Genomic DNA, 144,179 nt, shown 5'->3' on the forward strand with positions numbered 1-144,179 from the left:
AGAGCACGTTCGTAAGTCCAATTTGTTGATAAGTCCAACAAAGTTAGCCTAGGTACCCGACTAACACAGTCGGCTGTATAGTACTGTACTGTAATAGGTTTATAATACTTTTCACACAAATAATACATAAAAAACAAACAAAAAATAAAAACATTTAAAATCTTACAGTACAGTACCTTGAAAAGTACAGTAGTCTAGTACAACAGCTGGCATCCAGGGGCTGACATCGAGGGAACAGGCAAGAAGAGTTACTGACTGGAGGAGGGAGAGGAGGTGGGAGATGGCAGAGCTGAAGGATCGTCAGCAATAGGGGACGGAGGGCAAGCTGCAATTTCACTCAACGCCTGACACTGATGGCACAGGCTCTGGTTCCTTGCTGGATTCAATTCTATCCACCCTCTTAAAAAAATGATCCAGTGATGTCTGGGTAGTACTGTACCAGCTACATCACTGCTGCTTTTACGCTTGCTTCCGGACATCCTGGGCTTGAAACAAAGATACTGTACTACTGTGTTCTATACAGTCCTGTACAGTGAAGTACGTGAAAGCACAACCACTTGTACGGGATGCATGCACGTGACAATGTATGCCAGACACGTGTACTAACTTACGTGATTGGATATGCAAGCGCACGTTCGCATCTTTGAAAGTTTGCAGCTTGAAGGTTCGTATGTAAGGGACTTACTGTATATTTGAAACGAGAACATGAATGGTCAGTTTAACGGTAATTTGAAAATTTTGTTCTGGGAATTTTACTCATTGCAAGAGATAAAAATATGATAGTAGCATTGGATAAGTGAGCAGAGCGAGCAGGGAGCAGGGTAGAGTGATGTAAACCTGGATTCCATCCCAGCCCTGCTACTTAGCACGTAGGTGGCCGTAATCACATTTCTTTATCTGTCAACTGGGCATCATACCAGTACCTACTTCAAAGGATTGCTGTGAGGATTGAATTAATGAATATATGCAGCGGGCTTAGAGCAGTGCTTGGCATATAGGAAACAATACGTGTTAGATCTTATTTTCATAATTGTCATTTACGGACAAAATGACTGGCCCCTGAAAAAGACAAAAGAATCAGCAGAAAAATAAGTATTCAGATGCAGAATAGATTTAATGAAATGTATAGCTTTCCCATACACTAAAGTGATGAAGAAAATAAAGTGTGATGTAATCTCCCCAATAGTAGAAAATGGGAATTAACAAGGTACTGCAGTTCACTTGTTAATCTGGCAAAGATTACAACAAACGGTTATGTTGATAAGATCGTACTTAGATGGATCCTTTACCAATATTCTTTACTATAGTATTTATACTATAAATTTATACTTAGAACTATATTTCCATCCAAGCTTTTAAAAATATCGTGGCCCTGTGTCTCCCAGACTTGGTATCCTGTACTTGGGCTTTAACTAGTTACACATTCCCCTGGTAATTCTGAAGGACCTTCCCAAGGACTTTGCCGCTATGGTAGAGGAACACAATGACAGAATTCAAAAGAATTCTGCTTCCTTCCTCCCAACAATTTCTAAGCTGGCTGACATGAGAAAAGAATACCAACTGCCTCTCTCAGAAATTGGTAAGGTTGAGAACATCCACGAACAGACTGTGTAGTCAATAGGGGAAAATAAATGTCAATATTTTGAGATATTCAATAAAATTAAACTTTAGAATATAAGGAGAAAACCTTTGCAAAAAGAACGCTTAGGAAGCGAACATAATCCTTCAGATCTATGCTGTGCAAAAGTTATACTGAAATATATTATTTGGATTTAGCTAAGCCACCATGGATTTGATTTGACACTAAATGCTTAAAGTATTTTTACATTTTCTAGTGTCATTATAAGCTAACAGACCATGCAATTGTCTAAATTTAGTCCAGACTCTCCCCTTTCCTCTTGATGCTATTTGTCTTTTGGTCAATATTGATGCTCTTCACTAGTTAAGCTTTCAAATCTGAATAACTTTGGAAATATAAGAAAAGGACTATTGGCATATTTATGGGGTTCATCAGTATGTTAGTACTTTCTTGAGTACTACGGGGGGGGGCAACAAGGAAGTTGAGGCATTGCCCGTGCCTTTGAGGAAAGGACAGAGTAAAGGAAAAGAACATGACAAAAATATAAAGAAAATGCACTAATCTGTGCCAGATGAAGTAAAGGCTTTGGAAGCAGAGAATACACTCACCGCCCCAGGATGAAAAAAGAAGAGGAGAGACGCCTAAGAGGAAAGGGAGAAGGGGTGGAATTCTCTCCCTCACCTCCAGAAGAAGCAAGGAGGAAAAAATGGAGCAATAAGGGCTGCTTGGGTTTATTCATATTTCTGGATAGATTATTACACTGGAATGTGGAAGGCTTATGAGGAAGAGAGAGAAAAGGGTCGGTTCATTCAATCGTGGAATACGAAATTAGCTAGCAATGAGTCAACTTCATAGGAAAGAATTGATGTGCATCCAGGAAATTGCCTACATTTGGGACTTAGAGGGGTGAATACATTTATCTTTTTTTGTTTTTCTCTGGGCCAATGTGTGTAGGCATAATAATGCCTCCTCCCCATGAAGGGGTCTGGGTCCTGATCCTGGGACCCTGTGAGCATGTGATGTAGCCAAAAGATAGTCTCTGTGATGCTGTTAGAGAACAAGTTGAGAGGAAGGAGGGGATGCAGGGGGGGTACAGACACAGGGAGACCACGTGAGCCATGGCAGTAGCTTCTCCTCCCAAGTTCAACCAGAGCCCGTGGAGAGGGAGGTAGGAGTTTCCTCCCTTCTGCTGGGATATGAAGGGGAGAGATAGCCTAAGTGGGCAGCGATGCCAATTTTAACTCTGTTATGGGAAATCTTGCAGTTTTTGTAGCTCCATAGCATTTTTTTTTAATTATTGAAATACAGTGATTTACAATGTTGTGTTAGCACCTTAAAAGCAATTAACTGATAATGAAATACGTTTTAAAGGACAGGCGGATGGTGCCTGAGATCCTCAGATCACTAGGGTCCAATGAAGTGCGTTTTCTGTTTTGTAAATGGTGTTCATCCCTTTTCTGGGTGATAGACACAGAGTTACCCCACTGGACCAGTCGATGAGGACAAATAACAGCACCTCTAACAGATGCCAGAATGAGTTAGTTTAAGAAGAATGCCTTCCCAGTGATGGTCCGGCAGTATAATTCTTAAATTTTCATCTTAAATATTTTCCTTTCTAAAAATCTTTAATCATTTGCTTAGTAATAATGGTATAAACAAGTCTGATTTGTTTTAAATAATTCGTGTTGAACAGGAGAACAATTTTCAATTCACTTCTTTGATTTTCCACTTCGTTTCTTACTAGACTTTTCAGGTCAAGAATGTGTGGACTCGGAGCTGGTCTGTCGTCTGATGCCCGGGGCAGACGGCAGGACGGCAGTCTCCCCGTTTGTCTGGCTGTCCAACGTAGCCAATCAAGATCTGTTTGACATCATTGTGGTAAAAGATGTACGTGAGTGTATGGGTGCAGCTTTCTTTTATCTTGTTTATTCATTTAAGAGAAATAATTTTTACACGATGATAGTAGCAGGAAAGTGTCCACTCTACCAAAGCCAAGTTACTCGTATTCCAGAATAAGAATTCCAGCTTTTCACTGAAGTGGAAGAACAAGTCTTTTTTAAAAATACCTGAGTGGTTTTAAAATAGAAAATTAAATTAGGTAAGGAAGAGAATGTTACATTCTCAGTTAATCATCATGTACGGATTATGCCTTACTGTGGGGATCATTACGCCAGAGGCCCTGGCTGCTCACCTGTGGACCAGAGACCAGCACCACTAGCATCATTAGCATTACCTGCTGGAGATGCCATCCTATAACCACTGAGTTCCAACGCACGTCAACATCGGGCACCCCTGTGATAGGCAGTTTGTGTTTGTCCTTATTTTTGTGATCCTTGCACCTAAAGAAGAAGGTGTGTGATATACAGAGTAGAAACAACAAATATATAATGCACACTTTAATTCTTAAGATGAATACATGAGCCACTGTTTCCTGTCACGTGTGATTGGGGGTAATGAGTCTGCTGGCCAGTCCTGCCTGGGGCCCTGGTGACTTATCCACAGCGTGTGGAGGGGCAATACATTCCTATTTTAATTTTGGATGGAAGGTTCTAGGAAATATTTCCTCGATCTTTTTCTTTTAATTGAAGTATAGTTGATTTACAATGTTGTGTTAATTACTGCTGTACAGCAAAGTGATTCAGTTATACATAGATATGCATCCTTTTTTTATATATTCTTTTCCATTATGGTTTATCATAGGCTACTGAATAGAGTTCTCTGGGCTATATAGTAGGACCTTGTTGTTTATCCATTCTATATATAAAAACTTATATCTACAACCCCAAACTCCCAATCTATCCCTCCTCCACCCCCCTCCCCCTTGGCAACCATAAGTCTGTTCTCTATGTCCGTGCTTCTGTTTCTGTTTCATAGAAAGGTTCATTTTTGTCGTACTTTAGATTCCACACATAAGTGATATCATATGGTATTTGTCTTTCTCTGTCTGACTTACTTAGTGTGATAATCTCCAAGTCCATCCATGTTGCTGCAAATGGCATTATTTCATTATTTTTTATGGCTGAGTAATATTCCACTGTCTATATGTAAAACTTCTTCTTTATCCATTCATCAGTCATGGACGCTTAGGTTGCTTCCATGTCTTGGCTATTGTGACTAGTGCTGCTATGAACGTAAGGGTGCATGTACCTTTTCAAATTAGAGTTTTGTCTAGAATGGGATTGTGGGATCATATGGTAGCTCTATTTTTAGTTTTCTGAGGAACCTCCATACTCCTCTCCATAGTGGCTTCACCATCTTCCCACCAACAGTGTAGGAGGGTTTGATGGGCAGTACGTTCTAAATGACTGTGAGGACATCATTGGCCAAAGTCATTTAATTATATTCTGAATGGCAGTTTAAGAAAAAATAGATGTATATGGAAAGGGGAATGCTATTCCTGTTATATGTAGCTGATACAATGTAAGTTTGTAAAGCCATGAATACTTTTTCAGGAAAAATAGATTCAAAAAATTTTTGTAGTATAATTCCGGGATGATAAAAGTGACTGTGACTTCACATTTCTAGTAAATTAGAGACATTATTTCTATGATTTCAAAGAGTCAATATTTTGAGTATTGATTTTTTTAAACTGATTTTATTTGGTCATTTATATTAAAGTGGAGAAAACCTTAATACACTGTTTGCATGTTTGACAGTACTTCATTAAAATATAATGAGTTATTGTTTTAGTGAGCTAGATGTAAAGAACCAGAATGATCACATTTTATAGCAGACTAAGGCATATCTCAAAAGAAAGACACTAACGATCTAAAATCTCTGCATACCCTCAGGCTATGTTACAAACGATTCATGTGGATGCAAAAAATATTCCTCTCCTTTGCTTGAATAAATATGATAGGAGTGGAAGGGGATGCCCTTTGAACAGTTACGTATTGAACTTCAACAAACAGCTCCCAGTCGGCACTGACCAAGGATAACTGGTATGACCTTTTCTGTTTTAACATTCTTTATAGACAGGCGTGTGTGTTTGTGTAATGAATGCTGTTGCATTATGACTTATGAGAATAATTTCAAGATGCAATAATTTGGGTGATTAAGGTGCAATTTATTTCAAACAGTTTAAAAAACACCTTTTCAAATTATGATTGTGGCAAAGCTCACGTATCATAAAATTGACCATTTGAAAGTGAAGAGTTCAGGGACTTTTGATGCGTTCATAATGAACAACCACCGCCTCTATCCAGGTATTAAACATTGTCATTGACCCAAGGGGAAAGTCTGGACCCCTGAAGCAGTGACTCCCCTCCCCTCCCTCAACTCTGGCACCTACTGTTCTGTGTCTATCTGTTCTCCATCTTGTGGATTTAACTAGTCTGGGTGATTAATGAATGGAATCATACAATTATGTGACTTTCTGTGTCTGACTTCTTTCACTAGGGTATTTTGAGGTTCGCCCATGTTGGAGTGATAGCAGTACTTGACTCCTTTTTATAGCTGGTTATTATTCCATTGTTTGTATATATACAATTTGTTTATCCAATGAATGAACATTTGGTTGCTTCAACTTTTGGCTCCTGTGAATAGTGCTGCAGTGAACAAGCATGCACATGTATTTGTTTCAGTGCCTGTTTTCATTTCCTTTGTGTATAAACCTAGGAGTAGAACTGTTGGGTTATGTAGTAACTCCTTGTTCAACTTCTGTAGAACCGCTGAAATGTTTTCCACAGCAACAGTTTTACACAACCAACTGCACTGTACAAGGGTTCTACTTTCTCCACAACCTCACCACACTTGTTATTTTCCTTTTTTATAAAAAGTTGTAGCCATTCTAGTGTGTGTGAAGTGATCCATATCTCACTGTGGTTTTACTTTACATTTCCCTAAACACTAAACATTTTGAGCTTAATTTTATGTTATGAAAGAGATGTATATAGTCTTTGGAAAAATGTCTATTCAAGTCCTTTGCCCGTAACTCTACAAGTCATTGCCCTCCATAACTCTACAATTATGTTGTTTATCTTTTGTTGTTGAGTTGTAGAAGTCCTTTAGATATTCTAATACTAGACTCTTGTCAGATATATGATTTGCAAATATTTTCTCCGACTCTGTAAGTTATCTTTTATTTTCTTGATAATGCCCTTTGATGCACAAAATTTTTAATTTTGAGGAAATCCAACCTACCTAATTCTTCTTTTGTTACTCATCCTTTTGGTGTCATATCCAAGAATTCATTCCCAAATCCAAGGTCATGAAGATTTCTCCCTATGTTTTCTTCTAAGAGCTCTTATATTTAGATTGTTGATCCATTTTGAATAGATTTGGTGTATGGTATGAGATAAGTTGACAACTTCATTCATCTGCATGTGGATTTACAGTTGCCCCAGAACCATTTGTTGAATTCTTTCTCCACCGAATGGGGTTGGTAACTTGTCAAACCTCAGCTGACAGATATGTGGGTTTATTTTTGAATTCTCAGTCCTATTCCGTTAGTCTGTCTGTCTATTTGCATGCCAGTACCACCCTGTTTTGATAACTATAGCTTGTGAAATGTGTGGGTCTTCCAACTCTCTTTGTGTTCAGTACTGTTTTGGCTATTCAAGGTCCTTTGTAGTTCCATATGAATTTGAGGATTGTCTTTTCCACTTCTGCAAACAAGGCTGTAGGAATTTGGATAAGGATTGCAATGATCTGTAGATCACTTTGAGTACTATTGGCATCTTAACAATATTAAGTCTTTCAATCCATAAACACAGGGTATCTTTCCATTTTTAGGCCGTCCTTAATTTCTTTCTGCAATGTTGTAGCTTTCAGTGTACAAGTTGTTGACCTCCTTTGTTAAATTTATTCCTAGGTATTTTATTCTTATGCATGCTATTGCAGTTGGAACTTTTTCCTTAATATTATTTTCAGAAAGTACCTCGCTTTCACGTAGAAACACAGATGGTTTTTGAGTATTGATCTTGTACTCTATGACTTTGCCAAATTTGTTTATTAGCTCTGATAGTTATTTTGTGGATTCTTCAGCATTTTCTACATATGGGATCATGCCATCTGTGAAAAAAGGAGTTTTACTTGTTCCTTTCCAATTTGAACGCCTTCTTTTTCTTCCTCTTACCTAAGGGCTCTGCCTAGTACTTCCAGTAAAATGTTGATTAGCAATGGTGAAAGCAGACATCCTTGTTTTGTTCCTGATCTTCAGTCTTCTCTCCTTGAATCTGACCTTAGCTGTGAGCTTTTCATAAATGTTCTTTATCATGATGAGAGAGTTCCCTTATATTCTTAGTTTGCTGAGTATTTTTATGAAAGGACTTTTTTTTCAAATGCTTATTGTGCACTAACTGAGGTGATCTGGTGGCTTTTTTCTTTTATTCTATTAATGTGGTGTGTTACATTGATTAGTTTTCTCATGTTGAATCATCCATGCATTCCTGGGGTAAATCTCACTGAGTCATAGTGTGTAATCTTTTAAATATACTTTTGGACTCAGTTTGTTGGTACTTTGCTGAGGATTTTTGCATCTATGTTCATAAGAGAAGTTGGTCTTTTCCTGTGATGTCTTAGTCTGGTTTTGGTATTAGGGTAAAATGGGCCTCATAGAATGAATTAGGAAGCATTCCTTGCTCTTCTGTTTTTTTGCAACAGTTTGAAAAAAATTGGTGTTAATTTTTCTTTAAGTGTTTGGTAGAATTCACTACCAGCTGATCTGGACTTTTGTTAGGAGGGTTTTGATAACTGACTCAGTTTATTTAATTACTATAGGCTTTATTAGATTTTCTATTTTTTTGAATCAGTATTGGTAATATGTATATTTCTAGAAATTCATCCACTTAACGTAGATTATCTAATTTTTTGTTGTAATGTTATTTGTTGATAATAACCTCATATAATCCTTTTTATTTCTGTGGCATCTTTCCCTATGTTTATTTCTGATTTTATTTGCATCTTCTTTCTTCTTTGTCAGTCTAGCTAAAGATTTGGTCAATTTTGTTGATCTTTTCTGAGATCCAACTTTTGTTTCACTGATTCTATTTTTCTGTTATTTATTTCATTTGCCACCACACTAATCTTTATTATTTCCTTCCTTCTGCTAGCTTAGGTTTTAGATCACACTTGTTTCTCTAGTTCCTTAAGTGTAAAATTAGGTTGCTGATGTGAGATCTTCCATCTTTTTTAATTTGGGCATTAACTGGTATAAATTTCCTTCTGAGCAGCTTCATGTATCCCATAAGTTTTGGTATGCTTTCCTTTTGCTGTCATTTGTCTTTGTTTTCTGATTTACCTGTGATTTCTTCTTTGACTCATTGTCTGTGTGCTGTTTAATTTCCATAGAGTTGTCAATTTTCCTGTTTTCCTTCTGTTAATGATTTCTAGCTTCATTCCACTGTGCTCTGAAATGTGTCTGAAAAGACTTTGTGTGACTTCTGTAATTTTAAATGTGTTGAAACTTGTTTTGTAGCCTAACTTATGGTCTCTTCTGGAGAACGTTTGATACGCTTATGAAGGGTGTAATCTTCTGCTGTTGTTGGGTGTGGGCTTTGAAATACGTCTGTTTTTTTTTCCCTGTAATTCATTTCTAATCTCATAGTGCTGTGGTCAAAAAAGATACTTGATATGATTTCAGTTTTCTTAAATTTACTGAGGCTTGATTTGTGACCCAAGATGTGATCTATCCTGGAGAATGTTCCGTGCGCACTTGAGAAGAAAGTGTAATCTGCTGTTTTTGTATGGAACGTCCTATAAATATGAAGTAAATCTATCTGGTCTATTGTGTCATTGAAAGCTTCTGTTTCCTTATTTATTTTCATTTAGGATCATCTGTCCATTGGTGTAAGTGAGGTGTTAAAGTCCCCCACTATTATTGTGTTACTGTCGATTTCCTCTTTTATAGCTGTTAGCAGTTGCCTTATGTATTGCGGTGCTCCTATGTTGGGTGCCTATATATTTATAATTGTTATATCTTCTTCTTGGATTGATCCCTTGATCATTATGTAGTGTCCTTCCTTGTCTCTTGTAACATTCTTTCTTTTAAAGTCTATTTTATCTGTTATGAGTATTGCTACTCCAGCTTTCTTTTGATTTCCATTTGCATGGAATATCTTTTTCCATCCCCTCACTTTCAGTCTGTATGTGTCCCTAGGTCGGAAGTGGGTCTCTTGTAGACAGCATATAGATGGGTCTTGTTTTTGTATCCATTCAGCGAGCCTGTGTCTTTTGATTGGAGCATTTAATCCATTCACGTTTAAGGTAATTATCGATATGTATGTTCCTATGACCATTTTCTTCACTGTTTTAGGTTTCTTTTCGTAGGTCCTTTTCTTCTCTTGTGTTTCCCACTTATTGAAGTTCCTTTAGCATTTGTGGTAGAGCTGATTTGGTGGTGCTGAATTCTCTTAGCTTTTGCTTGTTTGTAAAGCTTTTGATTTCTCCATCGAATCTGAATGAGATCCTTGCCAGGTAGAGTAATCTTGGTTGTAGGTTCTTCCCTTTCATCACTTTAAGTATATCATTCCACTCCCTTCTGGTTTGTAGAGTTTCTGCTGAGAAATCAGCTGTTAACCTTATGGGAGTTCCCTTGTATGTTATTTGTCATTTTTCCCTAGCTGCTTTCAATAATTTTTCTTTGTCTTAATTTCTGCCAATTTGATTACTGTGTGTCTTGGCATGTTTCTCCTTGGGTTTATCCTGTATGGGACTCACTGCACTTCCTGGACTTGGGTGGCTATTTCCTTTCCCATGTTAGGGAAGTTTTCGACTATAATCTCTTCAAATATTTTCTTGGGTCCTTTCTCTCTCTCTTCTCCTTCTGGGACCCCTATAATGCGAATGTTGTTGCGTTTAATGTTGTCCCAGAGGTCTCTTAGGCTGTCTTCATTTCTTTTCATTCTTTTTTCTGTATTCTGTTCCACAGCAGTGAATTCCACCATCCTGTCTTCCAGGTCACTTATCCGTTCTTCTGCCTCAGTTATTCTGCTATTGATTCCTTCTAGCGTCGTTTTCATGTCAGTTATTGTATTGTTCATCTCTGTTTGTTCTTTAATTCTTCTAGGTCTTTGTTAAACATTTCTTGCATCTTCTCAATCTTTGCCTCCATTCTTTTTCTGAAGTGCTGGATTATCTTCACTATCATTATTCTGAATTCTTTTTCTGGAAGGTTTCCTATCTCCACTTCATTTAGTTGTTTTTCTGTGGTTTTGTCTTGTTCCTTCATTTGGTACATAGCCCTCTGCCTTTTCATCTTGTCTGACTTTCTGTGAAGGTGGTTTTCGTTCCACAGGCTGCAGGATTGTAGTTCTTCTTGCTTCTGCTGTCTGCCCTCTGGTGGATGAGGCTATCTAAGAGGCTTGAGCAAGTTTCCTGATATCTTAGATTAATTTTTAAGCATATTTTCTGCCAAACTGTAGATGGCTACTGATGACCCAGTTTCAGTATCGAATAGCTGCCATTTAGACTCTAGTTATTTTTGGAAAATCTCTCTCTTCAGAATGCAGTGATTCAGTGAGCACTGAGTTTTCCATGTGCCAAGCATACCTCCTATATACCAGCCACTCCTCTAAGGACTAGTCTAGAGACACAGAGATGAAAAGAGCCTTTGCTGTCAGGGAGCTGGCGTTCAGTGAGGGAGACAATACATGAGGTGAAATTTTCTCAGGCAAGTGAATGATGAGCAGGCATCTTCTATGTGACTGCTGGAGCCACTGGACTTGTCTAGTAGGATTCCCTGCTAGTGTTGGAGGGTCTCCTGCAGAGGCAGGGCGTGGCTGTGGCTCACTGTGGGGACAAGGACAGTGACAGCAGAGGTTCTGGGAAGTACTCCTTGGCGTGAGCCCTCCCAGAGTCCCCTTTAACTACTATTTTAGAGCTGTCACTCTCTCTTAAATTCTGTCGGTGTTTTGCCTCATATATTTGGGGGAATCTGTTATTTGGGGTCTATATGTTTATTGTATCTTCTAGATAAGTGTTATATCTTCTACATGCATCAACCCTTTTATCCACATATAATGTCTTTTTTGTCTCTTGTAGCAGTTTATACTTAAAGTCTATTTTTTTCTGATATTAGTACAGGCACCTCAGCTCTCTTCTATTTACTATTTGCATGGAGTATCTTTCTCTGTTCTTTCACTTTTCAACATCTTTGTATGTTTGTATCCAAAATTAGTCTCTTATAGACAGTAAATTGTTGGATTATGTTTTTTCTTTTGCGGTACGCGGGTCTCTCACTGTTGTGGCCTCTCCCGTTGCGTAGCACAGGCTCCGGACACGCAGGCTCAGCGGCCATGGCTCACGGGCCCAGCCGCTCTGCGTCATGTGGGATCTTCCCAGACCGGGGCACGAACCCGTGTCCCCCGCATCGGCAGGTGGACTCTTCAACCACTGTGCCACCAGGGAAGCCCTGATTATGTATTTTTTAATTCATTCTGCCAATCTTTTGATTGGAGAATTTACTCCACTTACATTTAACGTAATTGCTGATAAGGAAGGACTTACTTTTGCCATTTTGATTTTTTTTTTAATAAGTCTTATGCTCTTTTTTGTTTCTCAGGGATAGTTTTTGGCAATTTTATCTGTCAATGGGTATACTTTCTAGTTTCTCTTTACGCTTCATACATTTTTTTTGAGCACTATACATTTTGAATACAATAATGTGGTAATTCTGGAATTGTCCCCCTTCTCAGGGTTTATGTTTCGAGGGGTCCGCTGTGGCGTTGTTTGGTTTAGTGACTTTTCTAAACTATTTTTATAAAAATCTGTGTATATTTTTCACCATGTATGGCCTGTGAAGTCCTTGTTTCTTTACTTTTTTAATTAAAAAAATACTTATTTATTTTGGCTGTGCTGGGTCTTAGTTGCGGCATGCAGACTTCTTAGTTGTGGCATGTGGACTTCTTAGTTGTGGCATGCGTGCGGGATCTAGTTCCCCGACCAGGGATCGAACCCTGGCCCCCTTCATTGGGAGCGAGGATTCTTACCCACTGGACCACCAGGGAAGTCCCTGAAGTCCTTGTTTCCTTAGATTGTATTCAGCTAGTGTTTGGACAGAGATTTCTTTGAACACAAGGGGGAGTGGGAGAGACAGAGAGAGGAAGAAGAGAAAGAAGAAGGAGGAAGAGCAGGAGAAGGAGAAATGGGAAGAAAATGAGAAGAAGTAGAAGGAGAAGGAGAAGAAGGAGAAGGAGAAGGAGAAGAAGAAAAGGAAAGAAAAATCTTCCTTCCGTTCTTTGCAGGTTGGCTCTGTGCTGGGATCTCCTTCAACACTGAAGCCGTTTATGACTCACCCTTCCCCCACGTCCTGCTTGCCCTTATCCTTGAGACCAACAGTAATGAAGCCTAGGTCTTCTCTAAGCACGTGTCCTGCCCTAGGCTTCTGCATGGCTGTCTGAATTCCCTGACGTATGTGGGTTCGCCTAGATTTTCCTCAGAGGTTTTCGTTACTCAGTTGTTTTGTCTTGTCACCTACAAATTGGCCCTCGCCATCTACCTCTGCAAGGATCAAATTATGTGCTGCTGCGGCTGCTGACCTTCAGCACCCCCTGAAAGGAGTTCAGGATGGAGAGCAGGAATGAGGCAGGCACTCTGGGCTCTGGGGAAAACAGGCAGAACAGGTCTTCAGATATGTATTTTGAGGCGATTTTATGAGCCCAATTCTTGCATGTCCTCGTATCTAGCAAAGCACTAAAATCCTTCATGGTGAACTCTGCTCCTCGTGACCAGCAGTAACCTTCATGAGACTAGCAGAAACCTTCTGCAAAAAATAAGTGCCTGATTGCATGTACTCCCCCTTCACCAAAATGACATCTATACTGACTTCGCCGCCGCCACTTCAGAGCTGTTTCTCAGAGCTCTCTGAAACGCTGTCTTCCGGGCTCTAGTCCTCATTTTGCCCCAGATAAAACTTAACTCCCAACTCTCACGCTGTGCATTTTTTTCAGGCGACAGTCTCGACTGTCGTCTTTCACCCTCGGCAGCTGCCTCGCTATCTCCCTCCCTGACTGAGCTCTGAGCTCGGCCAAACAAAGACAAGCCCCTCACCTCAGTCCTTCCTGCAGCTCCCAGACAGGTTAGGACAGACAGATGAACAAGGCTGGCTCTGTTCCCTGGGGAATCGGGGACTGGGAAACAAGGCTGATGCTAAGCTGGAAGGAGGGTGGGGAAAGGGTGAATAAAAATGTCTCAGCGCTTTCCTACTTTTCTAACCTGTTCTTGACTCTGAGTTAAACCTTGGCTTATTTTCCACCCTTCTGGCAGCTTTTGCTTGAGTTTTTGATGTTTCTGTGCAGGGATAGGCCCTCCTTCTCTGCCTGCTCTGCCGTCTTTGGTGACATCACTCACATTTGGCACTGTTTTAACATGTAAAATAACAACTTTGGTCATAATAATGGGCTACTGTATAAGAGCACTAAAAGTCATGCTTTTTTAGCCAAACGATTAGCCTCTTTACTAGTTTGGTCACTTTAGGGCTACACGGAACAGAGTAGGGCTCCGGATGCAAAGCACAGGGGTATGTCCTGAGGTATCTCCACGTCTGGCTTTATTTTGTCTCTGGAAGGGCCAGCAACTCAGTGGTAATTTATCTTTTCCTTGGCGGTAGATTGAGAACCCATCAAAACAAAATGTATTCCTGTAATGTTACTCTCTTTTTTTCTGTAGGTTAAACATGGGCAGTGCGTTGAAGTTAATCACAGATTTTGTGCCTGTCACTCAGACCATCAGGTAGAGTAAACGCCCCTGCATGTGAAGTTCCTGTAAGCAGCTGAACATCTTTAAGTATGAAAAACCATGATAATAATTGAAACACTTCATCTCGTACAGGATCTCACTAAGTGAATTATGCGATGACAAAGATGACAACGTTGTGTTGGCATTTAAACAACTAAGTGAAGCATCTGACAGAAAACTTGGGGGAAAAGAACGAACCTGACCGTGTCCAATTTTCCTGAGTCCTGTGGGCCTAGGAGACAGAGATTGCCAGAATGCCACCCTTTGTGTTTCAGAACATGGGTCACTGCCCCTTCCTGCATGACTAACAGGAGGCTTGCAAACAACCCCTTGTTCCCTGTGACCATGCTCAACACACTCTCCAAATTCTCACGCTTTGTCTCATAAAGGATTAGCTGAACTGCTTTCTCCTGCTGACCAACTGGACACAATACCTGCTAACTTGACGAAATATTAGTCAGGCTTCTCCCATCTGCCCCACAAGTCCCTGAACTTTAATCCACCCTTAGGCTCCTCCTGAAAGCTGCCCGGAGGGGTCCCCAGATCACCTGTCCCTGCCCCAACCCCAGGTCACTGTAAGGTCAACTGTGCAATCACACCACACCCCCCCCTCATTCCCCCTCACCTGATCATTTCCAGCCTTGTTTACTAATCCCTATAAATTGAAGATCTTTTTCTGCTGACCTTTAAGACCCCCGCACATCCCACGGTCAGAGTGTTTTCCCTTTGCAGTAGGCTTTTCCACTTACTGCAATGGTCTTTTCCAATAAATCTCTTCTTACCTAAGTCCAGATTTGTTTTTGATTTGATTTTCTCGCTGCGCTAAAGACGTAAAAGATATTACTTAACTAAAGTATAGATTTCACAATTTATTGAACGGCGTATATAAAGATATCTTAGGGTGGAAAGTTTTTCGTTAGATATCTAAGTTCTCATCAGGAATTCTAACATTTTTCTTCTAAGAGTTTTAGCTTGTGTAATAGCTATGCTAAATGTCTCAAGCAATTACTACTTTGGCTTGAAATGCTAATGATTCTTTTTAAAGGCAGAAATAAAACCCAAGTTAAAATTATACAACATCATACACTGTAGCAGTGAGCTGAACTCTTGAAAGTAGTTTCAGATGTCTAATTATTACATGTTTCTAAATGTCCTGCATTCTTCCCCCAGGCAGACCCCAGGTTCTGAGCACATTTTCCATGTCCCTGAGACCAGTGGGGACACATCTACAGAGACTAGGCTGTGAGCCATTGAGAGCTCTCCACGTGGAATAAAGCACATTGGCCAGCATCACCAGTACGTCTAGATTTATTGCCTGCGTGTCCACATTAGCCTTGCTCGCCTTCCTTAACCGCTGCTTTCTGTGACCTCATTTGTGGGTCCCCCCTGCGTATCCTGGGAGCTTATCCCTTGGGCTCACCCATCTCTGTCCCTGCTTTTGCTCTTGGCTAGACTGTGGCGTCAAACTAGATTCTCCTCCAAATCTGACTCAGTGAGTGCTTTTTCTTTGCTGCTCCTAATTTAGCACATCTTCAGACACAGAAGGGAACAGCCTTGACTAATGGCACAAATCGTAGAGTTACTTCCCAGGTAGGCTTTGATGCTGATGTTAAGGAGTGAAGACAGACAAGCAGCAAGGACTCTGCTGACGTTGCCTGGGCAAGTGGCTGTCTAGGCACTAACGCCAAGAACAGCAATAGCTAGAGATGTTGCCTTTACCTGAGTGGCTGTCAAATACACAGCACTCATGCACACGCGTGTGCACACACATGCCTATTTTTCCATCTAAGTCTCTTACACAGCTAAGCTTGACAAGTATATATCTGGCGGTATTCTGCTGTTTTATACCTTTATTTTCGTTTAAAGGGGACTGAGATGTTCACTTTGGCTTTACTGCGTTTGTCCAGAGTCTCGAGTGGGGAAGGGGATGGCCATGCACCCCGTTTCCCTCATCTCTCACAGCATGCTGGGACAGCTGTAAGCAGACCCACTCCTTGTAGGGAATTGACGGCTCACATTAAATAACATATGTCAATGCAATGATGTCTTTTATTATTCTGTTACACGCAATCTAACGAATTCCTGATTTAGATATGTGCAAATCCAATCTCATACACTTTTGTCAATAGGTTTTTCTTGAATAACCTATTGATAATCATTATTCTTGGAATAATTTTAAAGAGAGAAAAGAAAATATGATTCTATAGTTTTGTAATAATGCTACTAACAATGCATATTAATCACAGAATCTATATTTTGACGTGTCTCTGAAGATGAGTGCATCCTCCATATCCTTTTTATTTAGTAATCGTCAGCATCACCGGCACAGATGGCAAGCAGAGCCTTCTCGTAATGCCCCGAAGCGAAATGCTGAAAGGAAGAAAATGTAATGTATTTGAAATACAATGTCATAGTATTTCTAAAAAGAAGCATAATTCCTCTGAACTATAGAATGAAAGACCATGGGCCGTTAGCATCACAAGAATTATTTATTTTTTTCATCTAAGTATTTAATATGCCCTGAGAACTATTCCCTGGAAGTTACTGAAAAATAATACCATGGTTATAGTCAATAGAACGAAGTTTATATAAAGTTGATGGAACCCTAATGTGTTTTTATAAGAAGAATAACTTCCAGTAGAATCAAATCTTCTCCTCAACTTGAAAGAGGTGTCCTCATTTATTGTTGTAAATCAGTGTAGAGTCTGGAGGGCAGATTGGGCAGTATGCCTCAGATGGCTTAAAAATGTTTATGCTCATTAATGCAGAAATTCTACTTCAAGAAATCTGTCCTAAGGAAATAATGATCAATTATTGATGAGCCCAAGATTTATGCTCCAAAATATACACCATAATATTATGTATAATAGTGAAAAAGTAAAAAGCAATAAATAATAATGTGGGGCAGTTTATGTACTTTAGAACTTTTACAGTGGGATCCATGATTTAATAAAAATATTACTTTAAGTAGTAAAACAGTTTTTAAAAGAAAACATGTACAAAAAATTTTGTTATTGGTTATCTGTGGTGGAGAATTAGGGCCATTTTAATCCTTTTATCATGCTTCCGTAGTTTCTAAGTTTTCAAAAAAAAGATAGTAGTAAATAAAAGGAATTATAAAACTTATCTTTGTTAAAAGTCAACTCTCACATCCATGTTCTCTTACACAAAGTTGTGTCATTATAATTCACTGCCTTAAATGCACATAGTAAAGTTGCATTAATCATATGTGAATATTAGTAGATTTTGAGGTGGCTGTCGTTAATTGCTGTATAGGTATTAGAACTAGTTTATTCATTTAGAAAATGAGTTATGACACGCATTTCTCAATGAGAAATGTTTAGCACCACTAAAAGTTTAAGGTTTTGAAGGTGGCTGTAAGGAGAGTTTTATCAAAGACGAAGGAGGAAGATGTCTCTTAAATGCTCCCTTAACCCTTCCTCTTGGAAACCACTTCAGCTCCCTGAGGGCCTACAAGGTCTTCTGGGTTGTGTGATCTCTTCCTCCTTGGGTTGTCAAGTTTCTTCCGTATCTTTCAATAAACTAAAAAGCTATTTTATGCAATTGAAAATTTCAATGGAAACAACGTGGACAAGGTAACAGGACTTAGCTATGTGCAAAATATACATTAAGATACATTCTAGGGCCCTGTGCTTGGGTTAATGCTCTGAGGGTGCCGTCTTGAAGTTCTTTATACTTTTTTGAACGAGGGGTCAAACGTTTTCATTTTCCATAGGGTGCCCCAAGTTACGTAGATGGTTCTACATACTCTGATAATTCTTTGCTAGGTTTGATCAAAATCCAGGCTCAAGCTTAGGTGTATCAGAATGAAGAAACCACCGGCCTGTTGACTTCTGAGTCATTGCTTCTTGGCATGAGCTTCAAGGGCTCATGGGATGGCAGTGTGCAGAATTTTGCACCCGTGTGATGGGATCTGACTGGCTGCCCCCTCCTATGACAACACAGGAGAGCTGATCTCAGAAAGCTCTTCACCATTAATGGGCTCTTCTTGCGAAACGCTTTCGTGGTGGCGCTAATCATGCTTGGCCAGTTAGCTTGTAGAGCCTCATCACATGATCGTGGGATGAAGAGTTTGCATGACCAACCAATGACTTTTGCTTAAAACACATCAAAGAGGAATAAGTTTTGTCACCGAGGTGAAGGGATTTTTCTCACCTGTTGGTGCACTAAGGCTGCCTAACCTACTCATGTAGATGATCCCGCCCAGAATAGTTAACTTTTTAGATTCCACCGTGAGGTTACTTAAATTACAGCTCTTGTTTCAGTTTCGAAAAGGATCAAATATGGCTGCAAACAAGTCACGAGGAGGAGACTTACTTTGATGTCATGGAAGAGGGACTTCCCGTATCTCTCTTTGTATCGTTTCCTTATGGTCATCAGGTCTATTTCACTTCTGGCAATGAGAATCCTGATCACGGTTTTATTATGGAAACCAAAGTCCTAAAAGACACAGCCAAGGGGAGAAAAACAATAAGGAAACAGCACCTTAAAGTCAGTCTCTCTAAAATCGACTCATCCTCTTTTCTGTGGCCGCAGGCTCCTGGTCCTGTATCCCTCAAGCCCTGGCATCCCCACCCACGGGCATCGACTCAGACTCCGCCTCCCCTCTGTGACCCGCCCCCCCCAGCCCCCCCACACTGTACACACACAGTCAAGTGGTCCATCTACTCTGCTTCTTAAATGCCCTCTAATCTCTATTTCCAGGGTCACAGCCTTGATACTGGCCCTCATCACTTCACCTGATTCTGCAATAATCCTCCCTTTTATTTAAAAAAACATTTTTTTATTGGAGTGTAGTTGATTTACAATGTTGTGTTAGCTTCTGCTGTACAGCGAAGTGATTCAGTTATACGTGTACATATATATATATATATATCCACTCTTTTTTAGATTCTTTTCCCATATAGCCCATTACAGAGCGTTGAGTAGAGTCCCCTGAGCTATATAGTAGGGCCTTATTAGTTATCCATTTTATACATAGTAGTGTGTATATGTCAGTCCCAATCTCCTAATTTATCCCTCTCCCCTTTCCCCCTGGCGACCATAAGTTTGTTTTCTACATCTGAGACTCTATAATTCTCCCTTTTAAACCTGGTCAACCTCCCCTCTGTCGCCTGAACACTGCATCTTAAGATGCAAATCTGATCATGTGCTCCTTCTAGGTAAAAATTCTTCCTGGGTTGGGAGGTGGGTCCCAACTCTGTTAGATGAACGTCAGCGTTTCTAAGACGGCAATTGTATTTTTATTTTATCGTCTGCTCATTGTGGAAAACTGTAAAAGTAAGAATTCCAGGTACTCAAAATATTTGCTGATTTAACCTCCAATACTGAACAATATACAGCCATCCCTTTCTGTGTACTAGGTCCGGAACGAATACCGCTTCACAAAGCAATTTCAACTTGTCTGTTCAAATGGAGTACTGGTGACATCCAGTGGCCAGGAAGCAGCAGCTAATTTTTGATGTCTGAATGTTTTTGGTATAGACCTACTAACAAACTTTTCCATAATTTGAAGTGATAAAAATGAATGATCCAACCAACTTCCCATATTTAAGTTGTGTATCATTCGCTTAGAATACACAGGAGAAAAACAGAGATTTTCTTTGGTGAGAGCTGGTGAAAACAGCTTTTGAACAATACTTGACATTGGCAGATGGCCCTTGTATATGAACACTCTGATTACTGGAATATACACTCCTCTGCTGTACCTGCAAACTGTTCGTGAGTACACATACCTTCCTTTTTGCATTGACACACACAGCAAGGGTAGAGTTTTTATTATTAGGATAATTGGCCGTCACTTTGGGCATAATTGGAATCGGAGTAATATGATTATTTTCCCAAGGTCATTCACAAGTGAAGCTTTACTCTTTTTGTTGGAGAAGGAGATGGTTGATGTCATCCAACATCCTTGCCCAATACACTTTTAAATATATAGTTAATCAAATCCACCTTTATTCTTGGAAATAGAATCAAAAAGAAGCAGAGGACTGTGAGCTCTGATCTTGATCCTGTGTTCTGAGGACACATGGGTTCTTGTACCTAATAAAAAATACTTGCACATCAATAAAAATAAATAAATAAAATATTCTTGATGATTCACATATTATCCAAGCTTGCTGGCTACCTCTAAGAAGCTGGTCTATGACAATTACTTTGAGGATAAAACACTCCCGTGAAATTATTGTACCACTGAATTGTTTTTAATGATTTTCTTTGAGTTTTCAGGGCTATGACATGTATAGTGATTTGTATGAGACCTTTTCATTTTCTCAATATTTTCGTGCACATTGTGGATGAGATATGCATTGTCTCATGCACATAAGTGTTTGTTTCTTTGAAAATGAATGCACCAAAGATGTGCAGTTGACTATCACCCGAAACTAAAAAACATTCTCACTTAATTACAAAAATAGCTTTAGAGTTTATTGTTGTCTAGATGTCTCATTTTAAGTGTTTTTTAAAATAATACTTTATGTTTAAAAATAACCACTCACCTTTTGTGTTTTTAAAGCTCAGGAATGCAGCCATGTCTTTCTGAGAGTTTGTAATGCTTTGACATTTTCTGATTGATGCCGTATGTTGTATAATTGCCTGAGTTTGAGGGGGTGGTCTTCATATGCGGTAAAAGTATTTGGACCTACCAGTTTCTCCAGATGCTAAGAAACGCTAAAGCACATCTCCCTGGGGGGAGAGGCCCCAAGGAATACTTCTTAGGTACCTCTGTTTGATACAGAAAGCAGAGCATTATCTTTATTTGATGGGTCTCATTTTGGTGTATAATATATTTCTTCACTGGAGCATATTTTCTCTGAAATTAATATATTTGCATACAAATTCAAATATGGGAATCAATATTTAAATAATTGAAGTAAAACTAGTCCTTTGAGAAAGTAGACATGATTTCTGGAGAAATTTTAAAAATTCGTGGCTCATACTTACATGGATTGCACTGTATAATCTGTAAGCAAAATAGCCGGGTTTGTCTCGAACACAGAGAACTAGGAAAAATCAGAGAGAAAAGAAGAAAGTTTGGGAGTGACAGTACATGTTTTCTTCAAAATTTGGGAAACAATGAGAATGCTTTTTTTTTTTCCAGTTACAATCCTGGAAGACTGATACTTTGTGAGTTCTCTGTGGGACCCCTCATTGTACATGGTATTAAAATGTCAACATTTAGAATAGCGGTAAAACCATAACCTTCTTTACAAGGGAAAGGAAGTTAGTATGTGCAAGATGAATTTAAAGGTGTGAGATCCCCATTACCTGAGAATTCAAGGTTTCCTAGTGTGAAAGTTGCCAGCTGTTAGGAAGGGTACGGGTTCATGAAAGTTATTAACTTGCCGGTTTAGTGCATTGTATCAGTAGCCGATGCATGTTTCCTCTACAGAGTTAACATTCTGTCTAAATAATTAAATTCAGGGGAAAGTGACTCAATCAAGAGCTTGCTCATGCATCTTTAATTCAGTCAGAGCTAATCAGCCTTCATTGTGCCAAACACATTATTACTCACCAATTGCAACCAGCAACTCTTGAAAGGATCCATCGTAACATTCATTAATGGCATCTACTATGTCTTGCCCAGAAATAGTTTGAAATTCCTGGAAAACTTCAACAAATCGATATAATTCAAAGGAGATTTTATGAATATTATAAATTAAAAATGCAAACGTGGATTTGATTGCTTATACACAGTGCAGGTAAATAAAGTATGGGGTGGGTGTTGGGTTGCAGTAGGCCATCTTTTAAAAGTTTTTAATCGACTTTTGTGTGTTATATATAGTAGAAAAAAAACAAAAAAGTATTTTAAAAAATAAGGGAGACAGGAAGGTACAGCAGTTTGGGGAAAGTTGAACAAAGTAGGACCAGTAAGGCAGCTTCACATAAATCACGACTTCAGTAATAATGGCCTTGGTTCATTACGGACTGTGTTCACCATATTCTTTTTTTTTTTTTTTTTTTTTTTTTGCAGTACGCGGGCCTCTCACTGCTGTGGCCTCTCCCGTTGTGGAGCACAGGCTCCGGATGCGCAGGCTCAGCGGCCATGGCTCACGGGCCCAGCCCCTCCGTGGCATGTGGGATCTTCCCGGACCGGGGCATGAACCCGTGTCCCCTGCATCGGCAGGCGGACTCTCAACCACTGCGCCACCAGGGAAGCCCTCACCATATTCTTTTTAAGACAACATATGATGCACCTAACAGGAGATAGGTAATATAGGTAAGTTCTCCATCAGTAATAGAGGTGATTTTTAAAAAGTTTAGTATTGAAAGGTTATGTGATTCAATTATTGGCAAAATAAAATTCTAGGGGAACTTCATCCTTAGCAATGTTATTAGATGAGGCACGTCTGTATAAACATAACCCGAAAGAGGTACCTTTGAGATAACTGGCTTTCCTCTCTTTATATGTAACACCCCCCTTTCCCAATTACCTACTTGCTTTTTATTCTCTAATCAGGGGATAGCTGTAAAGAACAGAGGGCAGTTACCCAGCCATAGCTGCTGGTAGCTCTTGTTACACAGGATCATTTGCAAAAGCGTTTTGTGCTCCCCTGTCCTCTTCTGGCAGCTCTCCCACAGCACCTGAAACATCACAGGCCGCCAGGTAGCACCGCGGCCCCAGGCTGGTGTGCCCAAGGTCCCGCGGTTGCCCCAGGGCTGGCCCGTTACCATGGCGTCCTGGGCAGCCGTGGCAGGGTCCGTGTACCCTTCTTCCCTGGTTCCCTGTGAAGTAAGCACAGGTTTCCCTCTGTAAGTGCTCTGAATTGACAACTTAGTAGGGTTACCGGGACGCAAATCTTTGAGCCACCAAATACACTGGAGACTCCTAAGAAAGTTCTATCATTAGTCGGAGTTAGTCTACATTTCTTGGGTACTTTATGCAATGCAGGTCTTTTTAAAAATGTGGGCACTTTTCATTTTTTCTTTGTAGCCGAGGTAATCTTTCAAAGGAGTTGACAAGTTTTTCGCTTTTCCAATTCCCTGAGTGGTATCTCTGCCGCCCACCCCTTCGATCAGCACCCACCGCCTGGCCGGCTGGTAGAGACGGGATTTTAACATCGTCAGAAGGAAAAGGCAGAGAGAAAGCGTGAGTTAATGCTCAGTCTCTGACTTGTAACATCTCATATTGGCAACAGTAAAATAACCATGAAATCCAGAATGTGTGCAGTGAGAGTATTTTGTAAATTTGTTTCACTCCAGCCTCTTTATCATATGAAGAAAGAACAGACACGGCCAAGCTGCCCTAAGAGAAGTCCTTTCAACAGGAGGGAAGGAGAGCTCACTAATGCAGGACCCTCTGGTCCCTGAGGGTTATGAGGACCAGAGGGCAGAAAGAGGTAGAGACGTGTGATGAGACAGTTTATTTAACCTTTCCTTTCCTTTGGGTCCAGATCTGGAGGAAATGCTTTTTTTTTCTTTTTTGACTTTGCTGGAAGAACACAGAGGTCACTGTCTTCTGCTCCTGTTGTCTTTTCGGACTCTGGAAATGAACTCGGTGACAGAGCAAGATAGGGCAGCCGAGGCCCTGAGGACACCTTCCTGCATTCGTCTCAGTCCCGAAGCAGCACGAATGGGCCCCAAATCTCTCAGCTGCTCCTGATGGAGGAGCTTGGCAGCGGAGCCTGACAGGTGGAGTGGTTTATGGCCGCAGCAGGGCAGACCCTTCCAGCAGGCCAGGGCTGTGAGACAGACCGCGCTGGCTGGAGCCCTGTGGGGAACACACCCGGGCACTAGTGGGAGTCTTAGGCTCCAGAGGGAGCAAGGGTGAGGCCAAACCATCATGAAGGTTACTTGGTTCTGATCAAACTGAGACAGAAAAAGCGATATAAGTTAACCAGCTTAACTGGTCAAGTCTCGTCTTCTCAGTGGGATTTGCCCTGACCAAGCTGTGCAACATCATAACCTACCCGCCATCCCCTCCCCTGCCCTGTTGTATCCTTCACCGCCTAACATGCTGTGAAAGGCACCAATTTATTAGATTTCTCCTTAGCTGTCTGCATCCCCCGACTAGAATGCAAGCTTCTTAAGACTGGGGTCTTTGTCTCTTTGGATAATTCCCAATTGTCCTTGGCACGTTGTAGGCTTTTGAGAAATATTCACTGAGTCAATACTAAACGAAGGAAGGGAAGTTAAAGAAATACCTTTTAGATGGCAGAATTTAAACACCAGTTAGTAGAAACGGGAAGATTTTCTGGATCATTGAAGTGTTTTTTGTGATTGCCAATCAAACGATGTAGCTAACTAAACACCTACGCATGCAAAGTTTGTGAGAAATATTTAAGAAATTTCTGCAGTTCTGAAATTTTTGTGAGATTTGATTTTTGGACATTTAACTTGAAATGGTGCCCATCTGTCTACTTCTTTGTGCAGTTAATTGCCAAAAGCACTGTAAGCAGACTGGTAGATTAAAAAAATGTGTATCAGTTTAATGTGTGATTTAGCTTTTCCCAGCAAGTGGATTTTGTCGTATAAAAAGCCTAAGACAGTAGACTGGCAGGTGATGTAATTGCCAGAGAAATGGCATAAATGAGAATTGGGGTTAAGGGCAAAATCAAAATGTGAAAGGAAGAAATGAAAGGAATTGAAATCTGTCTGGAAGTATTTGGAGCAAAGTGGCTACAGATGGTCCCCAGAGCCTCAGGGCATGAGTCTGAGGAAGCATCGCCGGAGACTCCTGGCAGCCAAGATGAGGACAGTTTCCATTCTTTCTGTCTGTGGAAACATTTATCATCTGCAGGGCGATTTGCACATATGGATTAATTGATCTCTAAGTGACTAACTTTTCATTATTTGACAGATAATTAGATCTCCTGTAAATCTGGTTTAATAAAAGCACAGGAAGTGCTGTGAGTCAGTTCAGCGATTGGCATTAGTTTTCAAGAAGAACGTGTTCTGGTTGACTGGTTTTCTTATTAGAAATAGCCCTGTTGGAAAATTCTTTATAGATTAAAAGCTCTTTTTTTCCCCCAGAAAATATGACAGTAATTTAAACACTTCACGTTTCATGAATACCTTAAAGCTTCCAATTCCCTCAATCTCTATTAATTCACAAAAAAGAGGTGTATCTGAATGTTCATGATGTCAAAAAGATGAAAGCCATGGGCGGTGTTTCCCTTGATTCTGGAAGTGAAGCTGCAGAGGGAGGGAGGAGGAAGTGATTTTAATTGCTGAAGAATTTTAGAATATGGGTACTGGGAGGGAATGGAGCAGAATGGGTTCACTTCCTTTAATTTACAGGGTAAATATCTGGAATCTCAAGAAAGCAAAATGATAAACCTAAGGACACACAGCTGACTTAGAGCCAAGAGCAAAAGATACATAGATATATACCTGGTTGTTTTACACAGAGTATCTATCTATCTGTCTGTTATCTATCCGTCATCTATCTACCTGTCTACCTATCTATATCTCTATCTATCTATCTATGTATCTATCATCTCTCTATGTATATATGTATGTATGTATCTATCATCTACCATCTATCAAACATCTATCTAGAGAGAGAGATAGGGGCAGAGAGAATAAGGATCCCAACTAGAGGGTAGAAGGAACTTGGTCATGTGACAGTGCCAGTTATTTGGCTGGAACTCATCACCTCTTTTTGTAAGATGTCTAGACAGAGTCTCTGAAATGGTGTACACCACAGACAGTGGTCAGAAGTGATGGACTTCTTCAATTCTCTAGTTAACGTTACATCATTTTCACTCTTGGAAGTTTACTGATCCAAAGCCTAAACCAGGAGGTCCAAAATGAAGAGCCATTAATGTAGAAGTCAGAAGTCAGTGGTCAGACTTCAAAATATTTAAACATCTTTGAGAAATTATACATCTTACTAAGCATTACATGGCACTCCTGATCTTGAAATATAAGTTTTTCACTTCCATTTTCAATTTTGAGTTAAGTGCTTTCTTTGAAATATGTATTATCTTATACTCGTAAATTGTGTTTTACATTTTAAGGGGAATATACTATGAAACCTTACAAATACATAATATTTAAGTAAACCTCATTAATTCCCCTTGGCTTCTTATAAAATCTAGGTTTTGCTTCACCATCAATTTTTATATTCTATGTTGAAAGGACAATTTTACTGCTCTGAAGAGCTATTTCAAGGTTAAACACACACACACACTTAAGTTCCAACTCTAGAAATTGAACTTAAGAAGTAATACTTTATCCTGTAAAGTCATAATCCAAATTAGGTGAAACCCAGTGATAAAATAAATTGTGTATTATTTTAAAATATGTGTGTCTATACAAATAATATTATATATACAAATACACCTCCTCACATTTATACTCTATCAAAAATAAAGCATTATTGTTTAATTTCAGGAAAAAGGACCTGCAATTGTGCATAAGATAGATAGCTCTATTACATCAAGGGAAAATATCGTTCGCTGATTTTTTTTCCCTTGTGATTTATTTTCTCTCAAGTTTAGTTTTCAGAACTGTGTGTTTTTCCCTGAAATATAAGAGCTTTGCTTTATAAAAACACACTGCGATCCTGATTCTTGGCTGTCAGTTACTTTTAGGGGGTTTGTAGCATAACCTTTGATGAGGTGCAGAGATTCTGAGAGGTTATTTGAATACCTGATCATTGGAATTTTACCAGATGGAAATAGAACTGGAGTACAAATAGATGGGGTTGGAGGTGGGAGCAATCACATTTAACAGTGGAGGTGGAGGTATGGTGTCTTGGGGCTGTTTTCATGTTAGTCTCTCACTCAGCAGACGTGAAACGTCAGGCCAGCCACGGAGCCCATCTGAGTTCCCAGGGACGGGGTGCAGCCATTCGGCTCCCCTGGGGAGCTGACTCTGAGATGGAGACCAGCAGGTACCTTGTTATATTTTTTTGCCTTTTTAAAAAAACAATTATTGAAGTATAGTTGATTTACAATGTTGGGTTAGTTTCAGGTGTATAGCAAAGTGATTCAGTTATACACGTACACATATTGAAAAGATACCTGCACCCCTATGTTCATAGCAGCACTGTTTACAATAGCCAGGACATGGAAGCAACCTAAATGTCCATCAGCAGATGAATGGATAAAGATGTGGTCCATATATACAATGGAATACTCCTCAGCCATAAAAAAGAATGAAATAATGCCATTTGCAGCAACATGGATGGACCTAGAGATGATCCTACTGAGTGAAGGAAGTCAGACAGAGAAAGACAAATACCATATAGCGCTTATATATAGAATCTAAAACATGATACAAATGATCTTATTTACAAAACAGATTCTTGTTATTATGGGATGTGCTGGGGATCAACCATGGATGGGAGAGAAAAGAAGCCAAATTTGGAAGGAGAGGCTGGACTGTGATATAGGCCTAGTGGAATGCGACATAGTCCTAATGAAATATATTTTTTGTCTTCCTAGAAAGCTTATATATTTCTTTAATAAATTGACATAAATTTCTTTTCGGATACTAAGAAAATAAAAACGTGTTTGCTATTAAGATGCAACTCATGGATTTATAATAGGGCTTTTGGTTTTATTAGGGGCAGTCCTAATGCCAACACGAATTTCTGACTGGAAACTGTTGTTTTAATTTACATTACGGAGCATCAGTCCTAGAAAACCAAAAGATGAAGACCCTTCTAAATTGAGAGAATGTTTTAATTAATCTTACAACGTTGAAAAGTTAGAAAATATTCAACTGACGTTGCCAAGTGAGATTATTTTTAATATTAATAATGATTATTAAAACCTTTTTTCCTATAATGACTCAACTTCTGTCACAAATTTAAATAAGCTTATTTCTACAACACCTTACACAGAAGTCTCAAGTTGGACGATATCTATTCTCTATTGATGTTCTCATCCCAGAGATTAGGATCTTCAGAATAGGACTTGAGGAATTGATACAGGCAGCTTTATGAACTATGCGGCCATGCCATGCACATGCAAATTAAACCGCAGCAAACGAAATTAAACAAGAAAGCAAATTCTTGATTTTGTTTTTACAAATAGAATTTTTACTTTAATTGAAAGGTCAATAGATTTGCTCAGTACTATGCCATTTGTTTCGGTTGAACAATTTTGAAGAAATCCAGCCAGCCCTAGTCACCAACCTCTCCTCTGTCTGGGGCAGCTAACACTTGCTTCCTCTGGAATCTTTCCTTTTGGATTTCTTTATTCCTAATTCAGAACTGACAATAACTTGGGCTCAAAAAAAGAGACAAAAAAATTTTAAATCCTTGTTGCCTGGCAATGAATGGAATTGTTAGTTTGTGTTCTAATCTGGCTGATATATTTATTCATTCTTAAATTATAGAGACTGTTGTGAAGTACAGTATAAAGTTTTTAGTCACAATAAACACACATTAAAGAAACCACACCTCCTGTGTTTTATTGGATGTGTTAATCCACCCCGAAGGAGGAAGATAGCAAAATTGCCCAATCAGAAAAGAAGGAAAATGAAGTAGTCACTTAAATTTGCACACTGCCATTGATATTTTAAAAGAAAAAAAATCATTATCAATAGTTATTTTCTCATTTTAACTATTTTCTGTATATAGAGTAGTTCTAGACAGGGTAGAAAGAATTCTTAATTTTTATCTTTCTTGTGTAAAGTAATACAATACTTTAACTTGAGAAATAAAGTTGTTCATTTTTGTAAAAAGAACTTTGTAGAATTAAAAAAAAAGAACTCTCTCTAGGTAAAAGTTGGAACCTGCAATTTCAGAAAGAAAAATTAGCATATGGCTGTGGGTCTGTTTTCTGGAGTGGTTGGGAGATTTTCTGTATTTTTTTCCTGAACTGATGTTCCCTTGTTTCCTTTCATTCTATAAGTTCTATAACCTGCCCTGGAACATCGAGTTCCATCCACTGGTCTCCCTGCTAGAAGATGGCTAGTCAACAATCTGAGTGATAACACAGAGGAACCGAAATAGCTTGTCTTGCCTAAATCCAAGCCCCTTGTTTCCTGCTGAATCCTCTCCCGTTTCCTGCATCACTTCATCGGGTACTGAGGGTGTGTCTGATTGATTTGGTCAACACAAGCTGAAGGAGAAGACGGAATTACAGAAATAAAGAGATGGTAAGAAGGGAAAACTAGTTTTTATTTTCAGTAATCCAGATTCTCCTCATTTAAAGTCATGCGTGAGGCTCCTGGATCCCTATGTGTATTGTACTCTCATCTGGTGATTCTAACTGTTCACCTGTTGGTGCGGTCCTGGGTCCCTGGGGCCTTAGGCAATGTTCTCATTCTAATTGTAACCGTAGTATTTTAAATCTGTTAACATCCTTGTAATATATAATCATTTATGCATTTATTGATAATTATAATCATTTTACTTATAGCAGATTGTTTTGAGAACAGAGATGGTGTCTTATTCATATTTGTTTGTTTCTATATCCAACCCAAGTTTCTATCATAGTGCCTTCAATTTAGCTGGCATTCAGTACTTGTTATTGTACAGAATTCACTGTTAAACTGGGGTAAACTGGAGTTTTCTGTCCTATTTTTTGAAAACGAAACATACTTATTTTTTTAATAGTGCAAAATGGTGTGAATTTTGGAGTTTCATACCTGGACCAAGTTCACCAGCGTATCTCTGAAGTGTCCCGAGGTCTCTGAGTAAATGTCCTCCTGCAGGTCCCGGCTGTATTCTGGGTACGAGAACGCGCATGTTGGAGGGTTGGTTTATGATAGAACCACGTATCGCTGTGCTTGCCTAGGTCAGCGCTACTTCCCCCGTATGAGTGGAAAGTGAGGAGACATCTAATCTGCTGACATTTCTTTGTCTTTTACCACATTCTACTCACATGAAGCCAATAAACAGTCCACCCAAGTAATTTGACAGCAATGGTAACATAGGCCCAGGTCGGTTTTCTTAAAAAAAAAAAGTACTATGTCTATTCCAAAACTGAGAAACAACATTGAGAATCATTTTACATTCTGCAATCTTTTTTTTTTTTGCGGTACGCGGGCCTCTCATTGCCTGGGCCCCTCCCGTTGCGGAGCACAGGCTCCGGAAGCGCAGGCTCAGCGGCCATGGCTCACGGGCCCAGCCGCTCCGTGGCATGTGGGATCTTCCCGGACCGGGGCACGAACCCGTGTCCCCTGCATCGGCAGGCGGACTCTCAACCACTGAGCCACCAGGGAAGCCCGCATTCTACAATCTTTAAAATTCAGAATCCTGCCTTCTCTTTCCTTAGCGCACTGCCCAGCCCAGCTCTCCCCAAGTCTTTGTCCTGTCTTAATATTTTCAGTGAAGGGTTTTACTTCACTCCCCTTGGGAAAGTCTTGTTTTTGTTTGAATGCAATAGAGCTGATTGTCTGTAACATTTTCTTGACAGTTCAATGTCACATAATACACGATGCAATGGAACTTACGGCATTAAGCCTTTTTAAAAATGAAAAGAGTTAACCTTTCTACTTTTAAAATGTGTAAAAACCTGATTCTGAGGTGGATCGCAGTGGTTATGAGGTTTATGTAAATTGAAGTAGTTGCCCATATTTGTAGAATTTGCTGAGCGATCATCGCGCTTTGCTTTGTTCTGTCTTTATACCTGGTCCCTCCTAGGTAAGAGATACGATGCTCCCTGAGCCACTGTGCCAAGTACTTGCTGTCCTAATGTAAACACCCACCTCATAGAAACTAGTAATTATTTTCCTGGAAAGTCCGCTCAACTTGATTGTCTAGGGAATTGTTTCATTTTTAGTACCCTAATCATCGATTCTACCTAGTGAATTAATTAGTCTTGAGTGAGTGGTATTTCACACATGAGTGTCTTAGAAAATTCTTTAAAATACATAAACTGGAATATTTTACATGTTATTTGAAAAATATAAAGTTTATATGAGTGTAAAACATATGTACAAATGTGTATTTCCTTACGCAAATAGTAGGCTTCTCGCATCTGGAAAATTTCTCCGTTTGTTCTTGAAGCTAATATATCAATGAGGCAATTCTCATCAGTGCCTGCTCCCTAGAAGGACAGAGTGAGAGAAATATAAAGGCATCTGTGCTGGAAATAACAGTGCACTCTGTGCAGTAAAGGGATACAGCCTCCCTGGTGTTCTGAGAGGTGGCAGAGGGCAAGGAAGTATGTTTGGGTTAAAGACAGGCCCAGTTCAGTCTGCCTCTGCTACTTACTAGCTCTTTGGTACCAAGAAGATAATATTATCTGAAACTCTTTTCCTTCATAGAGTAAAACAGCATGGGCATTTCTAAATAATGTGGGAAAAGATGTTTAAACAATGCTCATGACACTGATTTTTTTCCTGCTAGAATATCAATTCTTGGGCAAGCTCGAATTTGATCCTGGGTCTCTAATTTTGCACAGATGTTTTAGAGACGTCTCCCTGCCTCTCCCAGGATGTGGACTTCTGCACCGTTTGCCTAAACATTTGGACTGGCTACTTTCTGTAGTCTCTTTCAGCCATAGGCATAAACTCTTCTCTGATGGTGATTTTAAAGACAACACATCTTTTTCAGAAAGCTTCAGAAATCCTTTCCATCCTATGAGACATCGATACAATGTAACAGTGTCATCTAAACAGTAACATAGGACTTACTTCACATCATTTTGCAAGAGGTAGGGATTGACATTATGCAACACTCAATACTCTGTAATAGGCTATATGGGAAACGAATCTAAAAAAACAAATAAAAGTGGAGTGGATGTATGCACACGTATAACTGAGTCACTTTGCTGTACACCTGAAACCAACACAACAGTTTAAATCAACTATACTCCAATAAAATTTTTTTTAAATAGTAAAAACAAAAATCAATACTTTTGAGATTCATATCTACTCACTGAATTTTAATTGAGTAAATTCCACATATGGAATTGTAAAAAAGAATTAGTTGAAATTCATATTTTACATAAGGCTTATTCTGATCTACAAATATGATGGCCAAGATCCAGATTCCTTAATATTTTTTCCGTTTCCCTTTTCGAGTCACACATTGTTCCCAGACCAGGGTAATCAGGTCATTGGCAGGCATTGTATTGGAATGATTGCAGCAGCTCTGCAGGTGTTTCATATCAGCGTTTGGAAAGATGTGAAAAGCCGTTTGGCCTCCATCCCTAGCCAACAACCCTCTAACAAATCTGTAGTTAATTTCTTTCCTGTAAGAAAGAATTGCTCTAATCCTTCAGAAGTAACATTTTGCTACATTTGAGCAATAGTGTTTGTAAAGGATTATTTTAGGGTCACAGAAATAAAGATGTCATCTATAGTTTGTCTCTGACTCAGCATTACTGCTGACTCATTACTTTATGAGCCCAATTTATACCACAGTGTAAAGAGATTCACATGAATTATCATATTTCCTCTTAATGTATGAAGATACACTTGGGAGAGACAAATCCAAACAGCCCCGGAAGCTTTCCTTTTGGCAAATTGCACAGAGCGGGGTTGGTGGGTCTGAGTTTGCACAACAGGAGAATCCACTGATCCCGCCGCTGGGCTCTGGAGGTCCCCCTTTTCCTGACACCCCCCCCCCCAGCATTTCTTTTGTTTCTTCTTTGTGCAGAAGTTCCCTCCCCTCCCTGATCACACACAGCAGCATCATAGGGCAGGGCCCGCACTATGGAAATATTTTCTCATCCGACCTCTACCTTCATGGCGTGCCAGAGCTCATGGGCATCGTAGGAGGGCGGTGGGTACATGAGGCCCACCATGACTTCCTTGAAGTGATTGGAAAGCTTCTCCTTCAGGTCACTAACCAGGTCCTGTGGAGGGAAAAACAAATACCTTCATTATATCGCTTACCAATTTTATGAGAGAAATGGGATAATTGCAGAAAGTCTTCTAGCACGATTTCCTTTTCCACGTCACTTCACATAATAACTAGTCTGGTTTTAGTTCACACGTGTGTACGTGGATTACACGAGATCGTGGACTTGAGGGTTTGAAAATGACTGATGTGATGACATCTCTGCATGAAACATCATCTGTATGGATATTCTAGTCAAGTAAACACAGAGGGATACTCCTTCCCTAATCCCAACCCGACCCCTCTTCTCATCTCATTATGAAAATAAATAAAATTTGAAACCTGAAAGCATATTACTTGGGAGTGCTTAGTTTTCTTGTGTGGAATTAATGAAAGAAAGTCCTTAAAGAATATATGCATTTTATTTTATCATTATAGCAATGTCTTTTAGCAAAGAGTTTCTGGTTATACTATTGCCAAAAAGCTTATATAGATGAATTAAGTAGTCTTAGAACTTTCTTCAAATAGTCACATGAATATACTTACTGAAAATATTGAAAATTAAATGCTTAAAAGGAAAAATAAGTGTGCTGGATTTTTGGCCTTGAAATACAGGTACAAGAGCATGAAATTGATCATTTTAATGTGACTTTCCTTTTACTCATGTAGAATGGATTGTTTAAAAACATATGTTCAATTTATTTTTTGTAGGGTTACAAAGATATCTGAAAGATACTTAAAATTTACCATTTCTTGCTAAAATGTATAGTGTATATTCAGTTTTATGTTGAAATACACAATATTTTAGTTCTGACTTGGTTCAATAATATAATTCAATAAGGCATAATAAATAAGCTTTGTTACAATAAAAACGAAATAGTCATAATTTTCATTTTATTTAGTATAATCTGGAAGCACGTTTCCTATACTGTGGGTTTTCTTTTTTAACAAATAAAAGCATCATCCACAAGGTGATAATTGGTAACAGGGAGAATCTATTGAATTTGCGCCCAGGTCAGTGCAATTTGTTTAATGAGCAGTTAATAGGGGTCTGGAGTTGTGGCAGGTGCTTGGAGTAGATAGATATAAGACTTATAAGATCGCTTCCTCATGGAGCTGGTAGTCTAGTTAATTCCCTCGTTCACCATCGACTGTTTCTAATCCCTTTACCAAATAGTCCTGACGGTGCTATTAGGAGACAGGTGATAGCAATGGATAAAGCTGACGTGAACATCTGAGCTCGTGAAGGCTTTGTTCTCATGCTTCCATGAGCTCAATACATCTTTTTTGAAGGAAAGATGGCAGTGTATTCAATGAGTGTTTATTTCTACTCTTTCCCAGACATGGTGGTAGGAGCTGTAGAAAAATAACACAGGGTCTCTGTTTTCAAGAGGACCAACATCCCATAAGCCCAGACGTAGCGTAAGTAAAAATGTGAGCTAATGCTTTCGAAGGCTCTGATCTTCATTTTTCACTTTATAAGATCCTAAAGCAGTAGTTCAAGAGAGTTCTAAGAATTCAGATAAGATATCAGAATGGCCTTACAGGATCAGAGGACACAAGACACAGTTACACAAGGAAGGACAAGTGGCATGGAGATAGGAGTTCAGATGCCATTTGTGATGGTTAATTTTATGTCAGCTTGGATGGGCCACAGCACCCGGACATTTGGTCAAACGTTCTTCTAGATGTTTCTGTGAAGGTATTTGAAAAAAATTTTTTTTTAATTGAAGTATAGCTGATTTACAATGTTGTGTTTGTTACTGCGGTACAGCAAAGTGACTCAGTTATACATGTATATACATTCTTTTTTCCTATTTTTTTCCATTATGGTTCATCCCAGGATATTGAATGTAGTTCCCTGTGCTCTACAGTAGGACCTTGTTGTTTATCCATCATATATATAATAGTTTGCGTTTGCTAACCCCAAACTATCAACCCATGCCTCCCCCACCCCCCTCCCACTTGGCAACCACAAGTCTGTTCTCTATGTCTGTGAGTCTGTTTCTGTTTAATAGATAATGTCATTTGTGTTGTATTTTAGATTCCACATATAAATGATATCATATGGTGTTTGTCTTTCTCTTTCTGACTTACTTCACTTAGTATGACAATCTCTATCATATCATGTTGCTGCAAATGGCGTGATTTCATTCTTTTTTTATGGCTGAGCAGTATTCCATTGTATATATGGACCACATCCTGTGAAGGTATTTTTTAGATGATTAACATTTACATCAGTGGACTTTGAGTAAAGCAGATTACTCTCCACCATGTGCGTGGGTCTCATTCAGTCAGTTGAAGACTTTATAAGAAAAGATTGATTTTCCTTCAAGAATTCTACCAGCAGCCGGCCTTTGGAACTGAGCGGCTACCCTCTCTGAGGCTCTAGCCTACCGTAGTCTCTGCTGGCCTGCTGTGTGTATTTGGGCTTGCAGCCCTCTGTAATCACGTGAGCTAATTCCTCAGAATCTCTCTCTCTCTACACATCTGTTGACATCGTTCCCAACAGTGAGGACCTTGCATAGTTGGAACAGCATGTGGTTGAGATGTTTCCTTCAATATGGCTCATAATGTGCCTCTCACAGGTGTTTATTCTCCCACTACAACAAAATTAACTTCAAACTAACAATAAAAATATAGCTGGAGAATCCCAAATGTTTGGAAATTTTAAAATGTACTTTTGTATGATCCAAATCTCAAAGAATATATCACAAGGGAGTTAGAAAATACTTTTAATTTAATGAAGGTGAAAATGCAACATGTCAAAATTTGTGAGATGTGGTGAAGATAGTAATTGAAGATACACTTTTAGCTTTAAATATTTATGTTAGAAGAGAAACATACAGTCAATGACCTAATCTTCCACCTCAAAAAATCTAGAAAAAGGAAGAGTAAATTAAGTCCAGGATAAGAAGGAAGGAAATAAGAATAAGATCAGAAATCAATGAAACTGAAAATTAATGAATACTAGAAACTGTGAATGAAATCAAAATGTAATTTTCTGAAAAGATGAGTAATGTTAATAAAATTCGAATTAGACTGACAAGAAAAAAAATACAAAAATATTGGCAAAGTAAGAGTGATATATACAAATACTACAGACATTAAAGGAAAAAAGAATATTATGAACATATTTGTAACACTATATATGTAAGTGAAATACAGCTGATTTACAATGTTGTGTTAGTTTCAAGTGTAGAGCAAAGTGATTCAGTTATACATATATATATATTTTATTTTTTTCCAAATTCTTTTCCCTTATAGGTTATTACAAAATATTGAGTAGCGTTCCCTCTGCTATACAGTAGGTCCTTGTTGTTTATCTATTCTATATATAGTAGTGTGTGTCTGTTAATCCCATACTACTAATTTATCCCTCCCTCTCCAACCTTGGCAATCACAAGTCTATTCTCTGGGCTGTCAGTCTGTTTCTGTTTAGTAAATAAGTTCATTTGTGTCATATTTTAGATTCCACATATAAGTGATATCATATGATATTTGTCTTTCTGTTTTACTTCACTTAGTGTAATTATTTCTAGGTCCATCCATGTCACTGGAAATGGCATTATTTCATTCGTTTTCATGGCTGAGTAATATTCCATTATATATATGTAGCAAATCTTCTTTATCCATTCATCTGTTGATGGACATTTAGGTTACTTCCATGTTTTGGCTATTGTTAATAGTGCTGCAGTGAACATTGGGGTGCATGTATCCTTTTGAATTATGCCATCATCAAAAAGTCTACAAATAATAACTGCTGGAGAGGCTGCTCACCACCTATAGGTTATGTTTATTGCCTTGCTGGTGCATCCCTAGAAGCTGCCTGTGGCTGCATCACAGAAACAGCCAAGCAGAAGCTAAGGCTTGACTTGCTGGAGAGGGTGTGGAGAAAAGGGAACCCTCCTGCACTGTCGGTGGGAATGTAAACTGGTGCAGCCACTATGGAGAACAGTATGGAGGTTCCTTAAAAAACAAAAATAGAGTTACCGTATGACCCAGCAAACCAATTCCTCAGCATATATCTGCAGAAAACCATAATTCAAAGATACACCACTATATTTTAAAATTTAGTTGAAATGGTTCGATTCCTTGACAGACACAAATTACCAGAATAAACTCAAGGAGAGTTTGAAACTCAGTCGAAATTTCCTTATATTTATTTTGAAAAACTGGATTCACAATTAACCCACACTCTTAATCTCTAGACCCAGGTGAAATCACTTGATACAATCTATGAAACATTTAAGGTGGAAGTAAAATCCACTCTACACAAAATCTTGTAGAAAGCAGCAGATGAAAGAATACTTCTCAATTTATTTTATGTGACTAGTGCTGTCCTAATACCAAAAAAAAACCAACCCAAAACAAACAAAAAAGCAAACAAAAAATTAAATCCAGCGCAGTGCCTTAAAGGTTTAAATGCAAACAGACCAATGGAATAGACTTTTATGTAGAGAGTAAAGGGTCCTGGCAGCTGATGGAAAGATAGAAATGTTAGAATTATCATCACTTTTGCGAGACTTCCTCTGACCCTCGGGGAAGCTGATCATTTCTTTGCCACCGCTGCTCCACCCTCGCACTTATTACACTAGATTTAAATGACCATATTACATGCATTTATGTCCCCCCAACGTCTATCAGACACGGACTTTCTCACAAATGTCCCCAAATCCATCATCTCGCTCTGGCACAGTGCTGAGTACTCAAATGTGCAGAGTACGTGGTATATAATGTATAAATGAACATGTGAACAAGTGCGAGAATAAAGGAATAAATGTGGGAGGAGAAAGCCCTGAATTTACTGATTAAATGTAAAAGATAAAGGCAATGGCCTGGGCACTGCAAAATCTTCCATTTGATCTTCAGTCACTTTTTGGGTCCGTATCCCTCCCAAACATTCATAACAGCATCTTCCCTTACTTCACCTGTGATCGCCTAGGGCGCTGACCCTGAACACCTGTGCGGTTTCCACTGCTGATAGGGATCAGCGCGGCCGCTAGATGGCGCGGGGGAGCTTTGCTTTGGAGCGCAGGCGTGCGTGCGTCTGTGCGTGCGCGTATGCGTGTGCGTGCGTGCGTGTGTACATGGCTCTAGCAAACTGATTTCATAAGGTAGCTCGAGGAAGTCAGAGAATTTGGGTGGAACAGGCAGTGCCAGGCGTCTTCCCAACCCGTCGCGCCCAGGCCTGGGGGTGGCGTGTGGTTCCGGTCCTGGCCGAGCATCAGCTGTGAGGTGACAGGTGCCCTTACTTCTGTGTCTGCTTCCCGTATGTACAGTGAGAATTCTAACAGCACCCACCTCATAGCATTGGCCTTAACAGAATATATTTAACTCAGGTGGAATTCTTAAAGTATTTTCTGGGAGGTATGAGGCACTCAAAATATCTTCCCCCCGCCAAATATTAGGTAATTTGCTGCAGATTAAAAATGGCTGATACTAGCTGTTTCCTCTCTCCCCTCTTTCTGTCTCTCTGCACCCCAGAAGTTTGCGTGTTACACTGCATTTCTCACACGTTACCAATATCCATTGTCAGTAAATTCTATGGTCTCTAACTTACATCCAGAAACTGACGATTTTGTCCCACTTTTACCGCCATGACCCTGGCTTCGGCACCGTCGTGGCTCCTTACGACAATGCAGCAGCCTCCGAGTGAGTCCCCTTCTGCCCTTACACCTGTCCTCCCCACACACACCTGACAGGTGCTCCTGGAAAAATGCCGATCAGTTAGTCACTCCTCTGCAGAAACACCCTTTGCCACTCCCAACTCCAGGATGAGTTACAGCTACTTTTGTGCAGCTGAGCTCGGGATAAACAAACATGCAGGTGTTTTATGCGATGGTCACCAAGGCGCACGATGTCCCCTTGGCCAATCTGTGCCCTCACCTCCTGCCCCTCCTCTCCCTGCTCACGACCCCCCTCCACCCCCTGGGCTTCCGGTGGCTCCTGGCACAGCAGACCTGCCCCCTCAGGGCCATTGCTTTCTCCTCCCTGTAGCTTGAATGTTCCTTCTCTAGCCCAGCACGTGGCTCGCCCCTTGGACTTCTTCACAGAGCCTGCCATCGTCAGGCTATTTACAATTACAGTAGGTCCTCTACATACAAACGTTCACGGTGTGAACTTTCAGAGATGTGAATGTGCCCAGAGAAAGGACAAAGAGAGAGAAGAAGAAGTAACTGAAGAACCGAAGAGGTTCACGACGCAGGAAACGGCAAGGGGATTTTCTCTATCTGAGGAGGCACTGTTAGTTTCTGAGGCACAGAACCCGAACGTAGAACGGTACACGAAGGTTGCAGCAGCCGTTCAGAATGCAATCCAGTGCTACCGTGTCATCTATGACGAGAAAAAAAGAGCTACTACCCAGATATCACTGGATCGTTCTTTCAAGAGAGTAGATAGAAGTGAATCCAGCAAGGACCCCAGAACCTGTGCCATCAGCGTCAGGCGTGAGTGAAATTGCAGCTCGCCCTCCGTCCCCAATTGCTGACGATCCTTCAGCTCTGCCATCGCCCACCGCCTCTCCCTCCTCCAGTCAGTAACTCTTCTTGCCTGTTCCCTCGATGCCAGCCCCTGGATGCCAGCTGTTGTACTGGACTACTGTACTTTACAAGGGACTGTACTGTAAGATTAAAAAGCTTTTCTCTATTTTTTGTGTTTCTTTGTTTTTTATGTATTCTTTGTGTGAAGAGTATTATAAACCTATGACAGTACATACTATACAGCCGACTGTGTCAGTGGGGTTCCTAGGCTAACTTTGCTGGACTTACGAACAAATCGGACTTGCGAACGCGCTCTGGGAACGGAACTCGTTCGCACGTGGGGGGACTTACTGGCCACTTGGTCCGCCAGCACTCCCTGTCCTTCTCACCAGGCTTCATCTTTTCTCCAGAGCACTAGTCCCTTCTAACAGGACACGTTTCACTAATTTTTCTCTGTCTCACCAGGTAAAGACCCTGGCAGGGCTTTTGGTCTGTTTTATTCATGGCAGTTTCTCCAGCCGTAGCACGGTGCCAGCTACACAGCATTGGTATAAAATAATGAACGAATGGGTCCACTCGTATTTCCTCAGTTGTTTGTTTGGAGGCATTGGCTGCTCAAGGAAAAACAAGAAACGTTCCCCATCTGCACGCACTTTGATTTCATGGAGGGGCTGGAACTCAGGAATTACAGTGCCCTTGCACTGCAAATGGGCAAAGAGTGCTACAGTGGTTTTTCAGGGCATCACAAGAACATATCACTTTCATTTGCGAAGATACATATTGAATAATATGTTTAAGTAGCTAAACTTTGCAAGTTCAAAGAGGAGCCTTCAAACACATTCTCTAGTTAGAGTCTTAAATTCTCTCTGGGAGGGATAGAAATAGCTTTGCCAATGCAACCTTTGGAGTGTGCCTTTCCCCAGGCCGACTGCCTCTGCTTTCTTGTTTGCCCTACAGGGACGCTATGGACCTCACAGCTTGGCCCTGCATTAGGCTAATGAGTACATGCTGTTCAAGCTGGGCTGCTCTGAGCTCCTGGGGGCTGCAGGTGGGCCACCCACAGCAATTCCGACAGCTCCATTTAAACAAAGTAACATGGCGGTTCCTTTTCCTTTCTTCTTTTTACCTTTATCTAATTGTGTGCACTCAGGGGCAAGACATAGAAGGATGACTAGCACTCTGTCTGAATATGCTCAGGGGAATAGTTTTATATGCTTTTAACTTGTATGCCTTTTCTGTTATCATAAAAAAAATACTTGCTGTTGAAACACTCTGTGATGTAGGCCTGTACAAAGTGTAACTTAGAAGTTGTCTTCATTCTACCCCCACTGGTATTCATTGTGTAAATACTTGGGCAATTTTATATTATAAAAACACTTGTGCAAGCTGCTTTGTCACTGTGCAGTGATAAGTAAATTTTTTAAAAATTTATTTATATTGAAGTATAGTTGATTTATTATATTGTGTTAGTTTCAAGTATACAGCAAAGTGATTCAGATATAGGGTACTACAGGATGTTGAATATAGTTCCCTGTGCTATACAGTAAACCCTTGTTTATTTTATATATTCAGCGTGTATCTGTTAATCCCAAACTCCTAATTTATCCCTTTCCCCCACTCCCTTTCCCCTTTGGTAACCATAAGTTTGTTTCTATTCTGTGAGTCTGTTTCTGTTTTTTATATAGATTCATTTGTATTATTTTTTAGATTCCACATGTAAGTGATATCATGTGACATTTGTCCTTCTCTGTCTGACTTAACTTCACTTAGTATGGTCACCTCTAGGTCCATCCATGTTGCTGCAAATGACATTATTTCATTCTTTTTTATGGCTGAGTAATATTCCATTGTATATATGTACCACATCTTCTTTATCCATTCCCCTGTTATTGGAAATTCAGGTTATTTCCATGTCCTGGCTATTGTAAACTGCTGCAGTGAACATTGGGGTGCATGTATCTTTTCAAATTAAAGTTTTCATGTTTTCCAGATATATGCCCAGGAATGGGATTGCAGGATTATATGGTAACTCTATTTGTAGTTTTTTGAGGAACCTCCATACTGTTTTCCATAGTGGCTGCAACAATTTACATTCCCTTTTCTCCACACTCTCTCCAGCATTTGTTATTTGTAAATTTTTATTGATGGCTATTCTGACTGGTGTGTGGTGATACCTCATTGTGATTTTTATTTGCATTTCTCTAATAATTAGTGATGTTGAACATCTTTTCATATACATATCGGCCATTTGTATGTCTTCTTTTGAGAAATGTTTATTTAGGTATTCTGCCTATTTTTTGATTGGGTTGGTTTTTTTGTTTTTTTGTTTTTTTGATATTGAGCTCTATGAGCTGTTTGTATATTTTGGAAATTAAACCCTTGTCTGTTGCATCCTTTGCAAATATTTTCTCCCAGTCCATAGGTTGTCTTTTTGGTTTGTTTGTGATTTCCTTTGCTGCACAAAAGCTTTTAAGTTTGATTAGGTCCCATTTGTTTATTTTTGCTTTTATTTCTTTGCCTTGGGAGATTGAGCTAAGAAAATATTGCTAGGATTTATGTCAGAGAATATTTTGCCTATGTTCTCTTCTAGGAGTGTTATGGTACCATGTCTTATATATAAGCTTTACGCCATTTGGAGTTTATTTTTATGTATGGTGTGAGGGAGTGTTCTAACTTCATTGATTTACATGTGGTTGTCCAGCTTTCCCAACACCACTTGTTAAAGAGACTGTCTTTTCTCCACTGTGTACTCTTGCCTCCTTTGTTGAAGATTAATTGACTGTATGTGTGTGGATTTATTTTTGGGCTCTCTCTTCTGTTCCATTGATTCATATATCTGTTTATGTGCCAATATCACACTGTCTTGATTACTGTAGCTTTGTAGTATTGTCCAAAGTCTGGGAGGCTTATGCCTCCAGTGTTTTTCTTTTTTCTCAGGATTGCTTTGGCAATTCTGGGTCTTCCGTGGTTCCATATAAATTTTAACATTATTTGTTCTAATTCTGTGAAAAATCTCATGGGTAATTTGATAGGGATCACATTAAATGATAGGGGAGTATGGCCATTTTTTTTTTTTTTTGCGGTAGTCGAGCCTCTCACTGCTGCAGCCTCTCCCGTTGCGGAGCACAGGCTCCAGACGTGCAGGCTCAGCGGCCATGGCTCACAGGCCCAGCTGCTCCGCGGCATGTGGGATCCTCCCAGACCGGGGCACGAACCCGCGTCCCCTGCATTGGCAGGCAGACCCCCAACCACTGTGCCACCAGGGAAGCCCGAGTATGGCCATTTTAACAATATAAATTCTTCCAAGAGCATGGGTTATCTTTCCATTTCTTTGAATCATCTTCAGTTTTCTTTATCAACATTTTATAGTTCTCAACATATAGGTCTTTCACCTCCTTGGTTAGGTTTATGCCTAGGTATCTTCTTTATTTTGAAGCAGTTTTAAATGGGATTGATTTTTTAATTTTCTCTTTCTGATATTTCATTGTTAGTGTAAAGAAATGCAGCAGATTTCTGTACATTAATTTTGTATCCTGCTACTTTGCTGAATAGTTTTTGTGCGGGGTCTTTACAGTTTTCTATGTATAGTATCATGTCATGTGCATATAATGACAATTTTACCTCTTCCCTTTGAATTTGGGTAATTTTTATTTCTTTTTCTTGTCTGATTGCTGTGGCTAGGACTTCCAATATTATGTTGAATAGAAGTGGTGAGAGTGGGCATCTTTGTCTTGCTTCAGAATTTAGTGGGAAGGTTTTCAGCTTTTCACCACTGATTATTATGTTGGTTGTGGGTTTGTCATAAATGGCTTTTATCATCTTGAGACATGTTCCCTCTATACCCATTTTGGTGAGAGTTTTTATCACAAATGGATGTTAAATTTTATCAAATGCTTTTTCTGTGTCTATTGAGACTTTGTCCTTTCTTTTCTTAATGTAGTGCATCACATTGTTAGATTTGTATGTGTTGAACCATTGTTGTGACCTTGGAATAAGTCCTACTGGTAATATGCTGTTGGATCCAGTTTGCTAATATTTTTGAGGAATTTTTCATCTATATTCATCAAAGATATTGGCCTGTAATTCTATTTTTTTGTAGTGACTTTGTCTGGTTTTGGTATCAGGGTGATGGTGGCTTCATAGAATGACTTTGGGAGTGTTCCCTCCTCTTCAGTCTTTTGGAAGAGTTTGAGAAGGATAGGTATAAGTTCTTTGTATGTTTGGTAGCATTCCCCAGAGAAGCCATCCAGTCCTGAACTTTTGTTTGCAGGGAGTTTTTTTTTTTTTTTTTTTTTTTAATTGCAGATTCTATTTCACTTCTAGTATCAGTCTGTTCAAATTATCTGTTTTTTATTGGCTCAATTTTGGCAGGTTGTATGTTTTTAGAAACTTGCCTATTTCTTCTAGATTGTCCAATGTGCTGGTATATAACTGTTCAAAGTATTTTCTTACAATTTTTTTTGGTATTTCTGTGGTATCAGTTGATATTTTTCCTCTTTCGTTTCTTTCTTTTTTTTTTTTGGCGGTACGCAGGCCTCTCACTGTTGTGGCCTCTCCCATTGCAGAACACAGGCTTCGGACGCACAGGCTCGGTGGCCATGGCTCCCGGGCCCAGCCGCTCCGCAGCATGTGGGATCTTCCCAGACCGGGGCACGAACCCGTGTCCCCTGCGTCGGCAGGTGGACTCTCAACAACTGCACCACCAGGGAAGCCCTCTCCTCTTTCATTTCTTATTTTGTTTATTTGGGTTCTCTCTCTTTTCTTCTTGGTGAGCCTGACTAGAGGTTTGTTGATTTTTTGTTTATCCTTTCAAAAAACCAGTTCTTGGTTTTACTGATTTTTTTTCTATTGATTATCTCTATTTATTTCCTCTCTGATCTTTAATATTTCATTCCTTTTGCTAACTTCGGGTTTTGTTTTTTCTTCTTTTTCTAGTTCTTTTAGGTGGTAGGTTAAGTTGTTAATTTAAGATTTTTCTTATTTCTTGAGGAAGGCCTATTATCACTGTGAACTTCTCTCCTGTAACTGCCTTTGCTGCATCCCATAGGTTTTGTAAGGCTGTGTTTTCATTGCCATTTGTCTCGAGCTATTTTCTGATTTCCTCTTTGATTTCATCATTGACCCATTTGTTTTTCAGTAGCATGTTGTTCAGTCTCCATGTGATAATTTCCCCATTCTTTCTGTGGTTGATTTCTAGTTTTATGCCGTTGTGGTCAGAAAAGAGGCTTGAAATAATTTCTCTCCTCTTAAATTTCTTGAGGCTTGTTTTGTTCCTAGTATGTGATGTATACTAGAGAATGTGTATTCTGGCATTTTTTTGGATGTAGTGTCCTGTAGATGTCAATTAAGTTAAACTGTTCCATTGTGTCATTTAGGGTCTCTGTTGCTTTACTGATTTTCTGTCTGGAAGATCTGTCCATTGATGTCAGTGGGGTGTTAAAGTCTCCTACTATATTGTATTTTTGTCAGTTTCTCCCTTCATATCTGTTAGCATTTGTTTTATGTATTTAGGTGCTCCTATATTGGGTGCATATATGTTAATGAGTGGAATATCCTTTTGTATTGATCCTCTTATCGTTATATAGTGTCCTTCGTTGTCTTTCTTTATGGCCTTTGTTTTAAAGTGTATTTTGTCTGACATGAGTATAGCTACCGCTGCTTTCTTGTCATTTCCATTTGCATGAAATATCTTTTCCGACCCCTCACTTGTAATCTGTGTGACTTGTGCCCTAAAGTGAGTCCTTGTAGGCAGCATATTGTAGGTTCTTGTTTTTATCCAATCTGCTACTCTGTGTCTTTTTAACAGAGCGTTTGGCCTATAGACATTTAAAGTAATTTTTGATAAGTATGTATTTATTGCCATTTCAAACCTTGTTTTCCAGTTGATTTTGTGTTTCTCTTTTGTTCCTTTCTTCTTTTTGTTTTTTCTTTTGCGATTTGATGATTTTCTTTTGTATTATGCTTGAGCTCCTTTCTTTTTGGTTTTTGTGAATCTCTTGTATGTGTTTTATTTGTAATTACCCTGATTTTCAAGTATGTTAACCCTTAACCATATCTAATTGCTTTAGACCAATAGTCATATAAGCTCAAACACATTCTAAAAGTTCTACATTTTCTTACTCGCCTTCCCACATTTTGTAATTTTGACATCCTATTTTTATCTTCATGTTTATTCTTTTGCTGTTAATTGTAGTTACAATCACTTTTACAAAAATTTTTGGTTGTTTTTAATCTATGTATTGGCCAATTTAAGTGATTTTCAGTCCTTTTATATATTTGCCTTTCCTGTTACGTTTTTCCTTTTCTTATAGATTGTTGTTTCTTTTCTCTTTTGAGAAAACCTTGCAATATTTCTTTTAGGATAGATTTAACATTGCTATATTCTTTTAGCTTTTTCTTGTCTGAGATTCTTTTTCTTTCTGTTCTAAATGATAATCATGCTGGGTAGAGTATCCAAGTTTGCAGATTTTTCCCTTTCAGGACTTTGAATATATATTGCCACTCCCTCTGGCCTGCAAAGTTTCTGCAGAGAGATCAGCTGATAGCCTTATGGGAGTTCCCTTTGTGTTTCTTTTGCTGCCTTTAGAATCCTCTCTTTGTCTTTCACTTTTGCCATTTCAATTATGATATTCCTTGGTGTGAGTCTTTTTGCATTCATCTTGTTTGGGACCCTCTGTGCTTCATGTTCCTGGATAGCTGTTTCCTTCTTTAGGTTTGGGAAGTTTTTAGCCATAATTTCTTCAAATACATTTTCAATCCCCTTTCTTCTTTTTTCTCCTTCTGGGATCCCTATTTAGCATAGGTTGGTACACTTTATATTATCCCATAGGTCTCGTATGTTGCTTTTTTTAATTTGTCTTTTTGTCTGCTGTTCTGATTGGGTGATTTCCATTATTCTGTCTTCCAGATCACTTATTTGTTCTTCTGCATTATTTAGTCCGCTATTCATTGCTTTTAGCTCGGTTTTTGTCTCAGCAATTGAGCTGTCTAATTTTGACTGGCTCCTTTGTATAGTTTCTAGTTGCTTGTTACAGTGATCTGCGTTTCTATCGAAATTTTTCTTAATTCCTTTAGCATTTGTATTACCTCCTTTTTGAACTTGGGAGCTGTTAGACAGGAGTCAAATATATAATAATACGTATTTATGGAACATGCCTAGAATTGTACCTTACTCAGTAGCTAAGAAAATAATTCCCTCTAATCTTGATTATTCACATTAATAAAAATATAGGAATATCAATGATTAACATACAAGAAATCTATAAACTCTCCCGCAGAAAGGGAAAGCCAGCAGAAGACACACCTTGTCCGGGTGGAAGAAATCATTCTGAACGTGAGCACTGGGGGAGGTCAAGGGGCCCTCACCAAGGTCAGGCAGGGTGACCCGGGGCAGCCAGAGCAGGGAATGAGGGAGAAGGGAAATGTAGGCAGTTTGTGAATGTTCTTTTTAACTATTGGATTCTAAAGTGATGTTTTTCTTTTTCTTCTTTGTTTTTAGAGGCAGAGTGGAATTCTATAAATGCAGTGCCTGTTCTGTGTCAGACCCAGGCAGGACTCTGGAGGGAAGGATGGCGGCCAGTAACCCGGTCCCTGATTTCCAGGAGGTGATGGTCGAGGGGTCAGGAGGTAAGTAAACCTGAACCCCTGGCGGGGAGGAGGACAGCATGACCCCCTGACCTGGGCGCCTGCAGGAGAGGATGGGGCAGCAGCTGGAGAGGATGTGGTGCAACGGTGTCAGGTGTCAGGGATGCGTGTCTAGGGTGGCCTGGCTGTGCAGGTCTGGGCCCTGGAATACACGGAGGACCAGGCGGGCCAGGCAGCCTGCTGTCAGTTTGCAGACCGCAGGGCCTGCCTTTGATGTGGTGGATGAAGCAGGAGGTGGTGAGCCGGCTTGAGGTGCGGAGCAGAGAGGGGCTGGGGGACTCGGTGAGCCTGTGGGCAGGTGGGTTGAATTCGGTGCCCAGATGGGTATTTGTGAGGGGAATTGAGATTAATGCTCAGGGATTAAAGCAAGAAAGTGGAGTTTTAGATTTGGACTCTTTCTGACTTCAATTTGGGGGGTACGCAGGGGAAGGGCTGGGGGGCAGCAGCTCTGGGGGCGAGGGGCATTTCCACATCCATCTGGGTAACACATGGTGAGGGCCCAAATCAGGACAGTGTGAGCCAGGGACACGGGACAGGAAAAGTGACTCTGAGACCTGGTAACTGATGTCTGACGGGGCATTTCAGAGCAGAGAGGCCCCTATCAGCTCGCCTAAGGGTTCCTAAGTTCCCCGGTGCCCAGGGACCTCAGCACAGGGGATCTGACCACTCTGAGACCTTGGGCGTGTGGTAAGTGCTCTACCCTGGAGGATCCGTTGTTTGATGAGTTGTAAGCACCTCATTTCTGAATTATTTGAACCTGTTTTAGGGTAATTTTGTAGAGAGTGATAAAGTAATGCTGTTACCTAAGTTAACCTGATCTATGAAAAGCACAGATGTATGCAAAGTTTTGGGTTAAAAATTTACTGCAAAATGACCTCTCTTATGGCAGTATGCATATCAAAACAATATTGGATTACTAATGCCGCAACTTGTATAGCTTTTACATTCTCTTTCAAAAGAGAACTAGCACTGGTGTCATTGGAACATAAGAAAAGTAACAGTTTTACCTGAGAAAAAGCAAAACTGGTTTCCAGCTACGGCTTAATTCAGCCAATTTCATGAGCAGCGGTGGCTTTTTGGACTCGTCATTCATTCTAAAGCAGAGGTATACCCTTGTTTTGCATACCGTAGGTGTTGAGACTGAGGTTTGGAGATGGAGTACGTTTTTAAGGACTAACGTTACAGAAAAAGATTTATGATGGCGTTTCATGGATAAGGCTCAGTTGACAAAGAAATTGCTATTGCAGGTCCTTTTGGCCTGAAGAGTTTCTGTTCTGAATCTGTGGTGTAAATGCATAACAAAAGAAAGCTTTAATGCCACTTGCTTTGAAATTGGGGGCGATGACTTTAAAGCCCTGTGGGTAGTTTGATTGCCCGAAACTATTTTTAAGCGCAAGGGCAGCTGTGGGAAGGAAAGCTAGTGGGGAATTTGCTTGGGTTGAGAGGTGGGTGAGGACCTCTGGAGAAATGCAGGAAAAGGTCTTATTTGGGGGCCTTGGATTGTCAGCCCCTTGTGCACCTTCCCTAGAGCCTGACGCAGGGGTGTTTTCAGCCTAACTGGACCAGTGGTGGTGTCGGGCTACCAGAACTTTTACTTCGTGAAGCTGAACAGTTTCTGAGAAAGGGCTGGTGGGATCACAGGCACATTGATGTGTCTCTTTCCGACATCCTGTGCAACACATTTGAGGCAGAAGAACCGTTTCTGACGTTTGGTGAAGTCGGGAGCCTTTGTAATCAGAGGCTGAAAAGGCTAACGGTACCAGTTCTGAGGCTTCTCAGGAATTTCCTCGGAAAGGGGTGGGGAGGGAGTGACTCACCCGGCCGAAGGTGCTCAGGTAGGCCTCCGCGATCACCAGCCTCTGCGCGTTGCAGCGCTGGGTCAGGATGTCGATCAGCAGGTCCTTGTCGCAGCCTGGAAAAGGGGCGTATTTGGAGAGTCGTGAGACTGTTACCCTGCAGGTAGGAAGAACTCAGTGTCCAGGGATCAAAGGCAGCATGCAAGCTTGTCCCCGTGTTGCTTCCAGCAGGCAGGGAACGATTCCAACTCAAATGGAAGTCACAGGGCAGCCCCTGACATGGCGAGGGACCTCCCGTCTCTCCTCTTGATGCTACAACTACAGATTTTCCTTCAAAAGGATTCAATAAAAATACAGAGGAGTGAAGAATGTGGTCTTTCTTCTACCACCCTCCTACCCCACCAACAAAAGGCTTTCCTGGACGCCAAGCTGATTCCTGTTTGAATTGGCCACGTGTCTTTCTTACTGTACGGTTTGATATGACTTACAACAAATGTACATTAAGACAAAAGTAACTGCTGTGGTGCTGATGTCAGCAGGTGAGAGGATCCCGGCCATTGTCTCCTTTGGAGAAAGAATCCCACAAAGAGACATTGTAAAGCAGGCACAGAGTTTATTGGAAGCACAGTATGAGAAAAAAGAAGCGATTTATTTAGAGCAGAAGCAAAGCACAGATACACACCCAGAGAAGAGTGCAGGAGTCCTGAACGAGGAGAGTGGATTGAAATCACTTATACGGGACAGTTCTTCCAGGTCTCTGTTCTCCTCTGGCCAATTATCTCCCTTCTTCTCCCACATCTGACCTGTCTCAGGGCCCTCCTGGTATGTGTGCACATCTTTTTGCCAAGATGGATTCCAGCGCTGAGGCTGACGGGAGGTGTGACAACACGTATTATGGGGTAGTGCCCCCTCCCTTTTTGACCCCCTGAGGAGCCTCTCTGTGCATGTGCGCTTGGAGAGGTTTCCCTGACCTCAGGAGATGTGATAGTCATGGTCATCTCACCTCTTCAGCAGAGCTCAGCTCCTGCCATTAACTTTGTCCTTGGAGTGTCAGGGGAAAACAGAGCTCCAGTTGAGTCCACTTGACAAACCCCAGCTGCTCAGCCCAGGGGTGCATCTGCCTCATGCCTCAGTCCAGACCCCAACAGAAGGAAGAGTCCTGGGGAAGGGGCTGTGAGGGGGGGACCATGCCCCTGCCCAGGGGTGGGGGGCCCCTCCCCATAACAGAGGCTCTGCTCCTGGGCTCTGAGGCCCCGCTTCCTCCTGCACCAACCCATGAACCTGAAAAAACGCCTGAATGCACAGCTGCTTCAGGGAAATTTAGCTGCAACGTTAGTGGTGGTAGAGTAACCAAGAAGGTGTTAGCATCCCCTCAGCTTGACCAAAATTCAGACAAACTTCTCCTGATTAGAAGCCTTTGACCTCTTTCCTTCCTCCTTTCTTTCTTTCTTTCTTTCTTTCTTTCTTTCTTTCTCTTTCTTTCTTTCCTTCCTTCCTTCTTTCTTTTCTTTCTTTCTTCTTTCCTTCCTTCCTTCCTTCCTTCCTTCCTGCCTTCCTTCTTTTTTTCTGAGAGCATTTACTTCAGAAAACTTGCAGTTGTAAATTCTTTCTTTTCCCCCAAGACATAAATCTTGTCCCAACCACCTGCCAGTTTTAATGCCCAGAAATGCCTTTCTCAAGGACTTGGGATGCATCCCTTTGAAATACAATCGCCAGGAAAGATAGAGCCACTGTCTCCCAACCTCTGTGGCAGGCAGGACCCTGAGTACCAATGAGCAGCCTCAGAAGTCCTCATTGTGTTGACCAAGGCCCCCGCCCCTGTGACCTCTAGAACATCCCAGGGCTCAGACCTCGCCTGCCTTTTGTTTCAGAGGAGCTGAGTTCAGTCTCTCTCCTCTTTCATAAAGGCTTCCCTGCCTGTTGAATTCTGTGTGGTATACTTTCCCTTTGACAAATGATGGAGATGAGGAGAAGAATGAGTTGAAGTGCTAGGATGTTAAGCAGATCATCTTTTTGGAAGTTAAAGCCATCCTGGATGTGTTCGGATCATGGGAGAGTGATGAGCTGCATGTGAAAACGTCCAGTGAATGAGGGCACGGGACTAGATATACACAGATGACCGTGCCTGGAAGAACCCAAAGGGGGAGCGAGGTATTTATGCAGGTGAGAGAAATGGTCCGGCAGCTGCAGAATGGAGGGAGGGAGGCAGAGGATCAGCTCCAGAGCCTGGGATTTCGGGTTTGGGAGCAAAGGCAGCCTGTAGAGAAAGGCACAGAGCATCAGGTGCACGGGGCCCCAGGTTCAGCGCTGGAGCCAAGGGACATTAGGTGGTTCTGAAGGGATCTGCTGACTGCGTGATGGGCGGTCCAGAGGAACGTATTTTTAATAATAAATAGAAGGTTTTTCAATTGGATCCATTGTTGATTTTGCTATCGTCACACTTTTGTAATTTTTGTAGCCTTCTGGTTTTCGTTGTTGTTCTGTTGGGATTATCCACAACCTACCTCTCTGAATTACTCTCCATTTTTCAAAGTTCATAGCAACTCTGGCTCATTTATCCTTCTAGAGATATTTCAGAGTAATATCATATGGATCTCAAAAATATTATTAAAATTTCAATTAAAATAACTGTAAACTTAGGAATCGATTTAGAGAAATTGTATTTCTGTCACTAACATGATGAATCTGTTGAATTAATTATGTGTTTTTCTTTTCTAAAAGACTTAGTAAAGATTTGTAGAGTTTTTACAAATAACAAGAAACTTGATTTTGTTGAAATTATTCATGTTTGCATTTCTATTGATATTTCAAGCTATATTATTTTTGCTTTGTTTCTTAACACATAATTGCTTAATGAAGTAAATGATGTCAAATTTTATGTTGACTTTGTATCCAGAAAAATTATTGAACTCTCACAGTTTTTAATAATGCTTTTGCTTGATTACCTTGGCTTTTGAGATATATTAATAATGTCCTCTGCAATTTCAGAGAATTTTGATTTGTTTTTTAGACTCATCGTATCTATTTCTCTTTCTTGTCCTATTATATTAGGGGCAGGAATATCTAGATAATTCCTATCCGACAGTTTAACAGAAAAATCTGACATGATGAACCATAGCAGTCTTATAGGTTTTTATGATGTACAGTTGATTCTTGTTCTTAGTGAAAGGTTTCTACAGAGTCACCGTGAGCATGAATTAGTAAATGCTGAACGACTGCTTCTAGGGGAAATATAGGAAAACTCAGCCGCTAGGACTAGAGGGAAACTCCCTCCACTTCTGTAAAGAAGGTCTACACACACCCTACAGCTCACATCATATTGGTGGTCAGTGAGGCCTGGGGCAGGTGAGGGCGCCCAGTCTAAGTAGCACCCAGTGTTTCACAAAGATTCATTTTGTCCTGTACGCAGCTTTACCATGAGTTAGGCATATAGGTTAAAAATAGTTCCCCTTGCCCAGGATCTCATAGGCATGATCTGGAAATTATATATGTTAACTGAGACAAAAGAAACACAGTTGTTGTAAGAGTGCGTGGGTAGGGAAGTAGCTTGTCGCAGTTAGGACTTGGCAAGTGGACTGCACTGTTAGACATTGTTACCTGAGAGGTACTCCTTTTCCTTGGTGAATTGTTATACAACTTAAGACAATTTTTGTTAAAACTACTCATTTCCATTTGCGTCAGAGAATATCTTTGCTTTCTGATTTTTCTATGTAAGACACAGTCAAAAACCAACAGGTGAGACTACATTAAACTCAAAAGCTTCTGCAGAGCAAGAGGAACAATCAACAGAGTGAAAAGGCAACCTATAGAATGGGAGAAAATACTTGCAAATCATATACCTGATAAGGAGTTGATAGCTGCAATGTATCAGGAGCTCATACAACTCAATAGTAAAAAAGAATAATTAATAATCTGATTGAAAAAAATGGGCAAAGCACCTGAATAGACATTTTTCCCAGGAAGGTGTACAAATGGCCAAGAAGTACACGAAAAGCTGCTCAACATCACTAATCATCAGGGAAATGCAAATCAAAACCACAGTGAGATATCACCTCTCACCTGTCAGAATGGCCATCATCTGAAAGACAAGAGATAAAAAGTGTTGGCAAGGATGTGGAGAAAGGGGAACCCTCCTGCACTGTTGGTGGGCATGTAAATTGGTGCAACCACTATGGAAAACGTTACAGAGGTTCCTCAAAAAATTAAAAATAGAGCTACCATGTGATCCAGTAGTTCCACTCCTGGGTATTTATCCACAGGAAATGAAATTGCTATCTTGCAGAGTTATCTCCACCCCCATGCTCATTACAGCATTATTCACAATTGCTGAGACATGGAGACCACTTAGGTGTCCCATCGACAAAGGAATGAATAAAGAAAATATGATACACACACAATGGAATATTACTCAGCCACGAAAAGAAGGAAATCCTGCCATTTGTGACAACATGGATGAATCTTGAAGGCGTTACGCTAAGTGAAATAAGACAGAGAAATGCAGATACTGTATGATCTCACATACATAGCTGAATTCATGGAAACAACCAGGGGCTGGGGGATGGAGGAAAGGGGGAGGTGACAGTCAAAGTGTACAGACTTCCAGTTATAAGAGGAGTGAGTTCTGGGGATCTAACATCCGTCATGGTGACTACAGTTAACAATACCGTATTGCATACTTGAAAGTGGCTAAGAGAGTAGAGGGTAAATGTTCTCACCATAACAGTAATGACAAAAAATGGTAATTCTGTGAGAAGAAGGATGTGTAAACTAACCTTATTGTGTTGACCATTTAGCAAAATATACGTCTTTGATATCATCACATGGTACACTTTAAACTTACACAATGTTATAGGTCATTTGTGTCTCAGCAAAGCTGGAAAAAACCCACAGTAGCCGAGGAAAACATTTGCAATTGTCGTTTTCGATTGCCCTTTGCCAGGGGTATCAGGATGGATAGACTTTCACAGCATCTTGAGCTGTGTTCTTGGTTTGTCGTACTAGAGCAGAGGTGTGCCGTCAAACCCCAAACCTCCTGAAATTCTTCAGCTAAAACACTGACCAGCAAAAACCTACAAGGGTCAAAATGAATCCAAATTCTGACCCTAAAATTGCGATGACAGGAAAATTGAAACTGGCACAAAGAAGAATTTTCAGTGAATAGATTGCTCTGATTTATAGTTTTAAAGCAAAAATTATTCTCCTGAAGAAAAAGTTAATCCATAACTGTTCGTTGCCCTGTCTCCAGATTTTTCTAGCGATGATTAATATTTTTAAAGGCATAAGCATTGCGGACTCTTAATGTTGACTTTAGAGCACATTCAAAGTCCTTTATTGTTTTCCTCCAGGGTCCTGCTAGTGGACACACACACACACACACACAGTATAGCTTGTGTAAAGATGACCTTGTCTTCAAAGCTGAGAGCTTGCTTTCTCATGAAAGGCTTTTTATGTTTCATGCAAACGTTTCCTTTCTGTTGTCAGTGTTCATCTTCGTGCTCACCAGAAGTCTCCTTAGGACAGGTTGGATGTTTAACAGCTCCATATCATATCTTAAAGATTAAATCTTTTTTAAAAGAACTCAACAATTTCCCACTTCTCTCTACATTTCTTTCCTAAACTCTAGTTCATTCACTGGACATGCACTTACAAGCACCTGACCCAGCCTCCCGCCCTGGGAGCTCAGAGGCCAGTCAGCAGGTGACAGGGGTGGGGGGAGGGGACAGGCCTGGTGGAGGTGGGGTCAGAGGCAGGACCTTGCAGAAGCAGGTGCTGGGCTTGGGACGACTGATGAGTTTGGAGGGCAAAGAAGGGTTCAAAGAGGAAGGCTCAATTGAAGGGATTCCTGAAGGAAGAGAATTTGAATTCCAAGTAGATGGGAGAAGAATATAGCCTTCCAGGCAGGGGGATTACTGGGCCAATTTGCAGGGATGTGGAAAAGCAGATCCCCCGGAGGGGCAGCAGGAAGTCTGATTTGGCTGGATGTGGGAGTCTCAAAGGAAACAGGCTAGAAAATAAGGGCGAAAAAAGGATGTTTATCCCAGATTAAGTTTTTTGGTTTGGAATTTCATTTAGTTGTTAGGCATTTAAGCATCTAAGGCAAAAACATGTCAAGGTCAGATCTGCAATTGCGAGAGGCAATTCTGTTGATCTTTTCTATTATTTTTCTTGTTCTACTTTTTTGCCCAGCTTTTTGTTTGAATCAGTGTTTGCTTTCTGTTAAACATCAGCTGTTTACACCCATATTATAGTCTTAAGACAAGGTAAAGCACAGGAAAAAAATGATCAAGAAAGGTGCTAGAAATCACCAGGCTTACCAAATCCCTGGAGTGCTTCCCCCAGCATTTGGGCGTCCATCATGGGGTTGAAATTGGGAGCTGGGAAGATGGTTCCCTGCACCTGGTGGGGAGAGTCAGAGAGAAAGGGATTGCAGTAATGCACACCAAAGGTTTCAACATTTTTTTAGATAAATAAAAACAAAAGTACATTCTGTATGTTTGAATTACTCTAAGACATACACACAGGTCTATTAAACAAATGTGTTAATTGTGTGTCAACTGCAGAGACTTAATTGTGTTCTTTCTAGTCTATTGGCTTCTCCTGCACTGGCATCTATTGTTCATCTAGGAAGTGGAGAAACTAGAACTAATAGTAGAAGAGTGTAAGAATCAAATAAATACATGTCTTCTTAGTAAACAGTAAGCATTTTCTTAGGAATTGGAGACTATTTTATAGAAACTGAAAAGAGATGAATTGTGGGGATGCATCCCATTTAAATGAGTTATAAGTGGCAGTTAACCACCACAGCTTTTTTTTTTTAACAATTCAGGGGCCCTGAAATCATATTAGAGGAAATTGAAACATTTGAATTTGGATTAGGGATTCATGATGAAGACGGGGCAGAGATTTTTGGCAAAGCCTCTGCAGCTACAGAGGAAGACGTGAACTCCTGATAATTCTCTGTTTCAGTTCTCATTCATGCTAATAATAAAATGGCAGAAGACATAGGTGAGGCTTTGAGTCGCTTATTTGAGACAGAGCCAGCAGGACTGGGCTCTGTAGGATGACACTCAGACCACCAAAGTGTATTAAGAAGGGGAGCTCTCCCCTGTTTGTCGTGAGTTTGCCCAGAAACATTGGGGAAAATGTCTTCCTGTAGAAAACAGGTCTCCAGGCCTTCAGCGGGCAGGTTCACCGAGCTCTTTTGCAGCAGGTGAAGTTTTCCAGGGCCCATCATCTAACAGCAGAAAATTAATTAATTGATGAGCAAAAGACTGGACCGAACTTCTAGTCCAAGAAATATGCATATACCGATGCCAAAATATTTATGAAAAGATTTTTGGGGGATTAAGAAAACTGTTCACTTGAGTTAAAACTAAGAATTCAATTCCATTTGTATTCCGCTTGACTGATGTTGATAAACAGGAAGCTGCCTGTTTGAAGTAGACTGGAAACCATAGAGTAGTTGTAATATGGACATATTTTCGTACGTAGAAGTACAACCAAGTTAGTGAAACATTCTTCTTAAATCCTAGACGGACAGACATATGTAATTAAAATATGAACACAGTTTGCATCTTATGATGCCCGTGCCTGAGTTTACAAACCAATGTCCAATTTGCTTCTAATAGTTCAAGCTTCTTGGCAATGATCCAGAAACTAAGTTCTCTTGAGTCAACCCATGATTCTAGAAGCTATTTATTAGGAGACATCATGAATTTTATCTCCCTTATTCACTAGCCAGTCCCATTGGCTGAGATTCTATCAGGAAAACAGACTATGATTCTTCTTATATTTACTAAATTAAGTTCAGAGATCAGATTCTAAAATTAATTTCCTGATTGAGTTCTCCTCACCTCAGTCATTTTGTTTTGAATCTTATAACCCTAGAGAAATTTAAGATTTAAACTTTTGAAAGAAGAGCCATGCCTTTAAATGTAAAATTTCTTTTCTGCTATTTGTCACTGCCTTTTACTAAATCCTTTTTGTCTGTGTAGCTTTTTCTGTTTTTTTTTTTTTCATTGGAAATATTAAAGGTTTTTTGAGGCATAGGAAAGAGGTAACTTTAGTTCCCTGTTTCAGGAGTTAGAAGGCTTGTTTGGACAAGTCTGGAGGGGCAGTACCATTCATGCCTGGTGACCTTAGTCTTGCTGTGTGCTCTCAACCAAAGGAGTGTTGTAAAGTATAAAAGAGAAAATGTATTTGAAAACAATGGGACATATTGTTAAATAAGTATAAGTTACCTAGGCAATTTCAGCACTGAATGTGGAAATGTCCATCACAAAACAGAACATTTCATTCCTGGCCGGGCTAGGATCCCCCAGTTTTCTACCGGAGTATGTGCTACAAAATGAAACTGTTTATCTTTTGCACAAAAAAACCAAATGAAAGATAGGAAAAAGAAAGAAAAAAGCTCTGAAAGTTATACATAAAGTTGGAACTGCCTATAATGATTTATCAGACACGATTTGTATGTGAAATAAGAGTCCACAGTTTTTTTCTTCACAGTTTTTTTAATCCTTATATAGACGACTAGTACAATGTAGTGCAAAAATTATTATTCATTTATTTATTACAGTTCCAATACCCTTTGTCACTTAAAATTATCTCCTTATCAATTGGCCTTAAACGAATACACTAAAAATGTTTTTTTTAAGAAAACATTGTGAATGTTTAGTAATTCAGGAAATAGTTTTATAGTACTTGTCATTCATGCCCATTTATATAGCGTATTAAATCATTGTATTCATTTTATGTCAATTATACTTCAGTTAAGCTCAAGTGAGCAGCACTATTCCATGTAAGACACGTACTTAGTGTTCCTTTTACTTATTTTCTCATTGGGATGATGACTTTGTCTTTTAATGGTCATATTTTTCCAGTTTCATTGGGGTATAATTGACATGGAACATTGTGCAAGTTTAAGGTGCACAATGTGACCTGATCCACGTGTACACTGTGAAGTGACCCCACGGTAAGGTGAGTTAACACACCCCTCACCTTGCACGTCCCTTTTTTCTGATGAGGACATTTGAGACCTGTGCTCCTAGCAGCTTTCCTGTATACAAGACAGTGTTGAAAACTGGATGTGATGAACTGGGATTGACATATATACACTAATATGTATAAAATGGATACCTAATAAGAACGTGCTATATCAAAAAATAAATAAAATTAAATTAAAAAAGAAAAAAAGAAAACTGGAATCACCGTGCTGTACATGACATCCCAGGACTTGTTCACCTCAAAACTGGGAGTTTGTACCTCTGACCAACATCGTCCCTGACAATCACCATCCGTCAGGGGCCATTTTGACTGAACTGACCAGTTAAGCTATGGAAACAGTTTAGTTACCAGTTTTAACTTTGTCCCCTGAATTAAACAATTATTTGAAAAAATTAATTGATTGATTAATTGCTTTGGGCCATAAAACTTTTTTCAAGTGATTACAGTATACCTGTAGGTATATGTTCCTCTATTTTCTTTGGACCGTTTTCCAATATTTGTGCTCGGCCGCATTTTGTGCATCCTCACACCCAACACCAGGCTCCCTGATGACGTCAGTCTACACTGAGAGCTTCTTAAACTTCCCTACCACTCACTGACCTTTTATTTTTCATTAGTATCTTACATTTTTCTATTTGATACAGTTCTTTTTTTTTTTTTTTTGCGGTACGCGGGCCTCTCACTGTTGTGGACTCTCCCGCGGTGGAGTACAGGTTCCAGACGCGCAGGCCCAGCGGCCATGGCTCACGGGCCCAGCCGCTCCGCGGCATGTGGGATCCTCCCAGACCGGGACACGAACCCGTGTCCCCCGCATCGGCAGGCGGACCCCCAACCACTGCGCCACCAGGGAAGCCCCTCTTTTTTTTTTTTATTTATTGAAGTACCATTGATTTACAATGTTGTGTTGATTTCTGCTGTACAGCAGTGACTCAGTTATATATATATACATTCTTTTTTATATTCTTTTCCATTATGGTTCATCTCAGGATATTGAATAGAGTTCCCTGTGCTCTACAGTAGGACCTTGTTGTTTATCCATCCTGTATGTACTAGTTTGCGTCTGCTAATCCCAAACCCCGAGTCCATCCCTCCCCCACCTCGCCTACCCCTTGGCAACCACATTGTGTCTGTTCTCTGTGTCTGTGAGTCGGGTTTTATTTCGTAGATAAGTTCATTTGTTGATACAGTTCTTAAAGTTGGGGCTTTGCCTATGTCAAGTACAGTATTGTTTTATAATTTGCTGCCGTACAAGTAGTTGTTCTGTGGCTTCATTCCTTATCCTTCTAGTTATATTTTATGTCCCTTGTCTGCAGAGGGTACCTCAAAGCTATGCGTGATTTTCTATGCAGTGAGACATCTTTTTAAAATGTTCTCATTCACTGGTGATGTCACTTAAGTTAAATGATTGCTTTAAAAAAATTCATTAATGAGATTTTTGGCCAAATGACCTGGCTTTATATATAATGAATATGATAAACTTTCTTTTTGTTTGTTTTTTTTTACAAATACAGAGGGTACATGAATTAATCAGATTCTTGAAGTCATTATACTGATCATATTTATTGTTTGTATCAGGAAAACTGAAGAGAGACAAACAGATCAGACAAATGAGAACTGTCCTGGAGAAGAGGGTGTGGGGTGGGAGACGGGCCTAGTTAATGGGGCACGTCTGGCTTGACAGTGACTCGGGCGGGAAGCAAAGATAGAGGTGAGCTGTCCCGTGATTACCAAGGGACATCGAGTGTTTTTTTAAGCAAGAGAGTGAAATAATCTGATTGGAGTTCCACTGTACAGCCACTTAAAGAAAGAAACCAAAAGAAGTGATAGAGGTTGTAGGCATGGCTAATTCAGAACCTCTAGCAGGTATAATGCACAGCTGAACTGAAGCAGACTGTGTGTTCTTGATGAATGCCGTTTTGCTTGTTGACCGAGAGTCATTTAACTTACTAATTTTTGAGGTGTATTTTAAGTTAACCCAGTCACGTTAGTTTAACCTTCTGAAAGCGTAAGAGGCTGTCGTGTCAGGCATGTCTCAGCGTGTATACCTTTGAAAGCAAAGTCCTTTTTAATGTACGTGTTCCTAATTTGTTCACATCTTAGAGCAGAATGGAAATTCTGAAAAAGTGGACACTTTCCAATGTGACATGAAAATAATGTGTATATGGTAAAATTATTTTTTTTACCTTGAAAATGGTCAGATTTAGAAATAGTATCACTTGTCGCAGGCAAAGTAAGTCCCAGTGTCTGTCATTTCCATTTGAACTCTCACCACAAGGTGATCAAAATATAATCTTTGCTTCTAGTCATTTGCGAATTTAGGTTTTGACAGAGGCATAAAAAACACTCCCTTTTTAAATGACAGAATAAACTGCGTCATGAACTCACTGTGCAGGAGATCATGAGTGATTTGAAGATTTAAAATTCGTTCCAGAATCTACCCCCTGAGCAAATAATGAACGGAGTTCTCTAACTGACAGAAGAATTTCACAGTTATTGTCTGGAACTGAATACAGACTGGAAAAGTCCCATATGGACGGCTCATGAAGTTGATAAACACATGTTCATCATCTCATGTCAATAAGTACATGGATAATGCGTATTTCACTCATTCACAGTGACCCAAGGGCCCGGGGTCCATAAACCCATGTTGCTTCTTATTCAACACCCACATTGTAGTCCTTTCTCTCATCTGGCTTTTAAGTCACCCTCATCCCGACCACCTGAGAACCTAAAGAGTTTGGACTTTGAAATATCAGCTGGACTGACTGGGCACCTGCCAGCATGTGGGTTTCAGTGAATAATTCAGCTTTGTTTCGGTGTAACGGAGATTCTTAGATTTCTAGTGAACTGAGGGTTTTTGGAGCCCTCTGAGGAAATCCTACAGAAGTCCTGGGCCTCCGTTACCATAGGGCACATACGCACCTTTGGGGCACTGGCCCCTGGATCTCCAAACGCCCTGAACCCCACTCTCCTTTGACTTCTGTCTGACAAGAGCTTCCTGAATGGTTTCAGTGGCTTCAGCATGACCAGCCCTAGGGGTTGAGTAACCAGTGTGTTAACCCACCCTCTCTCATCTTCCACGAGTGTGTCCTTCAGTCCAGTCCCGTCCATCCTCTCCCCACAATACCTTCCACGGGGCCCCCTCGTCTTAACCTCTGCTACTGCCCCCTTTACCCCTTCCCCCGGGTCACACCCAACAAGCTGTTGCCTCAGCCAGAATGGTCCTCCCCAAGATCAGACACGTCCTGTGTCCTTCTCTGCCGAAGTCCTTCCTGCCCAGAGCAGTGCTTCTCTGTTTTCTGCTCTGGCCCACGGGGTGGTTGATTTTCACATGAAAGAAACGTCCCCTAGGAGCACCTAGGTTTACAAACACATCCCAGTGTGCTAGCCTTGAGGACACTGCAGTGTCGTCCACTCAACAGAGTATATAGTCATAGGTCGGGGTGAGAATATCATATATTGGGCAAAACGTGAGTGTATAGAATAGAAAAAGACGTTCGAGCTTTGGCTCGTTGGTCTTGATGGGAGTATTTTCAGTGTTTGCGGCAACTCGTTCCCATGACTGAGAATAGATGACTGTGGGACTCAATCGGATGTTTTAACAGTGTGAACAGTGCTCTTCAGGACTGTTCCCTGACCGTCTGCATGAGTTCGTGTCTTACTTTCTCGCCCTGAACCTCTTGGCTCCTATACACGACACACAACCTACACCCCAGCCCTGAGTGACTCTGGCCTTGTCCCTTCTGTTTGGATTCTTCTCCACCCGTGCCCATCTCCACACACACTCCCATCCTCTGACTCCACCGTGAACATCTGTTCAGGATTTAACTGATGGCTCCAGGGCCCTCTGTGCAGGGAGTCCTTCCTGACACCACCCCCCCACCTGCCACCCCAGGAATTGTCTACCCTCTTCCTGGTGCCAGAGCTGCAGGACATCCTGCTCAAGTGCCAGGAGCACAGCAGAAAATATCCATTCCTAGCTCTACCAGGTTTCCAAGAGTAGTAAGTCTCATTAACTGGGCGACCTTTGTTTTGTGGAAAACGGACCTGAATGTGAGTGGTTGTGCAAATTGAGAGATTGGACTGTTCTCGTGAATGAAGGAAGAATATTTGGATTTCCAGGAAACAGTGTGGGAAGAGGTATGGTATGACAAGTAACACGAATGGGTAGTGATGCAGAATTACTCTCATTCCAGCCAAACTCTGGACTCAACTCAAATTCCACCTGTTATGTGGGGTCTTTCCAGGTTTCATCGAGTATTACCTATGGTTTACTTTGCACCTCTGTTGACCACGGCCTTGCCTTTTTTGCATTTGCCTTTTCCTCTAAATTTTCAATTTCTGAAGGGCAGGGACACTTCTTCTCTTGCTTTCCAAAGCATTTAGGGCAGTACCTTAGGTAGAAAGTGGGCTCTAAGAATGTTTATAAAATACTACATAGAAAAATACACGGACTCAGAGACATCTGCTTTCATCCAGCAGCTTAAAAATTCATTATTCATACATGCAGGCTGTGCTCTGGGCATTTCCTGGGTAATCACCTCAGCGGTCTTGTGAAGCTGGTGATACTAAGCTTATTTCACAGATGAGGAGATTCTGAGGCTAAGTTGTCTGAAGCCATGCGGGTCATGTGTCGTGAAGCTGACACTCAAATCCAGATCTAACTCCCTGGCTGGAGCCTTTTCCCTTAGAGCTGAAACTGACGTAAAATAACATGTACGATTGAGGCCCTTTATTCATCTTTGCAACTGAAAAATACCTCTATTTGCAAAGGATCTTGTGGGTAAAACCAAAACTCTAAAAGCATAAGTTCTTCTTCTTATACCAATTCTAAGAGAAAAAGAAAGGGGCGTGTGTGTGTGTGTGTGTGTGTGAAGGAGGGATTGAGGAAATTAGAGAAAGACAGCCAAAAATAGATTCCCATTAGCTGGGTCACCAAAGTGCATTTAAGAACAGAATGTCTAATATTTAACTTCAGTAGAACCCCAGTATAGATCCCCCTGTTATCATGAACCCCCGTTGTTTTCTGTCACTTTTGGTGACCGCTATGGACGAGAACGGCGCCAGGCAGAGTAGACACCCTGGCCCGGCACCTGGCAGGGCAGTTGGCACGTCCAGCTCCAGCCCCAGCTCCAGGACACCCAGACCATGTCCTCGAGCGGGCAGGAGGCCGGCTGTCCAGCTCGTATGTCCCTGGCCAGTCCCTCTGAGTGTCTGAGCTGCTGCCTGCACGTCCCCACCCCTCCCTCGTGGTGGGGCTTTTGGGCACACAGAGTGGCAGCCCCCGGGGTTCTGCCAGCCTGCTGCCGGCCACAGGGAGTGGGGCTGGCATGGGACGTGGCAGGGGGCCAGGCACAGTGTTGGTGGGGATGGCTTTCTCTTGATGGTATTTTGCAGGAGGGAAGGAATTAGGGTTGTCCCCTGATGGGTCACCAGCCACTGAGAAGGGACAGCATACATGAACAAAAAGAAATGGAAACATCGCTTACAGTGAGTGAGAGAATGATTGATCTTTATTCCCTGTGTTCCCCTGGCCTCAGATAAGAATCTTTAGGGAGGAAGAGTAACCGGGAGAAGAATTTTTGTGAACTTAATTTGAGTCGTAAAGGACAGGATGACTGCAGCTTACATCTGGGTTACACTTGCAAAGGAAATACGTATCTATCATATAATCAAAATAAAGCTTAATGATCTGATGTCTGCCACAGCTACTGATATTAAGATAGGCTGGGTTGGGCTTCCCGGGTGGCGCAGTGGTTGAGAGTCTGCCTGCCAATGCAGGGGACACGGGTTCGAGCCCTGGTCTGGGAAGATCCCACATGCCGTGGAGCAACTAGGCCTGTGTACCACAACTACTGAGCCTGTGTGTCTGGAGCTTGTGCTCCACAACAAGAGAGGCCGCGATAGTGAGAGGCCCGCGCACCGCGATGAAGAGTGGCCCCGGCTCGCCACAACTGGAGAAAGCCCACTCACAGAAACAAAGACCCAACACAGCCATAAATAAATAAATGAATAAATAAATAAATTAATTAATTTAAAAAAAAGATAGGCTGGGTTATATTTTCAGATTGATGCAGAAGTGTTTATGACTACGAACCAATTACTAAATTAGTTGCTGTAAAATCTTTACAGCTTAGTAGATGGATGTCAAGGAGTTTGAGAAAAGCATGGAGGAACCTGGATTCACCCACACAGCCTCTTAGGATTACCATCCAAGAGCGTCTTCACTCACGTGACTGTATGTTTTGAGGAAACAGAGGAAACAGTTGTGTAGGAAGGTACTGTAAACTTTATCTTAGTAATATGTAGTAGAAGACTACAAAACTTAACCTCATTAGAGTAAAATCGATGGCATCAAATGACTGCTTACTCTTGAAGGCTCAAGATATTCGATTCCTAAACCCTGGAATCTGCGAATGTTACCTCACCTGCCAAAGGGGACTTTGCAGGTGTGATTAAGTGAAGGATTTTGAGAGGGAGAGATTATCCTGGGTTAACCTGGGAGGCTGTAAATATAATACCACCTGCCCTTATGAGAGGTGGGCAGAGGGAGATTTGACTACAGGACAAGAAGGTGACAGGAAGCCGAAAGCAAGATGCCACAATACTGGCTGTGAAGATGAAGGAAGGACACATGGTCCAGGGACGTGGGCGACTGCTGGCAGCTCGAAAAGCTGAAGAGGCCATCCTTCCCAGAGCCTCCAGGGGGAGCCAGCCCTGCTGACAGCCCCACTTTTGCCTGGTAAAACTGTTTTCAGATTCCTGACCTCCAGAACTGTAAGAGAGTACATTTGTTTTAAGCCACTACCTTGTGGTAATTTGTTACAGCAGCAACAGAAAATTAACAGTCACCATGGAATCCTTGTTTCCACGCGTCCTCCCATCCTAAACGCTTACATCACAAACTTGGTCATTCCCAGTCAGGCCCACACCCTCTCATGAAAGGATACACTTAAACCAAACCCCCCAATTCTCATAAATATCCTGCTGTTCCCCCTCCACTCTGAGATGCTATTAAGATCATGAAGGTAGACCTTCCCCTTAGATGGGCTTCATCCTCGGAGGGTTTTTGGTGCTGTTTTGGGGAAGTTAGCATTTGATAAGATATAATGAGGAAATGTGAAGTAACATTCTGTCTGGATAAATAAAAGGCAATGGGTTATTACTGTTCTATAAGTAAGTCAAGAAAGTCACTGAAGTTACCAGAAAGAATATGTTTCAAGTGTAAAAGATCATAGAAGAGTTTCATGTGACTGATGCCCCCTAAGGAGGATTGTAAGGAGATTATTGCTACTTGATGATTCTGTCCGGGGTCTTTCAGAATAAACAGAAAAAAGACTTGGCGATGAGGTTATAAATTATGGAAGAAACAATAAAATATGGAGACATGATTTAGGACATTATACTTAATGTGTATACAGCTGGGAGAGAGCAGAACAATAGAAGAAAAACAATAATTAAAGAAAAAGTAGAAAAACTTCAGGCAGTGAAAGAATCACATTCTTGTGATGTGATGAAAAGGGACCATCCGTATTGGGGAATGTTAATGAAAAAATCAACGCTTAAGAGACAACGTATTCAAGTTTGCTTACAAGGGAAATGATCAAACTGGGATCCGAATCCTCTTCCACAAAATTCAATGTTAGAAGGCATTTGATCAGTCTTTCCAGAATTCAGAGGAAACAATTTAGGATTCAGAAGTTTTAAACCCAGCAAACTGTAATTTAAAAGAAAGGGCAAAAGCAAAAGATACCACCTACATACCCTTTTCAGATCATGGTAAGAATGATTCAGCCCAGTGAAGCTGAATCAGCGCAAGGAAGTCAAGTAAAGAACAGAAGTAGTTCAATACTATTAGTACCTCAATCCACTAGTCAGCACCCATTGAGTTTCCAGTATGTCCCCCAAATCGTGTTAATTTACACTACTGAACTCCAAAGAATTGAACAATCAAAAATACACACAAGCCAGGTTGGTACTATTGCTGCGAGGTTTAGAGAGGTCAATTTCTGTTCGTAGATCACATACTTAGTGAGCGATGGTGCCCAGATTCAGACACAGCCCGGTCTGATTCCAGTCCCTGTGTTCTTTTTTTTAATTTAATTTTTTAGTTTATATTGGAGTATAGTTGATATACAATGTTGTGTTTTCAGGTGTACAGCAAAGTGATTCAGTTACACATATACATGTATCCATTCTTTTTTAGATTCTTTCCCCATATAGACTATTACAGAATATTGAGTATAGTTCCCTGTGCTATACAGTACATGCTTGTTGATTATCTTTTTTTTTTTTTTTTTTGTGATATGCGGGCCTCTCACTGTTGTGGCCTCTCCCGTTGCGGAGCACAGGCTCCGGACGCGCAGGCTCAGCGGCCATGGCTCACGGGCCTAGCCGCTCCACGGCATGTGGGATCTTCCTGGACTGGGGCATGAACCCATGTCCCCTGCATCGGCAGGCGGACCCTCAACCACTGCGCCACCAGGGAAGCCCTGATTATCTATTTTATATATAGTAGTGTGTATCTGTTAATCCAAAACTCCTAATTTATCCCTCCCCCCAATGTTTCCCTTTTGGTAGCCATAAGTTTGTTTTTGAAGATGTGGTACATATATACAGTGGAATATTACTCAGCCCAAAAAAGAATGAAATAATGCCATTTGCAGCAACATGGACAGTCCTAGAGATTATCATACGAAGTGAAGTAAGCCAGACAGAGAGAGAAACAAATATCACATGACATCACTTACATGCTGAATCTAAAAAAAAAGAAAAAAGTTACAAATGAACTTATTTATAAAACAGAAACAGACTCACAGGCTTCAAAAACCAACCCCTGTGTTCCTAACTGCTAGACTCCCTTCTTGAACATTGAAGGAATTCAAGTGGGAATTTTTTATCATTAAATAATAAACCTACACTCAATATAATCGAGTTAGCCAATAAGAACATCTCTGACAAAAAGTTAAAACATCATTTATGATCTCATTGTCTACAAATTATTGTTAAATATTTAATGTCTATAACAGAAGGAAATATCTCCCACATCCTCTTCTTGTGCTTTTCCTATCTTTACATATAACTGTATTTTTCCAAATGGAATCATGTGTTACATATTTGGTAGTCTGTCTTTTCCTGGTGTACCACTCTATAGGAGATATCTTAAAGTCTCTTCTGCTCTTTTCTTATCTTTGAAGATAAAAAGATCGTGCAGCAGATCTAAAAATACTGCTCAACCTTACGTATGAATAGTCTAATGAATACTGTGTCCTAACACTGTTAATTTTCATCCATAATATACTATTTAAGAGACCTGAAATCACATTTAAATCTAGTAAACATATCCACGTGCCCAATAAGACAATGTGTAAGGGTATTTTGCAAACCCGGTTTTCTGAGGGGAGGGAGGCTCTATACTTCTTGCTTGCTGTATAGCTACTTTGCAGTTTCAACAGCGCCTTTGCGTTCTTTGTTTAATTTGAAGTTATCAACAAGGCTGTATCAGGCAAGGCAAGTGTTCTTATTTCTACATTACATATAAAAACTGATGACTCAGTATTTATATAACACCATTGGCTTAATGATTGGCAGACCAGAATAATAGTGTTCTGACTTTAGACCCAGTGCTTTCCCTGTATATCCTACCTCTCATTCTTCTTCTTTTTTACTATTCGTTGATTATTATTCTTATATTTCAAAAACCTAATGCTACTTTCATATTTGTTTATGTCCCTTATAAAAAGATTAAAATATCTTAATGCCCATAACATAGTCTAGAGGAATAGAGCATATCGTAACTTCAACTTTTTAAAGGTTAACTAGGAAGCACATTCAATATAGGATCTATAGCTCAAACTCAAGGAACACATGTAGTCCTGAATTTCACTTTTAAGATAGAGATTATGTTGACATTTAATGTGTGAAGAATTGCATCTCATGGATTTATTAGAACAATTTCTACAAAATGAGGTTGCAGCTCTTAGATGAATGGTGATTTTAGCCACTCTCCTCTAATTTGATATTTTTAGAGGTTAGTAACCAGCACTCTCAAAGCCCAATAATCTGTTTCACAGATAGAAACAGCCTCCTGGTGATAAGAATTCTTCAGCTTTCCTTAACAGAAATCAGTGATAATGTTATCTAGTGAACTGCATGTTCTTGAGATGTTAATGAGAAAAAGAATGGCTTCTTTGGCCTACCATTTACTTCCTTTTAAAATGCTGAAAGGCTACTGTGAAAAAAATCATGATGTTCTTTTCCCAACAGATTTTACCTTTATAATAATGCTTGGTTCTAGCTGGTATGACATTTTTTCTTTTCTCTGAGTTAATGTAAATTAAAGCAAGAGAATATGTTTTTCTTTTTTTTAATCTCCAAACAAGCTTTATTTACATTTACTTTTAATAAGAGCTATAAAACAAATATCAACAGCAGAAATTTAATTACATCCATGCATTTGATCTGATGAACATACTGTTCACAGTAAAGCTTTACCTGTAAATATATGTTGAAAATACAAATTAAGCATCCGTGTTAAGCAGTGTGGCCTGTTTTCTAGATATCGTAAATTTTGTTCTGGAATTATCTGTATAGTCTCAGGAAGGGCCTATGTTTTTATTTTTATTTTTTTTAACATCTTTATTGGAGTATAATTGCTTTACAATGTTGTGTTAGTTTCTGCCTTATAACAAAGTGAATCAGCTATACATATACATATATCCTCATATCTCTTCCCTCTTGCATCTCCCTCTCACCCTCCCTATCGCACACCTCTTGGTGGTCACAAGGCACCGAGCTGATCTCCCTGTGCTAGGCATGAACTTATAAATACTACCAAATGTAAAATAGCTAGCTAGTGGGAAGCAGCCGCATAGCACAGAGAATATGGTTTTTTTAAAAAAACAATTCTCAGCTAAATAAAGTTTTGGCTGGATAATCCGTAAACTAAGTTGTTTAGCTGTAAAACGAAGAAAGTTTATATTTCTCTATTGAGGGAAATTTAACCCAAACAAAAGTTTTAGAATTTTGCAATTAATTTTGATAGATATATGACTAATATATTTTACAGAGTTAGGCTAATGGCCAGTTTGTTTAGGGCAATTTTTGCTTTGAACTGTTTTAAATAAGTATCCTGCAAAGCATTTCTATTTCATTCAGTGAGTGAAGATGTATAAATCTAAAACTAAGCAAAACCAAACACCCAAACCCAAAAACACACACAAAAAACAAAAACAAAGAATTATACTGAAGAAAAAATATGGCATCACAATAAACATGGGCAAAATATGGAATCATAATAAAGGTGGAAATATGGAATCACATTCGTTACTAGAAGATTTCTTTATAGACATTAGTTGTGCCTCAGGCCATCATTTGCTCTGGGGATGAAGGAGGCAGAGGACCACCTTGTACCTTGACTGGTTTTACATCAGTTGGTTCACAGCTTTCTACTTCCTTAATGAAATACATTGATGGCATCATAGTAAGGAATCCAAGATCAGGGAGACATTAATTAACTTTACTAATAGATAAAACGGTTTTAAATTGTTTAAAGTATTTAAAGGTAATTTTTGATTTCTCAAGAGTACCTGGGTTCTTGGATTTACATTTTGTTATGCTTTTACTTGTAAAAGTTGGTGAAGGTTATGATAAATAGCAATTAAGAAGTGACCTGATTGTGAAGACTAGATCTCAGAAGTCATCTAATGTTTAGGAAGGGAAAAATTCAGAAAATATTGATGGCCATCTGATTATATGGTAAAGGTGTCCCCCTTTTTTGAATCTTCAAAGTAATCTGTCAGCTATTTGTCAAACCCCACAGTGATACCAGGATACATTCAGGAAATGATCGTCACCTACTCAAGAGGGGAATCCAGTCCTTTTATTTTTTAAAGTAATACTCAATTGGTTACTTTTACACTTTGAAGCATTGGTAATGCACCTGTAATTTTCCTAGTATGCACTTAAGTACAGTGCCATAGTCTGCTCTACATTGCATCTGACATGCTTTTATGTTACTTTTCTTCATTTAAAAAATGTAATAGCTACAGAAATGTAAGCGTAAGAGGTAAAGCAGTACTAGTATTCAGATACTTTACAAAACCTGAGAACACGTGCTGAGGAGACCAAAATCCGTCAACATTCATATGGTGCCTTATATTAAAGGGAAAATTTCTACCAAATAAAATATGGGTGTGTTAGATGCAAATCAGTTATGGGTTGCACCACATGAGACATATATTAATCTTCTTTCTGGAAAGTGAAGATTGGTAGAGAGGTTCATTTGATAGATGAACAACAGGGAAAACGTGGCAAACAGTCAAGATGTGTACGTAACACTGTAGTAGGATTTTAACTTTGGTCCCTTCATAGTTCCATTTCCCTGAGGCTCTCATTTTCTGGCAAAACAGTGGCTGCCAACGGCATCCACACTCCAAAGTGAAGGGTGGACCACCTGGGCGGAGGTCGCAAAGAAGGTTCTAGAAACCAGTTTTGTAAATCTTAGCCACTCAGCAACCTGGAGGAGGTGCAGTGGCTCTGAAATTATAGCTGGGAGTATTGGGGTCGAGGTGATGGTGTTCTGAGACCTTCCTGTGCTGCCATGGGAACCGGGGTGAAGGGTACAGGGCGGGGGTGTCTTCAACAAGGGGGCTGCCTGGAGAACTTGAATATGTCCACAGAGTTCTGGGGACCCAGTGACACACACTGCAAATGGGGCTAAAGCCGAGACTCTGGCTAAGCAGTTGCCCAGTGTGAGGAGGGCGGCTTTACTGGGGATGCCTCAACCCCAAGTGTTTATTCCATCCCAGAGCTAGTGGGGATGTAGGGCGTGTGCGTGTTTACTGGGGACCCAGTGAGAGCCCCAGAGTAGGACACGTTCGTCACAAGTCATTTTGAAGGGATCTGGCTCCAGATCTTTCTTCGGGGGACTAATAGGAACTCTGAGAACAGACGGATAAATAAACTTCAGGAGAAGATTCCTGCCAGTGACAGGTGTCCTGTAAACCCACAGTGGTCCCAAAGAGACATCTTCTACGGCCACAGAGCATCAGTGACTAAAATACCTGTTAAGTAAGACCCAAGACGGTCCTGAACTTTTCCCCCACGTACACACTCTTCCCCAATCCTGGGGGTGTTGGGTGCCTCAGTCAGGGGACTCACAGGTGGAGGGGGCCACCCACGGAAGGATAAAAAACTCAGTCTCACCCTCTTTACTAATGCAGGGTTTTGACCTGAAGCTGGCAGGAGTAGGTGAGGGAGAGATGCTTTAATTAAGAAGAAATGTTGCTTTTATATATAGAATGGATAAACAAGGTCCTACTGTAGAGCACAGGGAACTATATTCAATATCCTATGATAAACCATAATGGAAAAGAATATAAAACAAAGAATTTGTATATATATGTATAACTGAATCACTTTGCTGTACAGCAGTAATTAACACAACATTGTAAATCAACTATACTTCAATAAAAAAGTAAACAAATTTAAAAAAGAAATGTTCAAAATTTTCACCTTGCACAGATCTAGATATTTTTAATTTCTATACATTAAATATATAGTGAAAGTGATTTATGAATATTTAAGTGCCAAACAGCAAAAGCCAAGTCATGAGATCTCTTATGTGCAGAATGTTTGTGTCCCCCAAATTCATACGATGAAGCCCTAGTCCCCAGTGTGAAGGCGTTTGAAGTAGCCTTTGGGAGGCTGGATGAGGTCATGAGGGTGGGGGGCCCCATGATGGGATTCATATCCTGATAAGAAGAGGAGGCCAGAGCTGAGTGTCTCTGTCGCATGAGGACACAGTGGGAAAGAGGCCTGTGAGCTGGGAAGATGGTCCTCAGCAGACCCAGAATCTGCTGGCACCTTGATCTTGGAATTGTAGGCCTTCGAACTCTGAGAAACAAATGTTGGTTTAGCTACCCCAGCCTATGAAATTTTCTTACAGCAGCCGGAGCTGACTAAGACAGGACCCAGGGGAAACTAGCCCTGTAGAGTTTAAACGGACAAAGTAGGAATCAAGTAAAGGTATATGTTGTTTTCTCTCTGATAAGTAGTCCAAGTTTAATTTAACTACCTGAAAAAAATTGTGTTTTTTTCCCAAAGTACCTGTTAAATAAAGTATAAATAATAGTGCATTCATTTATCTAATCAGAAAAGTTAAATTAACAATGTGTCAGAGATTCACTTAAAAAACCTCTTAGGACTTGCTCCCCACCTTTCACTGAAAGTCTTCATTCTGCTTTGCTCTGTTACCCGCTTTGTCGATTTTCTCAATCTGTACTTATTTCATTCCCAAAGAACTATCTAACCATGGAAACTGCAATGAACTATGAGCCATTTTGACTACAAATTATAAGGGTTTGTCTTTATAATTTTTTTTTATTAAAAAAAAAAGCCCAATCTAATATAAGAAATTCCAATGCAGCAACATATAAAAAGAATAAGTAGCATGACCAAGTGAGGTTTATTCCAAGAATGCAGGGCTGATTTGACATTCAAAAATCAATCAATTTATTTCATCATACTGAAAGTCAAAGGAATTAGAACAGCTGAAACAGATTTGAAAAAGAAAAACAAAATTAAAGGAATAATGCTAATTGATTTTAAGAATTATTATGAAGTCACAGTAATAATGAGATTGTGGTATTGGCTAATGTTATAGAAAATAAGATCAGTGGAACAGAATAGAGAATCTAGCAATAGATCCATATAAATACATAATTTTTTTTTTTTTGCGGTACGCGGGCCTCTCGCTGTTGTGGCCTCTCCCGTTGCGGAGCACAGGCTCCGGATGCGCAGGCTCAGAGGACATGGCTCACGGGCCCAGCCGCTCTGCGGCATGTGGGATCTTCCCGGACCGGGGCACGAACCCGTGTCCCCTGCATCGGCAGGCAGACTCTCAACCACTGTGCCACCAGGGAAGCCCAATACATAATTTTTGACAAAGTTGTAAAAGCAATTCAATGGAGAAAGAAAGTTTTTCCAAGAAATGGTGCTATAAAAACTGAACATCCATATGAAAAAAAAATTAAGCTTGACCTATACCTCACACCTTATACAAAAATTAACCCCAAATTGATCATAGACCTAAATAGAAATGTTAACTGTGTGAAATATCTGGAAGAAAATATGGGAGAAAATCTGCATGACTTTGGGTTAGTCAAAAATTTTTAGACATGACAACAAAAATACAATCTATAAAGAAACAAAGATAAATTGAACTTCACCACAATTGAAAACTTTGGCTCTATGAAATATGTTGTTAAAAAATGAAAAGACAAGTCACAGAATGGGAGAAAATATTTGTAAATTGCATTTTTTATGAAGCCCTTTTATCTAAAATATATAAAGGCCAATAAAAAATAAACAAAAAAACAACTTAGAAAATAAGTAAGCATTATAAACAGACACATTTCCAATGAAGGTATAATAAATAAGCGTATGAAAAACTACAGATATCATTTACATTAAAAAATGCAAAGTGAGACTACAGTGAGATACTGCTACATACACTGCTGGTTGGAATGCAAAATTGTGGGTCACTTTGGAATAACAATTGGACAATTTCTTATAAAGTTTAAACACAGTCTTAGCATATAACCTGGCAATCCGACCCCTAGATATTTATCTAAAGCAATGGGAACTTTACTCAAAAACCTTAACTTGAGTGTTCTTAGAAGATTTGCTTGTAATTATCAAAAGTTGGAAACAAGCCACTTGTCCTTCAAGCTGAATGGATAAACAGACAGCGGTATACTCATTCAAGACTGCTTTTCAGCCATAAAAAGACAGCTAGTGATTCATGCAGCAACTTGGATAACTGTTAAATGCACCCCACCAAGTGAAAGAAGCCATTTCCAGATGGGTTTATAGTCTGTGATTCCATTTATATGACAATCTGGAAAAGGTAGAACTAGAGAAAAGGTAAACAGGTCAGTGTTTGCCAGGTTTGAGGGCTGGGGTGTTGGTTGACTACAAACCGGGAGTGTGGAGGATGTTTGGGGTGATGGAAGCCTCTGTAAGGAAATGGATCGGATACATGACTCAAAACTCTTACGAGTGCATATACCACAAAGAACACATTTTACCACACGTAAATTTAAATGTAACAAAATCAGCTATGAAGCACGGGAACCCGACAGGGAATGCAGATGGTAGCAAACAAATCTGTCTAAATTACACACGAACCTTGTAGCCACAGTGAAGTGGGCTGGGAGAAGGGACGTGCCCTGAGTAACTTCACAAAATAGTGTTTGTTGGGAGACTGTAAAGCTAAGGATGGAAAGAACCCAAACAACGTCCTCTCCTTTCTGACAGGGCTATGGCTTAGCACACTCTAAACTACATGTACATGTATGATGGAGTTAAACAAATGAGCACATGTATTTTAGACATTGATAGTTACCGTTTTTATTGTGTGAGAAAGAATTTGTAACTAATGGTGACGGTTAAAATGTGGGGCTGAATTAGATGGGATGTATCACTATGAAGGTAGATGACAGGTAGCTAGAGAGAGAGGGAGAGACAGAGAACCAACACCGTAGGTAACTTTAATATGAACCAGGTGTGTCGACAGGGAGGGACCTGCAAAGTCTGTTAAGATCCCTTCTGTGCCCCTTGTCTCTGCTGGCCCAGCAGACACGTGTTTATCAAACGTGTGCTTTTCCGTCTCCATGTGAATTGCCTTCCTCCCCTTTGAGGTCCCAACCCCTACCCCCCAACATTCTCTTTTATCTTTGAAGATGTTGTATAAGCTGAGGGTTTCAGCCATTTTGGCAAGTGACTCAGTTTTCCTGGGTCTCTCCCATGTATACATGCTTTTCAACTTTTGTGTGATTTTCTCCTGTTCATCTGTCTCATGTCCGTTTAATTCTTAGACCAGCCAGAAGAACCTAGATGGATAGAGGAAAATTTCTTCCTCCCTGACAGGCTTACTATTTGTACTTATTTCCCTCTGCTAAATAACTAAAGTAACATTTTCCAAAACCATTTACATCTTTGAAGCATTCAAATTACTCCAAATCAGTATTATTATACAGAAGAAAAAGACCAGGCTTCCCTGGTGGCGCAGTGGTTGAGAGTCCGCCTCCCGATGCAGGGGACACGGGTTCGTGCCCCGGACCGGGCAGATCCCACATGCTGCGGAGCGGCTGGGCCTGTGAGCCATGGCTGCTGAGCCTGCGCGTCTGGAGCCTGTGCTCCGCAAGGGGAGAGACCACAACAGTGAGAGGCCTGCGTACCGCAAAAAAAAAAAAGACCAAGTCCACTAAATCAAGAAATCAGCTCCTTGAAGGAAGACTTGGCACATCTGTACATGGTCACCCTATCAGGCAGTGTCTGGAATAACACAGAATAAGGGCTGTAGGGGCCTGAGATCTCCAGGAGCGTCTACTGGCAATTAAGTTGCTGTATGTTCAGTTGTGACCACGGGTGCACCAAAAATTCCCATTTCAAAACCAGTAACTGACATGTCATTGAGAGTTCACCAATCTGACCCTTGTTTGCTTTGAAAGGACTACTGTACTCACTATGAATATTTGCTTTTTTTTTATGAGTTACATGCTTGATTAAACACACAGTAGTCGGTAAACAGGTGATGAAAGGTACACAGAAGGTGTGTGGCCCCAGGTACCAGTGTCTCTATCTTTCAGCACCCTTGTCTTTTTTTTAATTTACCCTTTAAAACAACATTTTGAGACTGGCAACTAAATGAAAACTTAGCAGAATGTGTACATATATTCAGTATCTCTAAAGAACTGAACAATAATTCAAGCAGATTAATATTGTAGTGATGACAAGAACACAAGAGTCATCCACCTATAAAATACAGTAGGATTCATATATTTTTTAAACCATTACTAATACACATTTCTAAGAACAATGTGTCTGCTGGGGTTAAAGTGCTTTTTGTTAGTAACTTGAAAAAATATTTCTGCCCTGGTATCAATTCTCACTCATTTAAAAATAAAATAGTACAAACATTGCAATTGAGAGACAGGATGATAAAATACATTGATATTCAGTTGCTTTACTACAGACTGCCACAAAATAAAGATGAAAAGACAGTCCAGAGTAGCCTGTGAGTGAAATTGATTCCCACTTTCTCCATAACAGGACAATGTAAAACACGGTATCTTGTGCACAGATAGCCTAGACTTACATTTGTGTTTCGTACATGATACATGTCACGGTCTGTTAACATTTTATTTTCCTGGTTCCTTTGAGCATAATTACCAGAATGTCTGAAGGATATACATCAAAGTATAATTGAGAAGGAATATAGTCACAACTACGTGTTGTGATAAGATGGGATGCTGGAGAAGAAGATGGGTCTTAAGAAGCAGTCTTTTCTACTCCCTGGATGAGAAAGGCATGTCCGCAAACTGTAAGCAGAGTTTTAGGAATTCCTGGAGGCAATTCGAAAGAGGCTGAGGCAGGGAGATTGACAGCGTGAACTCTGAAAGACTTAAAAATATTCCCATAATCCTTTCGTTTTTGGTGAATGATTACAAGGAATTTGTGCTGATAGCAGAAATCTGTGGTAGATAGAGGGCTGGGTGTTGGTCTAGAGGTGGTGCTCCAGCAATGAAAAATCAGCAAGTAACGCCCTCTAAATGGTGTCTCTCTATCTGCTTTCCCCAGTTCCCTTCGTCCCAGGAGGACGTGACTCATTAAAATCACTCTGAGCCTCATTGCTCCAACGTCATTTCTTCAGTCTTTAACCTCGTGACTTAACAAAAGAAGTACAGTTTTTGAAAGTGATTTGTGATACTCCAATGACATTCTTCTTGTACTGTTGAAGTGGGTTGATTAATTCGAAAAAGTTAAAATATCATCAACCATATTTTTCCTGTTCCTTGGGTTTTACAGCCCCCAGTGCTGTTGACATTTGCAGCGGGTTCTGGCTTTGCCATAATGCTTATTGAAATGAGCACAATGTATTAATGGGACGTTAATACATTGTATAACGTCAAAATCTGGAAGCCTCTAGCATTTAAAAGAAGTCAGCATATCCAGAGAGGTATGTTAGAAAGGTGTCTTATCTCCCATAGACCCTGTGGTCCATATACTGTAAGCACTTCGGAAAATGCAAATGACCCTACACATTGAAGCCTCATTCTTCTTCTTCCTATCATGGTAAATACTCTAAGAACGGGTAAACCAGGACCAAAAGCTTGTTCACAAGCTCCTCTTTGATGTTTTTACCTCCTACTCTGTAACTCACTCCAGGATGATGATGGTTCCTACACGATCATCAATGTGTCAATAGAATGCATGTTTTTGACAATCATTCTCACTGTTGTGTCCCCAAGACGTAAAAGCTAGAGCAAAGATAGAAGCAGGGGACCAGGTAGGAGGCTACTGCATGGAGTCGGCAAATGATGATGTTGCTGGCGTGGACCAGGGCAGTGGGAGAGGGAGTGGTGAGAGGTGGTCATATCATGAATACTGTGAATGTGCAGAGCCAAAAGGTTTTGCTGATGGATTATTTGTAAGGTATGAGACAGACAGAGGAATCAGGGATAACTCCAATTTTTAAGTTTTTACTTTTTTCCCCCCCTTTGACCTAAAAGGAGGATAGAGTTTTCGCTTCCTGTGTAGACACCTGGTTTTACGAATCTGGGGTTTGGGCATAGATGCTGGGTTGAGGTACATATTCAAAGAAGACTCTGTGTGTACGTTGTAATTAAAACCGTCAGATTGGGCACAATGACCAAAAGAGTGGCTATAAGTTGGAAAGAGAAAAGTTTCCAGAATTTAGCCCCGGGGCTTTGCTGGCAAAAGGAGACTGTGTCAGACCACACTCATATCTAGCAAGAAAAGGCATGAGAGTCGGGTATGGGGTCAGGAACGTGGAGGTCGCTGCTTGCCTCTGTCGGACCCTTCAGGCGGAGGGGCTTTGGGTGAAAGCCCAGTTAGGATGGAGTCAGAGATTTGGAGGAAAGGAATTGGATACAATTCCTACAATGAGGCCTTTTGCCATAAAAAATAGAATTTGGCAATAACTGATGCGGGAAGTAGGATTGTGAAATTTTTTAGCATGGTAGAAACTATTTAGAAGTAAACGTTACGCTGAGTTTAAGAGAATATAATTTCCACCCATGAAACTTTTGATGTTATTAAAATTTATGCATAAATGTTATGAATAATCACACACATATATGAATATACATATATATATGTATGACTATGTGTAGGAACAATCACACACACATATATGAATATACATATATATGTATCTATGAATATGTGTAACGGGTGCAAACTCAACCTCCCTTCCAGAAGCAGTGTACCGGGCTGTTGAAAGCCAGGGCTTTTGCATTAGTTGGGTTCAGGCTTTGGCACAACTACTTAATTAAAGCTGTTAATAAAGTTCACCTTTCCAGGTGCTATTTATGCTCCTGGTCTTCTTGGTGTTTTACCTGCCACTTAATTCTCAAGAGACTCTTCTAATACAGGTGCTATGATAACACCCGTTTTACAGGTAGGAAAGTTGAGATGCAGAAAGATTAAGTACATTATCCTCAGTCTTGGATCCTCAGGGTAAAGCTGGCCTGAGTGCTTGTTCAATTATTATTCTACAGTCATGTTTGCCCAGCCCTTCCCACAAAAGCAATCTATAGCTGTTAAAAGGGAGTTTTAAAATTTTAACCGACATGCTTACATATCACAACTAGGAAAAAGTGACTGCATTTAATTTTCCAATCTAATACGTATTAGTTCAACAGAAGCTTCAGTTAAAGTGGAGGCCCTAACCAGTATGATTCATAACTTTTGTTGAATGCTAGTGTGTAAAGTTCAGACAGTGCAGTCTTGTGATAGTAAAAAGCAATCTACAGTATGAATAACCTTTTATTAATATTTGTTCAGTGAGTCGTATTGCAGATAAGCCATCAAAATCAGATTTCTTGGTTGGAATGTTTCTCCCAGGAATCCCTTTCTATAGGAGAAACCTGCTTTAACAATGATCTTGCTTTTAAATCAGCTACACGCCAATAAAAATTAAAAAAGTAAAGATCTTGCCCCTCAGCAGCTTCTGCCCCCACGGGAGGCCTGCTCGGCCTGCGGCCCCTCCTGGACTGAAAGCCCGGAATTTGCTTCTGATTTACTGAGTGTCTGCCTTCACCACCTGCCATTCACACCTGAGCCGCAGCACAGTTACTTCATGTTAGTTGGGCTAACATGCAGGATGTCTCGCTGCCCATGCTAGACGTTGCCTCAGTTGCTGATGTTCGACTGTTGTTGAGTCATTCTGCGAGCACATTTATGAGTAAGAGCATCTTTGTGAAGATACTGGTGCTCATTTTCTCTCTTAATTGGGCTCACAAAGGATCTGCTCTTTCCTTCATAGCGTAAAGTCTATTATGTAGGATAATCACGCTTAGGTGTGTTTGACCTCTTTCTGCTGGGAAAATTATTTAACTTCTCTAAGCCTCAGTATATTCATATGGAAAATGGGGATGACAATACTTTCCTTGAAGATTGTGAAGCCTAAAAATAATACACGTAAAACCACTGAGCAGAGTATCTGGAGCCTCCAAGAAGGATGGCAAAACCCTTGCATGTGCAATGGTATTTTTATAAAAAGATTTTCTGTGACTATTAAATTAGACAAGGCACACAAAGCTCCTGAAGTTTAGTAGAGACTCAGGAAATTTTAATAGTTTCTCTCTACGTAATAGAGAATGTTAATTCACGTTCTGAATATGCATTCCATATGTTATATTGCTTGTGATACGCCTCTGCGTAACTCTTTTCTGTTAGTCAATAAATACGGTAGAAATAGGAAAGCTGTCAAAAGGAAAGGAAAAGGAATAGGACTAAAGTCTCCTTAGAGGCATAAAGGAAGGGTGTAACCCAATAAAGAAATCTATAGTAAATATAATGCTTCTGTACAAAAAAACCTCAGTTGATGACAAAACAGGACAACGGCAGCCAGCAATTTCACTAGAAGAATCAGGGCAATATATTTGGAAGAGGCAGTATATTTTAGTGGACAAGAAGAGCTTGAGTTACAATGACAGAGAGATACCTGGTTTAGATCCTGGCTTGGGCAAGTTTTTTTTTTAACACTGCAGTGAAATTTCCTCCGCTCCAAGAAGTAAATTATAATAACATCTTCCTGAAGGGGGATTTATATCTGGCTAATAAATAAATCAAAACAATTCCAGGGCTTCCCTGGTGGCGCAGTGGTTGAGAATCTGCCTGCTAATGGAGGGGACACGGGTTCGAGCCCTGGTCTGGGAGGATCCCACATGCCGCGGAGCAACTAGGCCCGTGAGCCACAAGTACTGAGCCTGCGCGTCTGGAGCCTGTGCTCCTCAACAAGAGAGGCCGCGATAGTGAGAGGCCCGCGCACCGCGATGAAGAGTGGCCCCCGCTTGCCACAACTAGAGAAAGCCCTCGCATGGAAACGAAGACCCAACACAGCAAAAATAAATGAATGAATTAATAAACTCCTACCCCCAACATCTTCTTAAAAATAAAAAACACAAAAAAAACAATTCCAGGCTTGCCAAAATCCTTTAATTAAGTCTTGCTTTCAATAGACAGTTTTACAGCTAAGCACATAGTAAAATACTTGCGTGCGTCAAGGGTAAATTTACCATCCCAGTGTAACTAGCTCACTTAAATTACCTTAATCATCGAGGATCATCTGACTCCATAATTCTAGAAAGTAATTTTAAAGGAGTGCATATGCTTATTTCTTATAGAAATATAACTACCTTTCTATAATTCTTGCCTCTTGCTTGATTTATATTTAAATTTTCTATATTTTGTAACTGACATAACACATTACTTTGGTGTTCTCAAAAATAGTCATGCATTTATCCGAAGGGGGTAAATTCAGACGTCATGTATATTGAATTAGAACTGCTGAGCAGAGGGGCTGGGAGTCTGTTTTTAAGAAGCCACCCAGTCAATAATTATCTGCACTGTGATATGAGGACTTCTGCTTTCCTGCCCATGGAAGAGCTTATCTTTTGCTTAAGGATGCCAGACCCAGAATGGAGATTAAACAGACGAACTTAACCTCAAATATTGGTCTCTTTAATACCAAATTTTTACAAATTGGACCATATATCTTAAGAATATAAATGATTGCTCTAAAATATAATAATATTGATGATGTAAAACCATTTTATCATCAAAACTTGCTGAGATAATACATAAAACCTAACATCTGGCCCTGAAATAGCTGATCAAAATACTTAAGGTGAGGGCTTCCCTGGTGGCGCAGTGGTTGAAAGTCTGCCTGCCGATGCAGGGGACACGGGATCCCACATGCCGTGGAGTGGCTAGGCCCGTGAGCCATGGCCGCTGAGCCTGCGCGTCTGGAGCCTGTGCTCCGCAAGGGGAGAGGCCATAATTGCGAGAGGCCCACGTACCGCAAAAAAAAAAAAAAAAAAAAAAAATACTTAAAGGGAATTTTCAGGTTTGTTCCAATCCAGCTTTTTAATCTCTGATTTTTTTCTTTTTTAATCTCCGGTATTCTTTATCTGTTCCAGAAGCATGGCAAATTATTGCATTTCTTTGTTTTTTTGTTTTGTTTTGTTTTGTTTTGCGTTATGCGGGCCTCTCACTGTTGTAGCCTCTCCCATTGCGGAGCACAGGCTCCGGACGCGCAGGCTCAGCGGCCATGGCTCACGGGCCCAGCCGCTCCGTGGCATGTGGGATCTTCCCGGACCGGGGCACAAACCCGTGTTCCCTGCATCGGCAGGTGGACTCTCAACCACTGCGCCACCAGGGAAGCCCCAAATTATTGCATTTCTTTAAAAGCTTGTTATCATTGGTAACTTTTAATAATCCCTGAAATATAATTTAACTATTCTATAAATGTTTATTTTGATACATTGGCATATAAATGTTAATATAAAAACCATACACGGCACACAGAATATAGTATTAATTACTTCCAAATAATTGTACTAGAATGAATAGAAAGGGAGAAAATTTCTATTCGTTCAAGTACAATTATTTGGAAGTAATAATTGGGAGAAAGCAACCTGATTTTTACAAACTAAATCATTTACTGTACTGGCCTAAATTACCTAATGACTTTTATTTCTGTGGTGAAATGTAACTGCCTCACAATTAATAAGACAAAAAAGTAAGTTTCAACTGCAAATGAGATCCTGAAATCTCAAGATAAAATTAAGATTCTTGAGCCAACAGTGATGGAAAGTGGCCACACTTTAGGTCCTCCTTCAATATTTGGAAAACAATATAAGTAAATAAAATTTTCTAGGAATTAATAGTTCGTAAATGAGTAAATAACTTTATTTTTGTGCCAAAGTTTAACCAAATAGTTATGCTGTATTTTTTGCATAAAATTTTTGCATTAAAAATGAAAGGCTTCCTGAAAGCATATTTCATAATACAGATTTCTAAAACATCATCATCAACACACAACACATTTATGTGTAATTTCCAAGAGCACGTGAAACAGATACCTTTTCAGACAGTGTATATTTAGATAACTCAGTGTCTATGTAGGCTCTTCCACAGTTCGTGGACCATTAGAGCAATTGGGTCAAAATGATTCGGACAAGGAAGAAAAATAAAATGACTAAACTGAGTTTTGCATTTGCTTAAATTCAGCAGATAATTAGTCAAAAATGAACTGTACTTTCTGAAGATATCATGGATTTAAAATAAAAATTAACAAGTTTATTTTTAGTTCCTTATAGAAAATAAATATGGAGACAAAAACATCTTGTTATAACTTCAGTTAGAATTCTGAGTCAGGTTACTTAAGAAAGTAGGCGTCACTAAATTGCCTCTAGAGAACAATACCTTACTTCAAAATTAGCACGAATTTGACATTTAATAGTATTAACTTTGTTTAATGGTTACACTGAGCATCTACTAATTAAAACTTCAATGAAGATAAATTAGAACACCAATATTTCCTGTTGAAAATGTCAAGTCCTGCAAATGAAATTTTATAGACAAGGTTCAAATCTCAGAGGACTGGAAAGTTTTACAGAAATAGCCATTATACTTACATAATCTCCACAGAACATTTTGCTGTTAGTGATTAAGTTCAGAGCAGTTCAGAAGGTCTTTGGTGTGTGGTCAGATGAATAGACTTGTTTCACTGTGTCGCTAGAACAAAGTGAAGTTCACTGTTCAATCCAATTTAAATATGTCCACCGTCCACCTCAGTTTCTCAGGCAAGAAAGTGAAGGGTCAGTTCTGGACACAGCAGGTCTCAAGACACAGCATTTATACTTAGCTACCAGTCACAGGTGAGTAGGCAGAATTTGTGTACAAAACAAATAGAACCAGTAGCCTAGCCCCTGGCCCCATGTTGATATAAGAAGCATAAATTAGCGAACCAATGAAAGAAGTGTAATCTTTTGAGAAGGCTGGTGACTTATGGAAAGTAGGTTGATTAACCACGAAGTTAATGATTTATTTTCTGCTTTGTCGTTTTTTAACACCCAGACTCTCTGAGGTACTCAAGCCCCTAGCTTCATGCTTGAAGTTGGTAGATTTTATGTGCATTTATACCATTCTCTAAATGTTTTGAACTATTATGTATCCCGTCATATGTTAAAAAATAATTGATTTAGGACAGAATTGATTACCCAGCAGGAAGAGTCTTTGGAGAAGTCATATATGCACCATAATTTTCACAATTCCATATATATATTATTTTAATATTTAACTTTATTACTTTTTTTTTTTTTTTTTTTTTTTTTTGCTGTACGCGGGCCTCTCACTGTTGCGGCCCCTCCCGTTGTGGAGCATAGGCTCCGGACGCGCAGGCCCAGTGGCCATGGCTCACAGGCCCAGCCGCTCCGCGGCATGTGGGATCTTCCCAGACCGGGGCACGAACCCGTGTCCCCTGCATCGGCAGGCGGACTCTCAACCACTGTGCCACCAGGGAAGCCCTAACTTTATTACTTTTTAAGGAAACAAAATTTAAAAATACCTTCAACACCCAATATATTGTTAGGAAATATCTATAATCATAAGCTTCATACATTATTCCAAAAATCACACAATAAATGTGTATTATATCATTTTACTGCTACTTGCCATTTAGGGAACAATACAGTGTTCATTTAGTCTATAAAATTTTTTAAAGATTTTGGAGACAAATTAGGGATAAATAATTCTTGGTTGAAAGAACAGAGAATTTTAAGTATTAACTGATCATGCATAACTCTAGGACCACTTTCCCCCAAATAAATCTGATGTTAAAATATGAAAAAATCATTAAGCAGGATGTTTTAATTTAATATATATATTATGAACAGAAAAATCTCTGATTTCTGCAGAGTTCAATTTATAATAGAATGTGTAAAGAAACATGTAAAGAAACATGCCTGCTTTCAAGGAAGTTAGAATCTAGTAAGTCATACTACGTACATGTATGTGTGTGTATGCACATCTGTATTTGTGTCTGGATTTGGTTCTTGTGTTTTTTCTGTGTAGATTTAGAGAGCATATGGTAATTACTAAATAATAGTTGTATGTATAGGATTCAGAATTTTAAAACAAATTTACGATTATTTTCTTTTTATGATTATTTTCAAAGGTTGTGTGATTTATGGCTTTAATTATATAGACTCAGTGTGACAATGTGAAATAAAAATTGTCAAAAAATTTGAAGCAAACATATGTTCTTCAAATATCAGATAATTGAGAGAAAAGAGATTTGATAATATTCCCTAATTTCCTGCCAAACAATTATTACTTACTGTTTATTTTTATTCATCCTTATTTTATGATTTAGCTTTTTTTAAAAAAAAAAAACATATACGCAGTTTATAATGTCTGGGATTTGTTTTATAATAGTTCCTGCAAATAAAGGTTTGGGAGATATTAATCCAGTATGGAAAAATCTTGAAAACTGTTCAGAAGATAGAAGTCCATTAGATAATTATATTTTTTATGCATTTGAACATTTTCATAGTAAAATTTTAAACATTTTGCATTTAACTTATTTACTCATATTTAACTATGCTTTGAGTATCTGCTGTATGAAAAGTAATAAATGCTAACAATATTTGAGCTTTCATTCTCTATGAGACACTGTTTCACTTGAATTTACCTGTACAAATAAATTTAATTCTCACAACAACTCTACGGGCTAGGTACTATTATCACCCATATTTTAGTGGGGAGAACACTGAGGTCCTGTGTAGTCAGAAAATGTGCCGAAGATCACACTCTAAAAAAAGAGTAGAAATTTCAGCCTTGACAGTCCAGTGTCAGGACTTATAACCTCAGTCTCTATGCTGTTCGGGTACTCTGTGAACCTCAGTCTCTGTGCTGTGTAGGTACTCTGTGAATAAAGCAAGACAACTGTTGAAAAGAAAAAAATTTAAAAAGCACATTTCTTGATTCAAAGGATTTATATTTTGTTGGGTGGATAAAATTAATAGAATACAAGATGAGAAGCAGTAGGTGCCGTGAGCAAGTTACATAAAACGTTATGGACAATTCCATGACAGGCAGGTTCTTTTAGGCTGCAAGTAAATCCAGAAGCCTTCCCAGATGAAGTAGCATTTGAAATGTAGCTTAGAGATGGAAGAAGAGCCTTCCAGGTAGGGAAACCCAGAAACTAGCGCTCACATGGATAGGGTAGGGAGGTGGAGGTCATGAAATGTGAACTGTAATTGTATCAGTTCTAAATCTGACCCTGAGTAGTTAGTTATATATGGCCAACAATAAAATGCATTTTTTTCTGCTTCATTTTTTGGAGTTAAAATTCAATGTGATAGACTCAAAGGAGAAGTATTAGCAGCATCCAATATCTTCGAGTGAATATGTCCCCTGGTCATAAATCAATACATCCTGGATCAGAGAGGATCACATCTTCTTAGCCAAATCAGTCTAAAAATACAAAATGACTTGTAGGCCAAGAAGCCATGATCCTAACCTATCAAAGTTAATAATTTGTTTAAAAAAGTAATGTGGATGGGGCTTCCCTGTTGGCGCAGTGGTTGAGAGTCCGCCTGCCGATGCAGGGGACACGGGTTCGTGCCCCGGTCCGGGAGGATCCCACATGCCGCGGAGCGGCTGGGCCCGTGAGCCATGGCCGCTGAGCCTGCGCGTCCGGAGCCTGTGCTCCGCAACGGGAGAGGCCACAGCGGTGAGAGGCCCGCATACTGAAAAAAAAAAAAAAAAATGTGGATGAATTCAAAGGCAGGTGGGTCAGTTAGTAAAGCATAGACAAGTGGGGCAAGGATTGGTAGCACCCACGTAAGAATTACATACTTAGATGGCACATCGGCCCAAGTACCAGGCATGTGGGGTCTTTTGCTAAGTGCAAATGCACTTATGCTTGTGGTAGATTGTATTATTGTTCACAACGATTCACTCTCTTCACTTCTGTTATACGGTGTGTATTACTTTTACACCCCTTCGATTTGGGGTTTGGTCATGTGCCCTGCTTCAGCCAGTGGAATATGAGTGGGCAATTTTATAGACATCTGAGCACAAACTTTTAGACACACTGTAACTTTCTGTCCCTCTTTGCAAAAACAGTGTGCGCCAGAGTAGAAGAAGCTTCAATGAGAGGCCAGGGGAGCAGCCTCTTAGGTCTGCCTTAGCTAACTAACGCAGTCTCAGTTTGGGCGATAGTCGTCCTAGTCTCAACATTAACTTCACGATTTCTATCTTCTGATAACTATTCAGCAACGATCTTCTAGCTAAAATGTGAATGCCTGTGTAGTGCGCCATACCCAACAAGCATTTCATCCTCCTGAGTGTGTAATTTCATATTATTCATTCAGTTTATTAGCACGTATTCATTAGGCAGCTAACATGTGCCTGGAGATGCTTGGGTGCTTGGGGTACTTCATTGAACAAGACAAAGATCCCTGCCTTGTGGTGCTTTTATTTATTAATGAATAATTTGGAATTTTTATTTTATATGTGATTCAAAAAAGTGTAATTAATGTATGTTGTTCGGTGCAGGCTTATGCATACTCATGTGTAATGAGACTCCCCCTTGAGCAGTCCTCGCTGCCTGCAACGTCATCAGAAGGCAGCTCTGAATAGCACAGGTTTCCTTCCCGCGAGGCAGTGGTCTTCAAACCATTTGGCGTCGGTGAATTTGGAAACACTATGTACCTCTTTATCCTTTAAAAAATGTGGCATATAAACACTTTAATTCCAGATGAGATAGCTGCAGTTTGGTTTTTAGTCTTCCAGAAGCATTCAGTGAGATCCAAAACCCAGAGCCACTCAACGCCCACAATCATTCACATGAAAATGTGCGACAAGGCCGTGTTTAACAGTTGAATATTTAGCATCTCCCCTCTCTCTCTCTGAACCCCTATTTCCATTTTGTTTCCCTTATGTTTATCTTGAGGTGATTTATGTTTGAATATCTTTTGAGGTCACCTTATCATTTATTTACAAATTATGTATATACATTTTTTTCTCTGCTCTTGCCTGTAATGATTTCTATTTTTATTTACATCTGGAAGCCACTGGCTCTTTTCCACGAATCTTTGCTAATTTTCATAAGTAACTTTAATATAAATTATCTGCAAGTAACTGTATCCGTTTAAAGTGTATAATTTGGTGGGTTTTGAAGGTGTACGCATCTGTGAAGCTAAATCCACAATCAAGGTTCAGGTCATTTCCACCAGCCATGATGTTTTCCCACCTCCCTCCTGTAGTTTCTCCCCCCATCCAGGAAACCTCTTGCCCCAGGAAACCGCTGGTCTGTCTTCTGCCGCTATAGATCAGTTTGCTTTACCTAGAATTTCATATAAATCGAATCATATGATATGTACTCATTTTTCCAGCATAATATTTTTGAGATTCATTTATACTGTGTATATATCAAGAGCTGCTTTCTATTTATTTATTGCTGAGTAATATTCCATTGTATGGATATACTACATATTATCTACCCACTCACCTGACAGTTATCTGCTGCTATAAGTAAAAATGCCTTCATGCCAACAGTTGACATTATCATCTTTTAAAATTTTCGTCATCTAATTGTGTAGTCGTATCACGTTGTGATTCTAATGTGCAAATTCTTTTTGACTAAGAATATCTTTTCATATGCTAAATGGCCATTTTTACATCTTCTTATATAAATTGCTCAGATCTTGTATCCATTTTCCAACTGAGTTGATGGTTTTAGTGTTGAGTTTCAAGAGATCTTTGTACATTCTAAATACACGTTCCTTATCAGCTGTGATTTACAAATTCTTGCTCTCAGTGTATGCCTTGTCTTTTCATTTGTGAAATGGTGTCTTACGATAGGAAAGACTTCTTTGTTTATTTTTAATAATTGTAAAAAGTCCAATTAATAATTTTTAACTCATATTTCTTTTACTCTAAAAGATTTTTGCCTACTCCAATGTCCCAATGTTTCTTTTAGAAGTTTATAGTTATATCTCGTACGATATACATGATCAGTACTCAAATTTGTATGGTATAAAGTAAAAGTCATGTCTCATCTTTCTCCCCATAGGGAAACTCAGTTGTTACAGCACCATTTGTTTAAAAGATTTTCTTTTCTCCATTGATTTATCCTGGCACTTTGGTCAAACATTATTTTACCACATATGTGTGGGTCTAGTACGGACTCTATATTATGCTCCATTGCTCTAAATCAGTGATCTTTCACCAGTACCACACCGTCTTAATGAATAACTGTACTCTATAATAAGTGTGGAAATCAAGTAATGCGAGTTCTCCAACTTTACTGGTGTCCCCCTCCGCCACCCCTTCCTCGTCCTCTTCATCCTCCTTTAATTGCTTTGGCTTCTGTAAGTTATTTCCATTGTTTTATGAGTTCTAAAACAGCTTGTCAGTTTCTTCAAAAAAGCCTGCTGGAAGCTTGATTGAGATTTCATTGAACTTATATTGGGTGGGCCAAAAGGTTTTTTCCAGTAGAATGGCTCTAGTAGCAGTTAGTTGTCTTTAACTTCATTTGAAACAATTTCATTAGATTGTATGTGACAGCTGTCACATCAGCGTGCATTAAAAAAAAAGACTTATCAAAATTGGTGAATTTTTGTGTAGCCATTTTAATATTGAAGATGGAAGAAAAGTAACATTTTCGGCATATTGTGCTTGATTATTTCAAGAAAGGTGAAAACGCAACTGAAACACACACACAAAAGATTTATGCAGTGTGTGGAGAAGGTGCTGTGACGGATCGAACATGTCAGAAGTGGTTTGTGAAGTTTCGTGCTGGAGATTTCTCTCTGGACAATGCTCCACGGTTGGGTAGACCAGCTGAAGTTGATAGAGATCAAATCAAGACATTAACTGAGAACAGTCAATGTTATACCATGAGGGAGAGAGCCGACATACTCAAAATATCCAAATCAACCGTTGAAAATCATGTGCACCAGCTTGGTTATGTGAATCGCTTTGATGTCTGGGTTCCACATAAGTTCAGTGAAAAAAATCTTGACAGTATTTCCGCATGATATTCTCTACTTAAATGTAATGAAAACATTCTGATGTAAAAAAAAATTGTGACGGGCAATGAAAAGTGGATACTGTACAGCGATGTGGAATGGAAGAGATCGTGGGGCAAGCGAAATGAATCACCACCAACCACACCAAAGGCTGGTCTTCATCCAAAGAAGGTGATGTTGTGTATATGGTGGGATTGGAAGGGAGTCCTCTATTATGAGCTCCTTCTGGAAAACCAAACGATTAATTCCAAAAAGTACTGCTCCCAGTTAGACCAACTGAAAGCAGCACTAGATGAAAAGCGTCCAGAATTAGTCAACAGAAAATGCATAATCTTCCATCAGGTTAACGCAAGACCCCCTGGTTCTTTGATGACCAGGCAAAAGCTGTCGCAGCTCGGCTGGGAAGTTCTCATTCATCTGCCGTATTCACCAGACACTGCACCTTCAGATTTTCGTTTATTTTGGTCTTTACAAAATTCTCTTTTTGTTTTTAGTTTATTTTTATTTATTTATTTAATTTTTGAATTTTATTTTATTTACTTTTTTATACAGCAGGTTCTTATTAGTCATCAGTTTTATACACATCAGTGTATACATGTCAATCCCAATCGCCCAATTCAGCACACCACCATCCCCACCCCCCTGCGGCTTTCCCCCTTGGCGTCCATACGTTTGTTCTCTACATCTGTGTATTAACTTCTGCCCTGCAAACCGGTTCATCAGTACCATTTTTCTAGGTTTCCCATACATGCGTTAATATACAATATTTGTTTTTCGCTTTCTGACTTCCTTCACTCTGTATGACAGTCTCTAGATCCATCCACATCTCAAAAATGACTCAATCTCATTCCTTTTCATGGCTGAGTAATATTGCATTGTATATATGTACCACAATTTCTTTATCCATTTGTATGTCGATGGGCATTTAGGTTGCTTCCATGACCTGGCTATTGTAAATAGTGCTGCAATGAACATTGGGGTGCATGTGTCTTTTTGAATTACGGTTTTCTCTGGGTATATGCCCAGTAGTGGGATTGCTGGGTCATATGGTAATTCTACTTTTAGTTTTTTAAGGAACCTCCATACTGTTCTCCATAGTGGCTGTATCAATTTACATTCCCACCAACAGCGCAAGAGGGTTCCCTTTTCTCCACACCCTCTCCAGCATTTGTTGTTTGTAGATTTTCTGATGATGCCCATGCTAACTGGTGTGAGGTGATACCTCATTGTAGCTTTGATTTGTATTTCTCTAATAATTAGTGATGTTGAGCAGCTTTTCATGTGCTTCTTGGCCATCTGTATGTCTTCTTTGGAGAAATGTCTATTTAGGTCTTCTGCCCAGTTTTGGATTGCGTTGTTTGTTTCTTTAATATTGAGCTGCATGAGCTGTTTATATATTTTGGAGATGAATCCTTTGTCCGTTGATTCGTTTGCAAATAGTTTCTCCCATTCTGAGGGTTGTCTTTTTGTCTTGTTTATGGTTTCCGTTGCTGTGCAAAAGCTTTGAAGTTTCATTAGGTCCCATTTGTTTATTTTTATTTCCATTACTCTAGAAGGTGGATCAAAAAAGATCTTGCTGTGATTTATGTCAAAGAGTGTTCTTCCTATGTTTTCCTCTAAGAGTTTTATAGTGTCTGGGCTTACATTTAGGTCTTTAATCCATTTTGAGTTTATTTTTGTGTATGGTGTTAGGAAGTGTTCTAATTTCATTCTTTTACATGTAGCTGTCCAGTTTTCCCAGCACCACTTATTGAAGAGGCTGTCTTTTCTCCATTGTATATCCTTGCCTCATTTGTCATAGATTAGGTGACCATAGGTGCATGGGTTTATCTCCGGGCTTTCTATCTCATTCCATTGATCTATGTGTCTGTTTTTGTGCCAGTACTATATTGTCTTGATCACTGTAGCTTTGTAGTATAGTCTGAAGTCTGGGAGTCTGATTCCTCCAGCTCCATTTTTTTCCCTCAAGACTGCTTTGGCTATTCAGGGTCTTTTGTATCTCCATAGAAATTTTAAGATTTTTCATTCTAGTTCCATAAAATGCCATTGGTAATTTGATAGGAATTGCTTTGAATCTGTAGAATGCTTTGGGTAGTATAGTCATTTTAACAATATAGATTCTTCTAATCCAAGAACATGGTATATCTCTCCATCTGTTGGTATCTTCTTTAATTTCTTTCATCAGTGTCTTATATTTTTCTGCATACAGGTCTTTTGTCTCCCTAGGTAGGTTTACTCCTAGGTATTTTATTCTTTTTGTTGCAATGGTAAATGGGAGTGTTTCCTTAATTTCTCTTTCAGAATTTTCATCATTAGTGTATAGGAATGCAAGAGATTTCTGTGCATTGATTTTGTATCCTGCAACTTTACCAAATTCATTGATTAGCTCTAGTAGTTTTCTGGTGGCATGTTTAGGATTCTCTGTGTATGGTATCATGTCATCTGCAAACAGTGACAGTTTTATTTCTTCTTTTCCAATTTGTATTCCTTTTATTTCTTTTTCTTCTCTGATTGCCATGGCTAGCACTTCCAAAACTATGTTGAATAATAGTGGTGAGAGTGGACATCCTTGTGTTGTTCCTGATCGTAGAGGAAATGCTTTCAGTTTTTCACCATTGAGAATGATGTTTGCTGTGGGTTGTCGTATATGGCCTTTATTATGTTGAGGCAGGTTCCCTCAGTGCCCACTTTCTGGAGAGTTTTTATCATAAATGGGTGTTGAATTTTGTCAAAAGCTTTTTCTGCATCTATTGAGATGATAGTATGGTTTTTATTGTTCAATTTGTTAATATAGTGTATCACATTGATTGATTTGCATATGTTGACGAATGCTTGCATCCCTGGGATAAATCCCACTTGATCATGGTGTATGATACTTTTAATGTGTTGTTGGATTCTGTTTGCTAGTATTTTGTTGAGGATTTTTGCATCTATATTCGTCAGTGATACTGGTCTATAGTTTTCTTTTTTTGCAGTATCTTTGTCTGGTTTTGGTATCAGGGTGATGGTAGCCTTGTAGAATGAGTTTGGGAGTGTTCCTTCCTCTGCAATATTTTGTAATAGTTTGAGCAGCATGGGTGTTAGCTCTTCTCTAAATGTTTGATAGAATTCACCTGTGAAGCCATCTGGTCCTGGACTTTTGTTTGTTGGAAGATTTTTAATCAATTTCATTACTTGTGATTGGTCTGTTCATATTTTCTATTTCTTCCTGGTTCAGACTTGGAAGGTTATACCTTTCTAAGCATTTGTCCATTTCTTCCTGGTTATCCATTTTATTGGCATAGAGTTGCTTGTAGTAGTCTCTTAGGATGCTTTGTATTTCTGCTGTGTCTATTTTATCTGATGTGAGTATTGCTACTCCAGCTTTCTTTTGATTTCCACTTGCATGGAATATCTTTTTCCATCCCCTCACTTTCAGTCTGTATGTGTCCCTAGGTCTGAAGTGGGTCTCTTGTAGACAGCATATAGATGGGTCTTGTTTTTGTATCCATTCAGCAAGTCTGTGTCTTTTGGTTGGAGCACTTAATCCATTCACGTTTAAGGTAATTATCGATATGTATGTTCCTATGACCATTTTCTAATTGTTTTGGGGTTTTTTTTTTTTTTTTTTTTTTGCGGTATGCGGGCCTCTCACTGTTGTGGCCTCTCCTGTTGCAGAGCACAGGCTCCGGACGCGCAGGCTCAGCGGCCATGGCTCATGGGCCCAGCCGCTCCGCAGCACGTGGGATCTTCCCGGACCGGGACACGAACCCGTGTCCCCTGCATCAGCAGGCGGACTCTCAACCACTGCGCCACCAGGGAAGCCCTTGGGTTTGTTTTTGTAGGTCCTTTTCTTCTCTTGTGTTTCCCACTTAGAGAAGTTCCTTTAGCGTTTATTGTAGAGCTGCTTTGGTGGTGCTGAATTCTCTTAGCTTTTGCTTATCTGTAAAGCTTTTGATTTCTCCATCGAATCTGAATGAGATCCTTGCCAGGTAGAGTAATCTTGGTTGTAGGTTCTTCCTTTTCATCACTTTAAGTATATCATGCCACTCCCTTCTGGCTTGTAGAGTTTCTGCTGAGAAATCAGCTGTTAACCTTATGGGAGTTCCCTTGTATGTTATTTGTCGCTTTTCCCTTGCTGCTTTCAATAATTTTTCTTTGTCTTTATTTTTTGCCAGTTTGATTACTGTGTGTCTCGGCGTGTTTCTCCTTGGGTTTATCCTGTATGGCACTTGCTGCGCTTCCTGGACTTGGGTGACTATTTCCTTTCCCATGTTAAGGAAGTTTTCAACTATAATCTCTTCAGATATTTTCTTGGGTCCTTTCTCTCTCTCTTCTCCTTCTGGGACCCCTATAATGTGAATGTTGTTGTGTTTAATGTTGTCCCAGAGGTCTCTTAGGCTGCCTTCATTTCTTTTCATTCTTTTTTCTTTCTTCTGTTCTGCAGCAGTGAATTCCACCATCCTGTCTTCCAGGTCACTTATCCGTTCTTCTGCCTCAGTTATTCTGCTATTGGTTCCTTCTAGTGTAGTTTTCATTTCAGTTATTGTATTGTTCATCTCTATTTGTTTGTTCTTTATTTCTTCTAGGTCTTTGCTAAACATTTCTTGCATCTTCTCGATCTTTGCTTCCATTCTTTTTCCGAGGTCCTGGATCATCTTCACTATCATTATGCTGAATTCTTTTTCTGGAAAGTTGTCTATCTCCACTTCATTTTGTTGTTTTTCTGGGGTTTTATCTTGTTCCTTCATCTGGTACATAGCCCTCTGCCTTTTCATCTTGTCTATCTTTCTGTGAATGGTTTTTGTTCCACAGGCTGCAGAACTGTAGCTCTTCTTGCTTCTGCTGTCTGCCCTCTGTACAAAATTTTCTTAATGGAAAAAATTTCAATTCCCTGGAAGACTGTAAAAGGCATCTGGAACAGTTCTTTGCTCAAAAGAATAAAACGTTTGGGGAATATGGAATTATGAAGTTTCCTGAAAAATGGCAGAAAGTAGTGGAACAGAAGGGTGAATATGATGTTCAGTAAAGTTCTCGGTGAAAATGAAAAATGTGTCTTTTATTTTTACTTAAAGACTGAAGGCACTTTTTGGCCAACACAGTAGATTCATTTGGAGGAAAAATAATTTCTCTAAAAATATGTAATCTTCTGATTCATGAATATAGTGTATTTCTCAATTTATTAAACTCTACTTTCTTTCATGAATGTTTTTTTTTCTGTGCATTTATTTTAAATTTATCTGAAATAACACATTTTCTAATTCCATGAAAATCATATTGTATTTATTTAAATTTACAGTTATTTATTAATAATAATTGGGTGTACTACTTATTTGTGATATTTACGTTTAACTCTGTGACTTTGCTAAGCTGACTTGTTAGTTTTTGCAGCTCTTTTGTACATTTTTTATGGTATTCTACAAATACAATCAGGCCAATTTGAAAGAAAAAATAGTTTCACCCCTTCCTCTCCAATCTGTGTGTGTCTTTTTAAAAATTTGTTTTTGTTATTTTATTGGCTAGGAATTTAGTATAATGTGGAATAAATGAGAGAGCTGACATCCTAACTGTTCATGAATCTTAGAGGGAAGCACTCCGTTTTTCTTCATTAAATACATTATTAGCTTATTTGTCTTCAATAGATTTCTTTTTAATTTGAGGAAATCTCTTTCTAGTCATAGTTTAGTAGCAGATTCTTTTTTTCAACATGAATGATTAGTGGATTTTTAAAATTTCTTTTTCTGAAACTATTAAGATAATGAAATGGATTGGTTCTTTTTTTTTAAATCGCAGTATAGTTGATTTACAATGTTGTGCCTATCTGCTGTACAGCAAAGTGACTAAGTTATACACATATATACATTCTTTTTAAAATATTCTTTTCCATTATGGTTTATCGCAGGAGATTGGATACAGTTCCCTGTGCTATTCAATAGGACTTTGTTGTTTATCCATTCTGTATGTAATAGTTTGCATCTGCTAATCCCAAACTCCCAGTCCATTTCTCCCCTCCCCCTTGGCAACCACAAGTCTGATCTCTATGTCTGTGAGTCTGTTTCTGTTTCGTAGATAGGTTCATTTTTGTCATATTTTAGATTCCACATATAAGTGATATACAGTGTTTGTCTTTCTCTGTCTGACCTACTTCACTTAGCATGATAATCTCTAGTTGCACTCATGTTGCTGAAAATGGCATTATTTCATTCTTTTATTTACGGTTGAGTAGTATCCCATTGTATATACGTACCACATCTTCTTTACCCATTCATCTGTTGATGGACATTTATGTTGTTTCCATGTTTTGGCTATTGTGAATAGTGCTGTTATGAACATTGGGGTGCATGTATATTTTTGAATTACAGTTTTGTCCAGATATATGCCCAGGAGTGGGATAGATGGACCATATGGTAGCTCTATTTTTAGTTTTCTGAGGAGCCTCCATACTATTCTCCATAGTGGCTGCACCAACTTACATACCCACCAACAGTGTAGGCAGGTTCCCTTTCTTTTTTTTTTTAACATCTTTATTGGAGTATAATTGCTTTACAATGGTGTGTTAGTTTCTGCTTTATAACAAAGTGAATCAGCTATACATATACATATATCCCCATATCTCCTCCCTCTTGCGTCTCCCTGCCACCCTCCCTATCCCACCCCTCTAGGTGATCACAAAGCACTGAGCTGATCTCCCTGTGCTATGCAGCTGCTTCCCAGTAGCTATCTATTTTACATTTGGTAGTATATATAAGTCTGTGCCACTCTCTCACTTCATCCCATCTTACCCTTCCCTCTCCCCGTGTCCTCAAGTCCATTCTCTAAATCTGTGTCTTTATTCCTGTCCTGCCCGTATGTTCTTCAGAACCTATTTTTTTAGATTCCATATATATGTGTTAACATACGGTATTTGTTTTTCTCTGACTTACTTCACTCTGTATGACAGACTCTGGGTCCATCCACCTCACTACAAATAACTCAATTTCATTTCTTTTTATGGCTAATATTCCATTGTATATATGTGCCACGTCTTCTTTATCCTTTCATCTGTTGATGGACACGTAGGTTGCTTCCATGTCCTGGCTATTGTAAATAGTGCTGCAGTGAACACTGTGGTACATGACTCTTTTTGAATTATGGTTTTCTCAGGATATATGCCCAGTAGTGGGATTGCTGGGTCGTATGGTAGTTCTATTTTTAGTTTTTTAAGGAACCTCCGTACTGTTCTCCATAGTGGCTGTATCAATTTACATTCCCACCAACAGTGCAAGAGTGTTCCCTTTTCTCCACACCCTCTCCAGCATTTATTGTTTGTAGATGTTTTGATGATGGCCATTCTGACTGGTGTGTGAGGTGATACCTCATTGTAGTTTTGATTTGCATTTCTCTAATGATGAGTGATGTTGAGCATCCTTTCATGTGTTTATTGGCAATCTGTATATCTTCTTTGGAGAAATGTCTGTTTAGGTTTTCTGCCCATTTTTGGATTGGGTTGTTTGTTTTTTTGATATTGAGCTGCATGAGCTGCTTGTAAATTTTGAAGATTAATCCTTTGTCCGTTGCTTCATTTGCAAATATTTTTTCCCATTCTGAGGGTTGTCTTTTCATCTTCTTTATGTTTTCCTTTGTGGTGCAAAAGCTTTTAAATTTCACTAGGTCCCATTTGTTTATTTTTGTTTTATTTCCATTTCTCTAGGAGATGGGTCAGAAAGGATCTTGCTGTGACTTTTGTCATAGAGTTTTCTGCCTATGTTTTCCTCTAAGAGTTTGACAGTGTCTGGGCTTACATTTAGGTCTTGAATCCATTTTGAGTTTATTTTTGTGTATGGTGTTAAGGGGTGTTCTAATTTCATTCTTTTCCATGTAGCTGTCCAGTTTTCCCAGCACCACTTATTGAAGAGGCTGTCTTTTCTCCATTGTATATTCTTTCCTCCTTTATCAAAAATAAGGTGACCATATGTGCATTGGTTTGTCTCTGGGCTTTCTATCCTGTTCCATTGATCTGTATTTCTGTTTTTGTGCCAGTACCATACTGTCTTGATTACTGTAGCTTTGTAATAGAGTCTGAAGTCAGGGAGCCTGATTCCTCCAGCTCCATTTTTCTTTCTCAAGATTGCTTTGGGTGTTCAGGGTCTTTTGTGTTTCCATACAAATTGTGAAATTTTTTGTTCAAGTTCTGTGAAAACTTCCTTTGGTAGTTTGATAGGGATTGCATTGAATATGTAGATTGCTTTGGGTAGTATAGTCATTTTCACAGTGTTGATTCTTCCAATCCAAGAACATGGTGTATCTCTCCATCTGTTAGTATCGTCTTTAATTTCTTTCCTCAGTGTCTTATAGTTTTCTGCATACAGGTCTTTTGTCTCCTTAGGTAGGTTTATTCCTAGATATTTTAAATGGAAGTGTTTCCTTAATTTCTCTTTCAGATTTTTCATCATTAGTGTATAGGAATGCAAGAGATTTCTGTGCATTAATTTTGTATCCTGCTACTTTACCAAATTCATTGATTAGCTCTAGTAGTTTTCTGGTAACGTCTTTAGGATTCTCTATGTATAGTATCATGTCATCTGCAAACAGTGACAGCTTTACTTCTTCTTTTCCGATTTGGATTCCTTTTATTTCTTTTTCTTCTCTGATTGCTATGGCTAAAACTTCCAATACGATGTTGAATAATAGTGATGAGAGTGGACAGCCTTGTTTTGTTCCCGATCTTAGAGGAAATGGTTTCAGTGTTTCACCATTGAGAACATAACATTTGTTATTTGTAGACTTTTTAATGATGCCCTTTCTGACTGGTGGGTGGTACCTTATTGTAGTTTTGATTTGCATTTCTCTAATAGTTAGTGATGTTGAGCATCTTTTCATGTGCCTACTGGCCACGTGTATGTCTTCTTAGGAGAAATGTCTATTTAGGTCTTCTGCCCAGTTTTCAATTGGGTTGTTTTTTTGTTGTTGAGTTATGTGAGCTGTTTGTATATTTTGGAGATAAGCCCTATTCGGTCACATCATTTCCAAGTGCTTTCTCCCATTCCGTAGGTTGTCTTTTAGGTTTTCTGTTTATTTGTTTGTTTTATGGTTTTCTTTGCTGTACAAAAGCTTGTAAGTTTGATTAGGTCCCATTTGTTTATTTCTGTTGCCTTGGCAGACTGACCTATGAAAACATTGGTACGATTTATGTCAGAGAATGTGTTGCCTACCCTCTCTTTTAGGAGTTTTATGGATTGTTTCTTTTATCTTATTAGTTTGGTGAGTTATATTAATTTATTTTGAATGCTAAGTTAACATGTATTCCTGGAAAAACCTCCGCTTGGCCATTATACATTATATTTTTAATATACTGTTGAATTTAATTTGCTAATATTTTCTTTAAAAAATTACATCTAATATTCATAAAGGGTATGATATTTGTATCTTTTTTTTTATAATGGTTTGTCTAGCTTTGTTATCAGGGTAATAGTGGCCTCATAAAATGTGATGGGAAGGATTTCTTGTTCATCTATTTTCAACAGAATTTTAATACCGTTTGTGTAATATTAACAATATTTCTTTAATATTTGATTGATTTCATCTGTGAAGCCCAACTTGTCTGGAATTCTTGGTAAAGTTTATATTTTTATAGATATAATGTTAATAGCTATTCAAATTTCTATTTCTTCTTATGTTCAAATATTTATAATAGGGGATTTAGAGTCTTTTTCCCTAAATTCATGTGTGGGCCCACTTAGAATCAGTTTCTATCGACTCTCTTCCTGGATTTGTGTCATACTTTGCTGTTTCTTGGAATGGCTAAAAATTTTTTTAAAATTTCCAGCTGCTATTACAATCCTAAACTCTCATTTCTGGTACTTTGCCCATGTAAAACTATATTTTGTTTGTTTGTTTTTGGTTTTTTTGAGCTATAGTTGACTTACAATGTTGTGTTAGTTTCACATATGCAGTACAGTGATTTGGTTGTGTGTGTGTGTGTGTGTATTCTTTTTCATATTCTTTTCCATTATGGTTTATTACAGGATACTGAAATAGTTCCCTGTGCTATACAGTAGGTCCTTGTTGTTAATCTATTTTATATGTAGTTGGGTGTATCTGTTAATCTCAAACTCTTAATTTACCCCTTTCCCACCCCCTTTCCCCTTTGGTAACCATAAATTTGTTTTCTATGTCTGTGAGTCTATTTCTAGTTTGTAAATAAGTTCATTTGTATCATATTTTAGATTCCACATATAAGTGATATCATAATTTTCTTCTGCTGATTTGCATCATTGAAGGGGGTTTGAGAAGATCGGTAATCCAAAAGCCACAAATTCAGGACTGAAAGCATCAAACTCACACATTTCTTACTATTTGAAGAGCTGTTTTTCCAGAGTAAAATTTCCTGCAGCCTCTGTCTGATTTTGGATAATTTCTACTGCCTTTACATAGTTGAATTTTTATTTCAGCCGGTTCTATAATTGTTATCTATTACAATTTTTATCTAACGTGCTTGAGTTTACACAGCCCTTTTACTGGGCCACCATTCCTGGAAGTTCTCTCTTTATGCATTGAAATTTAATTATTAAAAATCCTATGACTATAATCCTCTAAGTATTAAAATTGTTTCTTCTTTAAGGAGATTTCCTTAGAGTAATAGTGCACAATTTGTCAAAAACATAAATATTTTCAGGTACATTGTAATGTAATGAGATAAATTATCTTCTCAAGTCCCCATAGGTGAATGTTACTGGTGGCTGGAATGAGAGAGTAATAGCATACATTCTGTTTTTTAAAAAATAGGTGTAAGCTTTGCAAAGCATATTCAGATAAGTATTTTGGTAGGAATGGGAGAAGATTTTTTTACAAGAATATAATTCAATTCTGTGAAGCTCTGATTAATATGAACATTGTGATATATCACCAAAATATTTATCAGTTTATTAGTTGACAAATTTGGTTCAGAAGGATTTGCTCTTCAATCATTATAATCATTCATCTCAATTTCTAGTAAATACACCAAAAAGCAAGACCTCTCTAATGACTATTAATTTTGCTGTTAGTACTTTCTTAGATATATCTTGTTGTCAGAGTTAAAATTAAACATAACTGGGGAAAGGCAACTCTATAAACAGGAAAATTTTTAGTCAAATTGTTTCTGTCACCTGGTATCAAAGACCTATATTTTTATACCAATGTTCAATTTTATTGGTTATCTTTAAGTCCCTTGAAAAGACTGGACAAATTGACAGAAGTCAGACACTGTAGAAGTATTAGATGTATTAGTCGCTAAATATCATGTTTGAAAATAATTCAGTTTATAGTTTAGACTTTCACAGCATTAGAACAGCAGTGAACATCTGCAAGAAAGTAATTCATCTTAATCTGATGAAGCTGGTTTTCCAAATTCCTAGGCCTTAGTCCCAGGCTGCAGTGAGGAATATTTTGCCCTATATCTGTACATAAGTTGATATTCTTAAAATGAAGGTCTCTATGCTTTGCAGACATTGATGATAAGGATGTGAGTAACTATTGGGTCATTAAAAGGCTCAGGGCTTACAAGTCATGGTAATAATTATTGCTAAGTGCATTTGTTTCCTATAAAATTCACATGTTTCTGTTATGTTGATCTAAACCTAATAAGTATGTGGTTGAAACTTGTATGTGAGGAGTCACAATGAATAAGGAGACATACACAGAATAGAAGCACTGTATTGATGGGGTACGTCACAAACATGTGACAGGGAACCTCAGGAGTGTGGGGACCAGCTCTGAAAAGCCACTCTTTTTAAGGCGTATTTCATATCTTCATTCCATCCAGCCCCTGCCCTACACTCTCCACCCTTCTTCCAGCTTTAGCTGAAACTGCTCTTGTTGTTTCATTGAGGAAACACCCATTAATGCAAATAGATAAGAACTTTTTCACCCGTTCGCCATGTGCCACCCTGCCCTGTGTCTTCCTCATCCCCTTAGCGATGCTCACCGCTCCTAACCTAGGACCTTTCCACATCTGTATCCAAGCACTGGACTTGTACCTTCTTTCTCACTTACACGAGGTCTTTCATCTGGAAATTATCCCGTTTCTGCTCATCATCATCATTTTTATTCTCTTAATATTTCCATCAACTCCAAAACACGTGATAGCAACTCTCATTTTAGAAAGCAAGCGACCAACCAAATAGAAAACAGCTTCCCTTGACTCCCCGTTCCCCTCCAGCCACATCTCCGTTTTCCTTCCCCCAAAGTTGGGAAGCTCCTTCACAGGGTCCTCCATCCCCCTCTTTCCTCTTGCCTCTCATTTCAGTCAGCCCCTCCCCCCAACACTGAAGCTGCTCTTGTCGTGAACAGTGGTCCTCTTTGCAAACCTAGTGGCCTGGTCTCTGTTCGCATCTATTGGGAATGGTTGCCTTACCCCCTTTTGGATGCCTGTTCTTCTCTTGCACTTGGAGGGCCACCGTCTCCTGGTTTTACTCTGACTCTGCACTGGTTGCACTTTCTCAGTCTCCTGTTCTGGAAATTCCTCCTCTTCCCAACTTCTGTATTTAGAAATGTTCCCAGGATTAGTCTTTGTTCCTCTTCTGTTTCTATGTAAACACTTGTTCTAAATGATCACATTTAATCCCTGAGCTTGAAAGCCATCCCTCCACTTAGGAATCCCAATTTTACATCTTGTCCCTGAGCTCCAAAATGTTTATGCAGCACCCTCATTTGACCGTCTAAAATGTACCAGATAGGACCGTACCTTTTCTTCACACCACTGCAGACCCGCCCTTCCATGTGAGTCAGGGCCACCACGATCCACCCACAACCCACAGAGCTGCTCAAGCCGAGAATCTCCGTCTCACCCTTCAGAGCCTTTGTCTACCTCGAGTCACCCGCAGGTCCTGGTGGCTCTGCCTTTACGATGCATCCTGAATAGGGTCACTGTATCCTCATCCACCATGGCCACCTAATCCCAGCTAAACTTCTGCACACACCGCCTCCCAGAGCTGCTTTGATGATGTGCTTTACTGTACAGGGTCCCTTCTCCACACAGAACCCAGAGTGAGTCAGATCCATCGCTCATCCCTTCCAAATCCTTCACTGAATTCTGACATTTCAAATAAAACCCGGACTTCTTCCCCAGTCGTGCAAGGCTCTACGTGGCCTGGCCCTGACTGCCTTTCTGCCCTTTTGTCCACCTCTTCTCCCACAGTTCATTCTTCCTAGACTAAAGGCCATCTCCCTGAGGTCTTGCAGACACCAAGCTCACCACTTACTCAAAACCTTCACACAGGACATTTAAACTTCCTCTTCATTTATGTAGACCCTTCCCTGTCTGCATGTTTTGACCAGGGTGGCTCTTTCTTCTTATCTAGAACTCTGCTTAAATATTGCTTCCTTAGAAATATCTTACCTGGCCAACCTGTCTTTTAAAAAAAATTTTCTTTTTATTGAAATATAGTTGATTTACAGTGTTGTGTTAAATACTGCTGTACAGCAAAGTTATTCAAGTGTACATATATATATATATACACATTCTTTTTTAAAATATTCTTTTCCATTATGGTTTATCACAGGATATTGGATATAGTTCCCTATGCTCTACAGTAGGACCTTCTTGTTTATGCATTCTATATATAATAGTTTGCATCTGCTAACCCCAAACTCCCACTCCATCCCTCCCCCACCCTCTCCCCTTTAGGCCAACCTGTTTTTAATAGACCCTTCCTCTTGCTTCACTATGTCTACCTTTATTCTGTTTTCTTCTTCACATCTTCTGTAGCGGGAATGATAGTTTTTCCTTTATTTTGTAAAATGTGTCTCTACCACTAAAATAAACTCTGTGAGACTAGAACATTTCTTGGTCTTGTTCACACCATACTCACAGAACGTAACATAGTGTATAAAATATATACAGCATCCCAAATCATTTTTGAATGAATGCATTTGCTTTTCTAAGAATTTGGAGCTGAGAGCAAGGCTGTCAGTCATGTTGGTGGGGCCGTGGCAGTGCTCTCACCCTGAAACATACATACAGATTATCTGCTAATTTAAAGACCAAAGTTATACGTCATCCGAATTCATCTACTTTTCACAAATACTCTTTTCCACGACCTTAGAAAAGTTATTATTGGTCATCCTAGCTAGCAATCTCTGTAACCTCTCTCTTTGTAGATCTCAAGATTCTTTCCAAAGCTAAATAGGAAAGGTAACCTTTCCTGAATTGTGTGGCTTATCAATTACAACAATAAATTTTTATTGCATATACCACACTCGTCCTGCTCAAAATGCCATTGTCAATTTCATACACTGACGAAGAGAATTGCTGTTGAAATCTAAAGCAATTTTTCCTGTAAATTCACATAGAATACGCAATAGGTATCCATGTCATGTATAAATGAACAAAAACGTGATTGTAAAAATTCTCTTTATCTCTGCACTTTGGACATGGGCTGATATTTGAAAGCCCATTTAAGGCTCACTCTAATTGGAAATTTGCACTGACCCTTTCCATTTCGTAGCAATAGAATTCACGAATAACAATAACCCATTTAAAATTATTTTTCAGATCAGATCTTCAAATCCTTATAGGAAGAAATTTAATTAAAAGTCAAAGAAAAAAGTAACATACTATAAAATTATTTTCATCACTTTGAAAATTAGTTTCTAGCACATTAGTTATGTATATTAATTTGAAACAAAGTTCACATTTCTGGTATAATAATTTTCATATATTTCACAGAGCTTAGGAGTCAGAGAATCATTATCATTAAAGAAGGAGAAATATTTATGATGCTAAATTGGCCTCATCTGAAATTAATACTGAAAGCAAGGCATATTAAAAGGTGGTATCACATGTTTCTGGATCATATTTACCTTTTAGTTTATCAGTACCTCTTCTTTTGTTTTGAAATGAAAACACATGATGCTCCTTATTCCTGTATGACATGTTTAACCTGGTCCTACGGAGGAGCGTGAGCTCTCGTAGAGCAAATGTGGCCAAAGTAGAGCCATAAACTTGATTTAACTTTTCTTGAAATCAGTAAATAAAGCTCATACTGTCGGATGAAAATACTCTGTTTTTAACATACATATGCTAATCTTATCCATTGAAGTAAGAAATATATTTTTGGTAAAATAAGAGATTTCATTTTGATGTGTGACTATGAAGTATTTAAAAAATAGACATGCTAGAATGTATATATCCAAGTGTGTATGGTCCTTGACCTTGGGAGTTTTTTTTTTTTTTTTAGATGGTAAGTTTCTTTTTTTCTTTTTTTCTTTTTTATAATTGCTTTGCAGTGGCGTGTCAGTTTCTGCTTTATAACAAAGTGAATCAGTTATACATATACATATGTTCCCATATCTCTCCCCTCTTGCGTCTCCCTCCCTCACACCCTCCCTATCCCACCCCTCCAGGTGGTCACAAAGCACCGAGCTGATCTCCCTGTGCTATGCGGCTGCTTCCCACTAGCTATCTACCTTACGTTTGGTAGTGTATATATGTCCATGCCTCTCTCTCACTTTGTCACGGCTTACCCTTCCCCCTCCCCATATCCTGAAGTCCGTTCTCTAGTAGGTCTGTGTCTTTATTCCTGTCTTACCCCTAGGTTCTTCATGATGTTTTTTTTTCTTAAACTCCATATATGTGTTAGCATACAGTATTTGTCTTTCTCTTTCTGACTTACTTCACTCTGCATGACAGACTCTAGGTCTATCCACCTCATTACAAATAGCTCAATTTCGTTTCTTTTTATGGCTGAGTAATATTCCATTGCATATATCTGCCACATCTTCTTTATCCGTTCATCCGATGATGGACACTTAGGTTGTTTCCATCTCCGGGCTATTGTAAATAGAGCTGCAATGAACATTTTGGTACATGACTCTTTTTGAATTATGGTTTTCTCAGGGTATATGCCCAGTAGTGAGATTGCTGGGTCATATGGTAGTTCTTTCTATTTGTAGTTTTTTAAGGAACCTCCATACTGCTCTCCATAGTGGCTGTACCAGTTCACATTCCCACCAGCAGTGCAAGAGTGTTCCCTTTTCTCCACACCCTCTCCAGCATTTATTGTTTGTAGACTTTTTGATGATGGCCATTCTGACTGGTGTGAGGTGATACCTCATTGTAGGTTTGATTTGCATTTCTCTAATGATTAGTGATGTTGAGCATCCTTTCATGTGTTTGTTGGCAGTCTGTACATCTTCTTTGGAGAAATGTCTATTTAGGTCTTCTGCCCATTTTTGGATTGGGTTTTTTGTTTTTATGTTATTGAGCTGCATGAGCTGCTTGTAAATTTTGGAGATTAATCCTTTGTCAGTTGCTTCATTTACAAATATTTTCTCCCATTCTGAGGGCTGTCTTTTGGTCTTGTTTATGGTCTCCTTTGCTGTGCAAAAGCTTTGAGGTTTCATTAGGTCCCATTTGTTTATTTTTGTTTGTATTTCCATTTGTCTAGGAGGTGGGTCAAAAAGGATCTTGCTGTGATTGATGTCATACAGTGTTCTGCCTCTGTTTTCCTCTAAGGGTTTGATAGTGTCTGGCCTTACATTTAGGTCTTTAATCCATTTTGCGCTTATTTCTTGGGAGTTTATATGTATACGATGGCAGTGATGCCATTGTTTCAGTGATAAAAGAATATTTTTGAGCACCTGATGTGCCAGCTCTCTTCTAAACTCTTCAGATAGTTCAATTTACTCCTAAAAACAATGCTATGAAGTAGGCATTATTATTAGTCCATAATATAGTCGGGGTTGAATAGACTGAAAACTAGATTCAGATAATTGACTCACAGGAGTGCAGAGAGCATCCTCGTGTAAGGCTTTCAGTGAAGAGAAGGGCCTAGAGTGGCAGGGGAGAGGGTTCAGGGAAGCAACAGGCCTGCTCATCAAGGGCCTCCTCCTTTGCGAGGATGTGGCATCTCCAGGTGGAACCATCGTTCGTGCAATGTATCTTGCTTTGAGAGATTTTGCTAAAAGTTCCTTGTGAGATCTGTATGTCTCTCCGGTTATGTAGCCAAGCCAGGCTGACTAACCAGTACCAGCAGTTCTGGGGTTATTGTGGGAGTTATTTGAGGGTTATTTTGGACACGCTGCATTTTGATACCCACCCACAGTTCTGAAAGGAATACAGCGCTTTGCATTGGGGTTCTTTACCTTCCAGGCACGTCAAGCCTGTTTTCTGGACTGTATCGCAACCTTGTTGACTAGTACCCAAGAACTGGCAAAAGTCACTTTTGCTGTTGTCTGCGTCCCCTGATGTTGTGAGGAACACCACTTAATTCTGCCCACTGGGAAGGTTTTTCTTTTACCTCTTGAGTTAATGTAACATCATCAGTGCGTCAACAGAGCCCCTGTTCTCTAGATGGAATGTAGGTTGGTCATCTAGATCGTTGATGAGCATCTACAATCCATGCTGCTTGGACCCTTTGATAATGTGTTACGGGGGGGCATCACTCTGTCACATCCTTCCATAAGTCCACAGGGAGATGTAGGACCCAAAGGGATGCCAGCCTCCTGTTCATACACGTGCTGAGGACCCCAGTGGTCCCCCCATTGGATGTTCTTGAATGCACTATTTCTTTTAAAGATAACGAATTTCATTATATTCTTCCCTTCATTTCCCTCCGTGTAGTTTGATGATATGACATAACCCACAATGATAGGTATCTCAAGTCTCAAATTTATGTCCTTTATAGTGGGAACAGTTTCAATTAAGTCCCCAGTAACAGTAACAAGCCCAGTCGTTTTCACATGGTGTCCGGGAACTTGCATCAGGTTACTTTCCAGTCTGAATACCAGCGGGTGCCACTGGGTGGCAGCAACAGGCTTTTGCCAAATGCTGCAGCCAGCTTCTAAGGGACAGTGGGAGAGGGGGGTACAAAGGCTTGACTGTGCTATGGTTCTTTCTTATTTATTTATTTATTTTTGGCTGCGTTGGGTCTTCGTTGCTGCGCGCGGGCTTTCTCTAGTTGCGGCGAGCGGGGGCTACTCTTTGTTGCGGTGCGTGGGCTTCACATTGCGGTGGCTTCTCTTATTGTGGAGCATGGGCTCTAGGTGCCCGGGCTGCAGTAGTTGTGGCTCTCAGGCTTTAGAGCGCAGGTTCAGTAGTTGTGGCTCACGGGCTTAGCTGCTCTGCGGCATGTAGGATCTTCCCGGACCAGGACTCGAACCCTTGTCCCCTGCATTGGCAGGCAGATTATCAACCACTGCGCCACCAGGGAAGTCCCTGTGCTATGGTTCTTTGAGGGCCTGAAAAAGGACAAAACTGCTGTTTCTCAAAGCTCTACTCAAATTTAGAATTTTTTTCTTGGTAATTTTATGAATAGGGGCTAATAAATTTCTCAGATGTTACATGTGGTTTCTCTACAAACCAACCAACCTACCTAATCAATTTTAGTTCTCCTTGCTTTGATTTTGGAAATGGCAGGACCAATAACTCAGTTTTGGTTGTCTGAGGGATGCCCTAGTCACCCCTGTCCAAGAGATGTCAGGGCATTTCACGGTTTTTGCTGAACCCTGAAATTTAGTTGCTTTACAAAGTGTCTTCTGGTGTCATATGGCTAACAGGTATATCAATCCTTCTAATTCAGTTTTAGCTTAGGGACCAGACTGAGAAATACACTTATCAATAATGTAATAAATAACTGTGCTTTCCAACTGAATCTTTATCTCTAATGGCAAAAATATGTAAAGAACTCATACAACTCAGTAGAACAAAAAAGCAAACAAGATGATTAAACAATGGAAAGAGGAACTGAATAGACATTTCACCAAAGACTTAATCATACAGATGGCCAAGAGGTACATGAAAAAGTGTTCAGCGTCACTAATCATCAGGGAAATGCACATCAAAATCACAGTGAGATATCACCTCACGCTTGTCAGAATGGCCATCATCAAAAAGTCTATAAACAATAAATGCTGCAGAGGGTGTGGAGAAAAGGGAGCCCTCCTACACTGTTGGTGGGAATGTAAATTGGTGCAGCCACTATGGAGAACAGTATGGAGGTTCCTTAAAAAACTAAAAATAGAACTACCATATGACCCAGCAATTCCCCTCCTGGGTGTATATAGAAAGGAAATAAAAATGGGATATTGAAGAGGTATCTTCTCCCCCATGTTCACTGCAGCATTATTCACAATAGTCAGAGTGTGGAAACAACCTGAGTGTCTGTCAGTGGATGAATGGCTAGAGAAGATGTGATACGGAATATTATTATTCAGCCACAAGAAAGAAGGAAACCCTGTCATTTTTGGCAATGTGGATGGACCTTGAGGGCATTATGCTAAGTGAAGTATGACAGAGAAAGTCAAATGCTGCATGATCTCATGTGTGAAATCTAAAAAAGCTGAGCTTATTGAAACAGAGAGTAGGATGGGGATTACCAGGGCTGCGGGTGGGGAGATGGGGAGATGTTGGTCAAAGATACAGACTTCAGACTTCCAGCTGTAAGGTGAATAATTTCTGGCAAGAGCAGGAAAATTTAAATATCTTCATGAAAACACAGTAAAAGTGTATTTTTCCATCCATCTCACATGAATGCAAATTGGCTTTGAATTTCTTCTTAAGTAGAAATGGAGGGAAAGCATTAGACACATTGATCCCAGACCTGCGGTCTCCCTTAGCTTGTCCCCCTGTCTGAATATTTAATGTCACACCATGCACTGCTTGTGGCCTGGAGGCCCTTGTTTTTTAAGATTTTCCTCATCTCCAGCGAGTCTCCAGGATTCTTCAGCTTTTCTCACAGACCATTAAACAGGAATTTGTGGGTATTGACGCACTGCTTGTGGCCTGGGGGCCATTGTTTTTTAAGATTTTTATCATCTACAGCGAGTCTCCAGGATCCTTCAGCTTTTCTCACAGGCCATTAAACAAGGAATTTGTGGGTATTGATGTCCCTGCCTCTAAAAGAACTTTAATCAAAATTTCTTTTTGCACCTCAGGTGTCCAACCCTGGTCTCTCCTAATTGTTTTAAATTAGCCACTTGAGTGGGCTTAGATAATTGTCAAAGTTCTCATTACCATGCTCCATTAAAAGAGAACAAAGAACAGATTTGCAGGACAGCCTCTTCCCCAATGTTTGGGGTGAGATAAGACCTTCCATTCGAACATCAAGTCCATCCCAATAATACAGTCTGGTGGGGTGAGACAGCACACAGGCACACACACACCTTTTGTTCATAAATCCCTATATTTTAAGCCACACTTTTACCTGTATCTGAAACCAAGCAGGACCCTGTGGGGCTCCTGTGCATGGAAGCCTCTCTGTCCCCTGTTTCTTGTTTGTAGGGAACAGACCCCAGCTTCCATGACCTTCCCCGAGTTCCAAAGGGCAGGTTCAAACAGTTGCTGATCAGGGAAGGGAGGGGATGCAGAGACAAGGGAGAAGCAGTCAAGAAGCAATAGTGCAGCCTTGGGGCAGGTCCTGGTTCCCCCTCCAGGGATACACAGAACCATATCTTTGGGCTCTTCTGCAGAACTAAAGCCCCCATCAAATGGAAGATGCTAGAATTCTTCATTCCAGAGAGGGTCACAGTTTGATAACCTTGAGAAGCTCATCAGGAGACCACCTGAGGCCAGATTACAAGAACGCAGGCCCTGCCCACACCCTGATCCTTTACTGGGAACCCTGCCCTTGACATGGCTAGAAAACTCCTCCTCAAATCCCCCCAGATTGGGGCACACAGTGTTTCAGGGCAGGAGACCGCTGTGGCCCCCTTTGCCTCGCAAAGCAAGAAAGCTCTTCTTTTCTACTTCACCCAGAACTCTGTCTCTGAGATTTGATTTGGCACTGGTGCACAGAGGCCGAGTTTTCAGCATCAAATTCTTTGCACTGGCTCACCATCTTTCCTGATGTAATTATAGTGCCTGCGAACTTTTCATCAGTTTCCAGTGTGGCATCGTGTCAGGCACCCGTGTCTGGCCATCTAACCAAAGCCTCTTTGTGTCCTCAGGCTGCTCTACCCACATCACTGTCCACAGCCTCGGGCCCCTCACTGGTGGCTGAGCATAGCGACCTTGGCCCTTCTGTCATTCAGATTCTTTCTTTACCTTTTTTCCACACAATTGTAATTGGCCTTTACTCCAGGAATTATAAATTCCTTTTTGTATTATAATCAGATTTTAGAAAATTCATTAAGGCTAGGGTAATGTGAGCAAATCTGTCCCAGTTTTCTCAGAGCTTGAAGAGTTGGTGATGCAAGAAGATCATCTCATCATTAAAATGAGATGTATAGTGACTCATTAAAAATTTAGTACTTACACCATGTATTGTGTCCTTTTAATGCTATTTTAAAATTTTGAAATTAATTAAAATTAGTTTTTAATTAAAATATAGTTGGGGCTTCCCTGGTGGCGCAGTGGTTGAGAGTCCGCCTGCTGATGCAGGGGCCGCGGGTTCGTGCCCCGGTCCGGGAAGATCCCACATGCCGCGGAGCGGCTGGGCCCGTGAGCCATGGCTGCTGAGCCTGTGCGTCCGGAGCCTGTGCTCTGCAACGGGAGAGGCCACAACAGTGAGAGACCCGTGTAGCGCAAAAAAAAAAAAAAAAAAAAAAAAAAAAAAAATATATATATATATATATAGTTGATTTACAATGTTGTGTTAGTTTCCAGTATGTATATATATATATACACATATATTTATTTATGTATATATCTCTTTTCTTTTTTAGATTCTTTACGCATATAGGTTATTACAAGATACTGAGTAGAGTTCCGTGTGCTCTACAGTAGGTCCTTGTTGGTTATCTGTTTTACATATAGTAGTTTGTATCTGCTAATCCCAAACTTCTAATTTATCCCTCCCCCACTTGCCCCTAACCATACATTTGTTTTCTGTGCCTGTGATCAACCTACTGAATACTTAAGATTCAGTTTAAATGTCCTGAGGTACTTTTTACCCCTTTTCTCCTTATTTCCTTTCTTTAGAATAACCCTAATCTTCTCTCATCATTAGCCCCCCACCCCCCTTGCAGTAACTGGGCCAAGAGCCTCCCAGTTTCCCACACCCGAGCTCGTCCCTGCAGCAGTAAAGCCTTGCACGGAGCCGGAGCAGCAGGGGCCTCTTACAGCACAACACTGCCCATATCTTGATCAAAAGTACGGAGTTAGGAGAAAGTTTAGGACTATTAAAACTAATCAAAGTGACTTGTATTCAGCACACTTCAGTGGCCTCAGAAAGAAGTATTCCACTGAATATCTGAGGGTGGGTTTGGACAATTCTCCTTTCTGGTTTGTGTTATTTACCTCTCCCCTTGCAGAGGTTAACAGATTGGGGGTTGGCCCCTGTATCTACGTTATGGCCAAAGCTGCCGGAAGTGAGGGTCCTGAGTACAAACGAACATGCTTGCCCGTTTGACAGTACCCCATGCAGGGGAAGCGGCTCTTTGATTTCCACGCAAAACATTTGATCTCAGTAGAGGTTCAGAAGTGATTTTGTGACTATCTCCAGTGTGGCTTAACCTGTGCAGCTGAATATCCTAGTGTTTCTGTAGTCTCTTGATCCCCTCCCCCGTTGTAAACAGTTCGTGACTTTTGTTCATACAGGGGACATATTTTGACAAAACAGTTATCTCCCCAGTCCCCTTGGGCGTTACAGGCTGAGCCACGTGCCACGGTCTGTGGCCTTGGAACCCACCCGCTGCTTCTCTTCGCTGTCATTTTCTCCCCAAGAGACAGAGGCAGCCAAGGTGCAGAGCTGGGTCGACTCCCAAGTTCGTTTAGCTGTTTGCCCCCGGGGTTGGGATCTTCCTCTCGCACATCGCACATCGCTGACAGGCATGCACCCTCCCACGATGGGCGCAGCATTTGTGCGAGTTCCTGCCAGGGATGGGGGGAGGCGTTGGGTTCCTGAACCCCCCAATCCTTCTTCATTGCTTATTCTCCCAAACAGAGGCGTCGCCATTATTTAAATGATGCAGTCTGCCACCTGCACAGATTGAAACAAGTGGTGTAATTGAAAGGACTCACAAGAGCGCCTGGAACGCACACCCAAAAGGTTATTTTATTTTATTTATTTTATTTTTTAATTGAAGTACAGCCGATTCACAATGCTGTGTTCATTACTGCTGTACAGCAAAGTGATTCAGTTATACATATATATATATATATAATCTTTTTCATTATATTCTTTTTCATTATAGTTTATCAGAGGATTCTGAATATAGTTCCCTGTGCTATACAGTAGGACCTTGTTGTTTATCCATTCCATATGTAAAAGCTTCCATCTGCTGACCCTAAGCTCCCAGTTCATCCCTCCCCCACCCCCCTCCCCCTTGGCAACCACCAGTCTGTTCTGTCTGTGAGTCTGTTTCTGTTTGTGAAACCATCTATGAAACAGAAAGAAAAGGTTTTATTCAAGGCACGAGCAGCGCAGTGGAGAGCGTACGGGGAAGTGTGAGGTCCTGGTTCAGGTGCAGCCTCGCAAAGCCTTCTCGTTTGCCCAGGACACACTTCATCGGCAGGTTGAACCCTCACGATTGTGTGATGAACTTTAGTTTGGGAAGACGTCCCTAAAGTCTCCAGGGGGATGTTTTACACCCTGATCACATAATCAACAAGGCTGTGTAACAGGAAATACCAGGCGTAAGCCAGAAACAGCTTGAACAGTTTGTCGCCACCAGGGAAGTTTTCACCTTTAAATAGCACATTACAAAGTATTAGTTACAACACCGCCTCCCCTTACCTTGATCAACAGTCAGTTCCAGACTTGCAGGTGACCCCGAGATAAGCATAGAGGGGGGTAAGCCTAAAATAACTCTATGTACACAGGCAGCCTGAGCATGGGCGGTCTGGCCACAGTACAGGCAGACCTCAGAGGATTAAACGGTCATGGAAGGTCCTCATGAACAAATATTTTGTTTACTTGTAGATTTTAAAGGAATAAAATAACGTTTATTCATTATCTTTCTTCCTAATCAAATCATAATATATTTGACCCCTGTTTTGTTCTTGTTAGATATATATTATGCTGTATGTATAGTGGTAATTAGTGAAAAGTTTATATTTTATATTTTTACTTAACATATGACACACACTTTTCATGCTCCAAAGGAAGTTTTATATTTATTATTTTAATGGCTGAATAATATTCTATCAAATGACTGTACCTTAATTTAATGCCTAGACTATTGTCTTTTTCCCAGTTTGCTTTCTATTATAAATATTATTTTAATAAACTAAACTTATTTCCTTTTATATCACTTTTAATAAACTTTATTTCCTTTTATATTAGTTCCTTCGGTTAAATTCTTAGAAGTATGATATTAAGTCAAAGAGTACACTTCTTATTTGTATAAGAAAAAACATTTTTATTTTATTTTTGAAGTTTTTGCCATCTTATGACTAATAAACTTTTGAATCTATATTCTTTCAAGACACTCTTGCTAGCATGGATTAGTTTCTTTCTAATTAAATATGCATTGAACTGTATCTCATTACACTTTTAATTTGCATTTTGAAATTATATTGTGCATGTCAATTTTCCACTTTCACATTAATTGATTTTTACCCTTGTATGAGTAGTTCATATGCTTAGCCCATTTTTCTTCACATATTTCTTGCAAATCTGAAGGAGTTCTTTATGTAATACACACCAATAGTGTAATTTATGCCACTGCACCAAATAAATCTGTTGTAAGAGAGTTGCTAGTGAATAAGATGCTCATTTTTGCCATGAGGTCACCCAGCACGCGTTTGAGCTCTTCTCCTTCCATTCTGCAGAGGTGGGTTTGGGATTGCGGGCAGGAGAGTCCTGTTTAGAATATTTGTAATCATCTTATTTAACTCTATTAGATGGCAAGGAAAGCCTCTCTTTTCCATTTATGACAACAAAGGCAACACCTTGGTGGTATTTTCCATTGATCCACACATGCATTTGAGATCATGAAAAGGTGTATTAAGTCATGATTAAAATATGATGACACTGACTGGAGGAGGTTAAAGACCAATTATCCTAACCAGGCTGTGGGGAGAGGAGGGAAGGTGAGGGAAGAGAAGGGGAGGGGGGAGGGGAGGGGCAGAAAGGGGGGAGGGGGAGGAGAAGGAATGGGGGAGGGGAGGGGAGAGGGGGAGGGAGGGGAGGGGAGGAGTTCTTGGCTCCCACTGAGTCAGTCACAGTGTTTTCGAGATTTAACGATTCTGCTAATCTTCATGCAACCCAATAAGATGGGTATGATTATTTCTTCCATTTCACAGAGGAGGAAACTAAGGGACCAACGAATTGATCAAAGTCAAGAGGTTTATTAATGATGGTACTGGAATATGTCTGGGCAACTGATTTCAGTCTGTTCACTAAACCACTACACTGACCTTCTCTAATGGAATTATTATTATCTATTATAATGCATGGAACAAAGTTATTAAAAATAATATTGATAACATTGAATTGTTCTATACGACTATCGAATTATTACAGGTGTACTAGTGAGCTTTAGTATCTTACGTTTGTGGTTGTAACTCTTATTCTTTAGTGACAATAAAATATTTGTGATGACAAGTTAATGATATGCAGTTTCTATACTTTGCAAACTGAAAGCGAGATTCTTGCTGTTCTGTTGATCCCTGACTATTCTAAAATAAATAGAAAATGGACAACTAATGAAGGGAGAAATTTTCTTCATACCTAATTTGTACTTAATTTTTTCTTATAGATATATAGACTGCTAGATTTTTTTCACTTTTTTTCTAAACTGCTGTAGGTCTGAAATGTTTAAATATATGTAGTAAATGTTACACATGGCAATATGTTTTTATATAATACACATATCACTGACACAACAATTTGATTATGATGCCTTAATGTTTTCTTCGGATTTATTTTGCTTGGAGTTTGTTGAGCTTTTCGAATCTGTGGGTGTATAGTTTTTGTTTATTTGGAAAAACTTGGCCACTTCGCTTCAAATATGTTTTCTAGTTCTTGGCTTCTCTCTTCTCTTTTCTGGAACTCCAACTATATATCTGTTAAACAGGGTGATATAATCCCATAAATGACTCAGACTCTATTTGTTAGCTGCCGTTTTTTCTTCCTGTGTTTCAGTTTGTATAGTTGATATTATTTTGTCCTCAAGTGCACTGGTCTTTCTTCCTATACTGTTTAATTTGCTTTTAATCTCAACCAGCACATTTTTTCATTTCATATTATACTTTTCAAGTTCATTTGTCTGCCTAGTAATGTCTACATGTCTGTATATTTTTCCTCTTTATTTCCTACCTTTTTCCTCTTTATTTTCATTATTGCTTTCAATTTCCTGAGTATTTCTGCAATACCTGTTTTAAGGAGCTTGCTGCTCCTTTCAAAATTTCTACCAGTTTTTGTCTGTTTTTATTAACTAATTTTTATCCAGTTTACAGATCAGAGTTTGTTTGTATTTTTTTTTGGATGGGGGTTTACAGGCCTATGTTTCACCAGATGCTGGTATTGCATTTATTATATTGTTGAATATCTGTATTTTCTTGTCTTTCTCTATAGAATTTTGGGCTTTGATTTGGCAGGTAGTTAAATTACCTGTTTCTGGCTTGTTCTTAAGCTTTTGTAGGATGGGTTTGAAGAGATGGCATATTAAAATTTAGAAAGTCCAATTACATTTGTAATCCGGATAAACAACAAAGCATTTATTTCGGGAAAAGTATGTCCTGTGCAACACTAAAAATAGAAAATGGGACATTAAAGTGAAGCTTCAGTCGCAATATTTGAGACATACTTATAAAAAATGTTATTTATCTAAAATTTATCTAAAATTCAAGTAGACTATCCTGTATTTTTATTTGCCTGATTTGTCAGTCCTAGTAGTTGTCATTTTGGAGTCTCTACCAAATGGCCCAGGTATTCACCCAGAGCTCTCTGCTTTGGCGGGTTGGATGGACATCCGTCCCCTGCCATCCCTCTCTGACCTCTAGGAATTTCTCAGCTTACAACCTGCTGGCAGTTCTCCTTTGCCCACCCTTGGGCATTTTCATCCTGTGCTTGTGCAGATCAGTCTTCAGACAAGGACTTTGGGAGGATCCTAGGTACATTTCTTGGACTCTGTTTAGTTTCCTACGGCTGTAACAAATCACTACACACTTAATGGCTGTAGACAATAGAAATGTATTCTCTCACAGTTCTGGAGGCCAGGCGTCTAAAATCAGCACAGGCAACTATACTCAATATTTTGTAATAACTTGTATGGGAAAGGAATCTGGATAAGAATACATATATGTGTGTGTGTGTGTGTGTGTGTGTGTGTATATATATGTATGTATAACTGAATCACTTTGCTGTATACCTGAAACTAACACAACTTTGTAAATGAACTATATGGAAAGAAAGGAAGGAAGGAAGGGAGATAGGGAGGAAGGAACTAAGGAAGGAAGAGAAAGAAGAAAGAAAGAAAAAAGAAAGAAAAGAAAAGAAAGGAAGGAGGAAAAGAAAGAAAAAGAAAGAAAAAAAAGAAAGAAAAAATCAGTACCACTGGACTGAGGTCACACCCCCGGGTAGTTATATTACATCCATCTAAATTGGGCAGGTTCCTACCACATGTGTCACAGTGCTGTCCGATCTCGAAGCACACACAGGCTCTCCCCTTTTTGCCACTGCCTGTGTGCATCCCATCCCGTATGCTAGAAAGGACCTTCCTTCCATTGTTCCCCATACAGCTTCCCCATTAGCCCCGCTCTCTTCTGGGAAACTAACTCTCTTAGGTAACTAGCACATCCTCACCCTGTGCCTACCAACTGTATTCTTCCTCTTTTGTAAATGCCACTTAAATTACTTTATTCCTTTTACATCCTAGTGAAGTCAGAGAGAACATCGGCCAGGAGACCACTCTGCCTGGATAATCTGCCGGGACCAGAGTTCCTGGAAAGCTGTTCTACTCCCAGTTAAGGTTGATTAGACCTAAAGGCACAAACTGAAACCAGCCGAGGGAAAAGCCGCACAGGGCGGAGTGCAGCGAGGGCCACACCGGGAGCGTCCACCTGTCGCGTCTCCGTGGCGTCAGGACGGCCTCACTCTTCTCCTGCTGGCTGTGACAGCATACACGGAGTGTCGCCAGCAGAGACACTCACTGCGCCTTGCTGTCAGGAGGCTTCGCTAGAGTCTGTTGACTGCATCACCGATCTGTGGTCTCAGCCCGTCCAGAGGTTGAGCAGGTACCATGGGATGTGAAGCTCCAGCCACCGATCATCCTGGCAGACCGTCCCATGGCTGCTGCAGGTGAACAAGGACACCCGCACTGGGCAGGACCCTCCGAGGGCAGAGTCCCTACCAGCAGCTGCGCAAAGTCCAGACCCATCTTTCGGTGAGTTTATGTCTTTTTGCTGACTACATTTTCACCTGTTTTATCCTTCCTGTTGGCGTTCCATGGATATCTTCATAGGAATGAATACATATTTTCAAATGAGTGAATATTTTAACGTGATGTATGTTGATTTAATTTTCAGCGTGTGAGCTCTTTTCTCAGCACGTGTTACTATTTTAGGGTAAAAGAGCAAGAGTGATAAATCAAAGTCTAAGTAGTGAATTCATGTCTGAATTATGTGTGCATGTCCGAGAATCGACATAATGCTCATCTGGAGCAAAGCTCGTTCCTCGTGATGGTTGAGAGAGAAAGTCCAGGATGGAGCTGAGGGAGCGGGGCTGAGAGATGAGTTTAGGCCAAGGGCGCGGAGTCTGAAGGCCCTTTAAAAATCCGTATTTGCATGACTAAATTCTGGCTTATGCCCATTCTGAGGAAGGTAGTGGAATGTCTAAGGGGTCCTAACCAGCATCTATAATGACCTGCAAACAAGAGAGGATTCAGGCTGCTTCTCATATAATTCGTGCACTTTCTTCACGAAGGCTAAGGGTCTCTCTCTGGCTGCTGTGAATGCATGTCTGTTGTTTTCAGGAGACACGTGTGAAAGTTACAGGCAAATCTTCCTCAGAATTGTGATGGGCTGAATTGTGTCTTCCTCACGTTCCCATGTGGAAGTCCTGACCCCCAGTACCTCAGAATGTGACTGTATTTGGAGACACGGTCTTTACACAGATGGTTGAATTAAATTGAGGCCGGTAGGTGGGCCCCAACCTGACAGCATGGTGCCCTTAGAGGGAGAGGAGGTTAGGACCCCCAGAGGCACCGTGGGCATGTGCGCAGGGGAAGACCCGGTGAGGACACAGTGAGGAGGTGGCCGCCTGAGGCTTCATTAGGAGTGACGCCTGCCCGCGCCTCGGTCTTGAGCTCCTAGCTTCCAGGCTGAGAGAATTCATTCCTGCTGTTTAAGTTACCCCGTCCGAGGGCTTTGGTTATGGCGGCCCGAGCAAACTAATACCAGGATCCTTCTGCAGACTCCACAGGGATCTCTTCTTTATGCTTCCAAGACCAGTCCATGAAGAATCAGTTGAAAAATGAGTACATCTTAAAGCTCTAAATCCTGACATCTGCTGGAAGTGTTCATCCTGTATACCTGACACTCCTCATAGATTAAAGCGGTGGTGGTCCGTGCGGGCGAGCCTTCAAGGGTTCTCACTCACAGGTACCTGCCCAGCTGATGCCCTTTGAGACTTTGTGGAGGATTACACATGGGGGTATACTTCCGTCTCAGAGGTCAACCTCTTTACGTTAGAGTAAACCAGGAAGCCCCATAGCAACGTAGTGGTGATTAAGAGCAGTTAGGGATGAGTGATGCCCTGGTGCGTATGGGAAGGATCATTGAAAAGATACATTTTTCTGTGTGTCTAGACTTAGTGCAATGTTCCAGGTACTCCTGAGGAAGGAAGGAAGGAAGGAGGTGAGAGACAGAGAAAAAGAGGGAGCAAGGGAGACAGAGGCAGGAGAAATGGTGAGTGTTTATTGTATGTAGCGTGTTCAAAGCAAGCAGTAGACACGTTGTCATTGACCAACCCTTACTGGAAACAAACTAACATGATGTTCATGTATAAGACGTTAATGCCTTGAAAGGGTTTTAAATGAATTTTGCATAGGATGAGGAATTCTGATAGTGTTACTAAAAATATTCCTATTGCTGCCACAGTAGGAAGTCAGAGGACTCTAAGCCTTTGAGTCCAGCTGCACAAAGACGTCCCCTTCCTCGCTCTTTCTAAGGCAAATCGTTGCAGAATTTTCTTTTACAGAAACATCTTGATAATTTATTCAATAGTGAATTCGAGTGTTCTCTACTTCCTAGGTGCCACGCACTGTTTTGGGTGCTCAACCTAACAGCTGTGAACGAACAAAGCAGACAGAAATCACCACTGTCACAAGGTTAAATTCTGGAAGAGGAAGACTGACAAAAGTTAAAATCTAAAATGTAAAGAATGTTAGATGGTGTACGTGCCATAGAGAGAAACACAGCAGGAAAGAGGAATAGGGAGTGCATGGTTGAGGAAGTTTCCATAGAGCAGAAACGAACACATCATTGTAAAGCAAGTATACTCTAATAAAGATGTTAAGATAGGGCTTCTCTGGTGGCGCAGTGGTTGAGGGTCCGCCTGCCAATGCAGGGGACACGGGTTCGTGCCCCGGTCCGGGAAGATCCCACATGCCGCGGAGCGGCTGGGCCCGTGAGCCATGGCCACTGAGCCTGCGCGTCCGGAGCCTGTGCTCCGCAGCGGGAGAGGCCACAGCAGTGAGAGGCCCACGTACCGCAAAAACAAACAAACAAAAAAAGATGTTTAGATAGACAGATAGATAGATAGATAGATAGATAAATAAATAAATAGGGTGGGATTTTGAGAAAGTGGCAGAAACTGACTTCTGGGCAAAGCCTTACACGAGGTGAGGAAGCGTGACTTGAAGGTATTCGGGAGAAAAATGTGTTCCAGGCGCGGGGCGGGCTGAGGCCGCAGCCTCCGAATGTAAAGCGTTGCAGGTGTGTTTGACAACATGAGGGCTGGCATGTGTGATGCAGGGAGATGTAGGGTGGAGGTGGGGGGGCAGGGGGCAGACGCTGCCCCCCCCCCCCCGCCTCCCCTTGTACGCTCGCTGCTAAGGGTGAAAAAAAAGGCACTTCCTGTGAACTGTGTGGTCCTTATACCACAGTGGGAGGAGAGGGGGCCGCGTGTGAAGGAGGGCTCACTGCGGTGTGAAGGGAAGGTGGGAGCCGGGGTATGCGGGGTGTCCACGCAGTGGTACTGCATCCCCCCACCAGTCCACCAAGCTCATTTTCCGGCACGGCCCTGCCTGGTCCGTGAGGACTTGCTAACCCGTCACCCTTCCTTCTGTTGCTCACTGTATACATTATTCATCACGTCTACTTCTTTGGGTTTCTAGAACCCGTCAAATGATATGCCTGTAAATTTGGTCCTGCCATCTGTGGTCCTAGAGAGCCCAGTGATACAGTGGCGCTGGGTTCAGGGTGCAGAGGTCGGGGGTTCTGTCCAGCTCTGCATGGAATTGCTGTGTGATGTAGAGCAGCCCCTTCATCACACTGGTTCAGTTCTGCATCTGTGAATAAAAACACTTGACAGTGACTGTACTTTATTCACCACAAACCCACTAGCTGCCCCTCCCTCCAACAGAAAAGAAATGTTAAGAATGAATACAGAGTTCCTGATTTTTAATTTTGCTACAAAGGGACCTTAAAAAGAGACTTGCTGTCACCATTGTTTTAATAAAGAGAATGCATTTTTTTTTTTTTTTTTTTTTTGCGGTATGCGGGCCTCTCACGACCGTGGCCTCTCCCATTGTGGAGCACAGGCTCCGGACACGCAGGCTCAGCGGCCATGGCTCATGGGCCCAGCCGCTCCATGGCATGTGGGATCTTCCCGGACCGGGGCACGAACCCGTGTCCCCTGCATCGGCAGGCAGACTCTCAACCACTGCGCCACCAGGGAAGCCCGAGAATGCACTCTTATAACCAGAAAATTCCAATCAGATATCATCTTAAAGTTTAATATTTTCTAAGGAATTCCTCCTGGCTGTAATTCTTTTCTGTGATGCTAGCTGGTATGACTTGTCCACGAATCAATGTTACTCGGTGGACAGGTGTCTGGAAGCACTAGTCTAGTTCACTAGTTCTTACACTTAAACATGCCTCAGCATGACCAGAGGACTAGTTCAAAGGCTTTGCTGGGTCCCACCAACAGAAGGTCTGATGCCAAAGTTCTGGATGGGGGCCTGATGTTTGCATTTCTGACATGTTACCTGGTGATGCGACTTGCCCAGGGACCACTCTTAGACAACCACCCTACATAATTTCTAATATCCATACTCTACAAACTTGTATATTGTCCTGATTCTTTGATAACTAATCCTGAGCACATCATAGAGATATAGCCAACATTGTTATGAATAAATATGATACATTTTCTACCTACTAAAGATTTTCAAACATCAAGATTTTAAAAGCCAATTTATATAATGTATTCAACTTGTATAGTTAATATAAGAAAATCTGAGCCTAAATGTTACTCGTTGGTAAACAAGTGCTACAAAGTGTGCCGTATTTACACAATTAAAATTTAAGATTCTAACGGTACAGATAACTGGTTTACAGGGCAGAAATAGAGACACAGATGTAGAGAACAAACGTAGGGACACCAAGCAGGGAAAGCGGCGGCGGTGGTGGTGGTGGTGTGATGAATTAGGAGATTGGGATTGACATGTATACAGTGATGTGTAGAAAATGGATGACTAATAAGAACCTGCTGTATAAAAAAAAAAAAAAAGAAAAAAATTATTCAAGTCAAAAAAAAAAGAACCAGAAGTACTTTTTTCATAGCATGAAAATGTCAGCGTATTCCAGACTTTAAGTTTACACAAAATGTCTCCATCTTCATCAGTGTAACTCTTTACCTGTATGTTCAGGAAGCGCTATGTACAGGTGGACATCTAATAATTACCAGTTAGTGATAATGAGAGCTAAGGCTGGACAGACAGGAATCAAGAATGTCAGTTAGTTGAGAAAGAAGCTATCAGCTCTAGTATGCAGAATTGGAGTTGATGAGGCTCACATTTAAATTTTAGTTCCACATCTTCCCAACTGCATGACTGGGGTCATATTACTTTATCTGAGTCTCAGTTTTTCCAATTGAAAAATGGAGATAATAACTCAAGCCTTGTCGTTTTGTTATGAGTATCAGGATAATACCTGTGAAGTACCAAGCCTAGTGTCTGGCGCACAGTAGGTGCACAGTAAATATTTTCTCCTTCCCTTTAAGAAAAAGAAAATAAATAAAAATAAAATTTAAGATTCTACAGATGAAATAACACCAAAGAAAAGTAGGTTACACAAAAATTCTTTTGTAAATGTATTTTTAAAGTTTAGAAAATCATAAATCAGAAAACGCACCATAAAGTGGTTCTTTTTATGTCTTATATATAACATTAGTGTTGACTTTTAAAATTTTATATGTGATTTATAGGGAAGTGAAATGGATGTAGAAAACTTCGCAAATTTTTAAACAAAGTGACTTCTTTTGAAAGGAGAAGTCTTGCGATATTGGAAAGCATACTTTTCTAACTACCAGTATAGGAATGTTTCAAGATATAAATGCTATGTAATTGTTTGCTTTAAAAATTAGACAAGGAGGCAATCGAGCATAATTAACAGTGTTGCAGTATAACTGTAGTGGTGGTGTGTAAATGCCAAAGGAAGCATAACTGACCTCAGCCTTCTAACCTCAAAGATGTTTGACTTTGTACCCTGTGCCCCAATCCAGGAAGCAGATTGTAGAAGCCAAAGGAACAAAATACCCTCCATTTAGTATTCAGCTGTTACCTTGACAACTGGTAATTGGTATTAACTGTTGTTTTCATTTGTAAAGTGAGCTGATTTTTTTTTAACAGGCACTTTTATTAACAGCAGTTAGTTTAAATATATCGCTCAGTGCTGTTGGCATTGTACATGCAGATGGCTGAAAATGTCACCGTAATTGCCTTTTATGATTTTAACTACAATATCCATTTATCAAGCAAATGTATTACACTTGGCTTTCTGAGGGTTATGGGTGAGAAAATAATTACCTTATTAGCCATGTTTCTCTTTTCCCTCCATATATATATAATATATATATCTATAATATATATATATAATTATATATATATTTGTATTTGGCACTTCAATTTTTCTTTTAAAACTATTTGTTTCTACAGATTATATTAGATTTTAGGAAAATGGTATGAGCACACATTCAAATGGACAAATTAAAGAAACTTATCTTGCAATAAGGTTATTTACAGTTATGAATCTGACATTAATATATACCTGATAACTTTCCTGTGGATCTAAGAGTTCGGATGAAAATCCTTAAATTTTGTGCCACAGTTGCAGGAAGTAACTAAAGAGAGGATAAGTTCTTAATGGAAAAAAGGTCAGTATTAACCTTAGGCACAGCTTTTACATTATCAAGCGATAAGGTGAAAAAGGGTAAATACCAATAGGGTACCTGCTATTACTCTTTTTTTTTACATCTTTATTGGAGTATAATTGCTTTACAATGGTGTGTTAGTTTCTGCTTTATAACAAAGTGAATCAGCTATACATACACATATGTTCCCATATCTCTTCCCTCTTGCGTCTCCCTCCCTCCCACCCTCCTATCCCACCCCTTTAGGTGGTCACAAAGCACCAAGCTGATCTCCCTGTGCTATGCAGCTGCTTCCCACTAGCTATTTACCTTATGTTTGGTAGTGTATATATGTCCATGCCTCTCTCTCACTTTGTCCCAGCACGCCCTTCCCCTTCCCCATATCCTCACGTGCATTCTCAGGTAGGTCTGTGTCTTTATTCCTGTCTTACCCCTAAATTCTTCATGACACTTTTTTTCTTAAATTCCATATATATGTGTTAGCATACGGTATTTGTCTTTCTCTTTCTGATTTACTTCACTCTGTATGACAGACTCTAGGTCTATCCACCTCATTACAAATAGCTCAATTTCGTTTCTTTTTATGGCTGAGTAATATTCCATTGTATATATCTGCCACATCTTCTTTATCCATTCATCCGATGATGGACACTTAGGTTGTTTCCATCTCCGGGCTATTGTAAATAGAGCTGCAATGAACATTTTGGTACATGACTCTTTTTGAATTACGCTTTTCTCGGGGTATATGCCCAGTAGTGGGATTGCTGGGTCATATGGTAGTTCTATTTGTAGTTTTTTAAGGAACCTCCATACTGTTCTCCATAGTGGCTGTACCAATTGACATTCCCACCAGCAGTGCAAAAGTGTTCCCTTTTCTCCACACCCTCTCCAGCATTTATTGTTCCTAGATTTTTTGATGATGGCCATTCTGACTGGTGTGAGATGATATCTCATTGTAGTTTTGACTTGCATTTCCTTAATGATTAATGATGTTGAGCATTCTTTCATGTGTTTGTTGGCAGTCTGTATATCTTCTTTGGAGAAATGTCTATTTAAGTTTTCTGCCCATTTATGGATTGGGTTGTTTGTTTTTTTGTTATTGAGCTGCATGAGCTGCTTGTAAATTTTGGAGATTAATCCTTTCTCAGTTGCTTCATTTGCAAATATTTTCTCCCATTCTGAGAATTGTCTTTTGGTCTTGTTTATGGTTTCCTTTACTGTGCAAAAGCTTTGAAGTTTCATTAGGGCCCATTTGTTTATTTTTGTTTTTATTTCCATTTCTCTAGGAGGTGGGTCAAAAAGGATCTTGCTGTGATTTACGTCATAGAGTGTTCTGCCTATGTCTTCCTCTAAGGGTTTGATAGTTTCTGGCCTTATATTTAGGTATTTAATCCATTTTGAGCTTATTTTTGCGTATGTTGTTAGGGAGTGATCTAATCTCATACTTCTACATGTAGCTGTCCAGTTTTCCCAGCACCACTTAATGAAGAGGCTGTCCTTTCTCCACTGTACATTCCTGCCTCCTTTATCAAAGATAAGGTGACCGTATGTGCGTGGGTTTATCTCTGGGCTTTCTTTCCTGTTCCACTGATCTATGTTTCTGTTTTTGTGCCAGTACCATACTGTCTTGCTTACTGTAGCTTTGTAGTAGTTTGAAGTCAGGGAGCCTGATTCCTCCAGCTCCGTTTTTCGTTCTCAAGATTGCTTTGGCTGTTCGGGGTCTTTTGTGTTTCCATACAAATTGTGAAATTTTTTATTCTAGTTCTGTGAAAAATACCAGTGGTAGTTAGATAGGGATTGCATTGAATCTGTAGATTGCTTTGGGTAGTAAAGTCATTTTCACAATGTTGATTCTTCCAATCCAAGAACATGGTATATCTCTCCAACTATTTGTATCATCTTTAATTTCTTTCATCAGGGTCTCATAATTTTCTGCATACAGGTCTTTTGTCTCCTTAGGTAGGTTTATTCCTAGATATTTTATTCTTTTGGTTGCAATGGTAAATGGGAGTGTTTTCTTGATTTCACTTTCAGATTTTTCATCATTAGTGTATAGGAATGCCAGAGATTTCTGTGCATTAATTTTGTATTCTGCTACTTTACCAAATTCATTGATTAGCTCTAGTAGTTTTCTGGTAGCATCCTTAGGATTCTCTATGTATAGTATCATGTCATCTGCAAACAGTGACAGCTTTACTTCTTCTTTTCCGATTTGGATTCCTTTTATTTCCTTTTCTTCTCTGATTGCTGTGGCTAAAACTTCCAAAACTATGTTGAATAAGAGTGGTGAGAGTGGGCAACTTTGTCTTGTTCCTGATGTTAGTGGAAATGCTTTCAGTTTTTCACCATTGAGGATGATGTTGGCTGTGGATTTGTCATATATGGCCTTTATTATGTTGAGGAAAGTTCCCTCTATGCCTACTTTCTGGAGGCTGTTGAATAAATCGGTGTTGAATTTTGTCGAAAGCTTTCTCTGCATCTATTGAGATGATCACATGGTTTTTCTCCTTCACTTTGTTAATATGGTGTATCACGTTGATTGATTTGCATATATTGAAGAATCCTTGCATTCCTGGAATAAACCCCACTTGATCTCATGGTGTATGATCCTTTTAATGTGCTGTTGGATTCTGTTTGCTAGTATTTTGTTGAGAATTTTTGCATCAATGTTCATCAGTGATATTGGACTGTAGTTTTCTTTTTTTGTGACATCCTTGTCTGGTTTTGGTATCAGGGTGATGGTGGCCTCGTAGAATGAGTTTGGGAGTGTTCCTCCCTCTGCTATATTTTGGAAGAGTTTGAGAAGGATAGGTGTTAGCTCTTCTCTAAATGTTTGATAGAATTCGCCTGTGAAGCCATCTGGTCTTGGGCTTTTGTTTGTTGGAAGATTCTGAATCACAGTTTCAATTTCAGTGCTTGTGATTGGTCTGTTCATATTTTCTATTTCTTCCTGATTCAGTCTTGGCAGGTTGTGCTTTTCTAAGAATTTGTCCATTTCTTCCAGCTTGTCCATTTTATTGGCATGGAGTTGCTTGTAGTAATCTCTTATGATCTTTTGTATTTCTTCAGTGTCAGTTGTTACTTCTCCTTTTTCATTTCTAATTCTATTGATTTGAGTCTTCTCCCATTTTTCTTGATGAGTCTGGCTAATGGTTTATCAATTTTGTTTATCTTCCCAAAGAACCAGCTTTTAGTTTTATTGATCTTTGCTATCATTTCCTTCATTTCTTTTTCATTTATTTCTGATCTGATCTTTATGATTTCTTTCCTACTGCTACCTTTGGGGTTTTTTTGTTCTTCTTTCTCTAATTGCTTGAGGTGCAAGTTTAGGTTGTTTATTCGAGATGTTTCCTGTTTCTTAAGGTAGGATTGTATTACTATAAACTTCCCTCTTAGAACTGCTTTTGCTGCATCCCACAGGTTTTGGGTCATCGTGTCTCCATTGTCATTTGTTTCTAGGTATTTTTTGATTTCCTCTTTCATTTCTTCAGTGATCACTTCGTTGTTAAGTGGTGTATTGTTTAGCCTCCATGTGTTTGTATTTTTTACAGATCTTTTCCTGTAATTGATATCTAGTCTCATAACATTGTGGTTGGAAAAGATACTTGATACAATTTCAATTTTCTTAAATTTACCAAGGCTTGATTTGTGACCCAAGATATGATCTATCCTGGACAATGTTCCATGAGCACTTGAGTAAAATGTGTATTCTGTTGTTTTTGGATGGAATGTCCTATAAATATCATTTAAGTCCATCTTATTTAATGTATCATTTAAAGCTTGTGATTCCTTATTTATTTTCATTTTGGATGATCTGTCCATTGGTGAAAGTGGGGTGTTTAAGTCCCCTACTATGAATGTGTTACTGTCGATTTCCCCTTTTATGGCTGTTAGTATTTGCCTTATGTATTGAGGTGCTCCTATGTTGGGTGCATAAATATTTACAATTGTTATATCTTCTTCTTGGATCGATCCCTTGATCATTATGTAGTGTCCTTCTTTGTCTCTTGTAATAGTCTTTATTTTGTCTGATATGAGAATTGCTACTCCAGCTTTCTTTTGATTTCCATTTGCATGGAATATCTTTTTCCATCCCCTCACTTTCAGTCTGTATGTGTATCTAGGTCTGAAGTGTGTCTCTTGTAGACAGCATATATATGGGTCTTGTTTTTGTATCCATTCAGCCAGTCTGTGTCTTTTGGTGGGAGCATTTAGTCCATTTACATTTAAGGTAATTATTATGTTCCTATTCCCATTTTCTTAAATGTTTTGGGTTTGTTATGGTAGGTCTTTTCCTTCTCTTGCGTTTCTTGCCTAGAGAAGATCCTTTAGCATTTGTTGTAAAGCTGGTTTGGTGGTGCTGAACTCTCTCAGCTTTTGCTTGTCTGTAAAGGTTTTAATTTCTCCATCAAATCTGAATGAGATCCTTGCTGGGTAGAGTAATCTTGGTTGCAGGTTTTTCTCCTTCATCACTTTCAATATGTCCTGCCAGTCCCTTCTGGCTTGCAGAGTTTCTGCTGAAAGATCAGCTGTTAGCCTTATGGGGATTCCCTTATGTGTTATTTGTTGTTTTTCCTTTGCTGTTTTTAATATGTTTTCTTTGTATTTAATTTTTGTCAGTTTGATTAATATGTGTCTTGGTGTGTTTTTCCTTGGATTTATCCTGTTTGGGACTCTCTGTGATTCCTGGACTTGATTAACTATTTCCTTTCCCATATTAGGGAAGTTTTCAACTATAATCTCTTCAAATATTTTCTCAGTCCCTTTCTTTTTCTCTTCTTCTTCTGGAACCCCTATAATTCGAATGTTGGTGCATTTAATGTTGTCCCAGAAGTCTCTGAGACTGTCCTCAGTTCTTTTCATTCTTTTTTCTTTATTCTGCTCTGCAGTAGTCATTTCCACTATTTTATCTTCCATGTCACTTATCCATTCTTCTGCCTCAGTTACTCTGCTATTGATCCCATCTAGAGTATTTTTAATTTCATTTATTGTGTTGTTCCTCGTTGCTTGTTTCATCTTTAGTTCTTCTAGGTCCTTGTTAAATGTTTCTTGCATTTTCTCCATTCTATTTCCAAGATTTTGGATCATCTTTACTATCATTATGCTGAATTCTTTTTCAGATAGACTGCCTATTTCCTCTTCATTTGTTAGGTTTGGTGGGTTTTTATCTTGCTCCTTCATCTGCTGTGTCTTTTTCTGTCTTCTCATTTTGCTTATCTTACTGTGTTTGGGGTCTCCTTTTTGCAGGCTGCAGGTTCGTAGTTCCCATTGTTTTTGGTGTCTGTCCCCAGTGGCTAAAGTTGGTTCAGTGGTTTGTGTAGGCTTCCTGGTGGAGGGGGCCAGTGCCTGTGTTCTGGTGGATGAGGCTGGATCTTGTCTTTCTGGTGGGCAGGTCCACATCTGGTGGTGTGTTTTGGGGTGTCTGTGGCCTTATTATGATTTTAGGCAGCCTCTCTGCTAATGGATGGGGCTGTGTTCCTGTGTTGCTAGTTGTTTGGCATAGGGTGTCAAGCACTGTAGCTTGCTCGTCATTGAGTGAGGCTGGGTGTTGGTGTTGAGATGGAGATCTCTGGGAGATTTTCGCTGTTTGATTTTACATGGAGCTGGGAGGTCTCTTGTGGACCAGTGTCCTGAAGTTGGCTCTCTCACCTCAGAGGCCCAGCACTGACTCCTGGCTGCAGCACCAAGAGCCTTTCATCTACACAGCTCAGAATAAAAGGGAGAAAAAGTAGAAAGAAAGAAATAAAGAGGATAAAATAAAATAAAGTAAGGTAAAATAAAATAAAGTTATTAAAATAAAATAATAATTATGAAGAAAAAAATTTTTTTAAGTAAAACAAACAAGAAAAAAAACGGACGGAAAGAACCCTAGGACAAATAGTGAAAGCAAAGCTATACAGACAAAATCTCACACAGAAGCATACACATACAGACTCACAAAAACAGGAAACGGGGAAAAAGTAATAAATCTTGCTCTCAAAGTCCATCTCCTCAATTTGGGATGATTCGTTGTCTATTCAGGTATTCCATACATGCAGGGTACATCAAGTTGATTGTGGAGGTTTAATCCGCTGCTCCTGAGGCTGCTGGGAGAGATTTCCCTTTCTCTTCGTTGTTCGCACAGCTCCCGGGGGCTCAGCTTTGGATGTGGCCCCGCCTCTGCATGTAGGTCGCCTGAGGGCGTCTGTTCTTCGCTCAGACAGGACGGGGTTAAAGGAGCCGCTGATTCGGGGGCTCTGGCTCACTCAGGCCAGGGGGAGGGAGGGGCACAGAGTGTGGGGCGAGCCTGCGGCAGCAGAGGCCAGCATGCTGTTGCACCAGCCTGAGGCGCGCCGTGCATTCTCCCAGGGAAGTTGTCCCTGTATCCCGGGACCCTGGCAGTGGCGGGCTGCACAGGCTCCCCGGAAGGGGGGTGTGGATAGTGACCTGTGCTCGCACACAGGCTTCTTGGTGGCGGCAGCAGCAGCCTTAGCGTCTCACGCCCGTCTCTGGGGTCCGCGCTTTTAGCTGTGGCTCGCGCCCGTCTCTGGAGCTCCTTTAAGCAGCGCTCTTAATCCCCTCTCCTCGCGCACCAGGAAACAAAGAGGGAAGAAAAAGTCTCTTGCCTCTTCGGCAGGTCCAGACTTTTCCCCAGACTTCCTCCTGGCCAGCCGTGGCGCACTAGCCCCTTCAGGCTGTGTTCACGCCGCCAACCCCAGTCCTCTCCCTGCACTTTGACCGAAGCCCGAGCCTCAGCTCCCAGCCCCGCCCGCCCCGGTGGGTGAGCAGACAAGCCTCTCGGGCTGGTGAGTGCCAGTCGGCACCAATCCTCTGTGCGGGAATCTCCCCGCTTTGCCCTCTGCACCCCTGTTTCTGTGCTCTCCTTCGCAGCTTCGAAGCTCCCCCCTCCGCCACCCACAGTCTCCGCCTGCGAAGGGGTTTCTAGTGTGTGGAAACCTTTCCTCCTTCACGGCTCCCTCCCACTGGTGCAGGTCCCGTCCCTATTCTTTTGTCTCTGTTTATTTTTTCTTTTGCCCTACCCAGGTACGTGGAGAGTTTCTTGCCTTTTGGGAGGTATGAGGTCTTCTGCCAGCGTCCAGTACGTGTTCTGTAGGAGTTGTTTCACGTGTAGATGTATTTCTGATGTATCTGATGTATCTGTGGGGAGGAAGGTGATCTCCGCGTCTTACTCTTCCGCCATCTTCCCCTAGATCTCTTGCTATTACTCTTTATGAGTATGACATTGGGGGCTGTAAAAGTCAGGTTGCTTTGGAGGACAATGCCTTTCTGTTGATTCAAGATTTCTTCTAGAAATTAAGGGAAATTCTAGTTACATCCTCTAATATTCCAAATGATGCCTCCTGGCTAAAACACGTATTGAAAGTGGTCCAGAAACAGGAACAAAGAAAGCAGTTGAGGGAATAGTTTAATCCAAATGAGAAATAATGACTGTGCCAGAGGAGAGAAATAGAAGAAAAGTTCAAGAGATATTTTGGAAGTAGTGTGTCTCAGTGGTGTGCTCACTGACTATGTGGTGGTGCGTAAGTCTGTGGCTCTGTGTACAAATAGGTGGCTTTTATTCCATTAACAAAGGGCAGTTGGGTATTTGAATTGCCAGTGAACATTTAGATGCAAATAACCTGTAGGCAGTTGGAAAGAGAAGTAGAGAACCTGAGAGCAAAATTTGAATTGGAGAAACAGATTTGGAAGTCCTCAGCCTACAAATTGCAGGCTGATAATATGGGTGTGGGTAAGATTATTGAAGGAGGGCATATAAAAGAGTTGGAGAACAGAACTGGAGCAAATCCCTGGGGAACAGCAATATTTGAGAAGAATTAAAAAAGAAGCACAAAACAGAGGGAGAAATCACTCTCAACTTATTTTATGAGGCCAGTAATTCCAAAGCCAGACAAAGGTATCATAAGAGAACTATGGACCAACATCATTCATGAATATAGATGAAAAATTTCTTAACCAAGTATTAGCAAACCAAATTCAGCAACATATAAAAAAGATTATATACCATGACCAAGCAGGATTTATTTTGGAAATTCAAGATTGGTTTATCATCAGAACATCACTTAATGTAATATATCATATTAGTAGAATAAAGTACAAAACTACAGGATCACGTCAGTAGAAATGGAAAAATAATTTGACAATATTCAACATCTGTTCATGATAAAGAACTGTTAACAAACTGGGGATACAGAGGACCCTTCTCAACCTGATAATAGGCATCTATGGAAAAACTACAATTAAAATAATATTCAATGGTGAAAGAATGAATGTTTCCCCTTAAGACTGGGAACAAGGGAGAGATACTCACTCTTATCACTCCTATTCAGCATTGAAATTGGGGTTCTCCTTGAACAACAATGGGAGAAAAAGAGACCAAAGGCATCTAGACTGGAAAGGAAATAACAAAATTGTCTTTACTTGCAGATGACATGACTGTATATGTAGAAAGTCCTAAGGAATCCACAAAAGCACTTGTAGAGCTAATAAACATATTCTGCAAGGTCCCAGTATGTACAAATATCAGTTACGTTTGCAGGCTATCAGTGAACAATACTGAAATAACACCAAGAATTCCATTCACATTAGCATCAAAAAGAGTAAATTGCATAGGAATAAATTTCAGAAAAAGGTGCAAGACTTGTACACTGAAAACTATAAAACATTGTTAAGAGAAATTGGAGATCTAAGTAAATTGAGACATAGTCCATGTTCATGAATTGGAAGATTCAGTATTGTTAAGAATGTCCATCTCCATAAAAATCCCAACAGGCATTTTGCAGAAATTGATGTGCTAATCCTAAAATTTATGTGTAAATGAAAAATATTCAGAAAGCCACAACAAAATTGTGGTTTCAAAATTTATTATAAAGCTACAGTAATGGAAACAGTGTGGTACTACCATCAACATAAACATTTAGATCTATGGAATAGAATTGTATAGAAAAATTTTTATCCTTATGGCCAGTTGATTGCCAACCAAGGAACCAACAGAATTCAATACAAAAGATAGTGCTTTCCACAAATAGTGCTGGGACAATTAGGTATCCACACGCACAAAGTTGAATTTAGACCTAATTCCATAAAATACACACTCATCTAAAGTAATTCACAGTGGATTCCTGGCCTAAAGGTAAGAGGTAAAATTATTAAATTTTAGGAAAAATGTAAGAGAAAATCTTTAAAACCTGAGTTCGAAGATCGGACACTAAAACCATAAACAAAAAGTGGGAAAATGATGACGGAAGCTTCATCAAAATTACGAACTCTTGACCTTAATATGATCATCTCAATTGATGCAGAAAAAGCATTTGACAAAATTCAACATTTCTTTATGATAAAAACTCTCAACAAAGCTGGAATAGAGGGAACGTACCTCAACATAATAAAGCAAATAATGACAAGCCCACAGCTAACATCTTACTCAATGGTGAAGAGCTAAGATCAGGAAGGAGGCAAGGATGCCCACTCTCCCCACCTTTATTGAACATAGTATTTGAAGTTCTAGCCAGAGAAATTAGTCAAGAAAAATAAATAAAAGGCATCCAGATCGGAAAAGAAGTAAAGCTGTCACTACTTGCAGATAACATGGTAGTATATAAAGAAAACTTTAAATACTTCATCAAAAAACCATTAGAACTAATAAATGAATTCAATGAAGTTGCAGGATACAAAGTCAAACAAAAATCTGTTGCATTTCTACATACTACGGAAGAGCTATCAGGAAGAGAATTTAAGAAAAGAATCCCATTTACAATTGCACAGCCATGTTAGAATGGCTATTATCAAAAAGAGAAGAAATAACAAGTGTTGGCCAGGATGTGGAGCAAAGGGAACCCTTCTACACTGCTGGTGGGAATGTAAATTGGTGGGGCCACTATGGAGAACAGTATGGAGGTTCCTCAAGAAATTAAAAATAGGACTACCATATGATCCAGCAATCTTACTTTGGGTGTTTATCCAAGGCAAATGAAAACACTAACTAGAAGAGATACATACACCCCCATTGTTCATAGCAGCATTACTTATAGTAGCCAAGATGTGGAAGCCACCTAAGTGTCCATCCATACATGAATGGGTAAAGAAGATGTGGGGTGTGTGTGTATATATATATATATATAAAATGAAATATTAGTCATAAAAAATGAAATATTGCTAGAGGGTATTAAGCTAAATAAGTAAGTCAGACCGAGAAAAACAAGTACCGTACGGTATCTCTTATATGTGTATCAAAAAAACCAAGAAACAAAAAAACCCAAGCTCATAGACACAGAGAACAGTTTGGTGATTGCCAAAAGCAGGGAATGAGGGTGGGAGAAACAGGCGAACGTTTTTTAAATTTTTTTAGTTTAAATAAATTTAATAAGTTATAATAAAAATACATTCACATAGTTTCTTTCAATAATAATTATACAATGTAAGTTGATGCTGAGTTTCTGACGTAAAAAATAAATTTGAAATAAAAAATTCACAAAGCTATAGGGGTGAAATCATGTTGTGGTTTAACCTCCAAATTTGTGGACACAAAAAATCATCTCCTATTGTAATGATTAGAAACATCATGAAGTACAAAAACGCATACATAGGATAGTTAAGCCACATGTAACACATTTTAAGCATGGCTTTATGCTTATTGCCAATGACGATGAAGTGCTGAAAACATGTTTAGGGAGTGCTCACATCTTCCAAAGAAAGAATAGCAAATTCCATCTAAAATGTATGAAGGAAAGTTTCATTCTCAGCAGGACCATTACAAAGAATGACTGCGTGTTAATGAATGTTAATGACATTAGCTCTACTGTCCTAAGACTACTTAGAGAGATACAGTGTAATAAAAGATACATGCTCATTCATTGATGTGCACATGTATCCAAAGAAGAAAAACTGTTAATTATGAACCTTTATAGAATGGAGATTTTAAAGTGTTTCAGGTAATTCAGATTTACCAGTGATTATCTCCAAAAGAACATTTTACATCCAAAATAACATGACTAATGCAAGTGTAATGAATACTAGATTAATTAATAATATCTGACAATTTATCTCAAATTGATATTACAGGTTTTAATGATGCACTAATTATCATTAATCAAAAAAATCTTTGAAGAACACCTGACAGTCTTGTACCAATTTATTTCATTAGGATAATACTTGTTGGGTAAAGCAGAAAATTAATAATAAATATCGAGGTTTTTAACTGTTTAACACAACGGTTTTTTTTTATTAGAGTATATCTAATTTTTATTGTATTTTCAGATTTCAGAGGAGGAAGTATTTTTCAGTTCATTGAAATATTAACTAGCATATAATTAAATGTTACGTGAGTTGATCAGCAGAAGGGTGAGCATCGTTTTCAGAATTCAATCCCACAATTCTCACTTTTTCCCAAATGTAAATTGAGTTACATCTTAGGGAAGCATGGATACTCACTTGGTCAAAGCATTTTGAAAAGATAAGCTGATGCATGTGCGCTAAGCAATAAAGTGTCATTTTTGGGGGGAGTTTGTGTCACTTTGGGGGGAGTATGTGGTGGGACTGGGAGAATGAAAAGGGTTACATCTGCCAAAGGAAAATGTCCTTTTACATGGATTTCTGCTTTTAACCAGTTATTTTTACCTTTTACAAAGCAACCTGGATGGTAGCCACTGGCTTGGCCCCAGCGTCCAGATTCTGCCCCTTTTAAGAAGGTCATGCTGTCAGGAAAGCGTGACATATGCTAAATATAACATTGATACCTGCTAATACTTATGAGAACTTGCTATTTATATCTTAAACATCCAGTATCGCACAGCCTGATATGACAGAACTGGGGCGTGAGCGCAGGTAGACCGGTCCTAGAGTCTTTGTTTTTAATCTAGGAGCAAAACGTGACTTTAGGTTAAATGCTAAGAGAGATAACAATTCTGGCCTCTTCTCTCTCCAAGACTAGTTTGTTGCCTCATTAATAATGAGAAGAGAATGCCTTTGGCTTAAGTACTGATAACATAACATCCATTTTCTTCATCAGGAAACAGAAATCCTGGAGAAAATAAACTGTTCTCAGATCTGCAAATCCTCCGAGCGTTCGCTCTGTGGGTTGCAGTCACGTGGCCAAAGAAACTCACCAGTGGGAAGGGGGCCACTCAGACCGGAGGTCTCATTCCCAAGGTGGAAACCTGGGCTCTGGAGCAGAAACATATATTTTCTATTTTGTGGCGCTCCTCTGCTCACTGCTTTCCTGAATTGGGGGAAAATAATTAATCTTTGGATTCACTCTCAGTTTCCTCACCTGAAAAATGAGGATGGCTAGACTACCTCACAGGATTATGGGTTGGTTAAAGGAAAACATCTAAAAAGCACTTCCTTATTCATGCCAAATATGTTTCTTCATGCAAACGTCTCCCTCCTTTTGTTTTGTAAGTAAAGTTAGCTTCCTTAGGTTGCAGTGAAAGCAGTGTAGTGGCCTCCCTGCTACGTGCGGACCCTTCTAATGCCGCTCCTCTGTAGCGTAGGCTTTTTGTTTGACAGGCAGTGTTCTAAGTGCTCTACTTGTGATGATTTAATCTTTGCAACAGCCTTCCATGTTCGATGCTATTATTACCACCCCTGTAGTAATACTGTAGTCTTCAATCGTTATCAGCTATTATAAATATCTTATGCTACCAGAGATATTTGCAAAAAAGGAAGAAGGCCTGTTTGACCTTCTAGCACTTAAATACCTGCGATTTTCCTACTTAGATTCTTCGTTTTTTCTAATGCTTGTGTGGTTGGCCAGCTCTTTCCAGCTTTATCGAGAGGCTGGTTACTAGTTTAGCTTCTGCCCTTTGCCTACACTTTGGTGGGCCCTTTTGACACCAGTCTTATTTCTCAACTTAATCGGTACACACATATGTACTGAATTTAAAGAGTATATTTTTTATTAATTAATTCATTGGATATTAACTGCAACCATACTGGGAGCCAGGCAACTCTGCTTTAAGCGAGGTAAACACATAAAATGCTATATGTACCCTTCTTGGACGGATTCTAATGTAATGGTGAAAAGAAACATTAATCAGATAATCATAAATGAGTCACTGGCAAGTCTGAGAAAAAGTACAGGATGCATGTTTTAAAGAGAGAGTTTATTTGTTCAAGTGTATGTTTTTAAAAGACTACTCTGTGAAGTGTGAAGGTTGGGGTTAGAATTCCTAAAGACTTGTTAGGAAGCTACCACGTAAAAGCCAGAGAAAAATGGGGGTGTTCCCTGGGATTAGGGTGACAGGGGAGGGGCTTCACAGGAGCAGTGGGTGGGAGGGTGAGTAAGAAGCACAGAGCACTGGACAGGGCCACGGGGGGAGGTATGGGGCATGACCCAGTGTGCTGGATTTCACTTACGCAACTCGAGAAACGGCGGGAGCATTTGCTGAAGGAGGAGTTCCTGGAGAAGAACCGCGTTTAGAGGGAGGTGAAGTTCATTTGAATTTCTTTGCACGTATTGGGTTTGAGGTGCCTGGAGGGGGTATTTGGATGCCGTGGGCAGAGCTATTGTAAGAAAAGCTATGAACGTGTGCAAGATTACTTACGTGAAAGGATACAGTGAGATGATGAAGATAAGGGAGCTTTTCACAAAGCTCTGAGTATTTTCAACCGTCAAAGGCTAAATACAGGAGTGTTGGTGAAGCATGCGGAGAAGGAGCTGCCCCAGAGTTGGGAGGAAAATCAGGGGAAACAAAGGGATAGAGCCTTGGAGGAGAAACCGGTCAATGAAGCTAGAAGGTGACGTTCTCATTCAGCACATGAGGGTCGATGCTGATTTCAGTCCTTCTTTCAAAGGAGGGGTGGTGAGGAAGACCGCTGCAGGTTGTGTCGTGAGCGTAGTCTGGGAAGCGGAGAGCCCGGGTGATAATTTTCCTTCGCTTGAGTGGGTTTAGATGCACACAGGGGAGACACTCTTTGGAAGGCAGTTTAAGGGGACCTTAAAACGTCCAGTCCAGCCGCTCCTAAAGTGTACCGTGCAGCTTGGCGATAGATATTATTGGTAGAAAGTGGAGTTCAATAGTAAAGAGCTAGGGAACGTGGGACTCAAACATGTTTCTTCCGTTCAGGTCTTCCCAGTGTTTAATATACTGATGCACCTTTGATCTCTGAGGGGACCATGGCACCGGGGCCCTCCCAGGTCCTTTCCCCGAGATTTAAAATACCATTTATATTGTAGGGACTTCCCTGGTGGCGCAGTGGTTAAGAATCTGCCTGCCAATGCAGGGGACATGGGTTCGAGCCCTGGTCCAGGAAGATCCCACATGCCACAGAGCAACTAAGCCCGTGTGCCACAGCTACTGAGCCTGTGCTCTAGAGCTCATGAGCCACAACTACTGAGCCCGCGTGCCTAGAGCCCGTGCTCCACAACAAGAGAAGCCACCGCAACGAGAAGCCCGTGCACCGCAATGAAGAGTAGCCCCTGTTTTGGAGGGGTGGGGGTTGACAGCTCATTCCTTTTTATCTCTGAGTACTATTCCATTGTCTGAACACAATTTGTTTCTCTTTTCACCTATTGAAGGACACCTCGGTTGCTTCCAGTTTCTGCCTGAATCATGAATAAATTATCAATATAGCTGCTATAAACATTGGTGTGTAGGTTTTGTATGAAAATAAGTTTTCAGCTCATTTGGGTAAATACTTAGGACAACAATGGCCAGATTGCATGTAAGACTATGTTTAACTTTGTGAGATACTGCCAAACTGTCTTCCGAAGTGAGTGGACCATTGTGCGTTCCCACCAGCACTGAATGAGAGTTCCTGTTGCTCCACATCCTCTCCAGCATTTCGTGTTGTCAGTGTTTTGGATTTTAGCCATTCTAATAGGTGTGCAGTGGTATCTCATTTTAATTTGCAATTATCTAATAACATACAATGTGAAGCATCTTTTCAAATGCTTATTTCTATCTGTATATCTTCTTTAGTGAGGTGTCTGTTCATATCACTGCCCAGTTTTTAAAAAGTGAAGTATAGTTGATGTACAATGTTGTGTTAGTTTCAGGTGTACAGCACAGTGATTCAGATATATATATATATATATATATATATATATATCAGATTCTTTTCTATTGTAGGTTATTACCAGAGAGTGAATATAGTTTACTGTGCTATACAGTAGGAAATTATTATTTATTTTATATATAGTAGTGTGTATATGTTAATCTCAACCTCCTAATTTATCTCTCCCCCTCTCTTTCCCCTTAGGTAACCATAAGTTTGTCTTCTACATCTGTAAGTCTGTTCCTGTTTTGTAAATGAGTTCATTTGTGTCATATTTTAGATTCCACATATAAGTGACATCATATGGTGTTTGTCTTTCTCTTTCTGACTTCACTTAGTATGCTAATCTCTAGTTGCATCCTTGTTGCTGCAAATGGCATTATTTCATTCTTTTTTATGGCTGAGTAGTATTCCATGGTATATATGTACCACATCTTCTTTATCCATTCCTCTTTTGATGGACACTTCGGTTGCTTCCATGTCTGGGCTATTGTAAATAGTGCTGCAGTGAACCTTGGGCATGTATGTATCTTTTTGAATTAAGGTTTTTTTCAGATATATGCCCAGGAGTGGGATCGCTGGATCATATGGGAGCTCTATTTTTAGTTTTTTAAAGAACTTCCATATTGTTCTCCATAGTCATTGCCCACTTTTTAATTGTGTTTGTTTTATTATTGTTAAGTTTTAAGTGTTTTTTTTTAATATATTGGATACAAGTCCTTTATCAGCTATGTGCTTTGCCAGTATTTTCTGCAAGTATGTGACTTGTTTTGTCATTGTCTTAATCTGTGAGTTTTTTTCCTTTATTAATAAAAACCAAGTTATTTATTTTCAACCTTCTGGGCATGACACTTATCATTGGAATAGCAATAGGGAAGGAACAATGAAAATAGAATGATTTTTAAATTGGTTTATAATTTTACAGCCATTTATTTTTTTAATTAAAAAAAATAAAAAAATTTTTTATTGGAGTATAGTTGATTTACAATGTCATGTTAGTTTCAGGTGTACAGCAAAGTGAATCAGTTATACATATACATATATCCACTCTATTTTAGATTCTTTTCCCGTATAGGTCATTACAGAGTATTGAGTAGAGTTCCCTGTGTTATACAGTAGGTCCTTATTAGCTATCTATTTTATATGTAGTAGTGTGTATATGTCAGTCCCAATCTCCCAGTTTCTCCCTCCCACCCTTATCCCGTGGTAACCATAAGTTTGTTTTCTACATCCATGACTCTACTTCTGTTTTGTAATAAGTTCATTTGTATCCTTTCTTTTTAGATTCTACATATAAGCGATTTCATATATTTGTCTTTCTGTGTCTGACTTACTTCACTCAGGATGATAATCTCTAGGTCCATCCATGTTGCTGCAAGTGGCATTATTTCATTTCTTATGGCTGAGTAATATTCCATTGTATATATGTACCACGTCTTCCTTATCCATTCCTCTGTTGGTGGACATTTAGGTTGCTTCCATGTCCTGGCTATTGTGAATAGTGCTGCAATGAACACTGGGGTGCATGTATATTTTCAAATTATTGCTTTCTCTGGATATTTGCCCAGCAGTGGGATTGCTGGATCACATGGTAGCTCTATTGTTAGTTTTTTAAGGCACCTTCATAGTGTTCTCCATAGTGGCTGCACCAGTTTACATTCCCACCAACACTGTAGGAGGGTTCCCTTTTCTCCATACCCTCTTCCAGGATTTATTGTTTGTAGATTTTTTGATGATGGCCATTCTGACTGGTGTGAGGTGTGTGAGGTTTTAAATAATTAAATATAATTAAAAGCTTTTAATACCCTGCATTTACTTAATTTTTTTAACTGGGCATAATCTATATACTCATATACATTTGGCTTCAGTGAACGATTCTGACCTTGCTTTCAAAGGAAGTATATTTAGTGTTTTGTACTCACTCTTTCCCCTCCCCTCCATATGGGAACCCAGAGAGATGAATGCCTTTGCTGTTTCAGGCAGCTTGGTGACATTAAAGGCTACCATTTACTATTGTGTATCACAGGTGCTATATCAGGATATATTACAAATTTAGTTATTTAACCTAAATAAATGACTGAGAATTTAAGAGATAATGTCTATGTTTCAAAAAGGTGTGAAATTGGTTCTGAAAATTTAACTTATTTCCCCAGAATTTAAAAATTGGTAATTGGTATATCTGGGATTTTCAACCACTCTGCCTGGCTTTACTGACCATGTTTTTCTAACTATACTGGATGATGCAGACTAGTTTCTCCCAATATTCATTTGAGAACCATTTTTGAGGGGAAGATCAATCCAGGTGGCCCATATATGGAAGTATTTGCCATTAGTTATCAGCTCCAGGGATCACAGTAAGTCCCTGCTTATGTATCTAATGCTTTATTTATTTAAATCACTGTTTCCCACCATCATTTTAGGATTAAATAGACGATGTGTGTGAAGACGTGGCACATCCTGGTCTCATAGAAAACTCTAAATTGGGGACATTCCTGCAACTACTAACAGCATTGCCATTGTTATTGCTTTTATTTTTATTTTTAATAACATATTAGTCTTTGTTACTTGCAGAATGTGAGACCTTCAGCAAATCAATTACCATGTCAGAACCTCTGATTCTTCAGATGTAAAATGGGAAATTTTTCTTTATTGGGGTATAGTTGATTTACAATGTGTTAATTTCTGCTGTACAACAAAGTGACTCAGTTATACATATATGTACATTCTTTTTTTTAATATTCTTTTCCATTACGGTTTATCCCAGGATAATCAATATAGTTCCCTATGCTCTACAGTAGGACCTTGTTGTTTATATCTGTTCTAAATATAATAGTTTGCATCTACCAACCCCAAACTCCCACTCCATCCCTCTCTCCACCCCCACCCCCGGAACGATAAGTCTGATCTCTATGTCTGTTTCTGTCTTGTAGATAGGTTCATTTGTGTCATATTTTAGACTCCACATATGAGTGATATCATATGGTATTTGTCTTTCTCTTTCTGACTTCACTTAGTATGATATTCTCTAGCTGCATCCTTGTTGCTGCAAATGGCATTATTTCATTCTATTTTATGGCTGAGTAGTATTCCATTATATATATGTCCACATCTTCTTTATCCATTCTTCTGTTGATAGACACTTAGGTTGTTTCCATGTTTTGGCTATTGTAAATAGTGCTGCAGTGAACATTGGGGTGCGTGTGTCTTTTTGAATTATAGTTTTGTCCGGGTATATGCCCAGGAGTGGGATTGCTGGATCATCTGGTAATTCTATTTTTACTTTTTAAGGAACCTCCATGCTGTTTTCCATAGTGGCTTCACCAACTTACATTCCCACCAACAGTGTAGGAGGGTTCCCTTTTCTCCACACCCTCTCTAGCACTTATTGTTTGTGGATTTTTTGATAATGGCCATTTTGACTGGTGTGAGGTGACACCTCATTGTGGTTTTGACTTACATTTCTCTAATAATTACCGATGTTGAGCATCTTTTCATGTGCCTGCTGGCCATCTGTGTCTCTTCTTTGGAGAAATGTCTATTAAGGTCTTCTGCCCATTTTTCAACTGGGTTGTTTGTTTATTTTTGTTGTTGTTGAGTTGTATGAGCTGTTTGTATATTTTCGAGATTAATCCCTTGTGTCATTTGCAAATATTTTCTCCTTTAAATGGGAAATTTGATACAAATTTCCTCACAGGGCTGTTGTCGTGTTTAAAATGGATAATCCATGAAATTACTCGGTGGAATGACAGACACAAAGTCTCTGCTCAGTGAAGGTAGTTCATCAATGCTGCCCCTCCCCGTGGAAGGGTGTTTACCTGGCTGCCAGATGTGTGATGGTCTGATTACTGGTGCTGAAGAGTTCTCTTCTCTTTTCCCTCTTTCTGGAACATTATAGATTTTTTTGACATTTCATGCTGGTAAATGATCCTTATCCTGATGAGGTAAAACGTATTTGTTAATTATCCCCAGGAGCCAGGGTAAATCTTGGGTAAAAAATAAACATTAATAGTAAAATGTTTGCATGCCATCGGTGTAAATTGAGAAGACAACACTCTAGCAGTTTCCATATCTATTTTGGTGAACATCACATAGAAGTAACTAAAAAATAATCAACAAAATAACGGCATCAATGGAACGAGAAAGACTTGATAACACGAAATAGGACACCATCCGGTACTTCTAAAATGTAGTTTACAGACCGAAGTGGAAATCTGCTCTGCAAATAACTCTCATGAGTAACAGTTTATTTGCTCAAATCTTCCCAGTCTCGCTCTGACCCCACAGCCTGCAGACTTTTATTACTTCCAGGATTGATCGATGGGTCCACGCAAAAGTGTCCTCCCTAGATTCTGGGATGATTTCATCTTTTTAAGGTTAAGCTCATTTCTTTTTCTTCTATTCCTCATACCACTCTGTAGCATATGCTTAAATACAAGGTCATTGGTCTCGCTTTCATTATCTTTCCTCATCTCTCAAGGATGAAAAGTGTAAAAGAAAGGTCAGTGAGAAGCAAATAAGAGGAAATTGAACTCTTTGGTGTTGTATAAGATGTTGGAAAAAAGGACCTACTGGTTAAAGGGGGCAGACTCAAGATGTCTCAGGTAAAACAGTGAATCAAACTTTATGTCAAAATTATATATATTTACTGATGTCTACGTACTAGCCAGTAACTGTTACATATGCTCCTTTCTGTTCCAACAGTTCAGGTAATTCATTCATTCAAGGAACATTCATTGGAACCTGCTTTGTGCCCGTGTTTGAACCCAGGAAGCATGGGTCAGAGCTCGTTCTCTTAATCATATTTTTCACTGCCTTTCTTGATGTACCCATGTCTCTCTAGCACAGAAGTGAGTCCTTGTTCGGCAGGTTACAGCAGTTGACTTATTTCTATACACTTCACATGGTGCGTAATGATATTTTGGTCATAGAAAGCAACCTGAAACGTCTAATTGAACTGGAGAGGGATTTTCTCTTTTGTCCTCCATTCAGTTTATTACATTAAATAATTCCAGTACTAAAGTGGATATCTAATCTCAAATTTCTAGCTGATTATTTTACATATTTCATGTAAGCAGAAAATTATAATTAGTTTCTTCTGTTCAGTTACATGAACTCAGCCTCTAGAAATATATCTGATAATTTGGTTGCCTTGGATAAAGAAATATTTGTACTTATGAGATACTTCAGAATATTTTGGATCGTGCAATAGTAAACATAATTTGCTTGCCACTAACTTATAATGCACTGGAACCCCCTCCTCAACATACATTGTAAGATATTACCTTATTATTACCTTAAAAAGTAACAACTAATTACTCAGGCGGTAATAAAAATTAAAAAAATACTTTCGTACTAGGTTATCATCACTCAGTGATGGTTAGTTGAAGCTCAAGACATGGATTTCTTTTAGGGAAAACAGTTCAGTTGAGAAACTTATTTTAAACGTGCTTTGCAGCACCTTAGGTGATACAGAACCTCCTTTATCTTGCTCTTTTTACTATCTAGGAAAGATAAGTTTCTATTTTCTGGTACCAAGCGTGCTCCAGGATAAAGTTTGTCCTTTTCACATGTACTTTACTGGTGCGCAAATGCAGAATTAATTTATCAGCGCTTTAACTGCATTGGAAAAAAATGACCTAGTAGGTGCTTCCACCAGTAGGAAATCAGAACCGAAGTATGAAGT

The 144,179-nt window shown here is 39.7% G+C and overlaps 1 protein-coding gene across 1 annotated transcript; it reads right to left on the bottom strand.

Annotated features, from left to right (window-relative positions):
- Positions 1 to 16,555: 16,555 nt before the first annotated feature.
- Positions 16,556 to 117,506, bottom strand: ANXA10 (annexin A10). Its single transcript, XM_060301421.1, has 13 exons — positions 117,328 to 117,506; positions 117,177 to 117,237; positions 55,200 to 55,281; positions 48,907 to 49,001; positions 32,866 to 32,979; positions 31,134 to 31,224; positions 29,822 to 29,901; positions 22,946 to 22,999; positions 22,765 to 22,858; positions 21,789 to 21,884; positions 21,218 to 21,276; positions 18,593 to 18,715; positions 16,556 to 16,624 (listed from the first exon to the last, which is right to left on the bottom strand). The coding sequence occupies exons 1-13, from the start codon at positions 117,504 to 117,506 to the stop codon at positions 16,556 to 16,558; spliced, it is 1,197 nt and encodes a 398-aa protein (XP_060157404.1).
- Positions 117,507 to 144,179: the final 26,673 nt, after the last annotated feature.

This window comes from Globicephala melas, chromosome 6 (assembly GCF_963455315.2).
Source record: "Globicephala melas chromosome 6, mGloMel1.2, whole genome shotgun sequence".
Taxonomy (NCBI): domain Eukaryota; kingdom Metazoa; phylum Chordata; class Mammalia; order Artiodactyla; family Delphinidae; genus Globicephala; species Globicephala melas.

Bases quoted from the DNA above. Each gene is read 5' to 3' on its own strand.
- ANXA10 (XM_060301421.1), bottom strand. From the start codon at position 117,506: ATGGGTCTGGACTTTGCGCAGCTGCTGGTAGGGACTCTGCCCTCGGAG. The intron at 23,000-29,821 runs GTATGAAACTCC...CTTACTTCACAG, and splicing joins CGCTGGTGAACTTGGTCCAG to GGAACCAGGGAAGAAGGGTA. The intron at 16,625-18,592 runs GTAAGTCTCCTC...TCTTCCTTTCAG, and splicing joins CCCTCTTCCATGACATCAAA to CATTTCGCTTCGGGGCATTA.